The sequence below is a fragment of the Lissotriton vulgaris genome, chromosome 7 (genome assembly GCF_964263255.1).
Source record: "Lissotriton vulgaris chromosome 7, aLisVul1.2, whole genome shotgun sequence".
NCBI classification, from domain to species: domain Eukaryota; kingdom Metazoa; phylum Chordata; class Amphibia; order Caudata; family Salamandridae; genus Lissotriton; species Lissotriton vulgaris.
The window spans coordinates 1,108,922,790-1,109,066,968 of record NC_141695.1 but is presented as its reverse complement, the minus strand read 5'-3'; the positions used below and the strand labels follow the sequence as shown (position 1 = coordinate 1,109,066,968).

The window sequence follows — 144,179 nt, the reverse complement described above, 5'->3', positions numbered from 1 at the left end:
TTGGTTTTAGTTAGTTAGTCAGACGTCGATGCTGAAGAGCGCAGAATTCACGATGGTGTTGCTGCGAGAGATGCTATGAGATGCTGATGAAGAATCAAATGCAGAGCCTAATATCCTAAATTATTGGGATTAGAAAGAAGATCGCGGAAGAATCTCCGGGAGGAAGAGATTGTCAGAGACGGGTGTGACACAGTCGTCGGTATTCTAGAGAGGTCATCCATCCTGTTCCGATACCTCTCCTGAAGCCTTTTGTCGCCTGATCTTGCCCGGCAAGACCCTTACCTGCCCTTTGCCAAGGGGGTTGGTCTTCACACCATTCTGAGTAATTATAATTTTGTGCTGCTTGCAGATGTCCTTTTCTCTGCGTGAAACCAAAGTATGTGTTTTATTACATTTTCTTTCCTATGAATGATGGGGATGGAATGTGTATTTGAGATGGTTCACATGCATTTGAAATTTAGATAAAGATTTAAACCTTTCCTGAGTCTGTGGTTATTTACCTTAAGTAAAGAATAGGTAAACCTATGTCATTTCACCATCAACTAGTTCAACTAATGGTCCATCGACCAGAGGAAAGAACTTTCTGATCAGTGAAAGATTAATCAGGAATAGTGAAGAACTAATCTTGAAAACTGTGAAGAAATTTATATAAACTTTGACTCCAGCGGTTTACTCAACTAAGTGTGTGTGTGTTTATGGGCCCAGGTGAGTATATGGTATTGGATTATCTGTTGTTGGTGTGCCTCTGGATCACTCTAACTCAGTGACTGTTAACCTGTTGTCCGAGGACCCCCTGGGTGTCTGCGTCTGCGAGACCTACTTAGGTGATTCACAACGGTTTTACAAAATTAAATAATATTAAAACCAATAAATTAAATGTAATAATGTGTATATACATATAGAAGGAACATTGAAAATGTGAAAAGGTTTTCTATATGTAGTTGTGAACTAAACAAATATTTTAATATTTGAGAATTTGCATTGTGTATGCTTATTTTTGTATTTTTGAGTATCGCTGTGATGTTCAAAACATAAAATTTGTTTAGGCCAGCATCCCGACTTCCAATATTGACTTAGTGAGGTCCCGAGATTCCAGGAAAGATTCAGTGGGGGTCCACAGAAAGCAGAAGGTTAAGAACTTCTGTTTTCCCTTCTTTTTATCTTGGGTGCTGTATCTGGCAGGAGGCTTTGTTACAACTCAAGTGTAATAACTTATTAGCGGTGCACAGCTACCTTACACTCGACTCTTAGAGAAGGGCTTTTATATAGGGATTGCAGGCTGTAATGTATTATAAGCTTCTAATATTCACTTACAGGATTTTTAGGTAGGGAAATTGTATACATCTGATACAAAGTTGCATAATAGGAAATATGTTCTACTTATGGAGCATAAGGGAGTGTAACATATCAGGATTATGTTGTGTTGAAACATTCGTGAGTGGGTAGTAGTTATAGAATAACAAAGGTTGCAGGTTGTTAGGATAGAGGAGCATATAGTCACCATACGATTCCAAGTCACAAGGACACAATGTTTCCAGTTCTGGAGTTGCGTTTTAAGAATCGATTAGTCTGGTATACACAATTTGTTGATTTAAGCACATTTATGAATACACGTTCCCCAGTGCACTGTTATAGTTCCTCATAACCTAGGAGTCAAAGAGGAAGTCCTGGCGATTTGGAGTAATTTCATAATCTGGGAGGTGCATCTTTAGAGCTGTGCTCCCAGTGCCTAAAAGCAGGAGAATTGTAAGTGGCGAATGATGCAGGCTAGAAGCACTGCAGTAGTAGGGCTGTGCATATGTCTATGGATCCCAGTAGTCTGATATCAGGTGTGCAGTAACAAGGATGAGGTTTGCTAAATCATGTTTATTCTGTATACAAGGGATGAGCAAGTAGCATTTCACCACTACATGGAGTATATTCCAATTGTCATCCCCTGGTTCAATAGAGGAACCAACCTATTTCATAGTGCATGACACGGTTGCTAACGCAATTGCTAAGTAATCGAGCACAACGCATACCTTCCCCCTTTATAATATTAACACAAACAAAATAAAGCAATAAAAAATTATACAAGAATTTCTTTGCACAATAACTATGTGGTTAAAACATTACTGTGTTGTAAATCAGACACAACACTTGAAGATATCCTTAATTATGTTTATTGGCAGAACATAATATCTGTGTCTGTTGTTGTGTCTGTGTCTCGAGCCCTGTTCATCATACGTCTAGGCTCGAGCACAGCTGTTCATTATACTTCTGGGCTCAAGCTCTGCTGGGTTCTTGTGCTCGTGCGTACTGTCATTATGTTATGTTTTGAACTTGGGTGGCGTTGGAATTGGTGCGGGCGATCAGTGCTGGTTGGCGGCTGTGTCCGCATCACGTCCATGAATTGGGGTTATGCTGACAATAAAAGCGGTTCTACAAGATTACTGCCTACGTGTATTCAACATAACAATGGCGACGATGGCGCATAATCCCAAAGAGAACCCACAAATTTGTAAAAGAATTTGGATGTCGAGTGGACAATTTGATGAAGAATCACAACAGGAACAATAAGACCGGCTACCACCTGAATGCATCCGATGTAAGTTTCATTTTACGTTTGAAAGGTAAATCAACGTAAAGACTTTGAGTGAGTAAATTACATTAAGGATCGGATGCCGCAGTGTAAATGAAAGAAGTGAAGTGACATAAGGTGATTGCAACCTGGCAAACTTACGTTAAAGGATTGAAAACTAGAAGTAAACAGAGTGATTACTAAAGAACTGATACCTTAAACTGGAAAAGGATTTAAACAAAGGAAAAGTTATTGCTGACTGCGTATTGAATTGAATTTAAACTGATGCCATGATTCGGATTGTATGTCACAAGGAAGTGTGATTGAAAAAAAACTTTAAGTATATTGAAAGAAAAGCTATCCGTCGTGCGAGGATTTAATTGAAAACACCATTACATTAAACAAGATAACAGTACCTGTTGTTGGAACGTGCATTTAATAAAAGCAGGAACGTTCTGCGGAGGAGTGCTTGGTGGACGCTGTTCACGGCATCACACAGAACGTTCTACAGAGGAGTGTTCGGCATCGCGCAAAACGGTGTCAGGGTCACGCATAGGGGCAAGATACGTAACTCCATTTTGTCTGATTGTTAGCGCGTTACTAAGAAACTGTTGCAGCACAAGGTCACGCATCGCGTAGTGAATAAACAACAACCAAGGGTCACGTCTGGGGCTCAAATAAGCAAGTAAAAGACACGTCGGAGCTCAAAGCAGACCTACCTGAGTGTGAGATATTCTAGGAGGTTATTCAACGGTATTACTTCATCAGTGATACACACACTGTGTATCATTTTAGAAATTCATCTGTGACACGCACATTATTAGTCACGCTGTGCGTCATAATTTTGCTGACTTATTCATTGTGCTAATTGAATTTCGATTTATTGTTCTATCTGAATTTTCGTTTTTCCCTGTATTTATATTAAGTGTGAACTCTTTCTAGATACAAGTATAGCAACTACTACGATGAATTTGCCAGCCCCACAGGCATTTCTAATTAGAGATGGGGAAGTATCAAGTCAGAGATGGGAGGAATGGAGGGATTATCTGGTAAATTATTTAGAAACGTTTGAGAGCAAGGAGTTGACCCCTGAAAGGAAGAAGAAGATACTTTTACATTGTCTTGGACCAGGGGGGTTTAGAGTTTATAATAGAATAGAGAAAAAAATGCTAGTGGGGGCGATCTAAATGCTTATTTTGCCCCCACGGTATGTAAGGCTGTACATAGGTTCACATTTTTTCATCTGAAAAAAGAGGCAAATGAAAAGATAGAAGATTATATTGCTTCTTTGAAAAGGCTAGCGTTATCTTGCAATTTTGACACTAATGAGGAGGATTTGATTCGCGATCAAATTGTGATGCACTGTAATAACAGTGGATTGCAAGATAAGTTGTGGGTGAATGGGGATGCTAGTCTAAGGGAAATATCAGCGATTGTTAGCAAAGCCGAGTTGACTACTAGGTGTGCTAAAACCGTGGTTAATAAGGTGAAGGGAGAGAACAGTGATGAGATAATTAAGATAATTAGGGCTCCTGCTCAAAACAAGAGAGAGCAAAATTTAAGTAAGAAGGACCTTAAGGGCAATGCCACAGCTTTTGAGTATAAGGGTGAATGTTTTCACTGCAGTAGCTCCTCGCATTTTGCTAACGACAAAAGATGCCCTCCTGCATTGGGTCAAACATGTGCCTATTGCAAGATGACCTGTCATTTTGCAAGAGCGTGTAAGAATAAAGAAGTAGGGTGCATTGTGGAGCAGTGTGATGAAGAAGATGACTGCGGGGAGCAAGAGTTTAGTAATGAGGTAGTTTCTTATGTGTGTGAAGATATTGACAACAACTGTGACATTAACATTGTGTAGGTTTAGGGTTTAATTTTGTTGTTTTGTTTAGATTAACTGGGAAAGGTATTAAGTAAGTATAGTACAGAGAGTTTTAGTGAGTATTTTAATGCGTTTAATTTTGTTCTAAGAAGGGGGGAGAAGTGTATGGTTTGTGTTTTTGTGTGTGTTTTTGTGTGTGTGTGTCGTGTTTGTTTTTGTGTTGTTGTTGTGAAGAGGGGAGAAGTGTTGTGTCTGTGTCTCGAGCCCTGTTCATCATACGTCTAGGCTCGAGCACAGCTGTTCATTATACTTCTGGGCTCGAGCTCTGCTGGGTTCTTGTGCTCGTGTGTACTGTCATTATGTTATGTTTTGAACTGGGGTGGCGTTGGAGTTGGTGCGGGCGGTCAGTGTTGGTTGGGGCTGTGTCCGCATCACGTCCATGAATTGGGGTTATGCTGACAATAAAAGCGGTTCTACAAGATTACTGCCTACGTGTATTCAACATAACATCTGTCATGCTAGGCAACTGTCAGCTCTCTTTCGTTCTAACTCCCCACACCAGATGATCTAATTTATAGAACCTTCATCCAATCGATGACATGCACAGCGTTCTTTACAAAGTGTGAACTAAAATGCCCAAGCCCACCATATGGCACAAGTACATATTACAACACAGCCCCTCCCTTTCACTTAACAACAATAACAGACAAATAAGGAATGTAATGCAAACATAATATCATCAATATTCACATCATATTAGATATGTCAACATGTTAAAGGTTCATATACACCCTCTCCCTTTCACTTACCAAAGTAATAAAGAGAAAAACGAATGTAATGCAATCATAATATTATATGCAATTACAACATATAGCAATTTTAATATATTAAAAATTAATATTCATAACATAAACATTAGCAAAGACTGAACTACATACATTGCATGTAACTGCTAACACATATGTTGAAGTTGATTAACAAACATTGTACAGTACATTCTCATGGAAAGTGACACAGCAATAAGCAATAAAACCTATTCCCATACATAATCTCCCCACCATGCTGTCGGTCTGCTCACATGAGCAGGACAGGAACCAGTGCTCTGACCTGCACCAGCTGCATCATCACAAGTCTCATCACCATGATTATACTCTTGAGATTCGTTGACATCGCTGTCTTTAATCAACAAGCACCCTGTTCATCCTACTTATTTCAGGTGGTTTAACCACACCATCTCCTTTCTTTTGAAATAATACCACTCATCTAAGATTCCATGTCTGAACATTCCCTAACTTAACTCAACTCCCTCCAACTTTTATGGTTTCATAAGGTCAACAAAATTTGGTAAGACAACTACTCACAACACCTCACTTTCACTCAATCACCTACTTCAATTAATTGTTTAGTTCTTGAAGTGTCAGTTACATCCTCCAACAATTTCATCTCACTTTCACGCAACCAAGAAAGAACTAACTTAGGTGCTCATTAGGAAGGCGTAGGGCCCGCCACCGCCAGCCGTGCGGTGGTGGGCCCTCCGCCATCTGGCTGGCAATTTCGCCCCTCTCATTACGATGGCAAGGGAATCGTTCTGCAAGCGTGGCAAGCGCTAAGATCGCCCACCATGCTTCTGCCACAGGCAATCGTTAAGATTGTCTGGTGGAGCAGAAAGGACATTGTATATGCTGGCGGTGCCTAGCAGGCACAGTCCGTCAGATTACAATGCTGGCTTCAGCCAGCCTTTCCATGGTGGTGCAACCGCCAAGGAAAGGATGGCCATGTTTGGATTCCAGGGTCCGTTGCGGGCCTTCTCTGTGTTTGGGGCGGGGGGTGGTGCACTGGGTCATTTCCCAGCACTAAGTAGCAGGCACTGCATTGTGCCTGCCACATAGTGCAGGGAAATGCAGTGCATGCCATATTAACATTGTGTATGGTGCCGCAGCCAGCAGCACCGTCCGCAAAGTTAAAGGCCCAAGATGCGGCCGCCACCCTGGCTGCATGACTGGCGGCTGATCCCAAACACCGCAACGATGGCGGGTGGACTCAGGTCTGCCCGCCATCGTAATGAGCTCCATAGTTCCTGGCTATCTACCAAAGCTCAATTCAAAAGGTGTTTTCCCAGTACTTGAATTCAAAGTAATTTGATGTGCCCATAACATATCCTTGATTGCTTTTAGGCACAGCTAAGCCTGCTTTGTGCCCTTCACAAAACGATTAAATCGTGCAACCTGGCAATTACGCTGAGGGCTCTAAAGAGAAGTACAAATATGATTCACAAAAATGTCTTCATTTCAAAAGAAGTAAGTTGGAATCAGTTATACATAATTAACTTGGAAGGTATACCTTCCCTTCTAAATATCTCCCCCATTACAGCTATAGTAGCTTTGGACAGGACTTAACATCAACACACTGCTGCATATTTCTCTTGTTCAGGACAACAAAGAAATGGACCTATGAAATCTAAACATAGCTTCTACAATACCATTTCCGCATCAGTGATTATTGATTATGTTCTGTTACCCTTAGACTGACTCACAGTCTTTTCTCTGAGTTCTTGCATACCACACACTTTTCAATCCATTCCTTGATTTGTGCATCCAAATCTTTTGACAGTGAGGGTTACCCCTAAATGACCCTCATGGGTTAATTGTATGAGTTTTTCTCTGACAATTGCAGAAGGTACAACCTTCTCTCCTCTTATGACCAGGCCATTTCTAACTAACAAGTACATAAATTGTTGGAACATGCACTAATGTGAGGAACTAGAATTGTAAGGTTGTAGCGTGCCTCAGGAGTATCAGGGTGTGATCAGGGTGTGAGTTAAAGACACATAGGTAACGTCTCTTAAGTAAGAGACGTTCCCCTGGGCACAGCGTGAAGCCTGCCAAAAGCAGGATTTATAAATCTCAATGAAAGTTGTGAAGAAAAGATGATGATGAATTAATCATTTGTCTTTATTCATACAATATTGTAGCTCCATAACAAGAATAGTTCATCTAAAGATGCATTAAGCCATCTGGTCGTTCAAACAAATCTCCAGTGCAGTAACAGCCGTTCGTCAGGGGAAAATATCTACAAAGTGAAATGAGCAAAGATGTAAAAAAGGACGCCAAGCAAACAAGGTATTTACCCTAGAAAAAAGTAAGTATGAACTGTGTTAAGTAAATAAAACAGTGCATATTGTGTTAGGCAAGTGCATGTGATGTTACCCTTACAGAGCTAGGAATGATGGATAATCATGGTGAAATCTAGCCACGGAAAAGTACCAAATGGTATGGGGACGACATTCTTTTTTACAAGAGACCCACTTACTGGGTATCAAGGCCCTCTGTCTTGCCAGTTTTGGGTACCACACCATATACCACACTGGGTTTACCAGGGGTTCTCGGGGACGGCCATTATCATTCATCACCGCGTCCCCTTTGTTCACACAATAACCTGGCTAGATCCCGGCGGCCGTTATGTCCTACTATCGAGTACACTCTATGGGGAACATCCTAACCTTGTAGTATCCAGGCCCCCCCCCCAACATTAAGCTTCACCTTTGTTCAAAAATTAACTCAATTGTGGGGAGAATTATCCGACGACTTGACACTCCTGGGCGGGGACTGGAAGGACACCAAGACAGAGATGGACAGAGGCGCACGCCAGGGTGGGAAACACCAACAGACAGATCCAAGCTTCACCTCTTAGCTACTACACTGGGTTGGTCAGATATTTGGCGTGATTTCCACCCTTCTGAGCCCAGCTGCTCATACATGTCCGCAGTCCATGGATCCCTGTCTTGCTTGGACTATATGTTTATTCCCCGTAGCTACATCCACTGTGTCTCTCAAGTGCTGTATCTTCCCTGGGGTCTTTCAGAAGATCACTCTCCAGTCCAATGCTTGCTCCGTGTGCACTCTTACAAACCTCCATTTAGGTGGAGGATGTCCCGTTGGTATTTAGAGACTCCGTCCCTGGCGGACTCGGAGTATCTTAAATTTAATGAGGCCTCGACTCCTTCAAAATGCATGTTATAGGAAGCCTTGAAGCCTGCTGTTCGTGGGGCTGATATTAGTTTCTGTGCCATGGTTAAACGTAAATGATTGGCACAGCTGCTGGATTTGGAGGACCACCAGAGGACCCTGGAGGCACAGTGCCTCACAGACCCAAACCCAGCTCTTAAAAGTGCCCTACTGCAGGCACAACAGTCTGTACAGCGCTACCTCATGGGGGAGGCCAAAGTAATTTGGCTAGCATCGCAGCACCAAATTTATCAATGGGGAGATAAATCAAGCAAAATGCTCCATAAGCTTTGCCAAGTGGCAAAGTCACTGGCCAGTGTTCCGGTGCTTCGAGACCATAGTGGCGACTTGTGTTCATCTCCTGAGGTGGTAGCTATAGAGTTTGCACAAGATATTCCCCCTCGTAGGCTCACAGATATCACATACGACAAGCTTGACGCCCCCATAACCATAGACAAACTCAGTGAAGCACTGACGGCCATACACCTGGGCTGTGCCCTCGGACTCAAACGTTTTTCTATGGGATTCCTTAGACTGCACATGAACACATTGGGTCCCCACCTGCTTGATGCCTTACATAACGCTATCAACCACTCCCTCTAGATTGGCGACAATCTGTGATTATCCTCTTAATTGAAGCCAGGCTGCTCGCCGGAAGATACCACGTCATGCAGACCTATTTCTCTCATCAATTCGAGCCTAAACTTCTAGGCAAATTTCTAGCTGACCGCCTCAGATCCTATATACAAGACCTGATCACACAGGGCTTATGACCCCATTGCTCTATGCACCATAACATCGGAATGGTGCACACTGCCATGACAAGAGCCCCGGAACTTGGGCACCCTGCAGCTATATTGCTCGCAAACATCGAGAAGCTGGTTGTACTTCTGGATGCCATTAACTTTGGTCCACGCTTCATAGCATATGTACGCCTACTATATACCGGGCTAACAGCCTCGGTTAGAGTTGCAGGTAATTACTTGTTCCCCATTTCACATAAGCCGTGGTACAGAACAGGGCTGCCCCCTGTCGCCATTATTGTTCGCCCTTGCCATAGAACCTCTGGCGGTGTGGGTGCGAAGCGACCCGGTGCTCAGAGGCTTTGAATGGGCCCCGTCTATATCTGATCGAATAGCGATGTATGCGGATGACGTCCTCTTTTTTATGACCGACCCATTGCTCTCGGGGCTCTGCATCCTCCAGATCCTTCGTGTATTTGGCCAGATCACCGAGCTTCACGCTAACCCCTCCAAGTCCGTACTGTTCCCGGTGTGTCGGCATCAGGGCTGTGGGATGTGGGCTGAGCGATTGTCTCGTGCTACCACTGCATTTAAGTATATAAGGTATTTTTATGTCACCCTGTCTAAAAACCTTGTGGGCTCACAATATTAATCCACTCCTCAAAAGCCTCAAAGATGAGACTGCAGTTTGGTCTCTTCTTCTGCTTTCATTATATGGGCGCTCAGAGATTTTTAAAATGGTCTCACTGCCCAGAATACTCTATAGGCTGCAGAATTTCTTATATGCCATACCACTGGCTTGGTTCGCACAGGTAAATGCCATACATAATACATTTCTCTGGCAGGATGGGGCAATATGGTTGGCATTGAGGACATCTACGCAGTCAATGTACTGCGGCAGCACAGCAGCAGCAGACGTATATGCTTATTATGCGGCTTCCCATCTACTAATTGTCAATGAGTGGTGCTATAACTCACCCTCGGACCCGGCTTGCGTGCTGGACCATATGGCAATGGGGAGTGTTCCCCTCCTTCACCTCCTATATAGTTCACAGAATCTAAATTTCCTACCACCTGCCAGTAGCACAGTGATTCCACTCTGGCGGGTTACGGTTAGGATGATGGGATGGCACGGCCACCTGACTCCGGCGCCCCGCCGTGGCATTGAACCCCCTGCGCCCGGTGGCGGCACTTGTGGGTTTTCGCGAGTGGGACCTTGTGGGCATAACCACCCTGGGGGATGTGGTACGGGGCACCATATTAACATTGTTTCAACAGCTCCAGGCAGAGTTTCAACTCCATAAGACTCAATTCTATAAATATCTCCAACTCAGGCATGCACTCACTCCCCTACTGCGGCCGGTTGATACTCTGCCAGAATTTCACCCTCTGGAAGGACGTTTATTAATGGGTGACTTGGGTGCTCACAAGACCCGCCAGATCTACCAAGCTCTGATGACGCACAACCACACAACACTACATAAGACCAAACAGGCATGGCTAGAAGACATACCAGACTTAACGGATTATGATTGGACGGAAGTCTTGGCTAGCCCCTGCGGTGCAGTGGTTTCAACACTCTACCGGCTTATATAGTATACATATATACACCGTATATACTACACTCGATTTAGACTCTGGAAGATGGGCGCCATTCAGTCCCCTATATGTTTGAGATGTGGGGTGGAAGATGAGACCTTCATACATAATGTCTGGGGATGTACAGTGCTGCCACCATTTTGGCGGAGGGTTGTGGCATGCCTGAGCGAGGTGTTGTCATGGGATCCCCCATTTGAACCGTAATGACTGTTACAGCATAGTACTGATGGTATAGGTGGGAACCGATATAAGCAGCACCTATCATTTTTAGCCATCACCATTGCAAAATTAGACATTGCGCAGCAGTGGAAAAGTGCGGGTTCCACGGCGATCGGCAGCTGGAAAATGCCATTGATGACTGTATGAATGCAGAGATTGCTGTTTTTCAAGCTCGTGGCTGCCCCCAAAAGCATAGGAAATTATGGCTGAGTTGGGGGGATTGCCGGGGCATAGAACTACCCCCTTGTTACTCCAGCCCCTAATGGGCTGTGTACCCCTGATGTGTGTGGTCAGTGTACAACCAGAAACACCATTCTAAACCTCCAGACCGTATATTCAATTGTTGAAGTATAACTTGGTGCGATCTGAGATGAACTGCACAATGTTGTTTTTGTTGAATTTGCAGATTTTTCTGAAATTGCGTTTAGAAGTATGCATTGTCACATTTATCCATCAAAATGTATCCTCATGGGCCAATGCCCAGTATAGATTGTGTAAACTCAATAAAATATATTATTAAAAAAAACAAAAACATAGCATCATATGATGCTTTGTCAGGTAGTCTCGATAAACAATCTGCTATTTCGTTTTTATAGTTGGTTAGGTACTGTATCTCAAAATCATAATCCTGAATTTTTACAGCCAACCTAGCTAATCAACCTGAACATTTGGTTGTCTCATTTGGGTCCAAAGCTTGCAATAGTGACTTATGATCGGTTCTCAAACTAAACCTTCCACCCCAAATGAAGACACAAAAATAGTTAGTAGCCCAAGCAGCTGCCAATGCCTCACTTTCAATGACCGTATAGTTCTTTTCTGCATCAGACAATGAGTGACAAACAAAGGGTACTATTTTTACCGCTCTTCCAAGCATTTGTGGTAAAACAGCTCCTATTCCAATAGCAAGCCAAATTGGAAAGTAACCAAAATTTCTGTCTGCATGTGCAAAATCTGTTTTTAATTTCTCAATGGCTTCTTTCTGTGACTCTCCCCATTCAAATGTTCTTCCTTTCTTTAGTAGATCTCTGAGTGAAGCTGATTTGCTTGCAAAGTCTCTAACGAATTTAGCATAGTATTCCAAAAGCCCCATGAATAATCAGAAAATTCCCCCTGAGCACTCCACAATAGTCAGTATTAAGAGTACACAATATCGTTAGAACAAAAAAAAAACTCCAAGTACAATAAATGTGGAAATCCCAATAGTTCTTATTGTCCTGTTCTAGTTGATATCCACTCGATCAAATTCTTGAAGGAAAAAACACCGGGGCTCAAATGTTCAGTTCTGATAATCAGTCCAAACGGTATTTATTAGTAAGTTTCCAATTGCAATTTTCTTCGCTGCCAACACGTGTTTCGTCAAGCATTATTTGCATGCATCACTGACTTCATCAGGGCTGCAACCCAAGAAAATGTAATTTAAAAGGATTCTGTAATTTAACATAAATCAGAATCTACCACAATAATCACCATCGACCTTAAAGTCCGAAAAAGAGAAGGAGTAAAAAAATGTGTTTGTAAGAATTATGTACACCGAAAAGTAATGTAGTGTAGTTCCTATATTCCCAATAGGCTCTGCACATTGGAATAACATAAACGATAGTGTAGACGTAGGACTTAGGTCGACTATGTCTCTATTGAATATGTTAGACTTAATTGTGTGTGCCAGCTAGCTCAGAGGTCACTAAAAACTTTCTCGAATACACAAGAAGTGATTAGTTTCTGACAACCATATAACATGACAACTTTGTTCCCCCTGAAATAAGGAATATCTCAAGAGTTGCGCTAACAATAGATGGCTATTTCACTCAGTCAATCGTGCATGCTTCTTTTCACCAGGGTTTTTGCAGAAAAATAGAGAGACAGGCGTTTTCAATAAAAAGGTTATTTATTGAGCAGTCTTCTTTCTCATGCAAGAGAATTGAATTGCTACAATCGTAATACTTGCTATGAAGTAAAGTGCGCACAGTAAAAAGAGTATTATGAAATAATACTGTAAAAGCATATGGTTTCTAAGCCATAAGATACATAAAATAGATAAAATACATACAATGATAAATAATGACTAAAAGTACTCAACTGGTGCATCTAAAATACGCCTACCCCGGTGTACCTAACCTAAGTCTAGCACAAGGGAAGAAGTAAGTGAGGTGTAGCTTGAGTTAAATAGTTTCTGCCAAGAATCTATCCAAGAATTCTCTAAGGGTCTAATCAGCTCCGTACCTTGGTTATAGAATGAAGGAGGTCTTGTATCTCTCTCTCAGGACTCGATCTCCCAGTAACACGCAAGGGTAGCAGGTAAACACTGGAGCTGGATTTCTCGGCAGGAGAAAAAACAGCGTCTCTGTCAGTGCGTCAGAGGGAGGGTCGGCTTTCTCAGGCGCTTGCAACAGCAGGGCGTCGGGCAAGTAGTTAGTCGATCTGCTCCAAAACCACTGTGTGTTTGCTAGGGCAGATGTGGGCATATTTAAACCTGGAAGGTGCCGAGTTTGACGTAAGGGTGGACATAATAACGTCACTAAGAACTCGAAGTTCTTTACACGATCCAGGAGTTCTGAGACAAATCAATACTGAAGCAGGGGGAAGTCCCGTACTGCTGAAGGCTGGCTGGCTTCATGAACTTGTTGTACTCTAGGAGCCATGCTGTATTTGGACTGTACTGGCCGTGTCTAAATATGGTTATGATTCTTATGCCTATATAAGGATATGATAAGTTATACCTATATAAGGGCATGAATTGGGAAATTTACACTAAAGCCCTAGATACGTTACAACAGTAAAGTTGGTCAAAATAGGCCCAGAACGTGCTGAAAAGTTTAATAAATCACCATAAAAGTGATACAGCCCACAGTGCATAAGAAAGCCCGAAAGCCAGACAGTAAATTAAGGTAAACGTTACCTCTAGAATAAGTCCATGTGCCATACTAACATGTATGGCCACTAATAAAGTAAAGAAAACCTGGGTATAAAATAAAAGAATGCCGTTTTAAATATTGCATCTCGTCAAAAATCGTCTTAGATATTTTGCAACTAAGTCATCCAGTAATCATTTACTGGAATGAATACTCACTCATTGTACTGTGATCCAAGTCAAATATTCTTACTATTCTATTATTGTAAGTCCTCACAAGATCCAATACCAAAAGTGACACTCTTTTCTTTTATAAGGAGTCCTCACAAGATCCAATATCAAAGGTCACACTTCAGTGGGTATCGTTATCTGTGAGTATATAAACAATAACCATATTTCAGACTACCCGTACCCTAAATGAATCCTCTAATATATATACATCCAAAGCACAAACGTATCTCACCTCCAGTATCCTTGATTTACGGCATGAAATAGTAGTTATCCACAGTAATCCCACTCATGAAAATATCGAAGTGACAAAGGCAGGTCAAACTCAGAAACACGAGTACTTGTTTCTCTATAAAGAAAAAGAATAGGAGAAAAACAGCTTTAAGTATCCCTGATCTAGTAACGGCTATCGTAATAGGAATAATATCAGGGTGCTCAGAAATAGAATCCTCACCGGCTCAAAATACATCGTGACCCTTCAATAATTCTCCCGCACTGACGTTCTACGTGGGCGCCATCTTGTTTAAATATCTTCATGCGTTCGGCGGATTAACCATGTCCGCCATCTTGTAGTAGGCAAGTATCCTAATTAACAAATGTACGCGCATTTTGGGTTTCGATTAAACTCAAAATATTAACATAACAACCAATATAAGCAGAATGGATGCTCTTACATTATAGGACACCCAAAATATAATCAAAACTGAATTTTATCGATTGGGTATTAACTCGATAAGGACAATAAGAAGTACTGGGATTACCACAGAGTTTTTTTTTTGTTCTAACGATATTGTGTACTCTTAATACTGTCTATTGTGGAGTGCTCAGGGGGAATTTTCTGATTTCTTTGTACCCAGAGTTTCTTTGGGTCCTGTGGGATAGATTGGTAACCTATCCCTCTTCCTTCGAAGCACCTATATGTAATTGTACTATTTATGGGATTACTCTGCCTGTACTAGTGTTGTGCGCTTGAATTCATACCTGGTTACCTTTTCTTTACATTGCCCCATGAATTAACTCAGTTTCTCCTTGTCATACTGAAATTGTGCATTCACTATGGCACTGACCAAGTTCATTTTAGGCTTTATTCTTTCTCCTATGATAAGATGCCCTATATAATCCACTTCCGTGGCAGAAACGGTGCACTTGTCTTTCCATATAGCCATACCAGCCTCAGCCATGTGATTCAAAACATTCCGCAATATCTCATTGGGATCCTCTTCATTTTCTCCATAAACTAAAATGTCATCTTTGAAGAACACCATATTATTTAAACATGCCAATATGTTAGTCATTAGTCTTTGAAAAACACTGGGCGCAAAGGAGTGACCAAATAGTAGTCTATTGAACTGATAAACACCCTTGGTGGTAATAAATGCAACTTAAGTGTCTAGAATCTGGATGCATTTTTATTTGATGGTATGTACTCCTGAGACCTAATTTAGAAAAAAAAGCTTCGCATCCACTGGTTCAATGATCTGTTTCTTAATCATTTGATCCAGAATAGGTCTTACTTCCTTACGAGCAGCCAAAGGTACTTTTCCTGCGGTGCGTTTCACTGGCATAGCATTTTATTTTAAGATTATTTTATGTTGAAAGTTTTTTGCTTCTCCTACTCTATCTTCAAATACTTAACACATTTGTTTGAGCAATCCATCTAATTCTCCATCATCAATTACAGAGACTGGATCTGTACCACACAGGTTTACAATTATGTGTAGGTCATACTGGTGGGACCAACCTAATATTGGAGGACCATCAGCTGCCACATTGACTTTTCCTTTTGTAATGCATTGTTTAAATCTGATATCTGCAATGAAATACCATAGTACACTAATATCAGCTCCCTGATATCCCTTTAAATTTACATCAGACACCTTCAATGTTTCCTTAGGCCAAACTGCATCAAACATTTGTTTGGGAATTGCAGTGTACAAGGACCCCGAGTCTACCATCAATATAACTTCTCTATTATTAATTTTGAACTCAGCCTTAGGACGTACCTTTCTCTATCCCTGTTTATGTTTTTGTCAATTAATTACCAATACTCTATGATCCACACAATCCTAAGCCTCTTCCAGATCTGCCATTTTTTGTTAGGTGCCCTGCAGACACTTGCAAAATGAATTACCCTTTCTTCTGCAAAGGTGACACTCTTGTCAGTAGCAAAACAAAACTTTGAATTACCCATGTGCGAATAACTACCACATCTGTAGCACAAACGAGTTACCAGGACTTTCTTCACATTGGGTAATGAGTTAGGCTTCTCGTTGGCACCTTTCTCAATGCATTTATTTTGATTGGTGTTTGAGTCAAAGTTTTTTTTACTGCATTGACCTACAGTCTGAGAAGTTTAAACCCATGACTCTGCATCACTTCCATACATTTCTTCAACTCTTCCACAATTTTGGCAATTTTAATAGTGAAGGGTCACTTGCAGCCAACAGTCTAGTCTCTCTTGTATCTTCTTACTATTGCATTGAACAATCAATTGATCTTTGATCATTTCCTCTGTCATCAAGCCAACATTTGCCTTTTGCAGCAAGTTCCCTCAATCTAGCCACAAAATCATTAATCGCCTCACTTGGTTTTTGGGGTTGGGTGTAAAACTTGTGACATCTTGTTACAACATGGTTTAGGCAAAACAATTTTGCAGTCATAGTTTAGCTTCTTTGTAAACTTCTACTAATGGATCACCATTCTCTTCACTCCCCCCTGGCAACGATTTGAGTACCTACTGGCAGGTGTAGCGCCGCAGCCAGGGCGACTGACTTCGAAATCTGGTGATTACCGATCGATCCCGGTGCCTGGGGCAGGTGGGTGCAGATCTTCCGGACTGCTCCCACCGCCTAGAGACGGGTAATTTTTTGCGCATAACAAATGTGGATTATTATTATTCAGTGCCGAAAAACCCCACTAAAATTGCTTTCTTGTGAATTAGTGGAGTGGAACATTTGTGTCTCCCAGTGCAAAAATATAATTTTCAAATATTCCAGTCCAATCCTCTCCTTCAAAGGGCAGATCACCTTGCTGCTTAAGAAAAGGAGGAAGCGCAGTAAAGGAGTGGCTTACATTCTTGTTGCAGAAAAATTACTGAAGAAAAATTACTGAAGATCTGCACAAACAAATAAAATAATAACCACTAGATGGCACTGTTACTTCATAAAACAGCCGTAAAGCTCGGGAGCCCGAATCACTCTTGAAACAGCTCCCTCTTTGCACTAGTCAATTGAACCCTGGGAGTAGGAAATACACAGCTCGATGTTTGTAAGAATTATAAGTGGAAACGTGCATCAGATTAAAGTGGTAAGAATATCTTTTGACAACTTCTAACCTTGGGCACAGTGCCAATAATAAATGAGTATTTTTTTCCTTTATTTAACTTGAAGATATCCCCTCCGAACTTGGTTTAGAGCAGAGCCCAGGCTTCACACTATAAACTTTCAGAGACAGAGTTCCTCCTTACACAGTTCTGCGCACGAAAACAATAACAGCACTTCCACGAATGAGTGAACTCTCTCCCACCAACATTTGAACATAGGACAGTATATGAAGGCCAGGGATGCTTCACTTACTAGCATAAATTCGTGGTGTGAAGAAATGACTTTGCTGTTCCAATAGTCGACACAGCAGGGTGACACAGGTCATTCTGCCAATTTCACCATGCATATACCAGGGGCCAGGTACTCATCACCCCATCCTCATCATCAAAGAAAGCGATACAACACTTGTAGATCTCCTTAATTATGTTTATTGGCAGAAAATAATAACTATATCCATCACACCAGGCAACTGTCAACTCTCTCCTGTTCTAACTCCCCACATCTGATGACCTAATCTATAGAACCTACATCCAATCGATCACATGCACAGCGTTCCTTACAAAGTTAGAACAACTGAAATGCCCAACCCCAATATCTGGCACAAGTCAATATTACAAGAAACTTGAAAATACATTGCACAACCCTACACTGTGTTGTAGCTCTATGGGTGTCCCAGTACTGGCTGTGCAGAGGTTAATGTAGATCGAATTTGAGGTGGATTGATAGAGAGTGGAAAAGAGAAAAGGTGCAGGTGACAACTGAGATAGGGTGATCAGATGTATGTGGATCGAGGGACTCAATACGCAACGAGTGCTGTGAGGGATGGTTGAGGTGCATTGATAAAGCTGCTGTCAGTCCCCTTGCAGAATGAAATGTGGCAAATATGAAGATTAATATGCTGGCCACTATATACGAAATGGGAGGGGATGTGGGGTAACAGCCAGAGCTTCTGACTTTGGAACTGAGGAACCAGGTTTGAATCTCGGCATCAAATCAACATTCGGGGCAAATCTCTTAGGGCCTGTTTCACAAGGGCCTCCGCACTCGTGGCGGAGACCATGCAGTTGTGGGGGAGTCTCCGCATTCTGACGTAATCTCTGCAATGAGAATTCTCATTCCTGAGATTCCTCATTGCGGAAATTCTACCCCAAGTGCAAGACTTCCCCACGACTGGAAGGCATCCGCCACGAGTGCAGAGGCCCTTTGTGAATCCGACCTGTATCTCCCCGTGCCTACCAAAAATGAATGTATTCTTGTGTAATGTAACTGGTGCTCATATAAAGTGGTCCAATACAAAAATATTGACTATAAAGTATCAATGTAAAAAATATTGATGTATACAATATCTACTTTTATATAAATATGAAACATAACAATATATATTACATATATGAAATACTAAATATCACTTTAACAAAATTAAATACATTTAATATGTTTTAATAAAATATAACAAATAAACTTAATTAAAAACGCACACACATGATAATGTATATATACATGTTTACTCACACAATTAATAAGCTATTATTTTTAATTTATATTAATAGTTTAAAATAATATACAAAATTAAAATATATATTAAAGATTTAAAATATAAAAAACAAAAAACTATAATAAATTAAAACATTAACCTATTAAAATTATTTAAACTTTAATTTCAAGATACAATCAATGCAACAGTAGAGAAAATGTTGGATAGCAAAGCAGTAAAACTAACAATTCCCACTCCAAAGAGTGCAACAGTAGAGAAAGTGTTGGATAGTGAAGGGGTAAAAATTACTATTCCCACTCCCCTGAATGCAACAGTAGGAAAACTGCTGGATAGCGGAGGGGTAAAAACCTTTTATTGTGAGTCCAGTGAGTACAACACTAGGGAAAGTGTTAGACAGCGGAGGGGTAAATATTACTATTCCCACTCCAAAGAGTGCAACAGTAGAGAAAGTGTTGTATAGCGGAGGGTTAAACTTTTATATTTCCACTCCGCTGAATGCAACACTAAGTGCTGGGTCACAGAGGGGGAAAAAATGTGTTCCCACTCCAGGGTGTGCAACAATAGGGGAAGTGTTGAATAGCGGATGGGAAAACATTACTATTCCCACTCCAGTGAGTGCTATAGCAGGGAAAGTGCTTGATAGCAGAGGGCTAAAAAATACTATTCCCACTCCGGTGAGTGCAACAGTAGGGAAAGTGTTGCATAGTGGAGGGGTAAAAATTACTATTCCAACTCCAGTGAGTGCAACAGTAGGGAAAGTGTTGGATAGAGGAGGGGTAAACATTATTATTCCCACTCCAGTGAGTGCAACAGTAAGTAAAGTGCTGGATAACGGAGAGACATAAATAACTATTCGCATTCAAACAGTTTAAAAAAAATCATAAAAATATTAAGAAAATTAAAAAAAAATACAAATAAATAAACAATATTTAAAAAAACGAAAAATTAAATATACTATATATAAAGAGAAAACATAATATTAACTACATACAGCGAAAAGCTACAAATATTATATAAAAATAAAATAATGAATAAAATTAAAAATATATAATTGTTCTAAACTAGGAAATATTTACAACTACAAATATTAATCAATACATAAATGTATTTCTTTTATTTCCTACCCTATAACGCCACACCAATTGACTACACACACTTTAACACTATAATATCCACAAACACACTTAAATTAAACTATAAATTAATAGGACACAATTAAACATAGATTTAAATGAAAAACTATTACTGTTAATAACTAATAATAAAGTAATTAAATGTATTTCATACCCACCCGTTACCCCTTTAAAAGTAAAACCAACACACACAAAAATTTAAAATTCTCCAAAATAAATATCAAATAATTAACATTAATTAACAACTATATATTAATTAATTAAACACAAATTGCTTCCTACATTTTACGCCTATAAACAGCAGAACAAACACCTAAAATTAATGACACAATTTCCATAATGAATTACCAATTAATTAATTAAGATTATTCACAACCAATTATTAAGTCATAACTTAAAAATAAATTACTTCCTTCCTTTTACACATATGAACACCCCAACATACACGTAAAATTAATTACAGAGTTACCATAATTATTAACCACTTAATTAATAAAATTAAATAACAACTAATTATTATTCATAAATTACAAATCAATTACTTCCCATCCTTTGCACCTATAAACACCAGAACACACACATAAAATTAATTACACATTTGCCACAATTAAGTACCAAATAATTAATTAAAATTATTTAAGTACCAATTATCCATTAATTATTAATAAATTACTTTACACATTTAAAAATATAAATCTCAATTAAACAAATATTAATAAATAAAAAAACGAATGAATTAATTTATATAACTAAATTACTTCCCACCCTATTCCCCTATAAACCCACAACACGCTACGGAGTTAAAAACGCAAAATTCAATTGTTTTTTTAAATAAATATTAAAAGTTTAACACATATATTAAAAATACAAAAAATTCTTATACAAAAAAACATACATCACAGACATATAAAATGTATATGAAAATACATCACATTCATTTTTAAAAAACGATATTTTTACCAACTATATTTTTTGCAAACGATATTAAACACTTCAATATTTTTAAAAATGATATTACTTACCTTAAGTCGATATTTTTGAAGACGATATTCTTGCTGTCTATGTTTCTGAACCACAATCTTTTTTATTCGATATTTGTGCAACTCAATATATTTTATTTGATAGTCTGTCCCAGCACTGAACAGCAAGGGGTGCTGCTTAGTCGAGAGCGTGTAGATGTGTGGATCTGTCCCTTTAGTAGGGTAAAAACGAGTGCTGCAGGACTGAGCTGTCCTGGAAAGAATAGAAGTGGGGCCAGCTACTGAAATTTCAGGGTGAGTTGCAGGGCAGAGCTGTTGCATTTGCGTATTTTCTCCGAAAATGAATGGTATGCTCTTGGCTAAGACATAAGTTTGTTGGTTGAGCTTGGCAAGGTGTCTCTCCTTGTATGGCCAGGGTGTATGCTGCTCAGGATAGATGTGTACTGGGAGAGCTCTACATGGAGCCAGTAAAAGAATATCGGGAAATGCTACAAATTAGATTTTAGGTTTGTTGCTAAAACTACAATAGTACTGTCAGAGCAGTGTGTGATTCTCACTACTGGGATTTTGAGCTGACATAACGCAGGTACACTGTATAGCAGTGTACGGATCTCTATACTGCAGTAATTGAGGATGCGACATGGACAGTTTTAGGAGCATTTCCAGAAGGATGTATGAGTTTCAGCACTGGAGAAGCTGGTGCTATTACAGGTAAGAAACTAGCTTTAGGACCTCGTTGCTCGGTTTACAGGATGTGTGATGCATCATAAAGCAGGAATAGGGAGTAGCAAATGGTGCTGCAGTTTGGATATGAACTGAAGTACAACAGCAAGAGATGTGTGTAGAACAAAGGTTCTGACATAGCTAGTACACTAGCTGCAGACTAGAGTTAAGAGGCATTGAAAGAGCTTTATAAATATCTAGTTTTGAAGTAGCTGAAGGTTGAGCAGGACATCATTGATATCAATTTGTGGAGATGTGTGTAGAAGAGAAGCCCTGGGAAATGTATGCAGGTTACAAAACAACACTCGCATCTAAAAAAGATTATAGAATTGGTTTCAGAATCCTGGACACATTTATGGTAAATGCAATAAACAATGATAAAAAGGCAGGAAGCTAGTGATAAAGAGCTAAACCAATTTTGTAGTGAACCATAAGTTGAACTGAGATTAGATGTGATTAAGAGTAGATTTCATCTAGACTGCCAACTAATTCCTCCCCAAGGGGAGAACATCTTCAGTAAGTTTCTGTAATCAGCAATAAACGCCGTGTTTTGGCTTGTTCTAAAGTACTGTTGGCTAGAAAGTTACATAAGATTGAACATGGCCACAATGACATAGGACTAGTCTGCATCTATGGTCACCAGGGTAGAGAAAGCTCACATCTTCATTAACTAGACCTACTGCTATGTTCCAGTCTGGAAAAGGGAGTTGTATCAGCGATGCATTGCAGGATAAATCTATGAGAGAAAGCCAAGTAAAAGGAGAGGTGAAATAGGGGAGAGGTCCTGTGGAATACATGAGAGGGAGGTCATAAATCAGAGAACCACAACTAACAAGTTCATCCTGACATCAAGACATTTCCAGCTATTCCTCGCTATGGATCCAAAACCGATCTGCTGTGGTTTATAAGCTCAGGTGTGAAAGCAAAACTACAAGTACCAGAATACAAAGAATGTTGGCTAAAAAGCAAGGACTATCTGATAGTCACCCTTGACACTTGGACATTTGCAGCTATGAAGAGCGATTTGTATGAGAAATTTGCAAGTTAAAGATAAAAGGAGATCAATAAAAGAGAGGGTGAGTAGAGGAAAGGGGTGAAGAGCAAGGAAGATGGATAATGTGCAGAGGAGTATTGGGGGAGCTAAAAGATGATGGAGGAAATAATACTGTGAAACATGAGCCCTTGTTTGGTAAACTGTTCTGAATGTCTTAGGACGCTACAGCCAAATGTCATACAACAGCCTTGATGTGATATACTATGAAGAGGACCATACACTATAGAGGATAGTGATAGTTCTCTTATATGCCAGTATAGAATATATTCATTTTGTATGTCTGGTCTAGGGATAGGTTTAGCGATCTCTCAATTCTCATGTAATAGAAAATAAATACAGAATATATACATAACTATATAGAAGGGCTTTGGGTCAACCCTGTTCCCCCATGGCTTGCTCATCTCTAATGCATATTTTACATTCGTCCAACACAATATACAGCATGGGGCAGAATGACAGGCCATTTCATCTATTGGCTACATTACAATGTGAGTGATGCATTTTCCTAATCCTGTCGGCAGATCTGCCTAAAATGAGGTGCACTTCAGTGCCTGGGCTGGTGGGCCAATACTTTAATTGCCTGTGTTTTTTTTCCTTTCCATTCTTTACCTTTTTTTTATTTGTATAGTCATACTTTCATGTTTAAAATATATGTTCAGGTTACAGTCATTTAAGCCGATAGTAACTTTTCATTGTACCTCAGAGACTCAAATTTCCGTGTGATCTGCACTGAAACTAAAAGTGGGTTTTACCTGATCTAAATATACATTTATGCTAGGAAACACCCATACCCTTCTATTAGAATTATATGCCACGATTAATTTATTTAAAATAAAAATGTTTTATTGCAATCAGATAGTCACCAGATTTAAGCTGTGCGTGGTTTCTTTTTATTTCTTCTTTTTAATTTTGTAACATATGCTTGCAATAAGAAAAGAAAAGAAAATAACCATGGTTGTAGCTTCCCACAGCAGACATTTTGGCTTTGCCAATGCATGCTGTATTTTGTGCTGATATCTCCATCATTATACCATAAGAAAGACATAACCAGCATCTTTGCTTGACCACCTCGCCTCCCAAATAGAATCATACTCTTAGAGCAATGTAGACTGGCAGAGAAGAACTATAATATAAAACTAGTAAGGACCAACACAGAAGATGGAAAATCAAGACAGAGAATGACTGATGAAAGCAAAGCTTTTCAACACTTAACAAAAGTTGCTAGATCAAATATAAAAGAGGAAAGCGAAGATCAAGTGAAATCAGGGAAAAATGAAAGATAGACAAAGGAGTGAGAAGAAAATCTTAGCTAGATAAGCAATGAATAAATGGGAACTACACCAAACTTTAAGCGGCATGTGCTAATGGATATTGCGTTTGCAAACTCTGTGATACGCAAACTCACTTGCCTTGTGACCGAAAAATTATTTTTACCCATTCCACGAGTCATACATGTTTTTACTACTCATGAAATGGGTTTTGTGACCCACACAACGAATCAAAATTTTGAAGTATCCTTTCTTCCAAATTGTAATTTGGTATGCTATGTGTTAATGGTTTGCAACTGCAATTCCTGTGGCACACCATAGTATAGTTATTTTCACCCCATAGGAGGTGATAATGGACTCCTGTGAATGATGATTTTGCAAATCAAATTAACATTAAATAGCCCAGTTTGAAAAATCAGATATCAGTCACTAAAAGGTGGGTGCACAAATTGGGACCTCTTTTTGTGGCTGCCATTTTCGTACATCTGGTTCATGGTATGTTTTTTTTCTAAGGCTACATCAAAGACATAAAGAAAGGCTGGCAGGGAGACTTTACACTATGTTACATATAGATAGAAAATGCCTCTGTAACATGCAGGCTTTGGAGAGGGACCGTCAGGTAGAGAGCATTTCTGGGTTATAATTTGACAGCTTCATCTGAGCCCCAGCATTTGCCAAATATCTGATGTGTTCCAGGCTCATGACAGGTCTACAGGCAGCTTAAAAGACACACACAATTTAAGGCTTGAAGGCAAAGTTTCAGGGCAAGGACAATGTCCTCAGGGACGTGGATAGACCCAGGATTGCCCACAAAGTCCTCGTCAAAATTGATCAGCTCGATGTCCTCTTCATAATACGATTTCCTTAGTTTCCGCAGGCAGCGTACAAAGGCGTATTTGGAAGCCGTCGTACAGGCTTCCCATTCGTAGACATTTTTAAAATGCATGTCAAGTCTGCGGTCATCCTAAAAATGAAACAGAGGTGTTACAGACAAGAGATCCTAACAAGTGAAAAACACTAATACTTTATATGTAATTGTTTAGGTCCTTTGATTTTCTGTGGCATTAAAGATTGCATTTTTTAAACGATGATGATTTTCATTATTATTATTGTACTTTTTCATTTTATGTCCATTAATATGTCGCATTTTTCGTCGCAAAAGCTCCTGATTATCCATCTGCACCAAACTTTAAGTGAGGAAACAAATAAATATGCTCGTGCTAAATTCATTGATTTTGTGATAGGGTAGTGATGGGGTAAAAATGGGGTAAAGTTACAACAGATGTCCAAAACATGTGCGTATCAGTTCTTCATGCCCCTATAGTAATTTGCGGCAAAGTGCATTAAATACTGGTTGTAAAAACTGGTCAACCTTTTCGACCAGTATTTTGCAAACACTATTGAATTTTACGTTCCGACCTTGATATATTGGTTGACAGAACACAGCACAACAAAATTACACAACTGACTCTAACAAGTCTGAATTTAGTTTAGCAACAATAGCACAACTTCAATAGTATGAATAACAAGAAGTTTATTCTGATCGCATAGATTCTGGACTGCCAGGCTAGACTCAGCAGACCACTGTGTCCGTGCCTGCCTTTCAATAAAGGAAAAGGGGGTTGCATTTAAAAAAGACCTCTTACTACTCTCATTCAAACTTTTTTTACATTCATGATGGGGAGACGGGGCTTGCGAATGGCTTTCTACTCCAGCACAGGAGTTAGTAATGTTTTGAGGTTTGACGAGGACTCATCACATACAAAATAGGTATTTGATAGAAGCACCTATAAAACGACCTTTCAAAAAACAAATTGGTTTCAATGCATAATTACTTTTTAGGAATCGGTAAAACTTTACTGATTCCTAAAAATGCATTTGTGCATTTGAAAATCTACGTTTGCAGTTCCAAACTCCAAATTGGAGTGTTTGATGAAAATAAAATAAGAGCTGAGCACAAATTCACCAAAGTGAGCATACTTCTCCAGCCAACTTGGAGAAATAAATGAAAACATCTTTGCAGTGAGCTTGCGCTGCGCTGGATAATGCAACACAATTGACGAGAAAAAGAGCAAAACAAAATATGAACTATGCCAACTATCCCTTTAACAATTGCTGCCAAAATTACCTAGTAAAATCATGATACTTATTTTGTTCTTCTCTCAAGAACAGCAGGTACCGTCTGACTTAGTGCAATTCATATTTGTGACTTGCATGTTACACACACACATGCCTGCTGCAGGCACTTAACCCACTGAGCTATGCGACTGGCTGGAAGTATCACTGGCAACAATCATCAAAATGCAGATATCATTGCAGGCAGTAGCGGTCGGCAGTAGGTGTTTCTGTAGGGCGGTGACGTGGGCAGGAGGAGGGGCAGGGTGGGGGGAAATAATGTATGGATTACGGAGTTTTACAGGTAAGTAAACATTTAAATACATAAAACGAATTTCGTTGCGCGCACTGCATCACATTTGGTGATGCAGTGTGCGCAACGAAATTCGTTTTATGTATTTAAATGTTTACTTACCTGTAAAACTCCGTAATCCATACATTATTTCCCCCCACCCTGCCCCTCCTCCTGCCCACGTCACCGCCCTACAGAAACACCTACTGCCGACCGCTACTGATTGCAGGCATAAATAACAATTCAGAAATCCTTTATTAAATGTATTCCCTCTACCTACTGCATGGTGTTTTGTGGGTCACTGTTATGTGTATCTGGTTTGACATAAACATGGTATAGTCTGACCATACCTCCATTCCAGTCAGTGAATTGGATTTACAATGACCACCTAGATGTCGAGACCATTGCAAGAAAGTGTTAAGCCAGCTCATTAGGCCACTGTATTGTTATCACTGGGTTACATGACCAAATCCTGGCAGGGTTAATTGGGCCATTGGACGTTCTGAGGTTGATAAAAGTAATGCTTTTAATTTGTGTAACAGTAATGAATTCTTGTAGTATTAGATATGTCAGCCTTAAAGTGTTATGTAATGGTATTGTATTTTCTTTTTTGCCCCTGTTGGTATTATGGTTCACAGAGGGCTTAGAGACTGTGCATGTGCCTCTTTGGTGCCCCTAGGTAGGTTGCATTTTTTTAAAATCTGAATAATGTGAATTTACTTGGGTGCAGGCATCAACATTTACCAACAATACATATCAAATGTGGGATGGCATCTGTTGAAAATACCTTTGTTTATTGTATCTTGCAATAAGCCTTTCACTGCTCATTTTTTTAACCTGTAATTCTACAATATAATAAACCATCTGCTTGCTTATGTTCTGTGCACTGTATTCTAAACCACAAAACTCTTACTATAAAAATGCACTCCAACGCCTAGGAATGAAGTTGGTGGCATGTGGTGGTTTACAACGACGATCCAGTGAATTGAAACAAGTCCTTCCGCAGCCTCTTTTATAAGTAACAAGTGAGCCCGTTATGACCTGTTCCTGTTTTTTTGTAACGTCGGGGGTGGGGAGAGGGCTGAGAATGAGTGAGTGAAGGGCAGCTCCAATGAAGCGGTCACGTGACCTTGCAAGGCATGGAGACAATGGAAGGGATTGCTGACGTGCTGTGATTTGTACCCTAAAATACAAAAAGCTTACTATACAGATGCACTCCAGCATCTAGGAGTGCAGTTGGTGGCATGTGGCTCTTTACACTGACCATCCAATGAATGGAAAGCCTGTTTTATTAAGTAACCTGTTTTATTAGAGCCCATTATGACGGGTTCCTGTTCTTTGCAGCTATCTCATGGGTGGGGAGGGGGTGAGAATGAGTGAGTGAAGGGCAGCTAAGTAGTCATGTAACCTTGCAATGCAATGGAGACTGTGGAAAGTTTTTCTGATGTACTGATGTACTGTGTGCCTTCTATACAGATACACTCCAGTGACTTGGAGGGCAGTTGGTGGCATGTGTCGCTTTACAATGACCATCCAGTGAATTGAAACAATCCCTTCCTGCAGCCTATTTTATTAGTAACAGTAAGCGTGTTATGACGTGTTCCTGTTTTTTGTAACTATCTTAGTGGTGGGAGGAGGGTGAGAATGAGTGAGTGAGTGACTGCTGAAACAAGGAGGTAACACGACCTTGCAAGGCAATGGAGACAATGGAGGGGATTGCTGATGTAGTGGGCGCTGTAATCTAAACTACAAAAGGCTTACTATACAGATGCACTCAGGCGTCTGGGAGTGCAGTTGGTGGCATGTGGCGTTTTACAGTGATCATCCAGTGAACAGAAACAAGCACTTACCACAGTCTGTTTCAGTGGTAACCAGCGAGCCTGTTATGACTTGATCCTGTTTTTTGTAACAACATCAGAGGTGCGGAGGGGGTGAGAATGAGTGAGTGAAGGGCAGCTAAAAGGAAGCAGTCCCTTGACCTTGCAAGGCAATGGTAACTGTGGAGGGGATTGCTGACTTTCTCCCCACGAATGCTCTCATAGTAATTGAAAAACATACTGTGGCTTGAAAAACAAGATAAGAACATGATTTACCGGGCTATTCCATTATGGTTGGAGAAGCGCCAGGAAAGCAGTCACTGGGGCACGGAAGTGAGCAAGCGACAGCAGGAGGAGGGTGATTGGGGGATGGGATAAGAAAAAATGCAGAGTGGAGGGAGAGAAATATCACGACTGTCATAGAAGCACATGGTAAGCAGACATGGGGGCGCGGGATGGAGAACGCAACAGTGGGAGGAGGGTGATTGGGGGACAAGATATGATTGACAGGCCTGTTTACAGAAATGGTGCAGTGCTCAGAGTGAGTCAAAACATGACCGATCCTAAGGTGGGCTCTTAAAGAGAAAGGAAGTTCCTAAAATGGTCATTAAATGGAAGGAGTGGATAGATAGTAGTAATTGGTCCCTGCTCTTGGGTAGGGCTAAACACAGGAAGAGGCATAATTCATGCATCCCATGGACAAATGGAGAGGGAAATTAGGAAAGCAATGATGGAGCCAGCACATGGGAAGCCTATGGGCGGGCTGAAGCCCACTAATTATATACATACAACATGTCTCTTTTGAGACAGTGTGTGTGCTATCTAGAGCCGAGACTTAAAATGGAAAAGAAAGCCTTTTGATTGACTGACTTTTCCGTTTGCTTAAAAAAGTGTCTCTTAACAAACCTAGCATTTACTTTCCTTTACATTCATTGTTTATTAATTTCAGAGCGAAAGGGAAATGGGCATTGTTTAAAAGCAGGTTCAACGTTGGAGGATATTAATCAAAAAGATCTATGATGTGGGAAAGACAACATTTGTTTAAATAAAAGACTCCGATATGTTGCAAATATTGCGAGAGAGACAAATGTTAGCTTCTACAAGATCTGCAAGTGGCCTTTAATTGAGTGATAGAAATGTGGGAAGAGCAAGGGCTGTACAGCTTTGCGTGTAAACCCTCCAGCTTGTCATGACCATTCAGAGACCACACGAAAAAGTAATCTGTGTGACCCCAACCCCCTTGTTTGACTTCGATCTGTTCCAACACACAAAAGATGCTGTAGAAAATCTTCAAGTGGCCACCAGACAACTCCAGGTAAATTACCCAAGCCCTCCTCACTGGCAGACTAGACTATGGAAACCAGTGGCGTCACTAGGGTTGGTGTCACCCGGTGCGGGTAACTCATGGTGTCACCCCTTCATGACTTACCGCATGGACCTCCGCAATATATGGTAGACACTCAAGCACAAGAACAAACGTTACGTTTGTAGGCAATGGTGGCACTTGTGCAAGTATCAAAGCAAACAAAATGGCATTACCGCGCAGTCCCCGGCAACACTCACTAGAAAGATCTGCCAAGGTGCCCTTTTTGTTAACTGGAGAGCATCGTTATATTCCCACCCAGCCAGGTAGATTTGTCCACACACACCCACTGTGTTAATCTGAAGAGGTTCAAGTGCACAAAATCGGATAGTCTTTCTGTAGAGCATCACCCCCATTGGGCACACCATGAGATGTGCCTGCATTCCTATTGTGCTAGGAGCATGGGTTACACCTTTTGTGAAACAAAACGCCCACGGTACACATCCAGACAGAACACGGTCTGTCTAAATAACCACCCCCGCTCCTGGTGTTTGGTATTAACAGGCTCTGACCGGCTGGCAGGGTACAGCAGGGGCCACATCACATGAGGTGTGGTTGGGGGGCCCGGGCCCAGGCCTATCGTGACTGTCACTGCCCAACTGGAAGGAAGAAAGGCAAGCTTTAAGGCCCAGCTATGTTACCATGTATTTGTTCTACAGCAATATCCTCTGTGCATGTGCACAAGCTCTTTCCAGGGCTAAAGGGCAAGGGCATCTTATTGGTCTGAGCCTCAAAACACTAGGTTAGCATCAGAGAAGAGGGCAGTGTTTTCGCTTGTGCCAGTAAAAAAAACTGAAAGCATGTACTGAATCAGTTCATTTGTGTGCCGCTGCACTGCCACATTTTTAACTTAGTTCATGCAGTATTCATATATAAATAAATAAATTATATTCTCTCTCTCACCGTTCCAAATTTGAAGGGGGGACTGATGAGAGACCAAGACGGCGCTCACGAATCGCGATATCATCAAAAGATAGTGCCGGTGGTCTCTGTCGTCATTGGTATTAATTCTTTATTCTCACGACATCGGACGCACCGCGCACGCACTCTCCCTGGCGGGCGCGTGACCGCCGTGACGCGTCAGTGCAGCAGGTGCGCACTGCGCACAGCACGCGGGGGCTGTCCCAGAGCCGTCATTGGTAGCGCTAAGATTGACGGCCCTGGGGCCCAAACTGCTGGGTAGTACTAGTAGAAAGGATTCGAGTAGCTGGCGTGCTGCATCGCAAATTCGTGAAGGTAACGAACGGGTGGAACTTACAGCCTGATTCATCAAGGTGAGTATTTGCTATTCCTTAATAGCGATTATTAAGGAATCGCTATTAAGGAATAGCAAAATGCTATTCACCAAGAAATCGTTAAATAAATTGCGATTTCTGATCATTCCTTAATTGCGATTAGCAAATTGCTAATTGCAATTAAGGAATATCTCCCCATTCATTCCTATGGGCCCAAAGGCCCATAGGAATGAATGGGAAGACATTTCAATGTGCGAATCGCAATTAGCGATTCGCATATTGAAATTGCGATTTCAAGGGTGCAGGGGTGTCCAAAGGACAGCCTGTAGCACCCCTGAAATGTATGCTACATTGGTGTTGCGCACACACATGTCCCAAGGACATGTGTGTGTGTAACATGAAACTTAGAAAAATTCATTTAAATGCATTTTTCGAAGTTTCCGCTATTTACCACGAGGTTTGACCTCGCGGTAAATAGCGTGAAATTTTTGCGAATTCGCAATTTAAAAATGTTTCAAGAATAGCATTTAAGGAATCTCTAATAGAGATTCCTTAAATCCTATTCCTCGCAAATATGCGAATTCTTAAATAGCGATTTTTGCATTTGGGATGATGAATCCCAAATGCAAAAATACCGCTCGCAAAGGGCCAGATTCTCAGAATCTGGCCCTTTGCGACCGGATTTAACAATGATGAATCAGGCTGAAAGATTTTTAGAGGCTACTCATGCTTGCTAGATAATCAAACCGCAAACTTCAACTACCTAGGGCTTCAAATGTCATTCAGAGACACGTCATAAAGCTTTTTTCAAAGCCATCGATTTGTGACCTATTTAAATTCATAGTTTACAATAAATGTTTTTCACAACAATCACACAGATCAGCTTGCTCCTTAGCTGATGTGCTGTGCATTTGCAATGTAATTGTTTCTGTTTCTCTGGTTTCTTCACGCGGCTTCCTCATCTAAATGACTATTATACAAATATGACCTCAGCTAGCCTAGGCGCACAAAAATGAACCTGCCTGCCTGGTATCGGAAATAAATGCGCCACGAGCAGTGTTTGGTAACTCCAAGGTAAAGTACTGCATCGTTCTTCATTAAAATGTCAACTTTGACGATGTGCAGCAGTCTAGCTCCACTCAATTCAGTTCTGCCAGCCAGCTTGTCCAGTGGGTCCGCCGGGCGCATCCGCATCGCACACCAGTGACGATCGTCATCACAACATGATCTGGTCTGGTGAGGTGCGGTGCGTGCGTGACCTGGCTAGGCTAACTAAATACTAGATTGGTGTCACCCCCAGATGGGGTGTCACCTGGTGCGGTCCGCACCCTCCGCACCCCCCTAGTGACGCCGCTGATGGAAACTACTAATTATAACAAAATGAAGGAGAAAGAAGTAATCAGGGATGTGTCCACTCAACTTCCAATGAAAATTCACTAATCACAAGAGAGTGGAACACAGCCTAGCTAATATGAACCTGAAGTCTCAGAAAGATGTTTTTGAGACCCATACCCGCTAGAATTACCTAGTGGCATACTTCATCATCGGGTCGACATTCCCTAGAACTAATGTGTCGGAGTGGGTGCTACCTCCAAAGAGGGAGTACTTCTAACTGTGAGGTTTTACTTTTAAGAGGATCTGTTCATAGTGTTGCGGGGAAACTAAACTAAAGAAAGACAAGACTTCTCTTGGCAAGGCAAAAGAAGATTTACTGTTCGGCAGGGATAGCAGCTATCCCAACAAAGCCGGTTCACATGGCTTTCATCAGGACCTAAATAAGCTGATCCTAGTATAAGTATAAGGACAGTATCCTATTACTCTTGTTACAATGATGTACTTTTTTGTGGAAGTACAGTAACTTACAGTTCCTCTAGGGTATGAAAGCCCATAACCTGAAAATATGAGAAAGCATGAAAAGAGCATCCAAAATACCTTATCCTGGGTAATATGTGCCTAGGCAAAGTATCCATGTCAAACTGATGCAACTCCTGCATAGGAGTTGTCCCCCTGTGCACAGCATAAAAGACCAAAGGTTTGGTTTAATCTTGGCTGGAAACAATGAGAAAGATACGATGATTTGTTGATTAATTTAATGACCAACAGTCTTTTGTCAAAATTCACTCCATTCAATGGATCATCATTAAATCATCATGATGTTCACATGTAAGCGTTCAAAATATTTAAATCCATATTCTTCCCCGTGTTTCAATTAATCCCAATGCATTTCGGGCATAAGTTCTGCCCTTCGTCAGGGGAGCATTCTGCAAGTAAAGGTGACATATATATTTGGTCTCAGATAGAAGTAAATATAATAAAGTAAATTAGGATCGATGGTGAGCATGCAGGGATCCTTAAGTGCATGATTGTGTACTAGTGTTGAACCAAGGGACAGTTGAAGGTAATGCTCATACCTATGTGGATAAGGTGCCAGGACAATACACAACAGTGGCCGTGAGTGTGGCAGAGATCGATGTCTCATAATGTAAGCCATGTGGTATCCGTAAACATCGGGCGTATGGCACAATGCGAAGCAGAAAAGGGCAAGTTACAGCGACAATAAGTTAAGATGCTGGTCAAAGTGCTGAGAAACCGATGTGAGGTTCATGCGAGCACTAGTGACAAACCCCTAGAAAGGTGCCGTGAGAATGACAACATGCGAGGCTAAGCGCAAAGGAACAAGAAAAAAGATATCTCACGTATTAACAATGGGTGAAAAAACTATCAGCGCTGGGGGAAACAATAAACAAAACGTTACGCTTGAAAAAGGTGATACGCTTGAAAAAATAAAAAGGGGGTCTCATTAAGAGGTACTTACTGTATGAGGTGGTTACGGGAGCATATAAAAACTCGAGGTTGTAGGGCAGCACGTCCAGTGGCCGAACGAGTGTTAGCGACGTGAAAAACGCTGAACTAATAAAGTTGAAAGGCATAGACAGGCATAGACAGGCGGACGCGCCACAGCCAGGTGAAACATAAAAAGAGGACTGGTGAAGAAAAGTGACCGCCATCTTGGAGCGGAGTGTGCAATAGAAACACGAATCAGTGTGAATTAAAGCATGTGGTGAGTGATGGGTCGCGTGCACTAGGGAGACCCCTGTAAAGTAAAAGAAGACAACGAACAATAACTGTACATGACCATAAATGAAACAATGGAAAATTGTCAGATGATAACTTATTGATAAACAATGTGCTGGAATGCCTGGAAAGAAAAAGTTATACATCACTAGATGAAAGGGTAGAAGATACGTCAAAGATAACACAAAAACTCCATTCTGTCATTCAGCCTGTTAGGCTGCATCGTGCACAAATAACGTATCCAAAAGTTCTCTCTCTGAAGGAGTCTATTCTTGTTGTGGCTGCCTTCAACCTGTTTTATGACCTCAATAATGAGAAAGCGAAGTTGTGAAACATTATGTCTTTTCTCCATAAAGTATGAAGCCACGGTAGATTTCAGATTATTTGTTCTGATGTTGCTTTTATGTATCAAGATGCGGATGCATATTTTCCTCTCTATATGGCCAACATAACATAGGCCAGGGGGATTTGAGTGAATAAATGACATTAGACGTGTTCCATGTCACATTGACTCTCAGTTTAATGGTGGTGCCCTTCATGGGGTGATGAATATAATTTCCTGGTATGGAATTGTTACAGTTGCTACAATTGTGACATGGTACCCAGCCTTTGTAACTGGTTGTCAGCTGGTCTCCTGAGGTGCGTGTGAGAACATTTTTCAAGTTTGGTCCTCTGGTATACGAGAAAATGGATTTGTGTTCAAAGAGGCCTATGAAGTCTGGTTCTCTACTTAGCAATGGCCAATGTTTGAGAATGATGTTGCGGTACTTGTTACTAGTAGTTGAGTATTTGGAAACCACTACCATGCGGTTCATATCTTTTTTGGTTGAGCCGACAGTAAGTCCCGTCTGTTGAGGGCTTCACATCTGTTTTTGGAGGTTTCCAAAATATCTTCAGGGTATCCACGGTTTTAGAACCTGATAGACATCTCATTAATTTGTTTGTTGCATTTCACAGGATCGGATACAATGCGTTTGACCCTCAAAAATTGAGAGAAAGGTAAGTTAATCTTTAAACCTGATCTGTGAAAACTGGTATAGTATTGGATGCTGTTCCGGTCTGTCTCTTTGCAAAATAGATTTGTAGAAAATTTGCCATGTTCCAATTCTAGTCGAATGTCCAGAAAGTTGATCTGGTGTTGGTTGACAATCTGGTACAAGACTACCATAACTCTTCCCAGAACATACTCTGATCACTCCCCAGTGATTGTTAAAGTCTGAATTACCAGGCCGGAAGGGCATGAGCGCCAATGGAGATTCCCTGGCAGAGCCTTGAACGATGACTTATTCCACTCAGAGATCAGGATAGAGGATTACTTTGAATTGAACACGGGGTCAGTTGACACATGGGCGGTACTTTGGGAAGCCTTTAAGGCCTACATGAGGGTAGTCATCATAGCAAAACATGCTGGGGTGTTAAAATACCTCAGAAAAACCTTAGCCAACATTGAACAGCAATTAACAGCACTAGATAACGCATTGTTGCTCCCACCGTACCCTGGGGAGGAGAAAATGCACCGATTAGCACTTCTTGCAGAATTCAGAGATGCAGCAGACCGGGAAACTCAATTCCTGAGTAAATATGCCACACGTAGATACAACGAGGGCAAGAGACAGGGACGTGTTCTTTCACAACTACTGAGACCCCCATATGCTAAATCATACATCACAGAACTCAACACTGAATCAGGTCACCTTTTAACAGATACATTTGAGAGCAGCGCAGAATCCCTAGCCTATTACAAGACCCCATGTGCGTCCAGAATTGTGCACAACTCATTAGACCAAGATGATTGTTTTTCTGAGATTACTTTGGTTTATATGGACAAATATATGCAAGACTTCCTTGCTGAACCATTCTCCTCAGACAAATCGATGCGTTGAATGGCTCCACTGCTCCTAGCCTCAATGGCTTTACAGGTGATTTTTATAAGACCTACAAAGATATCTTGGCCCCTCGGCTACTCGAGGTGTATAATGAATCACTAGAATGGAAACAGCTACCGCCTACTCTCAGAGAAGCAATGATAGTTTTACTACCAAAGCCTGGCAAAGACCCCTTGTTATACGGGTCCTATAGACCTCTTCGTTGTTAAATTTAGACTACAAAATGTTGGCAAAAATGATCGCACTGCGACTCTCCCTACTATTGGACAGAATTATATCCCCAGTCCAATCTGGATTTGTGCCCCATAAATCTACTTCCTTGAATATGTGCACGCTGTTAGCGGTAATACACAGATTTGGCCCAGCAATTCCAGCTGCAGCAGTCCTGTTGGACACGGAGAAAGCATTTGACTCCTTGGAGTTGCCCTTTTTAATATCAGTAATGCGAAGGCTGGGCATGCCCAGGGGTTTCATTGATCTTACTGCACTTCAATACTCCACTCCCACTGACAGGATACGCATGAACGGCACACTATCTCGCTCCTTCAATCTATCCTGTGGTACCAGACAGGGTTGCCCCCTATCACCACTCCTTTTCATAATGGCGATGGATCCACTAGTCAGACAGTTTCAGGATTACCATCTGCAGAGGAGACTCCAGTTCAATACAAGGCCCCTTCTGGTTTCTCTGTACGCAGATGACATTATTCTCTATGTGCGAGATCAGCAGATGAACCTAGATCCAGTAGTCAGAGAGATTATTAGATTTGGCAGATGCTCTGGCCTTGGAAGAAACTGGCACAAGTCAGTGATATTTCCCCTTAGTACAAGCACCACAAGATGGGATTGTGAGTTTCCACTTGCCTTGGGTATGGATTCAGTTAAATACTTGGGGATCAATGTTCATTTGGACACCTCCAAAATTATTCAACTAAATTATGGTAAGGTTTTACACTGACTTGAAATGCAGGTAGACAGTGGCTGTGACTCCCACTCTCATTAGCAGGACATGTAGCATTGATTAAAATGATTGTCCTGCCCAAATTCCTACATCTTTTTAACAATATACCCATACCGCTAACAAATCGGTTCGTCACAACACTGCGTACCCACCTCATTAGACTGACTTGGGGAGGCAGTAGGCCTAGGGTCCGCTGGGAGGTAATGACACTGCCTTACCATAGAGGGGATTTAGTGTTCCTAATTTTCAGCTATACTACTTAGTTGCACAGTGCACCTATGCACACTCCTGGTTTCATCCAGATGCCAGGATTCCATACCTATGGCAGAAGGTCCTACCCGACACACTTGCTGCTGTTCTACCTCAGGGCTTCCCACGAGACCCGAAAGACATCCAAACGGTCTCTACTACCAGTTGGGCCTGGCAGAAGCTGATTAGCGTCAAGGATTCCCCAGTGCTATATTCTCCTGGTCTACTGATTCCCAACAATTGCTGGATACCCATCACAGGGAAAAGATAGTGCAATGTACACTTTCCAAATATGATCTGCACACGGTTGGGGATTTGTACATTGGAGGGCAAGTATTTTCTGTCTCGGAAGGGGATAGGTTTAACGACGCCTACTTCATGGACACGTTTGTACCTAACCGTGCAAGGTCAGCATTGAGGGCTATTGTTCCTGGATTCCCTTTAGAACTTGAACCATTAATTCCCCTCTCCGCACTTTTAGATAGCACCGGGGGAGCACATTTGTTCTCCAAGATGTACAGGGCATGTGCAGACATAATTCCTGTAAATGACGATAAAATAAGGTCTTCCTTGGAGGCAGATCTAGGCCATTATGGATGATCAATGAGCAGTATGCTGGAGTCAGACTAGGGAGGTATCCCTGAACAGTCGTCACAAACTGATTTATTTTAAATTCCTACGAAGAATATACATTACCCCTGAGATGACACAGACTTGACCCAGACAGATCCCACTGCTGCTTAAAGTACAAATATCCACATGCAGATTTTGTACATCTCTCCTGGTACTGTGGGGAAATCAAAATTTTCTTGGCTGCAATTTTCCAAACACTTGGGGAAATGATAGACTTAGACATTGAGCCCACCTCTGAGGTGGCATTGCTGGGATATGTGACAAACATTCCAAAGGCGGTCCGGAACTTTACCGCCATATGGTTACTTCTGGCCAAGAGAGAAATTGCAATTAAATGGGGGCGAAAAGCGGCTCTGACACAAAAAGATTGGCTATATAGTCTGGTGTATTGCAACACCCACTATGATCTATACTCCACCACTCTTCCTAGAACGTCCCACCCTAGGGATATTTGGGGCCCGTTCAAATACTACACGGCAGCAGCTCAGTCACAACCTGCCACACAACTTGAACGCAGACTCGTACCAACTGGGGTTAGGGTTGGGTTGGCTAAGCAGCTGGCGCATTGTACATAGGTTGTACGAAAACTTGACAGGAGGGAGTGTTGTGCACAGAATTGCTGATTTGAAAAGTCATTTTGAGTTGACCATTGTGATAACCAGAATTTTTGTGGATCTGGCAAGTCACTTTTTTTTTGCTATATACAGCATTGTCATTGCATAATGTACTAGATATTGAAGATGCGTTGTTATATTTTTGAAACTGGTAAATACACTTAAAAAACAACAACTATATAAGTGTAGCTAGGAGTAATTAAAAGTATGAATAAGAGCAGGCATGAGTAGATTAAAGTACTACAAAAAAAGAATCGGAGCAGGTAGGGAAAAGGAGGATTAAGTAGAAGACTCAGGACCTAATTATGAGGTAGGCAGTCCAATGGACCGCAAAACCCATGGTGGGGGTGGGGGCACTGCCACACCCAACCGCCCTATTACAAGTTTGGTGGTCGGACCGCTAAAGGACGTAGCAACAGCCAGGGATCCGTGATCCGTCGGCGGTGTTGCAGCGGTATGAGGGCACAATATGCTCTGGTGGTGCCTCTGAGGCACAGCCAAGCATATTACAAATTTTCTTCACATTCACCCTTTTCTAGGGGGGGCCTACAGGGCAACCTGTTGCCTCAGGGCCAGGGGATGCATACAGGGGGCACATGTTGTGCCTCCCATCTGCCTGCTCCCCCAGTTCCTGCATGGCGGAATGTGCTTTGGCGCTCCCACTGCGGTGCCTTTCTAAGGCTCAGATCTGAGCCGCTGAAAGGCACCGCAGTGAGAAAAATCCTAATCTGGTGGGCGGTCGGCAGTCGACTTTGACGGTGTGGGAGCTGGGCACTGGCGTGGCAGTCTGCTCCCACGCTGTCAGACTAGTCAGACTAGTAATCAAGCCCTATGTAGGAAGAGTCTGAGTGAGTAGAAGCAAGAGCAAGAAGAGTACAGCAAGAGTAAGAAGGAGTATAAAAAGGAGTAAAAATAGGTTGAACTAGGAGAAAGAGTAGTTCTTAGTAGAATTAAGTTTAATAGTGACTATAAAACAACATTTTTCCTGCTCTTATCTCCTGGACTTGCTTGCCGAAATGTATTTACCTGAGAGTAGTTTGAACTTTTTCTTCTTCGATAAATTTATTTCAACCACAACGGGCCATAAAAGTGCATATTTAAAACATACAATAGTACAATAAAATTCATTGTTGAATAGTACATAAATTAGGATTAAAAAACTCATTCATATTTATACACCTATTTACAAAAGTATTCAGGCGAAGATAAAACACTCATAGCTAAAAATAGAATTAAATCATCCAAGTAGTTATCAAAAGGAATTCATTTAGGTATGTGGTATCCTTTAGTCACAGTTTAGTTCATTATAAAGGTTCTACGTTTTATCCACATACCATTTAAAAAACGAGAAACAGAGAATACAAAGGGGGGTTGGTGTCGTATTTTATTACTCTAAGGGCATTTTCACAGTTACGGTATCGTAAATTCCTACAGATGGATTTCACCCAACGTTTACGTGACAACTCATATTCAGGACAAAAGAAGAAAACATGAATTTCGTTTTCCAACGGGTGTCTGCATGCAGGACACTCAGTATTTTTGTTCACATCCCATTTGCTAGTAAATGACCTGTGTGGCAGACTACCCATTCTTGATTGCATATACAGCTTTCTTGCTTGAGCAGGGTAGATCAAATCAAGAAATTCCTCCTTCTTATACTCTACTTTTATGTGGAGGAACTGCGATGTCAGTCTCCCAACTGATGAGCTAGAATGGAGAATCATCAGATTATGATATCTGTACTGATTTACCAGGTCGACCCTGGCAAGGGCCAGACAAGATACCTCCGGTGATTCCCATAGCTCGGGGGCGCCAATCCTGTCACAGAGGTCCTTGATGTGGGTTAGCCATGGAATTTTCTTAGATTTGGTCGTAACACACACCTCCTTAAACTCAGTACGATATGAGACCAACTCCGGAACAGACCAGAGTTTTCTCCAATAGGTAAGTGGCCATAAGCCACCTCCTCCTCAACAGGGAGTAACCTTAGGTTGAACCTTAGTGGCACCAGCGGAGTACTGGCTGGTAGGCCAAACAAATTTCTCATGAATAGATGTTCGACCCTGGCCAGACTCTTAGGCCTGTAGTGACCCCATAATTCTGCCCCGTATATGGAGGCTGCTCCTGCTTGTACCTTGTATATTTCTACAACAGGGGCAGCGGGCTTGAAGTCTGATATTCTGTACATTTTAGATAGACTACCCACAGTCTGCGTCAATTTTAAAGCAGACTTGGCTAGCTGAGCAACCCACCCCAAGTGCTCCTCGAGAGTAATACCTAGATATTCAAAGGTCTTTACTCTCTCAAGGGGTATGCCGTTCAGAACTGGGTTTGGTCGCGTCTGCCTTGGAGGATTAAAAATCATAAATTTTGTTTTAGCTAGCTTGATCTCCAGGCCACTTTCCACACAAAAGTCTGCAAAACCATCCAGAATATGTTGGATACCCGTAGATGTTTGGGACAACAATAAACATTAATGCGGGCACCCTACCTGTAGCTAATCTCGGGGCATTGGTGTCCTTTATGTCTATCAAATACTTTATGAGCCCATTGATGTAGAGACAGAAGAGAGTGGGGGCCAGCACACATCCCTGGCGCACCCCCCTTTGTACTGGAAATCGTGCTGACAGTTCTCCTGATGTCCCACATCTCACCTGAGCAAAGTTTCCTCGATGAAGCTTACTCAACACTCCCAGGAGATAGGATGGAATACCAAGATCATGGAGAACTCTCCATAGTTTGTCCCTGGGGACCAGATCAAACGCGGCCCGCAGGTCCACAAAAATGAGGTAGAGGCGGCCACCCTCCACACTCACTGATTTCCAATAAAGGACCTGGAGTCGGAAAATCTGGTCTATGGTTGACGTACCTGTTCTAAAGCCAGCCTGTAAGGTACTCAAGATCTCGTTTTCCACTTCCCAGGTCTGGATTCCTTCCAGGATTATTCGTCCCAATACCTTCTGTGCTATATCTATCAGGCTGATGGGCCTATAATTCGAGGGTTGCAGAGGGCAACCTTATTTGGAAATAGGAACTATCTCTGCCCCACGCCAAGTCTCTGGCGGGTCCGTCCCCATTAAGATTGAATTAAACAGGACACAGAGATAGGGGGCCCAAATTTTTGGTTCTGACCGATATAAATCCCCAGGGATTTTGCCAAGCCCAGGCGCTTTATTAGGGAGTAACTTGGCAATAGCAGATTCCACTTCTAATATCGATATCTCCTGTGCCCCCCCCAGTCGGCACGCGCGAAGGAGGCACGGGGACATCGATGCAGAATCGCCATTGCTCAGCCGAGCATACAGACTACCAAAATGTTCTTCCCATACCACTGGAACTATATTGGGGCTTATTGCGTTCCTCTCTTCTCTCCCATCATTACTGACAATTGCCCAGAAGGATTTCAGGTCTCTTTGCTGTAGGGCTGACCTCAGTTCTTCCCATTTGTCCTCCTCCCAAGAATTTCATTCCTTCGCAATCACTTGCTTATACTGGACCCAAAGTACCTTAATCCTGAATTTGTCCTTGACCTTAATTGCTTTAATCAGGTCCCTTTTCTTTTTACGACAATTCACATTGTACCTTAAAAATCTTTTTGGGGAAAATACCTCTAACGTTTTGGAGGCCAGTTGGTTATGGATTTCGATAGGTCTGTTGTGCCTCCCAGCTTTAGGGCCCAGAGACCCTACCTCAGCCATTTCGTTATGGTAGGGTAAGACCTGTAGATATATTTTGGATTTCCTGTTAGGGGAGCCCATTATATGGGGCCATTTTACTCTCTGTCTATTGTTGTGGAGGAGGTGAGGCTGTTGGACATGATTCGGCTCAATCTGATTATTGGACATACCCCAACTCCCTGGCTTTAAAGTCATAACCAGGGCATTGTGGTCACTGTCCATCCACTGGTGAATCTGAAAATCCAGGACCTTATCCCACGATCTAGATTCGATCATGATATCAACTATAATCAATGTGTGCCCTTCTCTGTTAAAGGTCGCAGCACCAGGTCTATCTGATTTTAATACACCGTTACAAGACCTCACGGAAATGTACAAGGTAAGGGAAGTGATTTGTAAGACTAACGGGGTCCATGCTTTGAGCGGTGGAATCGAGGGTTCGGGGATTGTCCAGTACTGATTCTCCTTGTCAGGGTCATCTGGGCCCATATTACTAAGGGGTTCATACTGACAATTGAAGTCGCCCCAAATTATTATACCATACTCTAAATCAAGTGTTAGTATAAATTCACTCAATTGTTCGATGACCTTCGACTCTTGCCCACTCTGGGTTGGCCTAGAATATATATTTATTAGAGCAATGTGTTTATTCCCTGGCAGGGTTAACAAAGCACATTGAATATCGGGTGTATTTGCTGACAACAGTTTTGCTTTTGCTCCCAGGTGGGTAGGTTCCCAGATGCTTAGCCCACCTGACGGTCTTCCCCTGCCTCCTTTTGTTGCAAGAGTATTAAATGTTACCAAATCAACACCACTGGGTCTGGGCTCCCAATAGCACAGCTTAGCCACAAGCTACTAATAAACAACAGGAGACGCTAGTGCTAGTCAATTAAACACAAAAAACTTTTTTATCCAAAAACATTGGAATCAAACCAAATGTTTTTTTGTTTTTATTTTCTTTTAGTTCATTTATTTTGCTCAGTGTTTCTTTTTCCACATATTATTACTTTTCATTTCTCAAACTTTACAATTTTTCGGACCTTATGTACAAAACCTAAACATTAATATTTACAAAACAATTTACCAACAAGATCATTCAAGCTTTCAAACATACTCCACTCATACCATTACAGATAAAAAACAGCTGGAATGATAATGTTCACAGCAAAGCCATATGACAGTTGTTGTCTCAAAAGAGAAAATTAAATCTATCGTCTAATCCTTTGATTTGTTCAGTCTTTTTTCAATGGCTATTCACAGTCTACGCGTTTCGAAGTCGCGTTTATTTATAGACTATTGGTCAGCAGGACCATAGTCTGTAAAAGAGGAAAAACCTTGCTTTAGAAAGATGCTCTTTCTTAGTGTCTACATGCTGAGCACTTCACTCCTATCAACCTCCTTATCTAACCTCTTTTAAATCAGAGCATAGAGAAATGGCAGTGTCCCCGACGTGTGATCAATTCTAAGGCAGAAAAACGCCAAAAGGAAAGAAAAAGAAATGCACAACGTCACAATCAACTTTTACGCCACTGGCAGCTCAATCCATTCAAGCCATCATGGTATTGTCTAACTTACTTTTATACGATGGGCGGGGGTCTAGGGCTTGTTAATTTGTACAGCCTGGCTTCCTACCAAAGAAAATGGAGCTTAATGAGTATTAGTTTCTCATGTCCCTATTACTCCACATTAGAAAACAACATTAGTTGTATGTACCTGGTTTTTTGGCTGCCAGCTTTTGATGTCCGGGGTCCAGTGCTCCCGCCTGCAAGGAATAGCCAGACGAGGCCTAATTAATACACGGGGTAAAAAGCGTTTTTCGGGAAAATCAATCTTAATGCGCAAAGACGGTTGCCTTAACAGGTCGGGCGCCAAGCATAGAATGCATTCTTGCCTCGGATCACCGCGTTCAGAGTAGCGTTGACTTCCGGTTTTGCCACGGGTCACGGGAGATGTAGTCTCAAGCGTGTGCTGTCCCTTAAATCGACCGAGTCCAATAGTGTTTCTACTTTTATTCTTATGTGGCGGCATATTTTTTCTATTTTGCATTCCAATGTACTTGCTATTCCGAAGTGTTAAAATGTCACTCAATCCAATGAGTATGTATTTACCGTTTAATTTAATCAATACAAGATTTTTTGCGCTGAACTTCACAGAGTGAGGAGTTTGAACTTCGATTGTATCAGGCCTTGGTCATGAATCAAAATCGGTCAAGGGTGTTACGTTGGGCATGAGGTGCATCATGGGTTTTGAAGTTCAAAAACCCCATTCGTTGTAATTGCCCTAGATGCTGCCACCATCTATAAAATTTCTGTTTGTCAGTTGTGTGGTCATGTGGTGGCATGGGTGTCAATCAATCTCAAAAGGCCAGTTTCAGCAGCCTCCTATTCCAAGGATGCGACCTGGCTCAAATTGCAGTCACAAAATTAAAGGTAGGGCCATGTATTTGTCCTAGTTTGAACAGTTCAGTTAGTTCATTCAGTCCCTCTTTTGCAGAATTACATTTCACTATCAGCATTGCTTCCCTTCTCGAGAGCTTGGCTTCTAGGTCGCCACCTCTTGCGTCGTTATCCACTTTTGAAATCACTGTCCAGATTAAATCTGTTTCCTTATGATTATTTTCAAGCCAGTGATTGACAAGGGGTGCTGATACCACATTATTTTTAATTCTCGATTTGTGCTGTTGAATCCTGGTTTGCACCTCTTGACTGGTTTTCCCGATATACAGTTGGTTGCAGGGACAAATTATTCCATATATGACGAACCGGGGTTTACAATTCGTGAATGTGTCATGTTTCCACTTTATGTTTTTGTGTTCAAACAGACTTCCTTCCTTTGTTGTATCACAACATGAACACACCCCACATTTGTGGTGTCCTTGAATAGGCGGTAAACCCAACATTGTTCTTATATCTGGATTTTTTTCTTTTTGCGGCAGTGCCCCTCTTACTAATTAGTTGGCGATGCTAGAGTTCTTTTTAAATGCAAATAAAGGTTCTTTGTTAAATGCTTCATCTAAGTTTCTCAGTAGATGCCAGTTTTTTTTACTACCTTTTTTAATGCATTCGAAATAGGGCAAAACCTGGACACAAAAACCATTCTCTCAGTTTCTTTTTTTGTTTTTCTTTCCAATAGGCTTTCCCGTGGTGTCCACCATGCTCTTTTGAGGGACCTTTTCAATAGTTTTTTCGGGTAACCTCGCTGTAACAGATTGTTTGTAAGGTTCTCCGCATGTCTCAAATACTCATCCTTATATTGGCAATTCCTTCGAATTCTTAAAAATTGCCCTTAAGGGAGGTTATCTTTGAGGCTCCGAGGGTGGTTGCTTTTAAAATGAAGGGCTTTATTGCGGACCGTTGTTTTTTTGTATAGTGTTGTCACTAATCCACCTTCAGAAGGGTATACCTCGACATCTAGAAATGGCATCTTATTCTGAGAATGTTCCATGCTGAATTTGATCGTTGGCACTTTATTATTTATCCAATCATGGAATTTCTTCAAATCATCCTCTGTCCCTGTCCAGATGAAAAAAATATTGTCTATGTAACAATACCAATTGTTAATCCATTGGGAGAATGGATTGTCCCGATAGATGAAGGTATCCTCGTATTTCGACATGAATAGGATTGCTAGTTCTGGGGGGAAGGGGCAGCCCATCGCCACGCCACTTGTTTGGAAGAAAAAAATCTCCATTGAAATTAAAATAATTCTTTTTAAGTGCAAATTCCGCTAACCTTAGAATAAAAGAAGTCGGTATTTGATGGGGTCTTTCTCTCTCTTCTAGAAATGCTTCTAATACATAGATCCCCTCTTCTTGCGGGATCTGTGTATATCAGGACGTAATGTCCATTGTCAGCATCCAGTGGGTACCAACATTGAATTCAATTGTCGTCAGTTTATTTATAAAATCTGTAGTGTCCTGTACGAATGACTTAACTTGTGATAGGAAGGGGTTCAGGAAGAAGTCCACAAACTTGGAAATAGGTTTTCTATTAATGATTGGCACCCTGAAAGAATTGTCGTCCCGGGGGTGTTTTTTCATCTTTATGTATCTTTGGTAAGACATAAAATATTGGAGTTCTTGGATGTTTAATTTTTAGATACTCCATCTCTTTTTTGCCCAGGAAACCCAATGCGAAGCCCTCATAAATGATTTTGTGTAATTCCTGTTTTAATTCTGATGTAGAGTTCTTGTTAATTTTCCGGTAACATGTCCTATCATTAAGCTGCCTTTCTACCTCATGGATATACAAGGCCTTGTCCCAGATCACAAGGGCGCCCCCTTTATCAGCCTGTTTTATTATGACTGAGGTATCTTTTTTCAAATTCACTAGTGCCTCTGATTCCACTTTGGATAGATTGTGTTTGATCTATTTTCTTTTTGTTTCCAATTCAGTCACTGCAGATAAAATCGTTCTTTCAAAAGTGATTACTTCTTTGGGCACCTTGCTACTGGGAGGACAGAAGACAGATTTGTTTCTCAATCCAGTAGTTTCTGATGGTGATTGATATATCTTTTCTGCAAAAAAGGATTTTAATCGTACTTTTCGGCAGAACTCGATCACTTCTGTTTTTAACTTGACAAAATCTATCTGTCTGGTTGAAACAAATGTCAGTCCTTTTTTCAATACCTTCCCTTCGTCATTTGTAAGGATTCTATTAGATAAATTGAATATCGGTGATAGAGCTAGTTCTTGTAGTTCTGTCTTCTTGTGGACATTTCCCATGGTTGCTGATTGAATCTGTTTTTTCCACAAGATTTTGTTTGGCCTCTGGCTAAAAAATAAGATGCTCCTTAATGTTGCTGTTGGAATCCTCCACGTCTATTGTTGTTTCTCAGCGGGGTTAAGTTCTCAGCATCACTGCTGCTGCCAGAAGAGAATGTGTCCAAGAATGTAATAAAATTGTTCTGTGATCTTCCCTGATATTCCTGAAGATGCTTCCTTGCTTCTGGTCTTGTACAAAAATCCGGCTGTAGGAAGGGGTATACTTTCTCTAAATTAAAGTTCTTTTTGTCCTTTTCAAATTGTGCTGTTTTTTGATTTACTGCATAATCCCAGCGGGAAAGCCTATTGGAAAGAAAAACAAAAAAAGAAACTGAGAGAATGGTTTTTGTGTCCACGTTTGTCCCCATTTCGAATGCATAGAAAAAGCTATTCAATTTATCTAATAGAATCCTTACAAATGACAAAGAGAAGGTATTGAAAAAAGGACTGACCTCAGTCATAATAAAACAGGCTGATAAAGGGGGCGCCCTTGTGATCTGGAAAAAGGACTTGTATATCCATGAGGTAGAAAGGCAACTTAATGATAGGACATGTTACCGGAAAATTAACAAGGACCCTACATCAGAATTAAAACAGGAATTACACAAAATCATTGATGAGGGCTTCGCATTGCGTTTCCTGGGCAAAAAAGAGATGGAGTATCTAAAAATTAAACATCCGAGAACTCCAATATTTTATGTCTTACCAAAGCTACATAAAGATGAAAAAACACCCTGGGGCCGACCAATTGTTTCAGGGTGTCAATCATTACTAGAACCTATTTCCAAGTTTGTGAACTTCTTCCCGAAACCCTTCCTATCAAAAGTTAAGTCATTCGTACAGGAAACTACAGATTTTATAAATAAACTGATGACAATAGAATTCAATGTTGATACCCACTGGATGGTGACAATGGACATTACGTCCTTATACACACAGATCCCGCAAGAAGAGGGGATCTGTGTATTAGAAGCATTTCGAGAAGAGAGAGAAAGACCCCATCAAATACTGACTTCTTTTATTCAAAGGTTAGCAGAATTTTCACTTAAAAAGAATTATTTTAATTTCAATGGAGATTTTTTCTTCCAAACAGGTGGTGTGGCGATGGGCTGCCCCTTCGCCCCAGAACTAGCAATCCTATTCATGTCGAAATACGAGGATACCTTTATCTATCTGGACAATACATTCTCCCAATGGATTACCAATTGGTATCGTTACATATACTATATTTTTTTCATCTGGACAGGGACAGAGGATGATTTGAAGAAATTCCATGATTGGATAAATAATAAAGTGCCAACAATCAAATTCAGCATGAAACATTCTCAGAATAAGATGCAATTTCTAGATGTCAAGGTATACCCTTCTGAAGGTGGATTAGTGACAACACTATACAAAAAAACAACGGACCGCAATAAAGCCCTTGATTTTAAAAGCAAAAACAACAAGTGATGGACCGAATGTGGATCAATGTCACACAATCCCCCAGTCAAAAGATCTGGGCCCAAATCCATCGTTTTTTGCACTCCACACCACCCTGGGTTAGACAATGGCAATATGCAAATCAGCTCTGACCCTGTTGCCCCATGGGAACAGTCCAGTCCGAACTACAAAAGCCATGTCCTTCCCAGAACGGAATCAAGCATCCGAGGACCGGACCGGTTTCGAGGTAACACCTCTCATCAGCCCGGCTAGCTTGACTCCAAGTGGTGTGGAGTGCCTGGGACCCACGTCTGGGCATCCCCAGCGCACTTAGGGCGTCAATTGCAAAAACAACAAGTGATGGACCGAATGTGGATCAATGTCACACAATCCCCCAGTCAAAAGATCTGGGCCCAAATCCATCGTTTTTTGCACTCCACACCACCCTGGGTTAGACAATGGCAATATGCAAATCAGCTCTGACCCTGTTGCCCCATGGGAACAGTCCAGTCCGAACTACAAAAGCCATGTCCTTCCCAGAACGGAATCAAGCATCCGAGGACCGGACCGGTTTCGAGGTAACACCTCTCATCAGCCCGGCTAGCTTGACTCCAAGTGGTGTGGAGTGCCTGGGACCCACGTCTGGGCATCCCCAGCGCACTTAGGGCGTCAATTGCAAAAACAACAAGTGATGGACCGAATGTGGATCAATGTCACACAATCCCCCAGTCAAAAGATCTGGGCCCAAATCCATCGTTTTTTGCACTCCACACCACCCTGGGTTAGACAATGGCAATATGCAAATCAGCTCTGACCCTGTTGCCCCATGGGAACAGTCCAGTCCGAACTACAAAAGCCATGTCCTTCCCAGAACGGAATCAAGCATCCGAGGACCGGACCGGTTTCGAGGTAACACCTCTCATCAGCCCGGCTAGCTTGACTCCAAGTGGTGTGGAGTGCCTGGGACCCACGTCTGGGCATCCCCAGCGCACTTAGGGCGTCAATTGCAAAAACAACAAGTGATGGACCGAATGTGGATCAATGTCACACAATCCCCCAGTCAAAAGATCTGGGCCCAAATCCATCGTTTTTTGCACTCCACACCACCCTGGGTTAGACAATGGCAATATGCAAATCAGCTCTGACCCTGTTGCCCCATGGGAACAGTCCAGTCCGAACTACAAAAGCCATGTCCTTCCCAGAACGGAATCAAGCATCCGAGGACCGGACCGGTTTCGAGGTAACACCTCTCATCAGCCCGGCTAGCTTGACTCCAAGTGGTGTGGAGTGCCTGGGACCCACGTCTGGGCATCCCCAGCGCACTTAGGGCGTCAATTGCAAAAACAACAAGTGATGGACCGAATGTGGATCAATGTCACACAATCCCCCAGTCAAAAGATCTGGGCCCAAATCCATCGTTTTTTGCACTCCACACCACCCTGGGTTAGACAATGGCAATATGCAAATCAGCTCTGACCCTGTTGCCCCATGGGAACAGTCCAGTCCGAACTACAAAAGCCATGTCCTTCCCAGAACGGAATCAAGCATCCGAGGACCGGACCGGTTTCGAGGTAACACCTCTCATCAGCCCGGCTAGCTTGACTCCAAGTGGTGTGGAGTGCCTGGGACCCACGTCTGGGCATCCCCAGCGCACTTAGGGCGTCAATTGCAAAAACAACAAGTGATGGACCGAATGTGGATCAATGTCACACAATCCCCCAGTCAAAAGATCTGGGCCCAAATCCATCGTTTTTTGCACTCCACACCACCCTGGGTTAGACAATGGCAATATGCAAATCAGCTCTGACCCTGTTGCCCCATGGGAACAGTCCAGTCCGAACTACAAAAGCCATGTCCTTCCCAGAACGGAATCAAGCATCCGAGGACCGGACCGGTTTCGAGGTAACACCTCTCATCAGCCCGGCTAGCTTGACTCCAAGTGGTGTGGAGTGCCTGGGACCCACGTCTGGGCATCCCCAGCGCACTTAGGGCGTCAATTGCAAAAACAACAAGTGATGGACCGAATGTGGATCAATGTCACACAATCCCCCAGTCAAAAGATCTGGGCCCAAATCCATCGTTTTTTGCACTCCACACCACCCTGGGTTAGACAATGGCAATATGCAAATCAGCTCTGACCCTGTTGCCCCATGGGAACAGTCCAGTCCGAACTACAAAAGCCATGTCCTTCCCAGAACGGTCCCAGGCACTCCACACCACTGGAGTCAAGCTAGCCGGGCTGATGAGAGGTGTTACCTCGAAACCGGTCCGGTCCTCGGATGCTTGATTCCGTTCTGGGAAGGACATGGCTTTTGTAGTTCGGACTGGACTGTTCCCATGGGGCACAGGGTCAGAGCTGATTTGCATATCGCCATTGTCTAACCCAGGGTGGTGTGGAGTGCAAAAAAACGATGGATTTGGGCCCAGATCTTTGGACTGGGTTGAGTGTGTGACATTGATCCACATTCGGTCCATCACCTGTTGTTTTTGCATATTCCGCCCTAAGTGCGCTGGGGATGCCCAGACGTGGGTCCCAGGCACTCCACACCACTGGAGTCAAGCTAGCCGGGCTGATGAGAGGTGTTACCTCGAAACCGGTCCGGTCCTCGGATGCTTGATTCCGTTCTGGGAAGGACATGGCTTTTGTAGTTCGGACTGGACTGTTCCCATGGGGCACAGGGTCAGAGCTGATTTGCATATCGCCATTGTCTAACCCAGGGTGGTGTGGAGTGCAAAAAAACGATGGATTTGGGCCCAGATCTTTGGACTGGGTTGAGTGTGTGACATTGATCCACATTCGGTCCATCACCTGTTGTTTTTGCATATTCCGCCCTAAGTGCGCTGGGGATGCCCAGACGTGGGTCCCAGGCACTCCACACCACTGGAGTCAAGCTAGCCGGGCTGATGAGAGGTGTTACCTCGAAACCGGTCCGGTCCTCGGATGCTTGATTCCGTTCTGGGAAGGACATGGCTTTTGTAGTTCGGACTGGACTGTTCCCATGGGGCACAGGGTCAGAGCTGATTTGCATATCGCCATTGTCTAACCCAGGGTGGTGTGGAGTGCAAAAAAACGATGGATTTGGGCCCAGATCTTTGGACTGGGTTGAGTGTGTGACATTGATCCACATTCGGTCCATCACCTGTTGTTTTTGCATATTCCGCCCTAAGTGCGCTGGGGATGCCCAGACGTGGGTCCCAGGCACTCCACACCACTGGAGTCAAGCTAGCCGGGCTGATGAGAGGTGTTACCTCGAAACCGGTCCGGTCCTCGGATGCTTGATTCCGTTCTGGGAAGGACATGGCTTTTGTAGTTCGGACTGGACTGTTCCCATGGGGCACAGGGTCAGAGCTGATTTGCATATCGCCATTGTCTAACCCAGGGTGGTGTGGAGTGCAAAAAAACGATGGATTTGGGCCCAGATCTTTGGACTGGGTTGAGTGTGTGACATTGATCCACATTCGGTCCATCACCTGTTGTTTTTGCATATTCCGCCCTAAGTGCGCTGGGGATGCCCAGACGTGGGTCCCAGGCACTCCACACCACTGGAGTCAAGCTAGCCGGGCTGATGAGAGGTGTTACCTCGAAACCGGTCCGGTCCTCGGATGCTTGATTCCGTTCTGGGAAGGACATGGCTTTTGTAGTTCGGACTGGACTGTTCCCATGGGGCACAGGGTCAGAGCTGATTTGCATATCGCCATTGTCTAACCCAGGGTGGTGTGGAGTGCAAAAAAACGATGGATTTGGGCCCAGATCTTTGGACTGGGTTGAGTGTGTGACATTGATCCACATTCGGTCCATCACCTGTTGTTTTTGCATATTCCGCCCTAAGTGCGCTGGGGATGCCCAGACGTGGGTCCCAGGCACTCCACACCACTGGAGTCAAGCTAGCCGGGCTGATGAGAGGTGTTACCTCGAAACCGGTCCGGTCCTCGGATGCTTGATTCCGTTCTGGGAAGGACATGGCTTTTGTAGTTCGGACTGGACTGTTCCCATGGGGCACAGGGTCAGAGCTGATTTGCATATCGCCATTGTCTAACCCAGGGTGGTGTGGAGTGCAAAAAAACGATGGATTTGGGCCCAGATCTTTGGACTGGGTTGAGTGTGTGACATTGATCCACATTCGGTCCATCACCTGTTGTTTTTGCATATTCCGCCCTAAGTGCGCTGGGGATGCCCAGACGTGGGTCCCAGGCACTCCACACCACTGGAGTCAAGCTAGCCGGGCTGATGAGAGGTGTTACCTCGAAACCGGTCCGGTCCTCGGATGCTTGATTCCGTTCTGGGAAGGACATGGCTTTTGTAGTTCGGACTGGACTGTTCCCATGGGGCACAGGGTCAGAGCTGATTTGCATATCGCCATTGTCTAACCCAGGGTGGTGTGGAGTGCAAAAAAACGATGGATTTGGGCCCAGATCTTTGGACTGGGTTGAGTGTGTGACATTGATCCACATTCGGTCCATCACCTGTTGTTTTTGCATATTCCGCCCTAAGTGCGCTGGGGATGCCCAGACGTGGGTCCCAGGCACTCCACACCACTGGAGTCAAGCTAGCCGGGCTGATGAGAGGTGTTACCTCGAAACCGGTCCGGTCCTCGGATGCTTGATTCCGTTCTGGGAAGGACATGGCTTTTGTAGTTCGGACTGGACTGTTCCCATGGGGCACAGGGTCAGAGCTGATTTGCATATCGCCATTGTCTAACCCAGGGTGGTGTGGAGTGCAAAAAAACGATGGATTTGGGCCCAGATCTTTGGACTGGGTTGAGTGTGTGACATTGATCCACATTCGGTCCATCACCTGTTGTTTTTGCATATTCCGCCCTAAGTGCGCTGGGGATGCCCAGACGTGGGTCCCAGGCACTCCACACCACTGGAGTCAAGCTAGCCGGGCTGATGAGAGGTGTTACCTCGAAACCGGTCCGGTCCTCGGATGCTTGATTCCGTTCTGGGAAGGACATGGCTTTTGTAGTTCGGACTGGACTGTTCCCATGGGGCACAGGGTCAGAGCTGATTTGCATATCGCCATTGTCTAACCCAGGGTGGTGTGGAGTGCAAAAAAACGATGGATTTGGGCCCAGATCTTTGGACTGGGTTGAGTGTGTGACATTGATCCACATTCGGTCCATCACCTGTTGTTTTTGCATATTCCGCCCTAAGTGCGCTGGGGATGCCCAGACGTGGGTCCCAGGCACTCCACACCACTGGAGTCAAGCTAGCCGGGCTGATGAGAGGTGTTACCTCGAAACCGGTCCGGTCCTCGGATGCTTGATTCCGTTCTGGGAAGGACATGGCTTTTGTAGTTCGGACTGGACTGTTCCCATGGGGCACAGGGTCAGAGCTGATTTGCATATCGCCATTGTCTAACCCAGGGTGGTGTGGAGTGCAAAAAAACGATGGATTTGGGCCCAGATCTTTGGACTGGGTTGAGTGTGTGACATTGATCCACATTCGGTCCATCACCTGTTGTTTTTGCATATTCCGCCCTAAGTGCGCTGGGGATGCCCAGACGTGGGTCCCAGGCACTCCACACCACTGGAGTCAAGCTAGCCGGGCTGATGAGAGGTGTTACCTCGAAACCGGTCCGGTCCTCGGATGCTTGATTCCGTTCTGGGAAGGACATGGCTTTTGTAGTTCGGACTGGACTGTTCCCATGGGGCACAGGGTCAGAGCTGATTTGCATATCGCCATTGTCTAACCCAGGGTGGTGTGGAGTGCAAAAAAACGATGGATTTGGGCCCAGATCTTTGGACTGGGTTGAGTGTGTGACATTGATCCACATTCGGTCCATCACCTGTTGTTTTTGCATATTCCGCCCTAAGTGCGCTGGGGATGCCCAGACGTGGGTCCCAGGCACTCCACACCACTGGAGTCAAGCTAGCCGGGCTGATGAGAGGTGTTACCTCGAAACCGGTCCGGTCCTCGGATGCTTGATTCCGTTCTGGGAAGGACATGGCTTTTGTAGTTCGGACTGGACTGTTCCCATGGGGCACAGGGTCAGAGCTGATTTGCATATCGCCATTGTCTAACCCAGGGTGGTGTGGAGTGCAAAAAAACGATGGATTTGGGCCCAGATCTTTGGACTGGGTTGAGTGTGTGACATTGATCCACATTCGGTCCATCACCTGTTGTTTTTGCATATTCCGCCCTAAGTGCGCTGGGGATGCCCAGACGTGGGTCCCAGGCACTCCACACCACTGGAGTCAAGCTAGCCGGGCTGATGAGAGGTGTTACCTCGAAACCGGTCCGGTCCTCGGATGCTTGATTCCGTTCTGGGAAGGACATGGCTTTTGTAGTTCGGACTGGACTGTTCCCATGGGGCACAGGGTCAGAGCTGATTTGCATATCGCCATTGTCTAACCCAGGGTGGTGTGGAGTGCAAAAAAACGATGGATTTGGGCCCAGATCTTTGGACTGGGTTGAGTGTGTGACATTGATCCACATTCGGTCCATCACCTGTTGTTTTTGCTTGATTTTAAAAGCAACCACCCTCGGAGCCTCAAAGATAACCTCCCTTATGGGCAATATTTAAGAATTCGAAGGAATTGCCAATATAAGGATGAGTATTTGAGACATGCGGAGAACCTTACAAACAATCTGTTACAGAGAAGTTACCCGAAACAATTATTGAAAAAGTCCCTCAAAAGAGCGTGGTGGACACCGCGGGAAAGCCTATTGGAAAGAAAAACAAAAAAAGAAACTGAGAGAATGGTTTTTGTGTCCACGTTTTGCCCCAATTCGAATGCATTGAAAAAGCTAGTAAAAAAAAACTGGCATCTACTGAGAAACTTAGATGAAGCATTTAACAAAGAACCATTATTTGCATTTAAAAAGAACTCTAGCATCGCCAACCAATTAGTAAGAGCGGCACTGCCAAAAAAAGAAAAAAATCCAGATCTAAGAACAATGTTGGGTTTACCGCCTATCCAAGGACACCACAAATGTGGGGTGTGTTCATGTTGTGATACAACAAAGGAAGGAAGTCTGTTTGAACACAAAAACATAAAGTGGAAACATGACACTTTCACGAATTGTAAATCCCGGTTCGTCATACATGGAATAATATGTCCCTGCAACCAACTGTATATCGGGAAAACCAGTCAAGAGGTGAAAACCAAGATTCAACAGCACAAATCGAGAATTAAAAATAATGTGGTATCAGCACCCCTTGGCAATCACTGGCTTGAAAATTATCATAAGGAAACAGACTTAATCTGGACAGTGATTTCAAAAGTGGATAACGACACAAGAGGTGGCGACCTAGAAGCCAAGATCTCAAGAAGGGAAGCAATGCTGATAGTGAAATTTAATTCTGCAATAGAGGGACTGAATGAACTATTTGAACTGTTCAAACTAGGATAAATACATGGCCCAACCTTTAATTTCGTGACTGCAATATGAGCCAGGTGGCATCCTTGGAATAGGAGGCTGCTGAAACTGGCCTTTTGAGATTTATTGACACCCATGCCACCACATGACCACACAACTGACAAACAGAAATTTTATAGATGGTGGCAGCATCTAGGGCAATTACAACGAATGGGGTTTTTGAACTTCAAAACCCATGATGCACCTCATGCTCAACGTAACACCCTTGACCGATTTTGATTCATGACCAAGGCCTGATACAATCGAAGTTCAAACTCCTTATTTGGTGAAGTTCAGCGTGAAAAATCATGTATTGATTAAATTAAATGGTAAACACATACTCATTGGATTGAGTGACATTTTAACACTTCGGAATAGCAAGTACATTGGAATGCAAAATAGGAAAAATATGCCACCACATAAGAATAAAAGTAGAAACACCATTGGACTCGGTCGATTTAAGGGACAGCACACGCTTGAGACTACATCTCCTGTGACCCTTGGCAAAACCGGAAGTCAACGCTACTCTGAACGCGGAGTGTGAACCGAGGCAAGAATGCATTCTATGCTTGGCGCCCCGACCTGTTAAGGTAACCGTCTTTGCGCATTAAGTTTGATTTTCCCGTAAAACACTTTTTACCCCGCGCATTAATTACGCCTCGTCTGGCTATTCCTTGCAGGCGGGAGCACTGGACCCCGGACATCAAAAGCTGGCAGACAAAAAACCAGGTACATACAACTAATGTTGTTTTCAAATTTGAAGTAATAGGGATATGAGAAACTAATACTCATTAAGCTCCATTTTCTTTGCTAGAGAGCCAGGCTGTACAAATTAACAAGCCCTAGACCCCCGCCCATCGTGTAAAAGTAAGTTAGACAATACCATGATGGCTTGAATGGATTGAGCTGCCAGTGGCGTAAAAGTTGATTGTGACGTTGTGCATTTCTTTTTCTTTCCTTTTGGCGTTTTTCTGCCTTAGAATTGATCACACGTCGGGGACACTGCCATTTCTCTATGCTCTGATTTAAAAGAGGTAAGATATGGAGGTTGATAGGAGTGAAGTGCTCAGCATGTAGACACTAAGAAAGAGCATCTTTCTAAAGCAAGGTTTTTCCTCTTTTACAGACTATGGTCCTGATGAGAACTCTGTAAATAAACGCGAGTTCGAAATGCGTAGACTGTGAATAGCCATTGAAAAAAGACTGAATATATCAAAGGATTAGACAATAGATTAAATTTTCTCTTTTGAGACAACAGATGTCATATGGCTTTGCTGTTAACATTATAATTCCAGCTGTTTTTTTTTATCTCTAATGGTATAAGTGGAGTATGTTTGAAAGCTTGAATGATCTTGTTGGTAAATTGTTTTGTAAATATTAATGTTTAGGTTTTGTACATAAGGTCCGAAAAATTTTAAAGTTTGAGAGATGAAAAGTAATAATATGTGGGAAAAAAACACTGAGCAAAATAAATGAACTAAAAAAAATAAAAACAAAAAAAAACATTTGGTTTGCTTCCAATGTTTTTGGATAAAAAAGGTTTTTGTGTTTAATTGACTAGCACTAGCATCTTCTGTTGTTTATCAGTAGCTTGTGGCTAAGCTGTGCTATTGGGAGCCCAGACCCAGTGGTGTTGATTTGGTAGTATTTGCAGGCAACAGCCTGTGTGGTTCTTGTCTCAGTTGAAGGAAGCTGAGTTAGAATTGTAATTAGTTTGTGAACTGTAGCAGGAATTAGGGTTCTGCGTCCGTGTGATAAGGCTTTTTGAGTGGACCTTTTGGTAAGAGTGAGCTGTGAATTTGTGATAGTATGTCTGAAAATGAAACATTTGCTTATAGCGAGGAACATATAAAGAAATTACTTGCTGCACCTCCACTATTTGCCTCTGCATCATTAAGCACCTCTGCTCAAAACGAAATCGATACGTTAACAAGATTAAAGAAAAAACAAATCCGAACTGACCTGCATGGTCACTTCTTACTTCAACACCTAAGAAGTGGAACAATCCCAGGCGGTTTACAGATTAAAAACGTCCCTGTAATTTTTACAGAAGACCCCCTATATAAAAAAGGTTACAGCTACATAGACACAAAATGTAGCCACGACCTAATGGTGCTCACCATTGAAACAGCTCAAAGACTGTCTAAAGATCAGCTGGAGGAAATTGAAGCATTAGAATCTGCAATTTCAACAAACCAACTAATTTCGGATTCAAAAATTCTACTTGAAAAAGACAAAAAAGATATCGGAGAGTTTAGGGATTATACAAATAAATCAAAAAACAGCACAATTTGAAAAGGACAAAAAGAACTTTAATTTAGAGAAAGTATACCCCTTCCTACAGCCGGATTTTTGTACAAGACCAGAAGCAAGGAAGCATCTTCAGGAATATCAGGGAAGATCACAGAACAATTTTATCACATTCTCGGACACATCCTCTTTTGGCAGCAGCAGTGAGGGTGAGAACTCAACCCCGCAGAGAAACAACAATAGACGTGGAGGAGTCCAACAGCAACATCAAGGAGCATCTTCTTTTTTAGCCAGAGGCCAAACAAAATCTCGTGGAAAAACAAGATTCAATCAGCAACCATGGGAAATGTCCACAAAAAGACAGAACTACAAGAACTAGCTCTATCACCAATATTCAATTTATCTAATAGAATCCTTACAAATGACGAAGAGAAGGTATTGAAAAAAGGACTGACATTTGTTCCAACCAGACAGACAGATTTTGTCAAGTTAAAAACAGAAGTGATCGAGTTCTGCCGAAAAGTACGATTAAAATCCTTTTTTTGCCAAAAAGATATGTCAATCACCATCAGGAACTACTGGATTGAGAAAAAAATCTGTCTTCTGTCCTCCCAGTAGCAAGGTGCCCAAAGAAGTAATCACTTTCGAAAGAACGATTTTATCTGCAGTGACTGAAGTGGAAACAAAAAGAAAATGGATCAAACACAATCTATCCAAAGTGGAATCAGAGGCACTAGTGAATTTGAAAAAAGATACCTCAGTCATAATGAAACAGGCTGATAAAGGGGGCGCCCTTGTGATCTGGGACAAGGCTGTCAGGTGCCCCACAAGACTTACCCTTGCTTGAGAAGCAAATCCGTAGAGAAGACAAGAGCACCTGTCCCTGAATCCACCTGACCCTCGTGGAAGGTTAAGACCTAGCAGGGATGAGATGGACGCAGGGAAGGGAGCCAGGGTGTAGAGGTTGAACGAGGCTGTGGAGCTTGCGGTTATCCGGTGCCAGCTGGAAACCAGAAAAGAACCGAATCAGAAACAGATCTAGATCAGAAAGGAACCACCCCACATAACACACACAGAACCAATGCCCTTTACGGGGACTCACCAGTGCTTCTGGAGGTCGCGGAACCCAAACAGCAGGTCAGCTCCTGATAAGGATAGTGCAGGTGAGGAGCTCCTGCACGGTGCACCCAAGATTGAACCAAAGGAAAGCGCTCCTGCGCATTAAGTACTTCAAACCAAAAGGACATGATATAACATGCCGTGAGAGTCTCTTCCATTTGTATAACCATCCTCAAATGGTTGAGGAAAATCACCTGGATGCTTTCTTTGGACACCCAGAAAACCGTAGTCCAGGCGTTAATAACATCTCGCCTGGACTATGGTAATGTTCTCTTTCTGGGAGCGGGCAAAGAGGTAATCCGTAAATTACAAACGGTCCAGAACATGGCAGTCCGTCTATTGTGTAAATTACCTTACAAATCCTCCATATCCCTGCACCGTCGTAGCCTCCATTGGCTATGCATTGATAGTCGCTGTAAATTCAAGGCTCTCTGTCTTATACATAAAATTAACACTGGCAAGGCCCATCAGTATTTGAGATCTCTAATTCATCCGTACCTTCCCTCCCGCACTCTTCGTTCATCCAGTCAACATAAACTTCAGATCCCTAGGACGAAGAGAGCCAGAATGGGTGGTCGATCTTTTGCTTTTCTGGCACCATCCCTGTGGAACTCTCTCCCTTTGTCTATTCAGATTGAACCCAACTATCTAAAGTTCCGAAGAGATGTGAAAACTTGGCTTTTCGATCAATAATCTATGCGACTGTACACCTCCTTGCTGGTTTAGCGCCGGGAAACCTCCGGGTAGCTGTGCGCTCTATAAAAATTAAATATAAATAAACAATAAAATATAAATAAATAAGGAAAGCGCTCCTGCGCGTGTAGCGTGTCTTTAGAATGTAGTAACAAATGTTATGGCATCCCTGGTAACAAAAACAAGCTATATACAATGCTCCTGCTTAGCGAGCATCTCCTCATAACAGCGCTCCTGCGCGATGGGGAAACCAACAGTAAACAAAAAACTCAAAGCAAAGCACTCCTGTGCAATGGACCCTTGACCCACGTGCAGAGCTCCAGCATGGCAAGGGTTAAGGGAGGCAAAACAGATACCGCCCTGAATAGTATTGCAATAAGCGCTCCTGCGCGAGTTCAAGAAATACAAAGATAAGCGCTCCGGCGCAGCGTACACTTGCCAACAAACAGCGAACAGCGCGGCTTGAAATAAACACCAGATAGCGCTCCTGCGCGGCGTAGTCCAGCAGGTAACTGACGCGTCTCAGCTCCGGCAATGGCTTCCGCGTCTAAGGAGCATCCAGTCAGGAATTCGAAGCACTGAGCTGGCGGGAAACGGAATGTTTAAGCGTTTCCCCCGGAAGTGCTACAGTGCTCCCAGGTCAACTGCCCAGGACTAGACCTGGACACAACTTCCGCCCGGAAGTGAGTCTCCCGGTACTTCCGTGTGTGCTATGGCGAGTGGCCGGGAGCGGCAAACCCAGCGAACCGTGACAAAGGCTTTGTATATCCATGAGGTAGAAAGGCAACTTAATGATAGGACATGTTACCGGAAAATTAACAAGGACCCTACATCACAATTAAAACAGGAATTACACAAAATCATTGATGAGGGCTTCACATTGGGTTTCCTGGGCAAAAAAGAGATGGAGTATCTAAAAATTAAACATCCGAGAACTCCAATATTTTATGTCTTACCAAAGATACATAAAGAGGAAAAAACACCCCCGGGACGACCGATTGTTTCAGGGTGCCAATCATTACTAGAACCTATTTTCAAGTTTGTGGACTTCTTCCTGAAACCCTTCCCATCACAAGTTAAGTAATTTGTACAGGACACTACAGATTTTATAAATAAACTGATGACAATTGAATTTAATGTTGATACCCACTGGATGGTGACAATGGTCATTACGTCCTTATACACACAGATCCCGCAAGAAGAGGGGATCTATGTATTAGAAGCATTTCTAGAAGAGAGAAGAAGACCCCATCAAATACCGACTTCTTTTATTCTAAGGTTAGCGGAATTTGCACTTAAAAAGAATTATTTTAATTTTAATGGAGAATTTTTCTTCCAAACAGGTGGTGTGGCGATGGGCCCCCCAGAACTAGCAATCCTATTCATGTCGAAATACGAGGATACTGTTATCAATCGGGACAATCCATTCTCCCAATGGATTAACAATTGGTATTGTTTCATAGACGATATTTTTTTCGTCTGGACAGGGACAGAGGATGATTTGAAGAAATTCCATGATTGGATAAATAATAAAGTGCCAACGATCAAATTCAGAATGGAACATTCTCAGAATAAGATGCCATTTCGAGATGTCGAGGTATACCCTTCTGAAGGTGGATTAGTGACAACACTATACAAAAAAACAACGGACCGCAATAAAGCCCTTCATTTTAAAAGCATCCACCCTCGGAGCCTCAAAGATAACCTCCTTTATGGGCAATATTTAAGAATTCGAAGGAATTGCCAATATAAGGATGAGCATTTGAGACATGAGGAGTACCTTACAAACAATCTGTTACAGCGAGGTTACCCGAAAAAATTATTGAAAAAGTCCCTCAAAAGAGCATGGTGGACACCGCGGGAAAGCCTATTGGAAAGAAAAACAAAAAAAGAAACTGAGAGAATGTTTTTTGTGTCCACGTTTTGCCCCAATTCGAATGCATTGAAAAAGCTAGTAAAAAAACTGGCATCTACTGAGAAACTTAGATGAAGCATTTAACAAAGAACCTTTATTTGCATTTAAAAAGAACTCTAGCATTGCCAACCAATTAGTAAGAGCGGCACTGCCACAAAAAGAAAAAAATACAGATATAAGAACAATGTTGGGTTTACCGTCTATTCAAGGACACCACAAATGTGGGGTGTGTTCATGTTGTGATTCAACAAAGGAAGGAAGTCTGTTAAAGCACAAAAACATAAAGTGGAAACATGACACATTCACGAATTGTAAATCCCGGTTTGTCATATATGGAATATTATGTCCCTGCAACCAACTGTATATCGGGAAAACCAGTCAAGAGGTGCGAACCAGGATTCAACAGCACAAATCGAGAATTAAAAGTAATGTGGTATCAGCACCCCTTGTTAATCACTGGCTTGAAAATAATCATAAGGAAACAGACTTAATCTGGACAGTGATTTCAAAAGTGGATAACGATGCAAGAGGTGGAGACCTAGAAGCCAAGATCTTGAGAAGGGAAGCAATGCTGAAAGTGAAATTTATTTCTGTAATAGAGGGACTGAATGAACTAACTGAACTGTTCAAACTAGGATAAATAAATGGCCCAACCTTTAATTTCGTGACTGCAATATGAGCCAGGTGGCATCCTTGGAATAGGAGGCTGCTGAAACTGGCCTTTTGAGATTGATTGACACCCATGCCACCACATGACCACACAACTGACAAACTGAAATTTTATAGATGGTGGCAGCATCTAGGGCAATTACAACGAATTAGGTTTTTGAACTTCAAAACCCATGATGCACCTCATGCTCAACGTAACACCCTTGACCGATTTTGATTCATGACCAAGGCCTGATACAATCGAAGTTCAAACACCTCACTCGGTGAAGTTCAGTGCGAAAAATCTTGTATTGATTAAATTAAATGGTAAACACATACTCATTGGATTGAGTGACATTTTAACACTTCGGAATAGAAAGTAAATTGGAATGGAAAATAGAAAAAATATGCCGCCCCATAAGAATAAAAGTAGAAACACCATTGGACTCGGTCGATTTAAGGGACAGCACACGCTTGAGACTACATCTCAAGAACACGGCGTGTGAACCGAGGCAAGAATGCATTCTATGCTTGGCGCCCCGACCTGTTAGGGTAACCGTCTTTGTGCATTAAGATTGATTTTCCCGAAAAACGCTTTTTACCCCGCGCATTAATTACGCCTCGTCTGGCTATTCCTTGCAGGCGGGAGCACTGGACCCCGGACATCAAAAGCTGGCAGCCAAAAAAACAGGTACATACAACTAATGTTGTTTTCAAATGTGGAGTAATAGGGACATGAGAAACTAATACTCATTAAGCTCCATTTTCTTTGGTAGAGAGCCAGGCTGTACAAATTAACAAGCTCTAGACCCTCGCCCATTGTGTAAAAGTAAGTGGGACAATAACATGATGGCTTGAATGGATTGAGCTGCCAGTGGCGTAAAAGTTGATTGTGACGTTGTGCATTTCTTTTTCATTCCTTTTGCCGTTTTTCTGCCTTAGAATTGATCACACGTCGGGGACACTGCCATTTCTCTATGCTCTGATTTAAAAGAGGTAAGATATGGAGGTTGATAGGATTGAAGTGCTCAGCATGTAGACACTAGGAAAGAGCATCTTTCTAAAGCAAGGTTTTTCCTCTTTTACAGACTATGGTGCTGATGAGATCTCTGTAAATAAACGCGAGTTCGAAACGCGTAGACTGTGAATAGCCATTGAAAAAAGACAGAACAAATCAAAAGATTAGACAATAGATTTAATTTTCTCTTTTGAGACAACAGATGTCATATGGCTTTGCTGTGAACATTATAATTTCAGCTGTTTTTTTATCTGTAATGGTATGAGTGGAGTATGTTTGAAAGCTCAAATGATCTTGTTGGTAAATTGTTTTGTAAATATTAATGTTTAGGTTTTGTACATAAGGTCCGAAAAATTATAACGTTTGAGAAATGAAAAGTAATAATATGTGGAAAAAGAAACACTGAGAAAAATAAATGAACTAAATGAAAATAAAAACAAAAAAAACATTTGGTTTGATTCCAAAGTTTTTGGATAAAAAAGGTTTTTGTGTTTAATTGACTAGCACTAGCGTCTTCTGTTGTTTATCAGAGTATTAAATGTGGCAAATCCACACTGCTGATTGTTATTCAGGGCCCACATCTCCTGCATAAGGCAAATGTCATGTTTGTCCATGAACATGACCCAGTCGTCGGATATCAATTTGTTTTTTAACCCAGCGACATTCCAGGATAGGATGTTGATGCTCCCATTTGCCTCCTCATATGGGGCTTACATTTAAACCACAGTTAGTTGGTCTTAGAAATAACTCACCAGTAAGTACAGTCCCCCCCCCAATTGCACTACTGTCACCACTAGTCCCAAGTAGTCTTGCCCCAGCACCTCCATTTTCGGTAAGTACTGTGTAACGGGGTGAGGCTGCGGACTGATGAGGAGTGGTGTAACGGGGTGAGGCTGCGGACTGATGAGGAGTGGTGGACACCCGGAATTGACCCAGTACAACCTCCTTCCTTGCAGACAGAGTCATGGGGAACAGATCACGACGAAAACGATGAAGAGGAAAGCGGCTCCTTTAAGTGGGCATACACGGAGGAGGAGGATCCGCCTCCTGCACACGTCAGCGAGTCCAGATTGGCTAAAACGGAGGAAGTGTTGTTCATGGCGTGTGACATCACCCCAGAAGAGACGGCGAGGAGCGGAGACGGAGACGAAGAACCAGAGACCGGAGATACCGAAGAAAGAAGTAGAGAACCGGAAGAACAACTGGAAGTCGGCGGAGGAGAGTCCGTGGGAAAGCCAGGAGGCCAACGACCCTGCAAGTCGCCGTGCCACTCTCCCGGGGGAGGAGCGTGGCTTTCCCAGGTACGGCAGCGTATGGCGGCCTGGGTGGGAAGCAAGCGTGTTAAATAGTGTACAGAACCCCTGTTTGTGTCCTGCGTCCCCCACCCTCTAGTGTCCATTTACCCCGCGTTTTCCCTCACCGTCTGTGTACAATCCACCCACTTCACTGGCATAGGTTAGAGCTGCACGTTCACCGGTGACTCTTCTCCCAACACACTACTCCCCGTCCCTCGGTGCCTAAACCCCAGCGGACAGCTGAACTAACGGCTCCCTTTCTGTTGGTCTTCTCTTTCCATGGGACACCGGAGTCAAGGGAGCAGCATACAACCCAGACCCTGACCAGACCTTGAGAGGCAGCGCTGTGCCCAGTATAGGAGAAGGAAGAACCCCAGAACGCCAAAACGGATCCCAGCCAGTTTGCAAAAGAGAGACTCACGTTTAGAACAAGGAGAACGTTAATGTTAAGAACAAACCGAGGAATACCAATAAAGCCCTCTTTAACCCCACGAACCGGTGTCCAACTCGTACCTGAATCACAACCTGATACCTCTATTGCCCCTGGTCCACAAGCCCAGTCCACAGTGGTGTCAGAAGTGGGATCTACTCCCTCAGAGCAAGACCCGATCATGGAACAGGTTATCCAAACCTTAATAGATGGGCAACAGAAACTGGAGTGGGCTATTGGCCAACAAATCAGTACCGCTGATGCAGACCGAGCCCTATTCCGCAGCACCATGACTCAACAAATGGACAACTTACAAAAAGTGGTGCAGACCCCAGGAACCGCAGTGTCGGTAGAACGAAGACCTTTCGGACCTCACCCATCGGGGGTCTCCCTACAGAAGTACGTCATAGGTGAAGACCCGGACGCCTTCCTGGTCAATTTCGAGAGAGCTGCTCGGGCATGTGGGTGGCCAGAGGACAAATGGCCTTTCTTTCTCGCTCCCTTGCTGGCGGGAGAAGCACAGACAGCATACCAGGTCGCTAACCATTCAGGAACATCCACCTATACCGAGATCAAGGGGGTGATACTGGATCACCTTGGTATGGATGCAGAGGCATACAGACTCAGGTTTCGGAAGGAAAAAGGAGTCACAGGAGAAAACCCAAAAACATTGTACCTACGTCTGAAAATGGCGGCGGAAAAATGGCTAAGACCCGACACTCGGAGCAAAGAAGAGGTCATGACAAGCATCATTTTGGAACAGTTCATGGAAGCACTACCATATGGTACCCAAAGATGCTTGAGGCAACATCCAGGCCTGACCGCAGCTCAGGCGATTGAAATGGCGGCAAACTATACAAGGGCCGCTCCTCGAACCTTTCCTTGGGAGACGGAGAAATCCTCTAAGACATCGGTCCCTCCACCCAAGATGGAGAAAAAGAAGGCCGTCTTCGAACCTGTGAAAACACGGCCCTTCCGCCCGGACATACCTCCTCTAAGAGGACCCCAGTGCTTTGAGTGCGGGGAGTGGGGCCACATAGCACGGTTGTGTCCCAGAAAAAAACCAGCGGAGGAACCCATGGAAGTTGGGTACATTCCTAAGGCAGTGATGTACAGCGCAGAAATGGGGCCTTCCTATTACGTAAGGGTACGGGTGAACCACACTCCTGTAAAAGCACTCCTAGACTCGCGTTGTAGACAGTCAGTAATAAGGGAGAAACTCGTGTATCCCTCTCAGATAGGGCAGGAGGGCGAAGTACACATTCGGTGTGTTCACGGGGACGTCAAGACCTATCCCATAGCACGTATTACCATCCACCCGACAGGGAGGGAACCCTGTACAGTAAGAGTTGGAGTGGTGGGGTCCTTACCTGAAGAACTGATATTAGGGGTGGACAATCCACAATTCCTAGCCCTGTTTAAAAGGGAGTTAGACAGACGTCCTGCAGAGGCTTACCTCTCCACTGAACCATGGGTCATTGACAGGGGGTTTAGGTTTGCACAGTCTAACGACCCAACACTCTTGAATGCATGGGAAGCCGCACACATTGCACAGACCATCAACTCGTCTCAGAGATACCCCCGCTTTAGTATTGAAAATGACCTGTTATATCGGGAAGGGAAGGAGGGAGAGCCTAGGCAACTGGTGGTGCCCCGTGCATTCCGAGAACAGATATTGTTCTACGCCCACACTCATTTGACAGCCGGACACAGTGGGGCAGAGAAGACTACCCAAAACATATTGCGCTTGTTTTATTGGCCGGGTATCTATAAAGAGACAGAGGCCTATTGTCAACATTGTGAGGTGTGTCAGAGGAAAAATATGACCAGACCCCCAGCGGTACCGTTACAACCCCTGCCCATTATCGGCAATCCATGGGAACGTGTGGGCATGGATCTCATAGGGCCCCTGCCCCGTTCCTCTGGGGGACATACCTATGCACTAGCGGTAGTGGATTACTCCACCCGTTTCCCGGAGGCGTTTCCATTAAGCAGCCCACCACAAAGAATGTGGCAGAAAAACTTGTTGAACTGTTTTCGAGGGTTGGGTTTCCCCGCGAGATCCTGACGGATCAGGGGACGCCCTTTGTGTCACGTATGATGAGAGAGGTATGCAAAACACTGGACCTACAAGACATCCGCACGTCTGCTTACCACCCACAAACAGATGGTTTAGTGGAAAGATACAACCGGACTCTAAAAACCACCCTCAAGAAACTGTTGACTTCAGAAAATAAGGACTGGGATAGAATGCTCCCGTTGGCTCTCTATGTGGTAAGAGCACAGGTCCAGAGTAGCCTTGGATACTCTCCCTTTGAACTACTGTATGGCCGGCAACCAAGGTCCCTGCTCGAAATAACCAGGGAAGCATGGGAAAAAGAAGAGGCTAACCAACAGCGGTCCCTTCTAGAATACACCCAGCAGTTGAGGTCACGTTTGGGGAAACTGAGGGGTTTGGCCTATTCAAACCTGAAGTCGGCCCAAAGTCACCAAAAACGGTATTATGATAAAGGTAAACGATGGAGAACCCTGGACCAAGGGGGCTGGGCACTAGTATTACTCCCTTCCTCCACTCAGAAATTCAGGAGCAAATGGAAAGGGCCGTATCAAGTACTAGAGAAGTTCGGCAGTACCACATACAGGTTACAAATGTCGCCCACCCGTAAGCAGTCCTTTCACATGAATCTCCTAAAAAAATGGTTGGGACCAGTACCTCGTTCCTCCAATCTGACCCTTCCTGAAGGCAGTGAGAAATCGACCCTAGCCTTCCTACCCATCAACCTGGAGTTATCCGACACGGAGAAACAAGAACTGCTGAACGAACTCCGCCCTTTCTCCCCCTTGTTTTCCGACACCCCTGGCTGCACCCACCTGGCAGAACATGAGATACATACAACCCAGGGCAGTATAGTAAAACAAAGAGCATATCGCATACCAGCAGCGAAAAGGGCGGACGTGAGAAAGGAAGTCGCTAGTATGCTAGAGCTTGGTGTCATCAGACCCTCGAAAAGTAACTGGTCATCCCCGATAGTCATGGTGCCCAAGCCTGATGGGTCCACCCGTTTTTGCATGGACTTCAGGGCATTGAACGCCATTTCCTCCTTCGATGCGTTCCCCATACCCAGGGTGGACGAATTGATTGAACGTATTGGGGAAGCCAAATACATAACGACCCTGGACTTGACAAAGCGTTATTGGCAGGTACCCTTAAGGGAGGAGGACCGCCACAAAACTGCATTTGCCACAGAGGAGGGATTATACGAGTTCAATGTCCTTCCCTTCGGCCTCCACGGTGCGCCTGCCACGTTCCAGAGACTTATGAATACTGTATTAACCCCACATAACAGCTACAGTTCTGTGTATTTGGATGACATCGTCATCTTCAGTCATACATGGACAGAGCACCTGGAGCATGTAACCCGGGTTATGGCCTCTTTGAGAGATGCCCGATTGCATGTCAACGCCAGGAAATCCAGGGCGGCTTTCTCAAAAGTGAAGTATCTTGGGTTTATGCTAGGGGACAGAGTGATAGCCCCCCAAGAGGAGAAAATCAAAGCTATTACAGAAATTCCGTTTCCATCAACCAAAAAGGAACTCAGGGCCTTTTTGGGCCTCATGGGCTACTATCGGCGCTTCGTAAAGAACTTTGCCGATATCGCCACTCCTCTGATCAATTTACTCCAAAAAAACGTCAAAAACACCCTACCTCACCCACCTTCACAGGAAGCCCGGGATGCCTTCATTCTATTGAAGAATGCCATCCCCACTAGTCCTGTGTTGCTACCCCCAGACTTTGAAAAACCATTTACACTAGCCACAGATGCTTCGGACACAGGTATAGGAGCAGTCCTGTCACAAATAGGGGAAGACAAAGTAGAACACCCTATACTGTACATAAGCAGAAAACTCCACCCACGAGAACAAAGGTACCCAACAGTTGAAAAAGAGTGTCTGGCCATACGATGGGCAGTGGAGAAGTTACGGTATTATCTGGAGAGGAAGGCCTTTACCCTCTACTCAGATCATGCCCCTTTGCAGTGGATGCAAAAGAACCGGACACAGAACGCTAGGATACTGCGGTGGTTTCTCTTCCTCCAGCCCTTTTCTTTTACAGTTGTACATAGGAAGGGGAGGGACAATGGGAACGCTGATTTCCTCTCTCGCATGCCCATGACCATTCTCCCCGATCGGGAGAATCCAGGGGGGGAGGAGTGTAACGGGGTGAGGCTGCGGACTGATGAGGAGTGGTGTAACGGGGTGAGGCTGCGGACTGATGAGGAGTGGTGGACACCCGGAATTGACCCAGTACAACCTCCTTCCTTGCAGATAGAGTCATGGGGGACAGATCACGACGAAAACGATGAAGAGGAAAGCGGCTCCTTTAAGTGGGCATACACGGAGGAGGAAGATCCGCCTCCTGCACACGTCAGCGAGTCCAGATTGGCTAAAACGGAGGAAGTGTTGTTCATGGCGTGTGACATCACCCCAGAAGAGACGGCGAGGAGCGGAGACGGAGACGAAGAACCAGAGACCGGAGATACCGAAGAAAGAAGTAGAGAACCCGAAGAACAACTGGAAGTCGGCGGAGGAGAGTCCGTGGGAAAGCCAGGAGGCCAACGACCCTGCGAGCCGCCGTGCCACTCTCCCGGGGGAGGAGCGTGGCTTTCCCAGGTACGGCAGCGTATGGCGGCTTGGGTGGGAAGCAAGCGTGTTAAATAGTGTACAGAACCCCTGTTTGTGTCCTGCGTCCCCCACCCTCTTGTGTCCATTTACCCAGCGTTTTCCCTCACCGTCTGTGTACAATCCACCCACTTCACTGGCATGGGTTAGAGCTGCACGTTCTCCGGTGACTCCTCTCCCAACACACTACACCCGGTCCCTCGGTGCCTAAACCCCAGCGGACAGCTGAACTAACGGCTCCCTTTCTGTTGGTCTTCTCTTTCCATGGGACACCGGAGTCAAGGGAGCAGCATACAACCCGGACCCTGACCAGACCTTGAGAGGCAGCGCTGTGCCCAGTATAGGAGAAGGAAGAACCCCAGAACGCCAAAACGGATCCCAGCCAGTTTGCAAAAGAGAGACTCACGTTTAGAACAAGGAGAATGTTAATGTAAAGAACAAACCGAGGAATACCAATAAAGCCCTCTTTAACCCCACGAACCGGTGTCCAACTCGTACCTGAATCACAACCTGATACCTCTATTGCCCCTGGTCCACAAGCCCAGTCCACATACTCCTACCGCCTTTATTTGTGTTTGGGGGGCCCACCACTACTACTAATAGGATCACCACATTGTTGGCCTCTTTTTTCCCCTAATTTGCCTTCATCCCCCAAAAGGACGTCTTTGATAATATAACACTTCATCTCAGAAAAACTAGCCTTTACTCGTTAGTAGGTTCATGCTATCCACTACAAAAAGTGGGGATTTCTTAATCTTCTTAATCTTCCGTAGTCAGTTAACAGATTTTGGGGAACTATATCTGTTGTTGTGATGGAACATGTCACGTGACAAAGGGCGATTTTGGGGCCCATTCCAGTTCACATTACCCATAAAGTGATTGCCGCTCTGGATTTCCCTACCCGCCCAGGTCCTCCCTCCCCTGATGGGTGCTAAATATGCATTGCCCGGATAGAAATAAGTTAGTGGAAGGGATTTTATTGATGTTTCTGGGCTGCCTGTTTCCAGATTGCAAATGTGCTTGACTGTCCAATTATTCCTGAAATTGATCACAACACAGTCAAGTTCTATGTTTTTCCCCCGAGACCCCACCCAGTCTACTTGTCTGACAAATTGGATTTAACTTGATCCCCGATTTGGGAGAGGTTTATTGTAGTTCAACCAGTGGATACATTTGTTCTTGAGGTCACTGTAGTCCTCCATTTTTCCCTGGCTCAAGGAGGGGACCTCAGCGAGGACCACCACATATGGTATAGATTCTGGGGGCAGGTCTAGGCGAGGTAGCGAGGGCCTATTTCTGTCCGGGGTTCTCAACCCATTTCCCGTATTAGTTGTTTGGTTAGAACTTTGATCCCCCGTGTCCCTCCTTCCTCCCACAATCTTTGTAGTTACTGGGGCATCAAGTACAACTGGGTCAGGCTGCAAGGTTGGGTTATTACCAGCTGTGCCTAGTTGAACTGGTATGACTCTTTCTGTATTTGTACCCAACAACACTGTACCCTGGAGGCCTACTTGGCTAAGACCAAGGGAACCCCGACCTTTGCTCACAGACTCCACAACCGGCATAGCCTCCCCACCCTGTTTTGGCAAGCACATTGATTCCAAACAAGATAGTCTTAGCTCAATAGAGTTCAGCCTTTCATGGATGGGGAGGCAGGACTCTGTAAATATCTGCTCCATTTTGGCCCAAAAGTCACCCCCACTCTTAGGAGGGGTCGTGTCTTCGTTAGCTTCAATGATCATAGACTCATTTACTACAGGCAGCGGTCCATCAAGGGCAACTACAGTTGGGTCACTTTCCATAATAGCACGTTTCTGCAATTTCGTTTTCCTATTCGTAAGTGTAGTTCCTCCGCTCTTTCTTCTGACTACTTGATCAGGCACTTTACTAATATCCCCTGAGTTAGTGTCCAGGGCCGACCGGATCGACAGTCTCGATCTAGTAGTTCCCAAACTTTGGGGAAGTATACTTAGATTAATTGCTACTTGTGACATATTTACTGGGGAACTGTGCAGGCTACCAACTACTTCAGCCAGTTGATTACCCTCACCAGTAGGTCCAACAGGCGCAGTCTCAGCTACTTTTTCCATTACGGGCGATTGCGTCTGGGGCAAAGTTACGAGCACCGGGGATTGGACATTAGCCAGTAGACCCAATGAGGACGGCTTATCAAAGATTGGATCCATAGATGGCCTTTTCTCAGTTAGTTCTATTTCCAGCTGTAACATGGACTTTGCCCTAGTTAAAAATTGATCTAGTATCCCAACAACACTTCCAGTAGCTGACTTTCTCCCCTTCCCCGTACTACTTGAAGCCATGTCCTCGTTTAGTTAAGACACAATATCTGCAGGGCTCTATAACCAGAACAGTTTTTGCCAGCTACAATGCGTAATGTAATGCAATAAACCAACCTTGCAGTTCGAATCTGCAGAGAAAATCAAAGAGGGTGGTCCCGTCCCATACTCGTTCGTGCTCGGACGGGCTCAGACGGGCCCGCCCTTGGCCCGGGCTTTGCCCGGGCACGCCTGCGTGCGTCCTGCGCCAAGGGTGATCACCGGTGCTCTTATGCCATGGCAGAGGTCTTCTCGCAGCAAATCTCCCGCGGCCGCACTGCCTTCTGGGGGTTGTAGTTCCCCGGCAGTCCGCGGTCCGCCAGAGTGAGGCAGGAAGCGAATGGGCCCAAGAAAGAAGGCAGCCCGTGTACCCTCGGCAGCACAGCAGCAAGGAAACAGTCCCAGGGCCAAGAAAACGGGCACTCAGCAGGTCAGTAGGCGAGTCCCGCTCCGCGTGTGCTCACCGGTGCTCTTATGCGGTGGCAGAGGTCTTCTCGTGGCAAATCTCCCACTGCAGCACTGCCTTCTGGGGGTTGTAGTTCCCCGGCAGTCCGCAGTCCGCGGTCCGCGAGAGTGAGGCAGGAAGCGAATGGGCCCAAGAAAGAAGGTAGCCCGTGTACCCTCGGAAGCACAGCAGTAAGGAAACAGTTCCTGGGCCAAGTAAACGGGCACTCAGCAGGTCAGTTGGCGCGTCCCGCGCGGCGGGTGCTCACTGGTGCTCTTATGCCGTGGCAGAGGTCTTCTCGCAGCAAATCTCCCGCGGCCGCACTGCCTTCTGGGGGTTGTAGTTCCCCGGCAGTCCGCGGTCCGCCAGAGTGAGGCAGGAAGCGAATGGGCCCAAGAAAGAAGGCAGCCCGTGTACCCTCGGCAGCACAGCAGCAAGGAAACAGTCCCAGGGCCAAGAAAACGGGCACTCAGCAGGTCAGTAGGCGAGTCCCGGGCCGCGTGTGCTCACCGGTGCTCTTATGCGGTGGCAGAGGTCTTCTTGTGGCAAATCTCCCGCTGCAGCACTGCCTTCTGGGGGTTGGAGTTCCCCGGCAGTCCGCAGTCCGCGGTCTGCGAGAGTGAGGCAGGAAGCGAATGGGCCCAAGAAAGAAGGTAGCCCGTGTACCCTCGGAAGCACAGCAGTAAGGAAACAGTCCCTGGGCCAAGAAAACGGGCACTCAGCAGGTCAGTTGGCGCGTCCCGCGCGGTGGGTGCTCACTGGTGCTCTTATGCCGTGGCAGAGGTCTTCGCGCAGCAAATCTCTCGCGGCCGCACTGCCTTCTGGGTAAGCATGGGCGGAAAATCCGTTACGCTCGCAGATTTTGCGGATTTTCGGTAAATTCGCAATCCGCGAGATTTGCGAATTTCCCGCAAAATCCGCAAATCCGCGAGCAGCGGATTTTATGGCTTGCTCGCAATGTTCGCGTGAGTTTGCGGCTTCCCAGTTCAACTTCGCGCCCCGCGAATAAGCGCTAAATTGCAGAAATACGATCTTAGCAAAACTGAAACTACTTACCAGGTTCAAAAGTTCAAGCTCATCATTAGTAGCCATTTCCTGTAGTGCTTCCTGAGGGGCCCCTCCAGAGTTCAGTTGCCTACTTGCAACTATTATGTGACCCTGCTCTGACCCTCAGAATAGTTACACAAAGGTCCTGAATTACAGCTAAGGCAGACAAGCAGGAGCCAGGCTGGAAGTTCAAATCCAGTGACACATTAATCAGCCCCTAATTCATTATTGTCAGTTGGGGCAGGGCAGGTGTTGTAACTAATTTTGCAACAATGAAAGCACTTAGCAAGTGCAAAAGATCACTAATCAGGAAGCACTAAGGAAGCAGGTGCCAGCTAAAAAAATATTCTGTGACACATTAATCAGCCCCAAATTAATTCAGGTCACTTGAGGCAGGGAAGGTGTGCTTTGCTTTGCCACAATAATGTACACTGGACAACCAGAGGGTGCTGTGATGAAACAGAGGGTGGCATGGGTGGGCCAGAGGGTGGCATGAGTAGTCAGAGAGTGGCAGTGGTGACAGAGAGTGGCAGTGATGAAGAAGAGTGTCCCAAACAGGCTGGACACGTAGAAACAACAAGTTCGCAAAACTTGCGACCCGACAGGTAAGTTCGCGTTTGCGAAATTGTACAAAACCCTCGCGAACTGGCAGAAACCTACGCGAACACAAAAAAAATCCGCAAATTCGCGAGAATTCGCGGATTTTGCGGATTGCGAGTTCGCAAATCCGCAAAATTCGCGAACGCGCGATTCGCAAAATTCGCCCATGCTTACTTCTGGGGTTGTAGTTCCCCGGCAGTCCGCGGTCCGCCAGAGTGAGGCAGGAAGCGAATGGGCCCAAGAAAGAAGGCAGCCCGTGTACCCTCGGCAGCACAGCAGCAAGGAAACCGTCCCAGGGCCAAGAAAATGGGCGGGCACTCAGCAGGTCAGTAGGCGAGTCCCGCGCCGCGTGTGCTCACCGGTGCTCTTATGCGGTGGCAGAGGTCTTCTCGTGGCAAATCTCCCGCTGCAGCACTGCCTTCTGGGGGTTGTAGTTCCCCGGCAGTCCGCAGTCCGCGGTCCGCGAGAGTGAGGCAGGAAGCGAATGGGCCCAAGAAAGAAGGTAGCCCGTGTACCCTCGGAAGCACAGCAGTAAGGAAACAGTCCCTGGGCCAAGAAAACGGGCACTCAGCAGGTCAGTTGGCGCGTCCCGCGCGGTGGGTGCTCACTGGTGCTCTTATGCGGTGGCAGAGGTCTTCTCGCGGCAAATCTCCTGCGGCTGCACTGCCTTCTGGGGGTTGTAGTTCCCCGGCAGTCCGTGGTCCGCGAGAATGAGGCAGGAAGCGAATGGGCCCAAGAAAGAAGGCAGCCCGTGTACCCTCGGCAGCACAGCAGCAGGGAAACAGTCCCTGGGCTAAGAAAACGGGCACTCAGCAGGTCAGTACACTTCACTGGAGGGCTCAGGTTTTCTCGTGGCCTGACGCTGCCTCTAATTTTTCGCCCCTGTCCTCGGACGCACAAAGGGCAGCTTTAACAACATCCAGGTCCCAGGAATCTGTGAACTATTTGTTTTGCATTAATATTGTCTGTGAAACATTATTTGGGATATTTTGATTTCAGTGAATGGCACTCTGATTGCACCACGAGCTAGACTCATGCTCAATAATGGGTTTAGATGGCCGATATACAATTTCTGCAGAAAATAATGCCAGACCATGCCGAAAATGTTTTTTCTGTGTTTTTTAAAAGATGGCCTAAGTAAATGCACATGTAAAATTGGAAAAAATACTAAACACTGATTGATACCATTGTGAGGTTCTCCATCTATTTCATTTAATTTGAGCTTTATACCTCTGCCTTATATTTCATTAGTTCATGAGCTGCTGTTTCTATTATCTACACAACCTGAACCTAACCCCAAAGATGTACAAGGCAACAATAGCATGTTAATGGCCGGATCTAAAAAATCTTACGTACTCCTTTAGAATCCAGCGACACTGTAAAATGAAGTATTCTGGTTTTAGCAAAGTATTACCGTCAAAGTTAGCGCATTGTAGCTTTATCAGTGAATTTAGTTCCTCCCTCACTAAAAATTACAGTAATAACAGGAATGAAGAAACGTGATAAAAAGAAGAAAAACAAAGGCAAAATCAGAATATACTTACTTTGGTGGCATCTTTTCCATCAATGAGGATCAAATCTTTTAACAGCCGTTTTTGATCTATCTTGTACAGGTTGACTGTTTGCTCTTGTACGACAGTAAGAGAGCGGAGCCTAACAACCTTTTCTCTGGTGACTGGAAATGAAGGACAAAAGCAGGTTTATTTACAAATGACGGCACATCTTCAGTTATAGTGCTCCATTATGTGATGTCACATTTACATGGCGTTTCTACAGAAGGAAATGTAAATGGAAAGCACCAACATTTGTTTAAAGTTGATGTGTAACCTTTTTTTGGGTGACATGGTCAACAGAAATGTAAGGAACCTTTATTATGTCTGGCTACAGACAGCTTCTGCTGATCAATATTTCAACAAAGTACAAAACAAATTACATAGAGGGGTTGTACTTTGAGGGAACCCCTTTAGTGTTTTATTTCCATGATTTTGCATTAGCCATTGCTTGGATGGGCTGTCAGACAGACCCACAGCATATCACTGATGTACACATTGTGCCATTTACTTACATTACATCTTATAAATTGGGAATAAAGTAGCTTCTACTACAACTCCAACTGTTATAGCGTGTTGCGGCTTTACATAGGTCATGTCATCTGTTTTGCTACCAAGACCGGAGCCCTTCCTCTCTATTCAGGTGTTTTTTTTACCATCAGTGCCCAGTAGATTACTTCATGATGTCCTTTCCCCTTCTACTATTTATCATCTCTGAGTTCCTGGTGAGCACTGTCATGCTTTCCTATCTGCCTCTCCCTCATCCCACTAGGCGGCTCTTTGCCAACTGAACACCTGACTTTACCTCTGATGCCCTTTGGCCTCTTCTCCCAACCGGGAGTCCCCACAAGCGTTCATTACTCCTCCTGCCAGACTGTCTTTCCCTATCACTGAGCACTCAGAATGTCCAAACCTGCTGACCATGTGCCTTCCTTCACTTCCGCCCCAAGCTCTATAGTGCCTAGGCAGTGCTTTACCATCTGTGTCGCCCCTCATACAACCCCTGCTGCTTCTCCCATCGGCAGCTCTTGACCATGTCTGTTTGTTGGTTTACCTCACTATTTATCTGCGTGTATTTATATTGTGTGTGTGAATGTCATGGTCCATTTGTTGAAGTTTGCGCATTTATATGTTTATATAGTTGCTTACATTTGTATCTGTCTGATTGGGAAAATGTATTGAAGAGTGAGGTGAGGTGAAACATTACAAACACTTTAAGAACCATCATTGGTACAGTAAATGGATCTGGCTTGTATTTCCAGTTATAAGTCTGGCTTATTGAATTTGCACTGCTTATTTTAAATGGCATGGAAACACAGATAAGTGATGGGAGGGAGGGGAAGTAATATGGGAATAAGTCCAAACCATTAACATAAATGCAAAACAAATGACTGGATCACAGTAGTGGAATATCAGAAGAAATTCAGGATGTGGCCGAATACCCATTAATGAGAAATAGCGGGAGGTAAAAACATGGAGTGTTGAATCCCGAAATCATTCTTAACCAAAGATATGTGCAAATATCTGGAACAGACTGAGAAATGGGAAGGCATGGTAAAATGAAATTAGTGAATACAGTGTGCAGAATTTTCTTAATTCTGAAGAGTGAGAACAGAGGAGGGTATGAAACTAAGTTGAAGAGATTTGCGGTAACAATCAGTAATAATGAGCAATGATTAGAGTGCCATCTATTTTCTCTCATGCACACTTTACTCATTTGTGTGCGGAATCGAGGGCAGCAATTAACCATAATTGGAACACTGAACGGCGAGAAATGTATCTCATCTGACCTGTCCTGGTGGCAAAAGAGAGTAGGTGGCTGTTAGAAAGTGGGTTACTAGTTGACTGTGTGTGAGCCCTGGTCAAGCAGCAATCACAATCCTAGTCAAGGTAAGGCATAAGCAAACACCCAATTAACCTGTGCTAACCCCATGGTAGCGTGGCACAGAGCAGTCAAGCTTAACTTAGAGCCAATGTGTAAAGTATTTGTGCAACATTCCAATCAGTAAAACTTTAGAAACATCACACAAAAAGATCCCACACCAAGTTAGAAAAATAGAGCAACATTTAATAAATAAAACAAGACCAAAATGTGAAAATCCAATCAATAAACTGGAGTTATAAATTTTTTAAGAATAAACTGTAAAATAGCGCCGTTAAGCATAAAAGGGCAAGCGAGCGATATCTGCTCACGCTGGACCGGGTCATAGCCAAAAGTTCAGGTTGACAGTGATACAGCGCATGTTGGATACAGTCTCAGATTGGTCATGCTGAAGTTTACCTTTTCAAATTGTGTGCCAAGAGTACTGTTCGTATTAGAGATGGTCACAAGGAGCAAGGAGAGCGTCGTTGTCGGTGGACTGTGTGGTGCTCAGAGCTGGCCAGGCGTTGCAGATGAGTGGGCTTGAACTTCGCGTTGGTGGCCCTCCGCAACAATCTCCCCTTTCCAATGGTACCGCTGCCCAGTAGATCCCTGCATGGGGTTCGCCACAGAAGAATGAGTCCCAAGCAGTGATCCACCAACTAGCCTTCATGGTTAGGGGGAGCGCCCCCTTAGGTAAGGGTGTGTGCTCTGCAAAACCTCCCTCTTAAAAATAACAGTCTTTCTGCCCATTGAGGGGCAAATGGGGACAGAAAGGGCAGTAGACACCAGGATTTTTTGTTATGGGTTGGGGCTGCCCACCAGGGCATGGCCATTCCCCCACACCATATGTATATGGCAACAGCCTTATGCCCCCCAGGGGAGCAGATGGTAATGATTACCTCCACTCTGAGCCAGTGGGGGTGCATAAAGCACACTAGGCACTAGGTTATTTTTTTAAACAAAAATATAGTGGTGGGGCTGACCTCAATGGGCATGGCTCGCCCCCTGTAAAAAAAAGGCAGACAACTTTCTGACTTCCATGGGGGCGCATGGGGATGATTACCCCCCCATTCTTCCACTGGGGGAGCAGAAAGTCCTTTACACAACAGAGACTTTTTAAAATAAAAATATAGGGGTGAGGGCTGGGCATGGCTATGCTTCCACCCCCAATTGACATGGCAACAGTTTCCCTACCCAAGGGCAGATGGGAGAGGGCCTGCCACCATATCATGTCCATGCCCATAACCCAACGAAAAGCCAGCCAGTCTTTGTTCCCCTCTTTACGTTGTGGTTGGGGGAAATTACCCCTAACTTTCCCACTCTTGCGGACTGAAAGCCCACTAGGCACAAGGATCTGCTATAAACATAATGGTGGGGGTTGCCCACTATGGGCATAGACATGACCCCACCCCAAACAAATTCTAGTGACAGTCTTCCCTCCCCCGAGGGCAGATGGGGTGATAACCCCCTTATTCCCCCCAACCCGGGGTTCAGAAAGCCCACAAGACACCAGGGAGGGTGTTTTTTTTATAAATATAGAGGTGAGGGCTGTCCACCATGGGCATTGCCATGCCCTCACCCCAACAAGTAGTAAGACTGTCTTTCTGCTCCCCTCCGAAATGTGGATGGGGTGATTACACCCAATCTGCTCCCCGAGGGGGCAGAAAGCCCACTAGACAACAGGGCATATTATAAAAATAAACATAGGGGTAGGGGCTGCCCACCATGGGCATGGCCATGCCCCCAGCCCAAAAGGGCACAGACAGTATTTGTGCCCCCCCCGGGGGGACTGGGGCAAGTACCCCAATTTACCCTAAGGGGGCAGAAAGCCCAAAAACACCAGGGACCCCATTTATGCAGTATCTTATTGGACAGGGTGCACCCCACACCATGGGCCTATGCATCCCCCCACCCCAAGACCCCCCCCCCCTCCTTGAGGTGGATAGGGATATTCACACCAATCTTTCTCCCAGGGGTGCAGAAAGCCCACTAAACACGAGGCATTTCAAAATGGTTCCTAAACAAACAAAAGGAGTGTGCGGTCTACACTGGCATTGAGCCATACCCCCTCCCTAGAAGGGGCAATAGTGTATTTCCCCAAAAATGTTCCTGGGGAGGGGTTAGAAAGTCCACCAACACTAGGGATTTTGCCTTTGGGGGCTAGAGAAACTCTGGTTTGTCCCATTTGGGTTGGTGGAGTGGCCAATGCCAGAGTACAACACACTCACCACTTTCTTTTGCCCCAAAGGCAGAATCCTTGGGGCAATTTTGGGGCAACATCCCCAACTGGGACAAACCTCCTATCTGCCCCCAGTGGGGAAGAAATACACGATTGCCCCTTCTGGGGCAGAGCTATGCTGTGCAGTGGGCTTTCTGCCATCTTCAGGGGCAAACTGGAAGTCCACCTGACACCAGGGATTTTGCCTGTGGGGCAAAAGAAAGTGGTGTGGGTGTTGCACTCTGGCATTGGCCCCACCCGACCCCAAAACAAGGAACAAACCAGTATTTTGCCAACCCCCCCAGAGGCAGACTGGAGGTTTCCTCCAATTTGCCCGGGGGACCAGAAAGCCCACTGAATAGCAAGCATATATATTTTGTAATAAAATAATTGCATTGATCTGGTCCATCCTATCAATTGCCCCACCCTCACCCCTAAAGGGTCAACAGTCTTTCTGCCCCCCTTAAGAGAAACAAATCTTGCCCAAATAGCAAACTAGAGGATATTTGATTCCTTTGGGTTTTGTTTTTACATATGGTCAGGATAGTGTGGTTGACTCCCAATATCACCCCACTTGCAAGAGTAAATGGCACCACTTTTTGGGCTTGGGTAGGCTGCTACCTGGGCAACCTACTAAACCTGGACAGTTCTGAAAACTACACACCCTGCAGAGTCCAGGACGGTATGCTTCTTGTGGTTCTCACAACATTTTCTTACCCACAATGCCCTGCAAACTGAAAGCTTTAGCTAAAATCACACTTTCCACACATGTCTGTGAAGAAAATGTTTGAAATGTATGGGGATCAAAAGATTTCCTACCAGCCAGCTTTCCGCCAAGTCTCCCAAAAGCAATGGTCCCTCCCTTTTGTGGTTAGGTCAAGAGACCTTGACACACTAGGTTGTAAAGCACTACGTGGATAGTTCAGTAATAAGGGTAGCTACAGGATTTGGAGCAGTGCTTAGCTGCCACCTATGCAAACCTATAAACTACAGATATTTTTGAAAACTATATAATCAGGGGATTTCATGGTGGTTTGCATTGTGTGGATTCCATGAGGTCTTCTTGCCCACAATGCCCGCAACCCTCAAACTATGCCTGAAATCTAACATTTTCCTTACATTTCTTTGATGAAAACTGTCAGAATCTGCAGGAATCCACAACAATAATATCACCCATCATTATCCCACTTGTGTGGCTGGAACTAGAGCATGTGACAGGTACATCGCAAACCAAGGTCAATAGGAGTTCCCTCACAAGGGCTGCCATTGACCTTGGTTTGATCTGTTCCTGTCATTTGAGGTTTGTTACTGTGGGTAAGAAACCTTATAGGATCAACACAAGGCACACCACCCTGGAATCCCCTGGCTGTGTAGTTTAAAAAAACCATCTGTGGTTTATACGTTGGCACCACAGCATGGCCCCAAATACTGCAGCTGCCTCTGTTGCTTATCTCCGAATGTAGCCTTTTAGGGCCATTTGTGTCATTGCAGAGTTTTTATATAGCACGAACTTGACCAGAATCGGGTATCAGAGCGCTTTACATAGCACCAGTTATGTTACATGAGAACACACATTTATTTTTGTTAGGCACAAAGAGATTAAGGACCAGATGTAGGTAAATTCCATTTACCGATTCTAAAATACCGAATTTTACCAATTCGGTATTTCAGAATCGGTAAATGGTATGTAGGTAAGTATTCGGTAAAGTTTACCGAATCAGTAATATTCGGTAATTACCAATTCGGCAAATACGGAATCGTAATTCCCATTCATTCCTATGGGCCTGGAGGCCCATAGGAATGAATTGGAATTACCTAATTGGTAAATACCGATTCGGTAATGGGGGAACACATTCAAGGGTGGCAGGGTGTCACATTGACACCCTGTTGCACCCCTGAATAGTGCATGGGTGCACATGTGGTACACAAACATGCCCTAAGGGCATGTATGTCTGCCACATGGCACTTTTGAAAAAGCACAAATTTGCTTTTTCAAAGGTTTTCGATATTTACCACAAACTTTTATTTGGTGGTAAATACGAATCCTTCATGATGCAATGCACTCATTTGAGTGCTCCCTACATTTCAGATTCGATCATTTACAGATTCGGTATTTTAAGGAATCGGTAATTTACCGATTCCTTAAATTACCGATTCGGTAAATTAACGAATCTGAAATGTAGCCCCCTACATCTCAATAGCCTAATACCGGTCAGTAACGGCCAAAATTCAGTAATTTCGGCCATTACCGACAGGTATTGGGGTACCTACATCTGGCCCTTAGTGATTTTCCCAGAGTCACAGGAGGTTTAGCGTCATTACCGAGACTCAAACCCAGTCCAAGGTCGAGCGCCCTAGCCATTAGGCTATTTTTCAGTCCCCTCCTGGGGAATCCACAAACCATGGCCCACCCATACAAGCGGGGTACAGTTCTTATCTTTGCAAAAAAGGGGTCTGTTTTGAGTGGGAAAATGCGATGTACCCAAGTTGCTTTTTGATATGTTTCCTGTTGCTAGGCATACCCACTAAAGTGAGGTACCATTTTCATCAGGAGACTTAGGAGAATGCTGGGTGGAAGGAAGTTGGTGGCTCCTCATGGATTACAGACCTTTCCATTACAGAAATGCAGGCAAATTTGAGGCCTGCAAGGGATTCTGGGGTACAACCTGGTGAGAGTCAAGCAAGTCACCCCACCCTGTATTCCTGCTGGTTTGCTAGGTTACCCTAGGTGTTGTCTGAGCGAGGGCTCAAAATCCACAGCTAGACACTTAGCAAATAAAAAGGGTCAGTTTTGAGTGGAAAAAGGTTATGTATCCATGTTGCTTTGAGCCATTTATTGTCTTGCACACTAGGTCTACCCACAGAAGTAAGGTACCATTTTTATCAGGAGTCTTAGGGGAATGCTGGGTGGTAGAAAGGTTGTGGCTCCCTACAGATTCCAGATCTTTCCATCACAGAAATGTGTGGAAAATATGTGTTTTAAGTCAAAGTTTGAAGTTTGCAAGGTATTCTGGTCAACAAACAATACGATGAGAGCCATGCAAGTCACCTCACCATGGATTCCCCTAGGTGTCTGTTTTTCACAAATGTGGAAGTTTGCTCGGTTTCCCTAGGTGCCAGCTGAGCTAGGGCCCAAAGTCCACAGCTACTCACTTTGCAAACAAAAGAGGGTCAGGTTCGAGTGGAAAAATGTGATGTGTCCCTATTGTATTATGGGCTGTTTCGTGTCAAGGGCAGTAGGCCTACCCAAATAAGTGAGGTTCAATTTTTATCGTTAGACAAGTGGTTGGGAACATGGAATTGTATAAGATTTGCTGTTACTAATTGAATTTCACTGCATTTGTGCCTTTCAAATGAAAGTCACTGTGTAAGAAAGAAGACATTTTGAAAAATATCCTCTAAATCAAATGCAATTACAGGTACCCACAAATTCAGAGATGTAACCTCCATATATTTTGCCCATTTCAGAAATTTGTAGGTTTCAGTGATACCCATATTTCACTCTACATATTTCACCATATGAATTGGTCGATACTCTGTATACAATACTGAACCATTGTATAGTTCAGTCCAGTTGTTGGCTCTGGATACATTGGGTTCTTCGAGAACCTGCAGACCCTACATTTCACCCGCATTCAGAAGGGTCTAGCGGATGTAATGGTATAGGCCTTTTGAAATCAGCCATCATGACAAAAAGTTCCAAGTGAAAATGGTGGTTGATTTCCAACTCATTTTCAATATTTCTTGATTTCAACAGCTAGTTTCTTTGGGAAAACCTTGAGGGATTGACACATATGACTTATTGCTTAATTCGGAATTTTGTTTACTTTTCAGAAATCTATAGCTTTCCTGGATAACCGATGGGTTTCACACTCGTTTCCAGCATAAACTGAAAGTAGGCTGAGAGCAAGAAAAGTAGGAAAAATGGGCTACCTATTTGAAAAATGCCAAAACTGCGCTAAATAATGTGGTTTTTTTTGTTCTGCTTTGCACTCTAAAAGCTGGGAAGATGGTGATGTTAGCACAGCAAGCTATTCATTATGCCATTTGTAGGAGAAAAAACTGACACTTTTTTCCTATGTTTCCCTAAAAACTCTAAATGTAGAAATATTTTGGCTATTTTCTGAATCCCCTCCTGGGGAATCCACAAACCATGAGCACCTTTAGAACCCCTACAATGTTGGAAAAAAGGGCACACATTTGGCATGGATAGCTTATGTGAAAAAAAAATGTATAGAGCCCTAAGCGCACACTACCCGGAATAACCCAAAAATGGCTCAGCACTGAACAGTGGGGTGGGGAGAATAGGTGGGGATGGGAGGCCCAGTGGTTAAGGGGTTACATTTGGTGAGGGTGGATGATGCCAGATTAGGAAAAAGCACAAGCTTCACACTTCACTGGATGGTCCTTTTAAGAATATATGGTTTTTAATATAAGTACATATCTGATGTTCATGTACTCCTTACCGAGTCCTAACAGTATATACATTTAATCTCATGTGACAAGTAGCATAGCCAAGACAATCTGCACAAAAACATACTGTGTGTTACAATGGCCGATTACTATAAAGGGGCTATCTTGTGAATAATGTCACAATAGATCTCAAAACCCCAGCTGACATCATCAAACAAACAAATATTCTAGAATGAGTGACAGAGATGCAGGACTGAGCAAAGAAAACGGTTTTCTCTTGTCTGTTGATAGCCCCTTTAGCGAAAAGGGGAGATGAGGTTTCCACTGGGGCAAATGAGCAATGTGAGCAGAGTGTCACCGTTTCTGGTCTGACTGGCAGATGCAAAAAATATTATTTTTTTTGCAAAAATAAATAAATAGATATATCACTGTCCTTGGAAGGCAAGATGGCTGCTGCACGCCGGCCCACTGGCTAGTGCTCCCAGGATCTCTCTCCCCCATTGTAGCAATCTGAGTATGCAGTAAACCCCATCCCCATAGCCCATGTACACCATAGAACTTACCGGAGGCACCCGAACGGCATGCTGTTACTGAAAGCGGCTATTTGGGCCACAGCCCCTAGATTTCTTGGCTCAAAAAAATAAATAAATAAATAGGGATACTGAATCCAAATACTTTCCTACAGCCCTTTTTTTATTTAAATTGATACACATTCAGGGAAAATGTAATGATACTCAATTGGCTTCATGCTTCCTTCATAATCACTGTTTCAGAAGCTGGCATCGACGCACTGGCGTAACGAAACTTGAGGGGGCCTCCCTGCACGGTACGTCGAGGGGCCCCCTCCTGGCTCTTTCAGGACCTCTCCAGCCAGAGTGCAGTGCCGAGGGGGCCCCCTGGAGCTGGGGCTCCCCCGCACTGCAGGGGCTGCAGGGGCCTGAGTTAGGCCCCGGCATTGATGTATTTTATAGGTTGCCGAAGGATGCATCTGCGACCACTGACTTTCCCTTTTCTACCCCTGGCACTACTCTTGTGTCCCCTACATTAGAGATCGCAAAGGGAAGATCAAAAGCAGAATATAAGCAGAACTCTCTAATGCCATTTTCCAGATAGCTAGAGAAAAAGGCACTAAAGACAGGGGTGGTGAATTTGAATCGCCCGACGCCCGGAACATATGGATTTTTGTCAGAGACAAGTAGTTTTAAACTCTATTTTATCTGATGGACAAGCAGAGATTCTTTCTACTCCCCTACACCTACTATGATGTGACTGTCAATTATTTTTAGCGAGATGCCTACAAATCCTTGTCTGTTTCCACCCGTATATACGGTAAACAGAACCTGCACTGTGCCGACTCTGATCACAATCAAATGAGAAACGTGGAGGCAAATCTCGCCAGTGTCAAGAAATGTTTTACAGGCTCTGATTGGCTGGAAGCCCGAGTCTGTTCTCTAGGCTGAGATTGGCTGTTGAGTGTCATAAGCTTTTGGACCTTTAGCCCTTCTTTTCGATGGTGAACTCGTTAGGAAATTATGTTTTTTCTTTAGAGTGCAGTTGTTCTATTTTGTGTAAAAATATTGCTTCATGTGAACGGAAAGTGTCTGCGAGCTCAGGGCGCCACCGGCACACAAGATCAATGGAGAAACGCAAGGATGTTACACAGGAAACAGTCGACTATTCTCAGATTCAAAGAACCAAATACATCTGATAATTTTGTATTCCCGCTGAGCCAGCGTAAAGATGTTCTTTACTGCACACCTTCACCTCTGGTGGGTGGGCTGCGCTGGTGGAATTCTATTTCAGGACAGGAGGCTCCGATTATGCTATCTCATTTCTTTAATGAAAAGCCCAGCAGCCATAGAAACAAATAAAACTACAATACTCATAAACACATGGGCAACAACCATAGAGTCTGGGGTATATAAACGAATATAGAGAGTCACACTTCCTCTTTCTTTGCTGCTCCGCAGCCAGTTAAGTGCTTTCATTATATTCTACTTACAATTTGATGTGTTTTCATTGTTATTCTGTTTAGCGCTGTGCTCGCGCTTTGTGCCGCGTTGTGTTTCACGCTTTGTCGCGCCTGTGCCGCGTTGGGCTTTGCGCTTCCTTGTCGGTGCACTTTGTTCAATTCCCGTTTCACATTTGCTGTACCATGGCAGACTTTTATTATGAAGATGACAATGACTATGATGAAGAGGCCTCTGACTCTCTTGAACAGGACTTGGTGGAAGCCCTTGATAGGGGTGTTCAACATTCCATGAATAAGGCACTGGTTCGGGCCATTACTCCTCTCAAGAGGCATTTAACCAAATATGCTCAACAACAAGGTTGGGTCCCTGCATCACGGAAGTATACCAGTTCCCCAGGGAATCCACACGCTTCGGACTTTCAGCGTTTGGCGAAGTCTCTGTCCACTTCCAAGCCACAGACTGCGGCTCTCTTCTTCCTCCTCAGAGCATCTTTCCCCACCTCCTAAAAAGAGAAAGTGCAAGGAGCACTTTGTGGATGCCCCCACTCATCCCCAGGTCCTCACGTTTGATCCCCACCCAAATTCCACAGCTTGGCTCCCATCCCCGGCGGTGGCGGAGTATGTGCAGCAACACATCAGGCAACCCTTTGACAAGGAGGTCCGTGTCCGACTCCGTTCGGAGTGTCCTAGGCCGGATCTGGCGGACAATTTGGTAGACACACCCGAGGTGGACCCCACCCTGGTGACCTATCTGCGTAAGTTCGCAAAGGATCCTAAAAAAGGCCTGGATTGTTCCTGACGATCCTGTCAGGACAAGGTCTTAGATATGCTGGGCCCTCTTACAAAGATTTTAGATCTTGGGTTTATGGCCAAGGAGTCATCGGCAATGGTAGACCCGGACGAGCTCATCGAGTGGGCTCAGAGGGCAATTTGCCAACCTGGCAATGCTAACTGCGCACTCTCGAGCGAGAGGCGTCCTTCCATCCTGTTGAAACTCGACCCAAAATTGGCTCCGCCTCAGCGTCAGGTCCCGCTGCACAGGGTTTACTTTTTGGTCAGCCGTTTCTGAAGGAACTGATCCAATTTGTCAATACCTTCAGTGGTTTGGACAAGGCCCAGGCAACACTCCGGCAAGCGTTTCGTCCGGTTTTTGCCAAGGCCGGATGTGGTAGGGGACGCTCGTTCGGCCGTGGTCAGCAACCACAGCCCTCTCAGAGAGGGTACCAGTCCCATAGAGGAGGTCATCAGGATTCCAACTTCTCCCAGAGATCGAATTTCTACCCCTCCAGAAAGGGACGTGGACAGTACAAGAAGGGACGTTCCGGTGGTCGGTTGGAGGATATCAAGATTCCGGAACTTCAGGTGAGCCTGATTCCTGCATGCAGTGTTGTTCTGGGGGGCAGGATACGTTTTTTCCTAGACAATTGGCGCTTGATCTCCAGCGATGTTTGGGTGCTGGAGACGGTCCAAGGATACAAAATAAAGCTTTATCAGCCCCAGTTTCAAACCCATCCTCCTTCTCCACTTTCTTTTTCCCAAAGAGATCAAGAGTTCATCACAGAGGAAATCAGGTCGCTTCTCTTGAAGGGGGCGATTGTCCCAACCGTGCGTCATCCACGGGGGTACGTCAGCACAGTCTTCCTTGTGGAGAAGAAGGGAGGGGGATCGAGGTTAGTTCTCAATCTAAAGGATTTCAACGGGGGAGTGGTCTACCGCCACTTCAAGATGGAGGGGATCCATCTGTTGCGGGATCTTCTGCGGGAAAGGGATTGGATGGTTCATCTGGACCTCAAAGACGCTTACTTGTCTGTTCCAATCTTCTGCCCGCATCGTCGCTTTCTCCAGTTTCACTGGCTGGGGACTTGGTACCAGTATCAAGTTCTACCCTTCGGCCTCTCGTCAGCACCTTGGTGCTTCACGAAGCTGTTGAAGCCGGTCGTGGAGTCTCTCCGCTGTCGGGGTGTTCGGTTGATCATTTATTTGGATGACATCCTCCTTCTGGCGGATTGTCCAGTCAAACTGATGTCTCATCTGGAGTGGACCATCGAGCTTTTGCAATCCCTCGGCTTTCTGGTGAATGCTCCAAAGTCTGTGTTGCATCCGACTCAGGAGATCGACTTCTTGGGTTTCAAAGTCAATTCTCTCACCTGTCAGCTTCTTTTGCCCACTCAGAAGATTCGATATATCAAAAGGGAATTGATTTCCATTACCACGAAACCAACTGTGTCATTGAGATCGTTAGCTCGAGTTGTCGGTCTCTTAGCTTCTTCCCTGCAGGCAATCTTCCCGGCCCCGCTGCATTACAGGGCGTTGCAGCACCTGAAGATTCGTCATCTTCAGAATGGCCTCCGGTATTCCGATCAAATTCCCCTCTCGGAGGAAGCAAAATCGGAGATGCAATGGTGGCTGGATCATATGGAGGCATGGAATGGTCGGGCCCTGTTCGGGTCCACGCCGGAAGTGGTGATCGAATCAGATGCCAGTCGTTGGGGCTGGGGAGCCCGGTGTGGTCCAGTCTCGACGGGGGGTCGGTGGTCTACCCAAGAGCTCTCTCTTCACATCAATTGTTTGGACCCGCTGGCGGGATCTTTCGCGGTTTGTTGCCTCCCACCCCTTCAGTCCAACTGCTGCACACTTCTCTGCATGGACAACGTATCAGCAGTCCGTTACATCAGCAAACTGGGGGGAACTCGGTCTCGGTTGTTGGCGGAAATTGCCAAGGAATTTTGGCATTATTGTCTGCAACACAGCATCACGGTTATTGCAGAATACCTTCCGGAGTGCAACAATCTAGTTGCGGATTAGAACTCGAGGTACCTGAGGGATTTCAGCGATTGGAGGCTTCATCCTCGTGTGTTCCGCCACCTCCTTCGGTCTTGGGGCCCATGTCAGATCGATCTCTTTGCGTCCCGCCTCCACACCCAACTCCTGCGTTCTTCAGTTGGAGGCCGGATCCGGCTGCCCTAGCCACGGATGCTTTTCTCCAGCCTTGGCCGACTGCTCTGTGTTATGCCTTTCCCCCATTCATGATGATTCCCAGGGTTCTGGCTTACAAGAAACGTTACCAGTCGGAGTTGATTTTGATCGCTCCTCTATGGAGAGCTCAGGCGTGGTTCCCGGTTCTCCTGGAAATGGCTTGTGCAGTGCCGTTCCTTCTTCCCCAGAAGTGGAATCTCCTGCTAGATCCGCTTCAGAATCCGCATCCCCTGATTCAATCAGGCTCTCTCCTTCTTCTGGCGTGGCGAATTTCGGGGAACGCTGGTCGGTCCCAGGCCTTTCTGCGGACGCTTCCAGATGAATCAGTGACGCCTGGTCTCCTGGTAACCACAAACGCTACAGAGGCTCCTGGAAGCGTTGGAGTGACTGGTGTGTTCAACGGCAGGTTGATCAAACATCGGCTGATGTTTCTGTGATGGTCAATTTTTTGGCCTCGGTGGCTTCCTCTGGTTTGGCATATCGCACAGTGAACAGCTTCCGCTCGGCTATTTCTGCGGGTCACCTCCATTTGGACGGTAAGCCGGCAAGGGAACATCCTTTGGTTGTCAAATCATTCAAGGGTATCCACCTTGCGAATCCCCCACGTCCAAAATATGTTTCTTTATGGGACGCTAAACTCACTATGTTGCTGTGTCTAGTCTCCTGCAAGCGGGTATCGGATGTCCGGGCTTTGGATCTAGCCGGGAGCAGTTTTACTCCTGAGGGCGTCTCGTTTCGTCTCTCTAGGCGTACCAAGACCAAAACTGTGGTTATTTCCTATCCCTATTTCCCTGCACGTCCTAAGCTGTATGTTGTTCAATGTCTCAAAGATTATGAAGTAAGTACTTCTTCTTTTCGTTCTGATATGCAAGGTCAATTATTAATTGCGTTGCAGAAGCCCTTTCGCCCCGTTACCCCGGCTACGTTGGCTAGGTGGGTACGATGGCTCATGGCGGAGGCTGGCATTGATGTATCTGTGTTCGGGGCTCATTCTACACGGGGAGCTATGGCTTCTAAGGCCTTCTCCTTGGGAGTAACTTTGTTTGATATTATGAAGGCCGCTGACTGGTCCTCTGATTCTGTTTTTAAAACCTTTTACTTTAAGCCTATTGATCATATTGCTTCTGTTGTGGTGGATCAGCTTTAAACAAGCATAATCGGAGCCTCCTGTCCTGAAATAGAATTCAAAATTTGCAAACATTTGTGACAAGAATTTTCAATTCTATTAAGGACAAGGAGGCGAGGATTATCCCACCCATTGTTGTCTGCATTTTGTTAATATTCATATATTGCATTTATGCTTATGATGGTTTATTTACATGCATCTTGTTTATTCTTCCCCCCCTTGCTTTATACTCACTTTTGCATAGCTTGTATATTACGGCTTTGTGTTCCTTTTCAGGATCTGATCCCAAATGAAGACTTTTCAAGCCTGCCTGGTTTCTGCCTTCCTGCTTCTTCGGAGGTTTCTGGCTTCAGTCATCGTCAATCTGTTGCGTTTTGGATGTTTCTTGGACTTCCCAGTTTGATTATGCTACTTTCCTTATTTGACTTTCCGGATTGGATATGTTCTGCTGTATTGGATATGTTTTCACAGAAGAAAGAGGAAGTGTGACTCTCTATATACCTTTATATACCCCAGACTCTATGGTTGTTGCCCATGTGTTTATGGGTATTGTGGTTTTATTTGTTTCTATGGCTGCTAGGCATTTCATTAAAGAAATGAGATAGCATAATCCTCGCCTCCTTGTCCTTAATAGAACTGAAAATTCTTGTGACGAATGTTTGCAAATTTTGAAGTCTGCAAGGCTTCTGAAGGTTGTGAAGCACTTTGGCGCACAAAATCACTAAATAACTAAATTAAAAAAATGCATTGGTGCAGAAAAAAATGAAATTAGTTGAGACAGTATAAAAGATTTGTTTATATAATGCAGAATAAATCGAGATTGTTCTAGAGCTGAAAGGAACGGACTGTGTCAGTCTTCAAGTGCCACCGTCACTGCTCAATCAATAGCTAACCATGGGAAACCACATGTCTATTTTGCGATTGTTTGCAGCATTGCCGAGTGAGTTTCCATATGGACTAAAGCCTCCCGACCCCTATATTGCCTTACACCGTAAACACTGAGGATGCAAGAAGTAATGACTCGCAAAAGTATATGTGACACATTTTCACATGCAGGGTGAATTTCAGGTCGAGCTGTGGAATCGCATCTAAAAAGGAAGTCCGTATTTTACATGCCCATTTAAAAGAGTATTATAATTCGTTTTACATTTAAATGAGCACAAAACAAAACTTATAATCTGGCACAGAGTGGAGTGTTCTGGTTTGGTTAATCTGCATTAATGTGTCATGACTGATGGCGGGGGTTGTGACTATCAGAAAATGTTATAGCAGCAACACCTGCATGCACTTTCCATTTCAAACTGCAGTCAGGATAACATGACCTTTATTTCGTTAGGAAAAGAAAATCCTGCCCCTACAGCTTCATCCAACTTTTCGTTGAACTGCATCAGCAACTACCATGGACCACTTTTCCCAACCCCATGTTGTCGGAAAAAATGAAGTACATTCTGGTATATGTTTATTAAGTCCCAGACACCAAAGCACAGTCCCCTCAGTTTCCACTTATTCCAGTGACAAAAAACAGAGCAACTTATATATTTTTTTGCATTATCATGGAGGCTCGCCACTTCAAATGATTATTAAAATGTAACTTTTTGTCTGACTTTATAGTGCAATAATGGGTAGTTGGGTGCAAGTGTTTTCCCTGCTGACTGCATTTCCACTTTGTGAAGTCTCACCACTGGCAAGCACAGCTCACTTTACATGTTGAAAAAGGAGTTGTAAGCAGCCCAAGGTCTGTGAGCAGGTGGCAATGGAGTAGGAGCGGTTGTCCTGTAACAAAAGGGGATTTCGAGCCAGTGTGCTGGAGAATGAATGGGAATGAGCCTCTGGTGTGATGTGGAAATGAAATGGAGTCTGCAGTGACAGGGAGGAGGTGAAGTAGAATGGAGCCTTTTCTTAGGAGTAGAGGAAAGTGGTACATGTAGAGTATGGTAGGAGAGTAGCTGTGCAGACAGAACAGCCTACTGATGTTTAGAAATGTGAGGCAAAATAGGTATGTAGCTAAAGGTGGGTGACTAATATAGCAATAGTTCTGGAGCCAGCTTGTGGTGAAAGATTGGAAGCAGAAGGGAATGGTATTGCTGGTGATGAGAAAATGGCAATGAAAGAAATTGGGGAAAGAGTGAAACAAAATGGAAGACTGCATTGTGAGAGAATATATGAAAGGGAACATGTAGGCTGTGAGCAGGGGGAAATCATGGATAGATGAAGAACTAGAGTATAAAGGGAATGTATGCTATACTGTAAGAGTTGAGGGAAGGAACTCATAACTGTGTAATGTGTATGGGGATATGAAAGCCTATGGTATGTGATAATAAAGGAACCAATAGGTTTAGCACCCATCGGCTGGCACCTTCATTTAGGCAACAGCTGGGACAAGATTTTAAAAATTCCACACCCCTGTTAATGATTTCGTCCGGCGTACTAAAGAACACCAGGGAAACGGACTGACATTCTTCCCGGACTTCACAGTCACGGTGCAGGCAGCAAGAAGGGAGTTTGGCACCTAGAAGAACCTGCTACAGGCGGAGGGCATACTGTATGCTATGTTGTATACCGCACGCCTGAGAATTGGCACGGAGGGGGACTTTAAAATGTTCACCAACCCTAAGGCGGTGCTGGACCATGTACAGAGAGTAAAATGAAGACAGTGGGAGGACCAGACCATCCTGGATGAAGAGGAGCAGTAGCATCTGAGTGCGAGGCTAAACTTGTAAACACCAGATATTTGCCGACTGTTAGCTACTGTGTAATGATCTGTTCACTTTGATTTCGCCCTGAGGGTTTCTGTCTTGCTTTGCATAGGAAACCACATTGTTACGCAATGTCTTAAAGAATGGTTATACAACATTTGGCAATTTTTAATAGACCTGATCACCCACCTCGTACCCTTGTAGGAGGCTAGTAGCACTCTGTCGCTCCCCACTTGGGAGTACCACACATGTTGTGATTGGATTGTGGTATTTGGGGGGTTCCGTTTTCTCAGGGTTGGGATGGCTTAAGCAAAGTTGGGTGTGCTGAAGAGGGTGGGGGGGTTGGTTAAGCGGAAAGGGTCATTGGGCATTCACCAAAGGCATTGCAACTGAATCATAGCAGTACAACAATACTGTTTGGCACCACCATGTCTTCCATCCTTTGATATATGGTAAGAATGGAAGGTAGTGTAAAACTCCTCACCTGGAATGTGCGTGGTTTAAATAGCCCTAAAAAAATCCGATTGGTTATTGCATATCTGGACAGGCTTAACATCTAGATAGCATTTTTGCAGGAGACTAATCTCATAAATCTCTCAGAGAAAAATGTGGGCACACGTTGGGCTGGGGTGCGGGTTGCCTCCTCATACTCCTCCTACTCCAGGGGCGTCATGATCCTCGTCAAGAAGGGGGTTCCGTTCACTAGACTTAGATCAGAGATGGACGAGCAGGGCAGGGTGGAGCTAGTCTAGGGCCAGCTGTGTGCCGTAAGGGCTCTCCTGGTCAATGTTTATGGTCCGAATGCGGATGACCTGTCCTTTTTTGTTGATGTCTGGTGCCGAATCTCCAAATTCCCCCCTGCGATAATACTCTGGGGAGGGGACTTCAACATTTGCCTTGATGTGAATATTGATAGATCGGGGAGTGGGGTGCCACAAGCAGGCAACGGACACACTAACTGGGTTGTTAGACACAGGAGACACACACAACATTTGGCGACTGCGGCACCCTGGGTTGTGGGATAGTACCTTCATATCCTCAGTACATGGCACGTGGTCCCGCTTAGACTACTGGCTCACGTCTGAGGCTGCCTGCACTTGGGTGGTTCATGTTAGCCATCTGGCCAGTACGCTATCTGACCACTCCTCAGTACTCCTTGAATTACGCGTACCTGAGTGCGAGAGACCCTCATTCACATGGCGGCTACAGCCGGCTTCTCTGACTGACTGAGTTTTTAAGAGCAGTATCAGGGAGGCGATAAATAATTACTTTCAGGAAAATTAGGGTACTGTGGACAGCACAGGGGTTCTGTGGGAAGCATTTAAAGTTACGATCTGGGGTGCATGCATAGGTGCGCAGGCTGGGGTCCTGAAGGACTTGAGGCACAGACTCAATCAGCTGGCAGCAGAAATATCCACTCAAGAACAGGAGTATGAGCGCAACCAGGCCCCAGAAACGCTTGCTGAGATGAGAGACCTGGCGACCGAGCATAATGAAACAGCTGACCAAGAGATGGCATACAGATTGAGACGGAGCAAGGCACGCTACTATGGGGAGTGGGGGAGGCCCAGCAGATCTATGGCCCAGAAGTTGGTGGCACCAAGGTGCCAGGATTACATCACAGAACTGCTGGATAGGGAAGGCGTTGCTCATCACTCTTCTGCAGAGATCAGTAGGGTAGTGTTGGACGTTTACTCTGACCTCTATGGTGACAGGCCACACCCGCTGGCGGCTGATATATGTTCCTACCTAGATGATATTACACTTGGGTGGCTGTCAGCGAGTCAGAGGGAGTATCTCACGCAGCCCTTTGATGTGTAAGATGGTAAACTAGCCATAATGTCTCTTTCCACATGTAAGGCAGCAGGCCTCAATGGACTCCCAAGTGAGTTCTATAATGCTTATATTGAGGAGCTGGCACCCAGGCTTTTAGACGTTTTTGCGGAGGCATATGACACGGGGAAGCTTCCACCTACACTCAAGGAGGCTCTCATTGTTACAATACTAAAGCCTGACAAGGTGGCCAACAGGTGCGACTCCTATAGGCCTCTTTCGATCATCAACATTGACGCTAAAATCTTAGCAAAAATGATAGCCAAAAGACTGCAGCTGCTAGTTCCCATGCTGGTACTTCCGGACCAGTCAGGATTTGTGCAGGCTAGATCAACAAAGCACAATCTGCGTACGGTATTTACAACTTTGCACTACTTTCAGTCCGACTTGATGCAGTGAAAGCGTTCGACTCCTTGCAGTGGGAGTATTTGTTTACTGTTCTACTGTGAATGGGTCTGCCACCGTTTTTCCCTAAATTGATCCAACTATTGTACACCGAGCCAGAAGCTCAGATGCAGGTGAACGGTTGGGTTTCTATGGCAATCCCAATACAACGAGGCACGAGGCAGGGGTGGCCCCTGTCACCAATGCTCTTCGCTCTTGCGCTTGAGCCATTGCCCTGTAAACTTCCTCAAAAGCATGTGCAGGCGGAACTGTGGTTTCGGCAACAGCCCCTTGTGGTCTCACTACATGCCGATGACATGCTGCTTTCTGTCCGTGAGCCTGTCATGCATCTCCCGGAGCTCCTTCACGAATAGTAAGATTTGAGGGATAATCAAGGTTAGGTATAAACTGGGCAAGGTCAACAGTTTTTCCATTGATGGCCGGCACCCAAGAGGTGGAGCTGGAGTTTCCGCTGTCATGGTAAAAAGACCCTGTGAGGTACCTGGGGATATGGCTGCATAGGGAGCCTGACATGGTACTCTCCATGAATTATGGCCACGATCTCACAGATCATGGACCAGGCAGCAAGATGGGCTAAGCTACCTCTCTCGCTGGCCGATAGAATAGCTGTGATAAAAATTGTGATTTTGCCCAACCTCCTCTATTTGTTTGAAAATATCCCTATAAGGTTGAATATCGCATTATTCAATACACTACAGTCATCCCTGCTAACCTTCATCTGGAGAGGCAAGAAGCCAAGATACAGTTGGAACATGCTTACACAACTATTCGAACGGGGTGGTTTTGAGGCATCTGATATGAGGCTCTACTATCTATGCAGGCAGGCGCAGTTTGCGCACTATTGGTACTTCCTGCAGCAGTTCTTGCCACATACTGCAATTGAAGCAGACGAAGTAACCCGAGTGCCTCTAGTGGCAGCGATGTTGTTGGGGGGTGGCTCGAGAACTAAAAGTAACTTGGTACACTGCACTGCGTGGGCATGGGAGACTAAAAAGGCACAGCTGGACTATCTGTATGCCCCAGCGCTGCCACTCGCTTCTCACACAGAAATTTACGCAACTCAGGAGCCGGGGGCCTTGAGGGCACCGGGGGCAGTAGGAGTAAAAATGCTGGGAGATCTGTATGGGAATCCACAGTTGCGTTCCCTTCAGGATTTATAGGAAGTCCGGGATCATGGTTTGATGCTGAGTTTCACGTATGTAAGGGTACCGCTGGTGGTCAGAACAGTTTACCCTGATTATCCCGCGGAGCCACGAACATTGCTGGCACTGCAGGCGGTGCTAGCCCCAGAGGAACATTGGGGTCTGATAACTAAATTGTGCAATGCATCACTGAAAGAAAGGGAATTCATTGACAGCCCTTCGTACAATAAATGGAATGTGGTGCTTAGGTACTCACTGTCGTTGGAACAATGGAAATTTTGCTGGGAGCTGGCTAGCCATTTGACGGCAAACTGTAACCTCAGCATCATTCATTTCAAATATTTGCATCAGTTATATTATACACCAATTCAACTGAGGAGGTTTGGTCTGTGGGAGACTACAGGCTGTGTGAGGTGCGGGCAGGATGAAGCAGACTTTATGCATTTGGCATGGAGCTGTGATAAAATATTCACATTCTTGACGCAAGTAACTAGAGTGCTCACTGAGATTGTGCTAGAAGCTGTGCGGTGCACGCCTGACGTTTGCCTGCTGGGTTGGATGAAGAAGCTTAAGCCATGCAATAAGCGACTTGTTGCTGCATCTACCCTGTTTGCCAAGAGGGCGGTGGCGCAATTTCGGGGTGCCAAAACTACCCCAACAGTGAAAAAGTGGGACCAGGACTTGATATATTGCAGAGAACAGCTAGAGGCCTATGCAGAGGAGGAACTCCCCGAGGCCTCCCGGCCAAGGACTTTTGGGCTCCGCTAACTGTGTACTTACTTGGGAATCCTGACTTGCAGTAGATATGATGCATAAATGTGTGCACTGTAACGGTTAACAAGGGATGGGTCTATTATTGTGGGATACCATAATCATGATGTATAAGTTGCTATGGTATAGGAATAACAGCTGACAATGCAGGGTGCGGATGGGATTGAATTGAGGGTTGTTCGTTAAGCAATGTTTAGATAAAAAGTGCTTGTACCTATCTTTGATTACAATAGTTTTGGTTGGTTACAGTTTTGGGACTATGTATATTTGTGTTACAAGCCACTCAATTAAAACATTTTTTTTTTTAAAGTAAGATCAAGAACATTGCCACACAACTGCAGGTGCCGCTGCATGCAACAATGGTGCGCAGGGGTTTAAAATGTGGTGCAAGATTATGTATAACTGGTACTTAACACCAAGAAAACTCAAATGTGTGCTCCCACACTAAGATGATAAATGCTGGAGGTTTTGGGTAATGCGGGGTTCGGAACAGATAGTGGTATAGCCCCAGAATGGGAACGTACTGGAAGGAGGTGAGAAGTCATTTTATAAAGGTGCTGGTGAGACTGCTGACACCTCAGGAATGCTCAATAACAATTTGGGGCTTTAGACTGTCAAACTGGGGAAATCTACCTCTGAAGAACTAGACAGTGATAGCGCAGATGATGATGGGAAGTCGCTGTGCACTCAAAACAGACACAATCACCGGATATCTCGAAAATGGTCTATGAGGTTCTGGTATGTGATGGCAATGGAAAAGCTTTCATATCTTCTATGAGAGGACAAGGAGCATTTTAAGGCAGTCTGGAAACCTTTGATGGACTGATTTCAAAGTGGCCTGCCTGGTCTGCCTTGTTCTAGAACACTTACAGCTCTCTTTTTTTCATGTTTTTTTAAATTATTTTAAAATACACTTACAGCTCTGAGTGAACTGGAATCCTTAAAGCTTGCCATGGGATGCAGAATGAGGCCAGAAAACTGCTGATAAAACGGCGATAATTGGCTTGCTAATATGCGTTATAGAATTCCAATAGAAGCCCAGGTTAGATGTCCTGCACATCTAACCTGGGCTTCTATTGGAATTCTATAACGTATATTAGCAAGCCCATTATCGCCTTTTCAGCAGCAGTTTCCTGCCGCTAAAACGGCCATAATTTTAACGAGGTATTTGCTAATATGCCCCCATGGCTTCTGAAAGGCCTGTACAGCTAATAAGGGGCATATCAGCAAGGGCCTTATCTCCGCTTTTTTGGCTTTAAAAGCCAGAAAAGTGGAGATAATGTTTTTGCCCTATCACCAAGAGGGTGCTAACATGCATAATCGCATGTTAGCACCCTTTTTCCCTACGCCACCCTTTGCATCTCTAATGAGAGGCAAAGTGGGCTTTTCTTCCTAAAATAACTGGAGAAATGTCGCTAACCGACAATTCTCCAATTATCAATGGGCACGCTAACAAGCATAGCGATAAGAAAAGTTGCGCTAACCGCGGTTATCGCTACTTTCCTTACGCCTGCCTTAATTTGACTTAGCCATGATATCCAATGGAAGGTGGATATCATGGTTAGGTATGGCCTTCCCTATCAGCAATGAAGCGCCAACCGTTGTGCGATAATTGCACATTTGGTAGCTAACTCTGTTGTTTTTATCGCTCTGGAGATAAGTGTCGCTGATAGCGCCCCTTATCTCCAAAATTTGGAGATATGCACATTTTGAACCTTCTCCACGCCTATGTGATCCTCCTTAGCCATAAAAAAATCGGTTTACACCATCTCATTTACAAATTATCCCACTACCAGTGTCATGGAAGTGAACTGCAGGATTCATAAAAGACACAAATGGTCTTTGCAATGGTCAACAACTGGAGCTGGTAAAAACGTATGGGTATCCAGGAGTTCTGTTTAACAACAACAGCTCCTTTCCATCAGCACAGGATGGATCTGCTTGGGAAAAGCAACGCCCTGCTCCTTGCCTTCCGCACATTCCAATGATCATTGGATGGTCCAAGCTACCTGCCACAGCTGAAGATAATAGTAACAAAACATATACTAAGTATCTCCTATGGAAAAAATCCCTCCGAGGTAGAGACGCGTCAATTCTAAACTTGAACTCCTCAAAAATATTCAGATCCCTATTTTGTCTCCCTCCAAATGCTTCACCGGTCCAGACAAGGCTGGAGTTTGGCCTACCAAACCAATTAATAGCAAGAAAAGGGACTTACATAAAAATATAAAGCAGAATAAAGTCTCTGGCAGGTAGTACAAACAAATGAAGATGCCCGCTCTCGCAGGTAACTAGACCTACCATTGATGATCTGGGTGTTTGGTCAATATGGGGAAATTCTCCATCTCCAGCTTTTAAAAAACAGATTAATGGCGTGATGAAAAAAATCTCAAAGCTCAAAGACAAAGAGACCTTATTCACCAGATCTCATGAAAGGATGATCTAACATGAGTAAGCCCCAGTCCTACTAGAGGCTGGGTCCAGGCACCTAAAAGTTCACTTTATGAGATATTGCTTAGGCCTTCTTCTAGGCGAGGCCTACAGGGTGCCATGGAACCGGGTCATTGAAAAGACTTGCTGCAGATAATGTAAATCTGGGGAAGAAAATATCATTCACATAACATTCGTGTACCCTGCTCTACTGAGAGAAAGGAGGGTACTACAAGAACTCATTTTAAACCACGAGGCATCTGGTCCTGCAGGCAGGCTGTGATTGCATGTCTTAAAGCAATGGACCCCATTCTGAATTGTCGCTTCATAAAATTCTTAAAGCTCGTCTCAAAAATGCTGGGATCTTGTGATGTTTTGCAGCCTTAAAACTTACTTTTTTTTCTATCCTGTTTAAATAAACCCACTTTTAAAGTAAAGGCAGGTCCATCGGAACTCGAAGGAGGCTGGTTTTAAATCTTATAAAGCAAGTGATGGTCCCTCTACAATGTGGCATAGCACAGCCAAATGCCATACTTGAAAAGGTCAGTCAAGACCAAGCAGATGACCTGGCCCGTACGTTAATGCTCTACAAGGATCTTCCTCTTGGATGGTACCTCCTATGACAGTCCTTAAAACTGGTATTTTAACGTGCACCTTATGACTAGATGCACCTCTTTTAAACACTCACTCTGTTTTAAAAATTAAAGTTGGCAACCCTTTATTAGACTCATGGTTCTTTTTTCCTTGACTGTATCCCCTACAATTCACTTGTTAAATTTTAGGCTGTAAATGGGTTGCGCAATGGGATCACGTCCAATATGCAATATGTATTTAGGAGAGGGCGGGTTACAACTGAACAATGTCTTAATTTATCTCTAATTATGACAAGCATGTTAGGTTAATGAAGAGCCCTATCCATCTGGCCTTCATGGACCTATCTAGAGCTTTTGATACTATCAACTAAGATAAATTATGGGCTTTGTTGGAAGGTATGGGTGTGGAAAAAGCACTAGTAACCCTACTCCACAGGCTTCCCTCCAGTACCACGGTCACAATAAGATATGACAGTAATTGGGAAAAAAGTCTTCCAATTATTTCTACGGAGAGAGTCAGGCAAGGATGTATCATAGCCCCCTTCCTGTTTTTAATTTATACAAATGGGCTGGAGGCTTTCTTATTGAGTAGGAACTTGGCTTTCCCAAAATCGCAATAAACCTGCCCCACTTTTATCTTATGCAGATGACACGGTTTTATTAGCTATGACAGCTATGAGTTTGCAGAAATCTCTTCATGCTTATACTGATTTTTTTTGGGGGGGGTTTGTTAGAGTTTTATATAGCACGAACTAGACCCGAAGATATCAGGTATCAGAGCCCTTTACATGAGCACCAGTTTTGTTACAGATGAACATGTTCATTTTTTGTTAGGCACAGGGAGATTAAGTGATTTGCCCAGAATCACAGGATGTTGAGTGTTGTTGCCGAGACTCGAACATGGTTTATTGGTTGCTGTAACACATTTCGCCCTAAGTGGGATGAGTATGCCCAGAGGTGGGTCCCTTGCTCAATGAGCCACTGGATTCAAGCTAGCCTGGCTAAAGAAGGGTGACATACCCTGAAACCGGTCCCAGGATGCTTGTTTGATGTCCAGGGAGGAAATGGCCTGGACAGTCTGGACTGTTCCCATCGGGCCAAGGGTCAAGACTGAATTTGCATATGACTGGGTCCAAACTGGGCTGGTGTAATGGGCAAAAGAACGATAGATTTAACCCAGATCTTTTGACTGGGGGAGAATGTCTGCATTCCGTCCATCATTTGTTTGCCTTAACGCCGTTATGTTAAATACCGTAATCTGACTCCACTGCCTGAAAGTACGGCAGAGGACACATTTAAAATTGTCTGCAATTGCTTTCCAATCGTCTCTCAACCTAATTAGGATGACGATGACAGGGCATTCATAAAATCAAAGTCAAGAATGCCAGGCAAATAAAAGGTGTTTTCCGTTTTTAGTTACAGGAATTTGTGTTTTTTCTGAACATGCGCTTGCTATGAAGTAGACAGTTTGTAAATAAGGAAGAGCCCACCCATGTTATTCAACTCCGAAAGCGCACTGGTTTCGCTTAAATGAGGTAAGTGAGGCCCACATTTTAGATTAATAAGGAGGCTGGTTAAAGTGTCTGCCTCATTTTAAAAACATAATTATATATTGTTGTACATGCGCCTGACCATTTAGAGTCTTGCTAAAATAGGAATTCAGTTAATTAAAATTCAGCTTCGCAGCCGCCTGCACTAATTTCTTCACCTCTCACTGAGTTTAATGTTATCCTTAAAATTGTGTTTATCGAGGACAGAATCTACTTTCAATGCAGCAATCATGTCATTAGCATTTCTCCACCAAACTTAACTCCCGGTTAAATTGAATACGTATTTTACTAAACGCAGTACTTTTTCTATATGGGTAACTGCTTAAAAAAGCTAAGATTCAAGGGCTATTGACCTCCAAGCTGTTGTGTTGTTCTGCTATTTGCCACTGTGTCCCTGTAAGAAAACAAAAACCCTGCCTTTTGAAAACATTTTACAATTAGCCAATGTTCGGTAAAATAATCGAAAGGGAAATTTAAGCCTGTTTTGCTAGGCATGAAGTAAGAATCAATGACATATTCTGAGTGCTATTGATGTCTGTTTCAGTTGATTATTTTGTTTTTCTTGAGTTCATTGCATTATTTTCACATGGGGTTCCTTGTGTATTTCTGGCAGTGCAGCTGAAGTGTGGAACCATTACAACTTTCTGAGATTATAGTAAATAACATAATTTGTTTAGTTTTCGATCTGCTTTCAAAAGAAAGTACCACTTGTAAAAGGGCTGCTAATTCGGGATTTCACATCTAGCCTAATTGAGGAACGGCTAGAACGGTCGACCTCGACCCTGGGGAACAAGGTCCGAGTCTCAGCTGGAACACTCAACATCCTGTGATGCTGGGCAAATCGCTTAATCTACCCGGTGCCTAACAAAAATGAATGTGTCCCTCTGTAACACAACTAGTGCTAATGTAAAGCGCTCTGATAACTTCTGGTCCAGTCCACGTTGTATAAAACTCTGGAAAAAAATGCCAAATGCAGAGCTTTAGGTGGGTTGGGTCCTGCCGGTGCTCACTGGCAGTTCTGATAAGCAGGTACCGAGACGAGACAGGTCTCTTTCAGGCTCTCAATGTTTGCAGCAGTACCACCCTTCACTGACATTGATGTAATTTCAAAAATACTTATTATGTTTTTTTGACAGTCTCATCATGTCAGAACTGAAGCATTTTCAATATTATTAACAACAAAGCCATAGTTGTTGCTTATTTATCTTATGCAACTAACAAGCATTGACAAAGCAAATAGTCCTGGCTTGTTGTAGGTGGGATGTTACGTGTTGTACTATATATCAGGATGTAATGACAAAAGAAGCAAACTACCATTTGGGCGGCACACTAAGCTAAGCACAGAATTTTAGCTTGTGTGTTTTTAAGCCACACCCTTAATTACATCGACCATGTCCCTTTGAGAGAGTACCCAGTTTTTTCATCCCACTTAAACCCCTGGCCAAATGTGCTGCTAGTTGCCAGCATGATGTTTTAGCTCCATCAGCCTGGAAATTATGTTCACTTTTGCCGCAAACTTACAGCCTTGGGCATATGGGTTTGTTCTCCCATCCAACCCAATAGCTAGTTTGATATTGGGTCAATAATGCTCACAAATTGGCCTGTATGAGGCTTATAGTGCTTTCTGCATTACATACCTTGTTAAAGCATTTAAAATAAACAACACTTCCAACCTTTCACTTTCATTTTTGGAGGTGCCCTGCTCATAGACCCAGAAGCAGATTTATTATGAAATCTGTTGAAAGCCTGACTTTAAGTGCCCCCTAGAACTATTGGTACTTTGTAAGACTGGCTTGTTCTCTACATCTGAAGCTGCCACCAAATTAATAAAAGTGAAAGGGTCAAGATTATATTTTTCAGATTTAGCACTGGTAGAAGATGAGACGGAGAATGGTTGTTTCAAGTAAGTAAATGCAAGTAAATTAGATTGATAGGAACTCCTTTCAACACAGTACTTTAACCAGACTTTTTTTTTTTTTAAAAACAGGCCATAACAGGAAAAAAAACAGGCAGTTCACAACCATACTTGAACATTGAGGACTTTAACAGTGGTATGAAATGTTATAAAGATAGGGAGGATAAAAAAGAACAGACAGCTAAGTGTGTTAAAAAATATTATTCTTTACACTATTAACATCACCTTGTCCTACAATTACAGCACTAAATCATGGAATAACAAGTTACAAATTTAAAGAGTTGCACATGCACACTAATACTTTTAGGAAAGAAGGAACTTTGCAAAACATGACAACCATAAGAAATAATTTGTTACAGTAACCTTTCATTTATAAGCTTTAATTTCATTAACAATTGTACAGTTCCATTAAATGTGATGTTACAGTGTGAGAAAACATCAGAAATATTTTTTTTCATACTTTGACCTGCTCTGCTCCCTGGTATCTTCAAAGAAGAATTGTCTTCTATTTTTACACAAGTTTCTGGCCCATTTATGTAATTGTTAGGTATATATTTTTTGCCATTGTCACCTGTATTTGCTAGTACGGGGGACCATATATTTCGATCTTCAGATGAAGATTTCCAGTATCTCTGTACACTGGTTTCACTTTTGTGGCCAGTGACTGCCATAATATGTCGAGCTTCAAGACCATTATCTGCAAGCAATTGCACAGCTGTAGTGCGCAGACAATGGTTTGTGTAAATGCGACTTAATCCTGCATTTCTGCTGATTTCTTTCATTCAATTGTGTTTTTCCTAGAGGCTTTTTGAAATACCAAACAAAGGCACTTACAGCATACGCCACAGTAAGATTCATTGGTTGAACATAGAAGCACGTGCAATCTCTGGGCAATTTGGAAATATAACATTTCAAAGATTTCACAGGACACATATCATTGCCTGGCTGGGCATAGAGGTGACCTCTGTTTCGGTGTCTTAATTTCTCATTTACTTCTTTGTGGTTTTTTGTTTGTTCATTAAAAGTTAAGGTTGCATTCTCTTGGTTGTTTTCATCACTTGGAAGGTGAAAGCATTTTTAGGCAACTCCCATAATCCTTCCTGCTACGTCTCGCAAGGTGTAGTTGGGTATCAAAAAGAAACATTTTGTATTGCAGTGAAGTAGGGTTATCACAGTTCAAGATACCACAGTGTTTTATTAATGACAAGTCCTGTGCTGAAATAAACTATTTTCTTATACTGATATCATTGCCTTCTCTACGTTGTTTTTTTTTAAATTACTACTAAAACATTGTTAGCGGGTGCAAATACAGCATCATGCATGATATTAACAGCTCTGCTAAAAGGAGGATTATTAATTTGTCTATTTAATTCAGCCCTTGCTGATATAAGGCTTTGATTACTGTAACATTCCCCCTTAGCATTTCTTACCTCTGCATAAAAATGTCTCAGAAGGCTTCAGAGTTCAGGCAGTGGTTTCATCTCAAAATCTGGCACATACCCATGTTCTACCAACCAGTCTCTGAATATTTGAGTCACCCATTTTGTTACTGTTCTTGTGTTGGTTTCAGCCCTCTGCTCTTCAAGTATATCCAGTTCATGTGCAGCAAAGTTTTGGTGACGTTTTCCAGGCATCTCCATTTGGCCTCCAGCAGATTTGTTTACCCATTAACCATTGTCCAAATAAATTGAAAGATATTTGTTGAGGGTTTTCACAAAACTGTACATATCTTGGAGAATTTGCCATTGCTACTGCTCAGCTCTGCACCTTGGCTTGACTAGTGAGCTAACTGTGATTTCATGGCAAGGCCCGGAGAACAATATTATGCAGGATACCTTTATTGCTCCTCAAACAGAGCAGCAACAAAACACTAGAATCAGAACATTAATAAACTCTAGAACGTAGAACATGCATATATTCATAGAACAGGCAGCAATCTTCCTCTTTTGTTGCTGCTCAAGCACAGATAGGTCCATCCATATCTTATTTCTTATATGAATGTGGTATGTTTGGAATAGAGTAGTTTGATTAACAGTTGATGTAAAAATATCATTAGGATTATTTTTAAAGTACTTAAGAACAGATTTTGAAAGTAGTTATTTAAGGGATTTATGGCAGCGTGTGGAAATGAGGAGTGTAATTAAGCAATTTTGAAAGAATTCAATTGTGGGCGTTTTGAAGGAGTATTTAAGTATCATAATTATGTTACAGTTGGGGTTGTGACGTTTAAATACAGCGTTTTCAGATCACGTGCGGACAAACTGAGCGCAAGGCTGGTTGCCATTAGCGCTTGAGTGGGATTGTTTGAAGGCTGGTCTCGAGCGCATGTGAAGCGAGAGGCAGGATCTTTCCTTCAAAGCGCTCGAGCAGGATTGTTGGAAGGCTGCGCTCGAGCGCGTATGATTTTCCTTGCGTCTCCTGTTTCGAGGAGCGCGAGGGAGATTAAATAAAAAGGAATTATTGAGGCCGCCATACTTACTCATCGTACGGCCATCTTAGGTGATTGGGAATAGAGGAATCTATTTACAATACGGATAAGGAAATTGACACCGAATCTGTCAGAACACGAGTCAATTTCTGACAGACTTCGGTCAGGAGTTCAGATAGAGGTTGCTTTTTTGTATTGCGCTGTGAGCTTTCTGGTAGTAACAATTTTGGAAATTATTGTGAGGAAAAGAAAATAACAGGTGTGTTAATAGGTAATAGCAGAAGATGGAGCTAAAAAAGAATATATTTTGTGAAGTGTTTTGTGTTAAAGGTTTTACTTTGTGAGGAAGATCTTAAGTAAATCTGACAAGATGGAAAATACAGAAACAGGTTTTGAGGAGAGGATGAAAATATATATGGAGAAGATGTTTGGAGAAATGTCAGCATCTCTAGATAAGAAAATTGAGAGTAGTGTGGAGAAAAGTATGTTCAAAAGAGACTCAAGAAAGAGGTCTGGAGAGGAGGATAATTTCTGGACAACAGAGGAGGTTGGAGTTGTTAAAGGAATATCTGGTCAAAGCGCTAAAAAGACGCAAAAAAGAAAGCATGGGGAAAGAAAAAGATAGGGAAATGAGAATATAGTAATAGTAATAGGGGCATTTATATAGCGCTGGGTTTTTACGCGCACCGGCGTGTCCCCGCGCTTCGACCGCTGCGAAACCCTTCCTGGATTCCCTGAGAGATGGTCCCTTAATGGGTATCTCCAGGGTGAGACCAGGCATCCCCGGCGGTCTGATGGGGCCGTTAGTGAAGATGAGGCAAGCTAGTGCCCAGAGTTGCCGAGTGTGATCGCTGATCAGAGTGGGCACCGAGGCGAGAGAATTATCGAGTCCGCTGACCCTGGTCCAGAAACCTGCCGCGTCGGGAATCGAACCCTGGTCCCGGGCCGTCCTCTGCTCTCGGGTCTGCCGCCTCTAACCAGTGAGCCACACTACTTCACATGAACGTAAGGTTCTAAAAGAAAGTGCTATGAAGGCAAAAGGAAGCACTAGAAAGGCGCAGAAAAGGAAACAGTGTTGTGGCTTGTGATCCGTCATCTACAAGTGGTGATGTAGAGTTGACGTGCACTACAACAATTTTTGAGGATTCAGATGTGGAGGAAGTTCCACACAAAAAGAGAAAGGTGGCTGAGAAGGAAATGAAAATTGAAATAGGTGATTTTGTGGACCCCCAGGGAGAGGAGTTGTTTGATCCTCTAGTGATTCAGCACCCTCTGTCTCCTCACTGGACTCCTGTTGAGCACTTGGCTAAATATGTCAGATATTGGATAAGAGAGATCCCGAAAAAGATTAGAACTAGGTTGAGATCAGAATGCCCAAGGCCTTGTTTAGGCAGTACAGTGGCATACATGCCAAAATTGGATCAGAAAAGTATGGCTTTGCTGAATATATCAGGCAAAGATCCAAGAGGGGGTTTGGATAAAGGACTAAAGGCTGTTGGATGTGCTGGGTCCTCTTACTACGATTTTTGATTTATGTGAAATGGAGCACTCTAATAATACAGGAGTGGAGATAGTTGAGTTATGTCAGTGGGCACAGAGGGCGATTTGCCTTCTGTGGTAAACAACCTTTACAACGCGGTCAAAACACCGCAGTGCCATCACAACGCAGATTTTAAAACGCAAGTCGTTACCACGACTTGCACTGGAGGGCACTCTAGACTATGGAATAGTAGATTTACTATTCCAACACCTTCCCTACTGTTCGTAGGCTGGAGTTGGAATAGTAAATCATACTATTCCTAAGTCCAGCACCCTACAGCACAAGTCGTGGTAACGAGTACGACTTGCGTACTAAAAGCTGCGTTGTGAAGTACCGCGATCATTTTGATCGCGTGGTAACATCATACATCCCCTTCTGTAGAACTCTAATGCAGCACTATGTGTGGAAAGAAGGAAAATCATCCTTTTTAAAATTGATCCTAAGCTAGCAGATTTGGCTAGCAAGGAACTGGCGGAGCAAAGTGAAAGTTTGCTCTTCGGTGATGAATTTGTAAAGGACATGGCAAGGTATGTGGGTACCTTTAACTCACTACAGAAGGCTATTCATAGGGCTTTTGGAATGGCCGGGAGAATGTGGGGTTGACACCCCGGCTGTGGACAGGGCATTACCAGAAGTTCCTTTGATAGCGGATTTAGACCCTATGGAGCGAACTATGGAGTAAACTATGGCTATGCACAGAGGGAGCAGGATCGTTTTCACCTACAGAGGTAGAGGGCAAGGTCGAGAGGCATGCCGAGAGAGAGAAGATCAAGGGGTGCCTCAGGTAAGTTGTATACCAGACCCTATTTCTATCCAAATAAAATTGGGCAGCAGACTAGCCCAGTTTGTTTTAAGATGGAGAGAAATAACTCAGGATCCTTGGGTTTCGGAAATAGTGGCAGGTTAACGTATAGATTTTATACAGATTCCAATACAAGAGAGGACTCCCGCTATTTTAAGGTTATCAAAGGAGATGGAAGATCTGGTAACGAAAGAAGTAGAAATTTTGGAAGCAAAAGCGGCGATAGAGCCTGCTAGGAGGGTTCTAGGTCGTTTCGTAAGCAATTTGTTTCTAGTAGAGAAGAAGGAAAAAGGTATGAGGCCGGTAATAAACCTAAGGGAATTGAATGAGTGGGTATGTTACAACCATTTCAAGATGGAAGGAATTCATATGTTGCAGGATTTGCTGAGAAAGGGGGATTGGTCGACCCGGTTAGATTTGAAGGATGCTTATCTGACCATTCCGATGTGCGAGGAACAAAGGGACTACTTCAGCTCAGGTGGAAGGGACTGCGTTGGAGGTTCAAAAGTCTCCCATTCGGATTGACATCAGCTCTGTGGTGTTTTACAAAGGTGATGAGGCCAGTAGTGGCATGGCTGAGGTCCAGGGGGATTTGTTTAATTGTTTATCTGGATGATATTTTGATTATAGCAGAAGAGAGGAGTTTGGCAAGGGAGTAAACAGAATTTGCAATAAAAGTTCTGGTGGAGCTGGGTTTTGTGGTGAACAGGGAGAAGTCGTGTGTGGAGTCCGAGCAAGTGATGCAGTTTTTAGGTTTTCAGAAACAGGCATTGGATTGTGTGTTGAAGTTACCTATGGAGAAAGTGAAGAAAACTCGGAAAGAGGTGAAGAGAGTTAATAATGCAAAGTGGATTACTTTGAGGCAGTTGACTCGTCTGTTGGGTCTGTTATCAGCATTGATTGAAGCAATCTTTCCAGCTCCCCTTCATTACAGTGAGTGTTTGATTGGTTCAGATGCTCCATCCATCACCATCCCCTTTTGTACCCCCTTCACTACAGGGCATTGCAGAGGTTGAAAGCTTTTCATTTGAGGCAGAGGCAAAATATTCACAGAAAGTGAGAATGAATCAGGAAACTCAGGAACAGTTGGACTGGTGGTTTATGAGTCTGGAAGAATGGAATGGAAGGGCTATATTTGGAGGTTCCAGAGATAGAGATGGAGTCGCATGCAAGTTTGCATGGTTGGGGAGCAATGTGTGGCACAGTGTCGACAGGGGGACAGTGGCCCAAGGAAGAAAGAGAACTGCACATAAATTGTTTGAAGCTACTGGCGGGGTCGTTTGCATTAAAAAGTTTCTAGAAGGATCAGGTAAAATGCTGTGTTCTGTTGAAAATGGACAATTTGTCGGCAGTGCGTTATGTGAACAAGCTGGGGGTCCTCGGTCGAGCGAACTAGCAGAGTTAGCAAAGGAATTTGGGAGGTTTTGTTTGGAGAAGGAGATTATGATTCAGGCTCATTATATTCCAGGATTGAGCAACATAGAAGTGGATTGGTATTCAAGATACCTCAGGGATGTGAGCACTTGTAAGTTGAACAAGGAAGTTTTCTAGAGGTTGCAACAGAGGTGGGGTCCTCTGCAGGTGGATCTGTCTGCGGACAGACTGAATACTCAGTTGATGGAATTTTGCAAGTAGAGGCTGGATCTGGAATCAAAGGGGATAGATGCTTTTCTTCAGGAGTGGAAGATGGGGAGGAATTATTAATTTCCTCCGTTCTCTATGATTCATGGAGTATTAACAAAAGTCAGGAAGGAAGAGGCGGAGTTAGTCCTGGTATCGCCATTTTGGAAAGCACAAGTGTGGCTCCCAGATGTGATGAGTTTGTTGATGGAGGATCCAGTCTTGTTGCCGAACTTCAGAGATGTAAATTTAGATGTGCATGGGAATGTACGCAAATTGATAGTGTCAGGTCAGCTGAGGCTAAGGGCTTGGTTGATTTCAGGAGAGTTTGGCAGATGCATGGCCTATCAAAGGAGGCTGAGGATCTCATTGAGGGATCAGGGTCTCCAGGGACAACTAGGATCTACAAAACTGCTTCGGGAAAATGGAGTGGTTGGTGTGTTGAAAGGGGTTTCGATCCCATATCAGCACCACTTGTGGAGGTGGTGAATGTTTTATTGGTTCAGTATAATAGTGGTTTGGCATATAATACTGTGAATTTAAGCAGGTCTGCAATTTCAGGAGGGCATGTTCTGGTAGATGGAATGCCTGCTGGACAGCATGCTTTGGTTAAAATGTTGGTTAAGAGTGTTAGGGTAGGTTTGCCTCCAAAAGTGAAGTATGGTGTTCTGTAGGATGTTTCAGTAGTTCTGAAAGAGCTGGACAGTTGGGGTGCAAATTCATGTTTGGATCTGAAGAGTTTATCTTAGAAGTTGGCTATGCTTCTGTGTTTGGTCTCCTTTAGAAGGGTTTCTGATAGTAGGGCCCAAGAGGTGAATTCTAGATACTATCAACCGGAAGGTGTGTGTTTTGAGTTGAGGAAGACGACAAAGACTATGTCAAGGACTATTTTTTACCCTCTTTTGGAGGGGCATAGTAATTTGTGTGTGATTAGTTGTTTTAGACAATATGAGATGAGGACATTGGGATTAAGGCAGAGTGGTTCTTTGCAGTTGTTAATTTCTTATAAGAAGCTATTTAAGGCTGTTTCAGCACCTACCTTGGCGAGGTGGGTAAAGAAGGTTATGTGTAAGGCTGGTGTGGATGTGAGTTTTTTGGGACACACTTGGTTAGGAGTGCTACGGCTAATAAGGCGTTTAAGAGAGATTTTAATTTGAGTGGCATCTTGAGAGCGGCTGATTGGTCAAATGATTCAACTTTAAAAAAAAATCTATGATAAACCTTTGGAAAATGTATTGAAAAGAGTTTTAGATGAACTTTGAACCTGCATAATATTGGCCTCTGGGCCTTGCCATAAAATGCAGATTTTCCACAGTTTTAATGGGTAGAAAATCATGATGTTATTAAAGGCATGGAGGCTAATATTATCCCTCCACTGACCCGCCCCATTTTAATGTTTGTTTATATCTTTTTGAAATAGGTTAAAGAAGATTTGGACAATGGAGATAAGTGCCGGCAGAGCGCCAAAGGTTTGGACATTTTCGCACAGCAGATGGACATATGTATTTGGACTCTGTTTATTTCGCAGCAGTTAAAAGAGGAAGATGACTGCCTGTTCTATGAATATATGGATGTTCTACGTTCTAGAGTTTATTAATGTTCTAATTCTAGTGTTTTGTTGCAGCTGTGTTTGAGGAGCAAATAAGGTATACTGAATAATGTTAGCCACTGTGCCTTTAATAAAAATCATGATTTTCTACCCATTAAAACTGTGGATAATCTGCATTTTAAACAATAGAATGGATTGCTCGTGGCAGCTTGTGGAGTTTAGAACATTTACTTGAGAGGGTCTTTACCTGTGAATACAGATCTCTGGAGCTGCATTGTCTTCAATGGAGCTCTCAACATTCCAATGCTCTAATATGCTGTATAAAGGTTTAGTGCTGAAAAGGATTAACTAATCGAGTAACTAACAAAATAACTAACTTCTTAGTGCACTATAAATGAATGTCATCACACTATTGGCATACTAGTTATGTTTTGCTTGCACTAGGTCTTTGCTTGCAGGCTCTAATAGCATACTCTTGTGTAGTGCTCAGTAACAGCTGTTGTAGCAACTCAAAGCTATTTCCTTTGTTGTCACAGTATAAATGGAAGTCAGTTGACGGTACTTGAAGTGACCTTGGAATATTCTGTTATTGCCTTTTTGCACCTTGCACTTTTCTCTGGTGCCATAACCAGCCACGGCCCGTGGAGGGAGTTGCGGTGGGGCAGGGAGGCGGGGCGGGGGAGGGGCAGGGTGGGGGGTGATAAAAACCGGCATATGGAATTTTGGAGGTAAGTAAACAATTTAATTAACAAAACGAATTTCGTAGCGTGTACTGCATCGCATTTTGCGATGCAGTGCACGCTGCGAAATTCGTATTGTTAATTAAATTGTTTACTTACCTCCAAAAGTCCATATGCGGTTTTTATCAACCCCACCCTGCCCCTCCCCCGCCCGCCTCCCTGCCCCACCCCAACTCCCTCCACGGGCCGTGGCTGGCCATAACGACTTTGATATATTTTGTAATTTACCAAAAATGCTGCTTTGCAATTGACACTTTATCTTGTAGTAACTACTTTTAAAACGTTTCCGATTTTAACCTTTGTTTTTATTAAGTACTATTGAGATGAGATGTTCATTTGTGATGGTTTTAATTAACTGTACAATAAAAATGTACCTTTACCTTGACCAGTGACTGGTGCATGTTCATTTGAACTTTTTCCAAGAGGCTTGCACTTGTTTGCCTGTTTAGAGCATAGTTAGTTACGCTGTAGTGAAGCTGTTCCAAATAGCAATGACCTGTTAGGTGATGTCTACTTCTTAGTTCACGAAACATAACTGAATCAACGCATACAGAAGGTCCCCAACTGACAGCAGCAGGGCTTTCAATATGCTGACTTTGAATAACACCTATGCGAGAATGTTGTAAAAACTTGCATATTAACTCATTCACCTACCTATACATTTCACCTATACAACCAGTTGCCAGTACTATTCTTGAATGCTTCCGAATGCAAGATATGGAATACACTGATAAAGCATAACACACTAGGTAGGTGAGCATTCATCATCCTATACTAGTAAATAAATGTATATTAATTCTAAAGGTTTGGCTGTTTCTTCTAGGAGTTTTGTACTTTTAAAAAACTTATGGAAATCACACAATAGTCATTTACCACCTCCCACTCACTCTTTAGTGTGTTAGCTACCTGTGTTGTACCTATCCTGTATGTGTGAGAGATTTGTTTTATGTTCCTTCCGCTATTGGCAACTGTCCTTAACTAATGTGTGCCAGAGAAGGATGCGTTGCTGTTAATCATGTTGTTCCTGTGTTGTGTTATGAAGTTTGGTATAAAGCATTTTTCTACACATAAGAAAAAATTATTTACATTGCCAATGCTTGTTTTAATGCATGATATAACCAAAGTTTACTTTTGTATTTACGTGTAGGTTTCTACACTGGGAGGTGGTCCTTTAGTGTTTTTTGATGGTCAAAAAAATCAGAAACTCACTAGCATTTTGTGCCCTTTGTCATTTATTGATTAGGTATGCAGGAATGTGATAGGATAGTGTTGTTCCATAGTTAAAGCAAGAGTTAACTAGTGTGCTACCCACTGTTGGGTGATTTTCTGCTGTGATGAATGGTAGGATCTTTTTGATAACTTTACTTGACGGAATGTGGATTTAACTACTTATCCTATTAGTAATGTGGGTGCGGGCAGAACAAACATGCTTTCTTTGACAGGTGATGAAGACCATGGCAAAGACTTCTGTTGTGGAGCTGCTTAGTTTAGATCTGTTTAGAACTATGCAGGACTCAATTGACTCAAGGGCTTTTGTTGCTGTTGTGACTTGTATTTCCTTTTCTGGATGTGTGAACGAGGAATTGTCAGGTTCTTCGCAGGCCCTTCTGTAGTTCTAAATTAATGTTGATCAGAAGTAAGATAGGATAGCCCCTTGGGGGACTCAGGAGGTAATTCCCAATCTGACTCTAAGCACCTAACAGTTAGGATGGATGTGAAAGATTTTAGAGACGTATCTCTAATTGTGCCACTGACTTCAAATTTTATGGCAAGACCGGAGGCTCCTACTATGCTTTCTAATCTTGCATTTAATTGCACAGCAGCCAAGATAAGCAAAAAACTACAGTTCCCAGAGGGCCAGAGAACAAACTGGGCCATGGGAATGAGAAAAAACGAGAGTGAAGTAACCAATCACGGAGGACCTAACAGATAAAGACCCTAACTGACTGCGCAGCTTCCTCTTTTCTTGCTGCTCGCAGTCAGATAAGTGTCTTTATCTTTGCTCACAGTACTATTTTGGTTGAATTTGTATGAATTATGCCCGTTTTCATGGTGTTTATTATCTATTTGTAAAGCGCGACCTCGCGCTGCTGCTTTAACGCTCTACGTGTGTCTTACTTAGGCTTCGGTGCATTTTTTCCTCGCTCCCCCCCCTCCCCTTTCGGGCTCGCTTGGTAGCTCCCTGGCTCGCGCTGCTTCGCGCGTCTTCCCTGACATCCTCTCAACTCCCTGAGGCTTCTCCGTTCTCCGGCTCCTCAGCGTGTCGACGCTTCCAGTTCTCTCTGTTTCCTTGTGAAGCCGGCTGACGCTCCCTGCTCGGCCCACCTCCCAAACACGCCCCTGCTCGAATTTTTAACCCTCGCCTGCCTCTCCTGCCTTTCTGTTGTGATTGCTGTTATTGCCTGGATATGGAGCTCGATCGTTCCTCAGAAGAAGTCCCTGCTCAGGACTCCCAAACCTTTAAAAAGGACTTGAGTAAATGTATTAATAATTCTGTTGAAACAGCTGTGGAAGTCTCCATGAAAAGAATGTCCAAAAATATGGAGAATTCCATGTTAAGCATCATGTCCAAAGTATTGGCCCAATCTGCGGGGGAAAGCAGAAAAAGAAAGGTGGACCACTCTGCTCAGGATCGTGTCTCTAAAAAAGCGTCATTGATTGGCGAGTCTTCCTCGCTCTTGACTGAGGACTTAGTACCTCCCAGGCCTCCTACTAAGGAGGGGTTTGTTGGTTCCGAGGGCAAGCGCAAACAAAAAGACAAACATGCAGAGTCTCCTAGGAGAAAATTGGTAATTTCCACCATAATGGACACAGATGATGATGATGATGATAATTTGGATGACGCTGATCAGTTATTTGACATGTTTGACACTGCTGACCCTTCCCCCCCTTCCAAATCTGCTAAAATAGATTCCTTTTCTTTTGAGCCAGTCTTTGACTCCGAGGGTTTTCCCATGTTTGATCCCTCTACTATTCGACACCCAAATTCTACCGAATGGCTTCCTTCCCATCATGTCGGAGAATATATTTCAGCCAGATTGCGTCTCCCTCTGGAGTCCGCAGTGAGATCCAGGCTCAAATCTGAGTGCCCTAAACCAGCTCTTCCCGACAAAATCACTTTAGTTCCTTCCATCGAGCAACCTCTCCTCACCTTCTTTTCCAAGTTTGACAAGGACCCCCGCAGAGGGGTGGACAAGGCTTGGTCCACTTGTCAGGACAAGTTGTTAGACATTGTGGGTCCTCTAGCCCGTATTTTTGACTTGGCGGAATCCGCCCGCTTAGAGGGTACGGAACTCTCTGCAGAAGAAGTCTCAATGTGGGCTCAACGCGCCTTTTGTCTCCTAGGGAATGCGAATTCCGCAATTACTAATGAGCGTCGTAAAGGTCTCCTGATTAAATTGAATCCTAAACTCTCAAATCTCGCTCCCATGGATCCTGGCCCCAAGGCAAATGGTCTCCTGTTCGGAGAAAATTTGGTTCGCGACCTCAGCAGATTCGTTTCTACTTTTGCTTCATTGGATAAAGCCCAGCAAACCGTAAAAAAGGTTTTCGCCCCTCGGGTTTTTGGACGGGCCGGCAGGGGCCGCTCTTCCAGCCGTCCTTACAATCAAGGCTCCAGAGGGTCGTCCAGTAACAACCGGGACTACAAGCCCCAATTTTACCCCCAACGTGGCCGTGGCTTCAGAGGCAAAGGTCAAAGAAACTATTGTCACAACAACTCCAACCAGCAAGGTAAGCCTTTCTTTTTCCCCTCCTGTGGGGGGTCGTTTAAAGCTGTTCCTTCAAAAATGGTGCGCTCTCAGTTCAGACCCTTGGGTCTTAAACACCGTGCAAGGCTACCTAATCGAATTTCTTTCTCCTCCCGTTCAAACTTCCTTTCCTCCTCCCCTTGTCTTCTCAACTCTCATGGCCTCTCAGATTTCAAACGAAATCGAAGCTCTTCTCCTAAAACGAGCAATACAAATTTTTCCCTTTGACTCCTCAGGCTTTCTAAGCTCTATTTTTCTAGTTCAAAAGAAAAACAACCTGAAGTGGTTCAACCAGTTTGTGGTTTACCGCCATTTCAAAATGGAAACTATTTTACATCTAAGAGACACCTTTCGCCCCAACGACTGGATGGTCCGTTTGGACCTTCAGGATGCTTACCTCACAGTACCCATTCATCACTCCCAATGGAAGTTTCTTCAATTCCAATGGGCAGGTGTCAACTATTGTTTCACCTCTTTTCCCTTTGGCTTATCTTCCGCGCCCTGGTGCTTCACAAAACTCTTAAAACCAGTGGTCGCTTATCTTCGATCCCTTGGCATAAGACTAATAATTTACTTGGACGACATCCTCCTCATGAATTCCGACAAGCAGAATCTTCTCTCCGACCTGCTCTTGACACAATCTCTTCTTTCGGACCTGGGTTTCCTCATCAATACAGATAAGTCATCTCTAGTCCCGTCTCAGAACATGGAATTCTTGGGTTTCCTGGTGGACTCTGCAGCAGCGTCCCTTCGCCTCCCTCTCTCCAAAGTTTCCAAGATCAAAGCGGAGATTGTTTCCGTTCTTCAGTCCTCTTTTTTGTCACTCCGGTCCCTGGCGAGGATCGTCGGTCTCCTCTCCTCCTCCATTCAAGCCATCTTCCCTGACCCTCTCCATTATCGCGCTCTTCAGCGCCTAAAAATAAGACACCTAAGACAAGGTCTCGCTTATTCGGATCTCGTTGCCCTAGACCCCGAGTCCCGCACCGAGCTTCAATGGTGAATAGACCATTTAGATGCGTGGAACGGCCGCACTATCTTCGCCACTGCCCCAGATCTTGTCTTAAAATCCGATGCAAGCCTGTCGGGTTGGGGCGCCCGATGTTGACCAATCTCGACTGGAGGTTCATGGTCCGCCGAGGAGTCCAAGTTGCACATCAACTGTTTAGAGATGCTTGCAGGTTCCTTTGCGATCAAAAGCCTTTCAAAGAACAGAATTCACTGTTCAATCCTCCTCCGTATGGACAATGTTTCTGCGGTCCGCTATATCAACCATCTTGGCGGAACCAGGTCCAAGCCTCTGGCAGACTTAGCGAAAAGTCTGTGGGAATACTGCCTCGCCCATCACTTTCCTTGTCAGCGGAGTATCTCCCAGGAGATCTCAACAGTGTGGCGGATTGGCACTCGAGGTTTCTTCGAGATTCCAGCGATTGGAAGCTCTGTCCATCCGTCTTCCTTTCTCTCTCCCAACTTTGGGGCCCTTTCTCTATCGATCTTTTTGCATCCCGGCTCAATTCCCAATTGCCCCGGTTCTACAGTTGGCGACCGGACCCAATGGCTTTGGCATCAGACGCTTTCCTGCAGGATTGGTCTAGTCATCTGCATTATGCCTTCCCCCCCTTTCTGATGATCAACAGGGTTCTCTCTCAAATTCGCCGCCAGTCTTCGTCTCTGGTTTTTGTAGCCCCTTTCTGGCAGGTGTGGTTTCTGTCTCTTCTCGAAATGGCAGTGGACTTCCCAGTCCTTCGTCCCTCCTTCGGGGATCTTCTACTCAATCCTCTGGGCGAACAACACAGTCTCATTCTCGACAACTCCCTGACGCTATGGGCCTGGAAAGTTTCCGGCCTTCCACTTCTGACGTCCTCATTTCACAAGAGGCTTCGATCTTTATCAGCCAGGCCTGGGCCCCTGGAACCTCCAAGGCATACAAATCCGCCTGGTCTCTTTGGACAAGCTGGTGTTTGGAAAGGGACCTCAATCCCATTTCAGCCTCTCTGAATTTTATCATTAATTTCCTTGGTTCACAGGCCAGCGCAGGTAAGGCCTATTGCACTGTCAATCTCTATCGTTCAGCCATTTCTCTCTACCATTCCCAGATTGATGGTAAGCCGGTTGGTGCTCACCCTCTCATTTGTCGTCTATTGAAAGGAGTTCGATGTGCGAAACCGCCGTTGGCTAAGTATACTTCTTTATGGGATGTTACAGTAGTTTTTAAATTGTTTACAAATTGGCCAGACAATTCTGTTCTTTCACTCAAGATGCTATCTGCCAAACTTACCATGTTACTGTGTCTAGTTTCCATTAAGAGAGTTTCTGATGTTAAGGTTCTAGATGTTTCTGCTCGCCAATTCTCTCCTAAAGGTGTCCTATTTCAGATATGCAGACGAACTAAGACTAACTTGGATTCAGTGTTTTATCCTTAATTTCCAGCTCATCCCAAATTGTGTGTTGGACAGTGTTTAAAAGTGTACGAACAACGGACCACTGATCTCAGAACGCCCTCTCATTCTCAACTCCTTATTTCCTTTCGTAAACCCCATCTTCCTGTCTCCTCTCCTACCCTTGCCCGTTGGGTCCGTTGGGTCATGTCTCTTGCCGGAATTGATGTCTCCGTTTTCGCGGCTCATTCGGCCAGGGGAGCCATGGCTTCTACAGCCTTTTGGTCTGGCTCTCGTTTGGAAGACATTCTGAGATCAGCAGATTGGTCCAATGACAGTATTTTTCGCATGTTCTATTGTAAACCTGTTCATACTGTGGCTTCTGATGTTGTTAATATGCTTTAAACAAGCATAATAGGAGCCTCCGGTCTTGCCATAAAATGTAGATTTTTCTAGTATTCATGACGGAAAATCTTAATTTTATTAAAGACACGGAGGCGAGTATTATCTTCTGATCCAGTGTGTTTAAGGCAGCTAAAAGGCCTAGGAGTATTAGTATATCTGGATAATATTGACACTCAGGTTCATCCTATACCTTCACCATGGCCTATTTGTAATTTAGTTGGACCAGCTGTCAAATTGGTTTTCATCCAGGATGTTGTTAGTTTCCAGATGGTTTTGATGTTAGGCACTTATTGTTTTTCTCTGATTTTGAAAATCCCAGTATGGCCAGTAGTAGTTGGGTTATGTTGCATCAAGCATTACTTTTTGGTAAGGAGTGTTTAGGGAGTGTGTGTAGACTCAATAATGAAAACTGTCTAAGTGAGGCTAAAGAGTCTGGGATTTTTAGGCAGTGTCCCAGGTAGTGGTCATTTGACTCCCTACTTGGTCTAGGAACCTAAAGATGAAAGAGAAACTTAAGTTCTATGTGTACTCAAGAAAGAATGACATGGTAGGGCAGGTGAAGTAATTATCAATAATCTTCATTTCTGGACTTTTTCAATGAATGTTAATCAATGTGAGTTCTACATTTATTGGGAGTGTGGGGTTGTTTCTTTGGTGCATTTTGAATTAATCAGCCTTAGCACTGGTTGAAAATGACCTCTTGGCAGTTCATGGCTTAAATTACTCTAGTGGTGTAGGGTTATTTTATTTGTCTGACAAGATGCCTTTTTGGTAGGTGTTTCTTGTATACTTGAGGACTTAGGAAGTGCCATAAATTGGTGATTTGCATTAGTCTGTCTCTGATGTGCTGCACTGAAGTTTAAAGGGCTAAGGGTGTTAGACAACCAGTGATTCTGTTTTTCTTTGGCTCTATCTTTCTCATGGGGGTGCAGGTGTCAAGTAAATACCTTAAGGGTAGAAACTCCAGAAGAGGTTTGTGAGTCTTGTGTTGTGAGCTGAAGCCATGGATTTAGCCAATCTGGTTTGAAAGGTACTGGAGAATAGTTGCATGTTGGCTGGGGTGTTTTTATTGGTGTGCAAGAGTAACAGAATAGAGGATAGCATTGTGGTCAGACCATGTGACTGGAGCACAATAGGCTACTGACAATCGTGCTGTATTCGATTATTAAGTCAAGGCAGTGGTCTTTAGCATATGATGATCTTATGGTTAGAAACTCTTCATGCAGACGGCCACCCAGATCTATGAGCCTGTCCTCCAGACAGAAGGTGAAACCCCATGCGTTCAACTTGCGGTTGGAGGTGAGGAAGAGGTCATACAAGAATGCAGAGAAGTCTTCAGCATTGAGTGTGCTGAGCCTGGAGGGGGTGGCAGCATGTTGTAGATGTGAATGTAGGTGCGGATACAAAGTGTTTATAGGTGTGAGCAGAAGCGTCTATGAAACATGTTTTAGTAATAAGGAGGATATTAGGGTCATCGTTTTTGATACAGTGGTCGATTTCAGGTGCTATTGATAGTGGATCTTGCTTTGATTACACAGCACTGCAGAGTACGTGTATTTATGATGCAGTTATGGAGGTTTGACATGCATTGTCCTTTGATGTGTTTCAAAATGGAATTGTATTGTATAGTAGTCTCTTGTTTAGAGAATTTTCTATGGTCGTTTTTGTAGTGCAATGTTGGGGCAGACGTACTGGTGGTGGTGCGGTGCTCACTAAGAGCACTGACTTCTGAGGTAGGCGCCCTGTTAGAGGACCGCCTAAGGAGGTTGGTGCTTGAACTTATAATGTCTGCACTAGCACTTCTGCATAACTGGTGACTGGAACTGCTCCCCCACACTCCTCAAATGTTGCCTGCGTGGCTGTTGTGTGTTTTGAATTACATTTGTGTTAAGATTTTACTGAAACTGGGAGTGTAATGGAGCAATAAGGAATGAATGGTACAAAACTTAAAAGATAGAATTATTTGCCAATGCAAATGTTGCCTAGGATGGAAGTTGCCTGTTGTGTGTAATGGGCAGAAAAGCTGCTCTTATAGTGGTGCTGTCTTTGAGTCAGTGTGATGCATGATCATCCATTGGGGAAGGGCCAAGTCATTACTGTGCTACTGAATTCCAGGTGATCTTGGATGTTTTTAGTCTTACCAGGGAGAGAAATTCATAATTGTGATATCTGTACAGAAAAGGAGGTTCCACTGATGCATTTTTTCTTACACAGAGGGATGTCATCTGTGGGGATCTTTATTCTTTGATGAAAGTTGGGCACTGGGAATAAATCACTCTGTAAGTGTTGGACTTTGCCCTTTTTGCAGGGTCATCCCTGAACTTGTTGCCTTCCTCCTAGCCTCTTCTCTGACATGGTGTTGGTGGTTTTAGAACTTTGGGCACTTTAGCACTGCTGTCCAGTGTAAAGTGCGTGTGCTCTTTGTGGTAAACATGGTAAGGTTGGTGTACACCTGTTTGCCGTATTTCATTTACCTATCATTCCCCAGTAATGTGGTATCTAATATATCCGGGGCCAGTAAATTAAATGCTACTGGTGGACTTGCAGCCACCCACCAATGTAGCTTTTCAAACCTGTCTCAAGCCTCTGCCATTGCAGGGCCTGTGCGATCAGTTTACTGCCGCTGTGACGTGGCATGTAAAAATGGTTGCCACGTCTGTGACCCCCTTTTACTTCATGTCAGTCACCCCTCAGGTTGGCCCTAGCTACACTCTGGGCAGGGTGCATTGTAGGTAAAAGGTGGGACATGTACCTTAAGTGGGTGACATGTCCTGGTATTGACAAACAGCCATTTTGGTTTCTCACTGCTGTGAAGCTGCCCTCTCATATGACTGCATTGGGGGGTTCCCTGATAAGTGTTTCAGTGGTAATTCCTGATATGAGAGGGGCAGCGTGGTCAAGTTAGGTATGTTTGGAATAGTGATAATAAATGCTGTGTAATGGTGTGTTCAGATTTATGATCACTATTTTAGAAATGCCACTTTTAGACGTTGGCATTTCTGTGTGCTATGTGTCTCTGCCTGCATGATGTGTATTGCATGTCTGGATCTGGAGTGACAGGGGTTGGAGAGGTTTGTGGCTCCAGGGAGGGCGGGGTGAGTCAGCGCTAGGCTGAATGGGAAGATCTGCATTTGGAGAAGTGGGAGGAGTAGCCTCCGACCCTGAATAGGTCTGTTCCTGCCTTGTTCAATGCTGGCTCCGCCCCCTATGGTGTGTCTGAGGACCAAGCCCCCACCTGACAAAGAAGGGTGTGAGCACTGAACACAAAGTGCTCCAGTACCGCCCAGAACAAGTTGAGACTGGTTCCCCAAGCCCTGCGCCAGGGCAGAACAAAGAGCAGCCTTGTATAAGTATTGGGGCTGTGACCCCATGTAAGGTGTGCTGTGTGTGTGCTTACTTGTACCTGCTGGGCCCCAGGATGAACCACCACGAAGGAATGCCCCTCTGCTGGAGGGTCCTGTGAGTTGGCCTGCCTGGGCCCAGCTTTGCCTTTTTGGGACTCTCATTCTAGCACCTCGTGAGCACTGAAACCTTTTCCTGCCTCTCCACGACAAGAGAAGCGTGTGAGCCCAGCTGTGCTGAGCTGCACATCGTCCTGAGGGAAATCTGATGTGGGGATTCCCCCACACTGCATCGGAACGGAGAGCCTACCCTGCATTTTGGTGAAGCAGGAGCCTACCCCGCATTTTGGTGTTGCCAAGAAGTGCAGCCGGAACCTACCCTGCATTTCCGTGCTTCAAGTAAGCAGAGGCTTTCCGCGACCCAAGCTGGAAGTCAGGCAGACGCTGATGCTTGGTTGGGGGCGTGGCGCCAGAGGAAGTGCCACAAGAGGAAGTCAGGTCCGAGGAACGCCGGGCCCCCGTGTGCCAGTGGGAGCCCCGCGTGTTATCTTAGGAGCTGGGGCTTTGCAGGCTCCATTCATGCCTCCCCCGTCTCGTGGAGAGAGAGGCGGGTCCGCAGAGATCGCCGGTGACCGAAGGAATACCGGGACAGATCAGGCGAGGCCCTATGAGTGGGGCCTGCAGGGTACATTGTGGTGCATGGAGCAGGAGCGCAGGCAGCTGCAACGTGGGGGCATTTTGTTGCTAGAGTCCCGGAGGGGGGGCTCGAGAGGCACTTACGGGCCAAAGTCTTCAACAGCTGCATCTCAGGAGCGCGGGCAGCTCCAACATGGGGGATATTTCTTTTCATGAAGAGGAAGGGGTGATATGCCCACTCGCCCCCATTGCATTGCGCACATTTGTTGTGGTTGCATTAGCAGCCAGAATGCCAGTGAAAGGCCCTATAATTGAGAGCCCTGACTATTAGGACAGAAGGCATTTGGGACAGCCCAGACGGGCCCCAAGGAAGGCCAGTTGGCCTGGGGTCATTTTGTGTCCTGGTGTGGTGTAAGGCCCCCAGATGATGTGTGCACCTGCCTAATGCTTGGGGTGCACTGCTAGTTATTAGGATATGTGCCTAATGCTAATCCATAATGTTTTTATGCCTAATGTGATAATGCTGTGTTCATTAATTTACCAGTAGTTACTGGTTGTGTTTTACTACCTGTTCCTGTGGTTCCAATTGGCCCTGTCATGTATATAATCTCCTGTAAATTTCTGCCTAATGCCAGTTAGTACAGTGTATATGTGTGATTATGATCTAATGTGTTTATGATAATTCAAAGGCTATTTCTTATCTAACCTTGTTCGGAGTCTCTTTTGTAGTGTGCCTAGTGTGGTGCTGCTGTGTGTGTGTATTGCGCAAATGCTTTACACAGTGCCTCTGGAATAAGCCTGATTGATAGTGCCAAGCTACCAAGAGCGGGAGCAGGGGTTATCTTCAGGATCTAACTCCCTTGCCCTGACTAGAGTGGTGGTTTCTGCCTGGCTTTGGCGCATGCCCTAGCCAACCAGAAATCCCATTTAAAACAGTAAGCAATCATAAATGCCTGAAGATGAAGCATCAGATCATGGATAACTAGTGAAGCACTTGTAAAGACTATGTGAGGTGGTCACATAGGAGACAATGAGTAAAAATGCACTAAACTTGCAATCCAAGGGGGGTGATGCAAGCTTCCACAAGTCTCCACACCCACAGCCAATCATACACGAACAATATGTAGGTTAGGAGTAGATTCAGGGAAAGGGGAATTGGGGAAGATAAAGATGCAGATACATTAGACATCACACTGCCTGGCACATCTGAGATTGCTCTGTATTGTAGGAGCATTCATATCTCAAGGCAAGAGAAGAATGTTACTATGGATATAGTATTAACATGTGCAACAAAAAACAACACTAGATATAGATCAGTGACAACAATATTTATAATGAAAACATAAAAATGGTCTAATTTCTTCAGATAGCAATGCAAGATCAGCCAATAGATTCATAGACCATGACACAGAAATGCGACAAACAATTGCGCTAGGATGTCTACGGCGTTTCAACCTGAAAACAATGTTATAATTGTTCTCTTGCGCTGTTTTTTCGCTGGTTTCACTTGTCACTTTGCGCCATTCACTTTCTTCACAAGCACAACTGTGCACAAGTTGTACAGGCTACATGATCACTTAATGTATTACAGTGCTCTTGTTCTATATCTAGTGTGCAATATAAACTGCTCTGAGCAATCATTGCATGAATCATCATTGCCTCCCTGCTTCCACTCCTTTCTTGAAAATGATATGCATGCTCTTAAATAATTGCCTTTAAATATTACCTGTTGAGACATTGTTTTTGTTTTGCACATTTGTTACCCAGGTCTCAACTGGGTTTATGGGTTACCTCCTGTAGTTTGTTCCTATAGTAATGATATTGGCAGCTAACATCTGCTATTATACCTGCTATAACTCAATACTCAATATTGCTCCGGAGTTCCAATATAATTAACATTGTTATGATCTCTGCAAACAAAACTCTGAAATGGTATGTATTGCTTGCTTATTAAGCTGCTTTTAATGTTTGCAATAGCCTTGCGTAGTTCTGATTGTACTCAACTTAACGGTTGATAACTGTACTATAAAAAAGCAATTGCTCACATCACGTGTTTCACTTACACACTTCAATAATCAAATGTTTTTTTCTAATCAAGTCCATAGCTCTGATGGTAGGCTTCATGTCAAAGCTAGCAAATTGCACAATATAAGTTCATTATCATAATGTAGATTCCTAGAAGGATAAACAAGTCCATTTCTATAAGTTATACAAATGTGTTATGATAATACTTCTTTGGTTGCACAGTGTCTTTCGTCAAGGATAACTTCTAAAAAGCAGTTTCCACAGCAACCATGCATTACAATGGCCTAACAAGGACGTGTTGTTCCTTGAGGGACTTATAATCAAAGCATTCAGGATGGCCCCTACAGTCTGCTAGTCTTATAGAATTCCAATGGCTCCTTGGGACAGTCAGTCCTTCTGAAAATGGATGGATGAAGGGGCACTTCACAACTAAGCTGGTTCCAGAGAACAAACAGTGCTGCAAAATAAAAATAAATCACAATGTGCAATTTTACCTGTGGCATTCAAAGTAAATGTGTCTCTGTTTAGGTTAAGGCACTTTATCAAAAATTAGTTTAGTAATAGTAAAAGCGTTTCATATAGCGCATCATCCCTCACTTCTGCCATTACTAATTGCAAATTATTAGTAATAAACGTATTGATTTCGGAAGGGTAAACGGTTGACGAAGCTGTGCCATGATTTTAACTCGTGAATTTGAAATCACTTCTCAGAGGCGAGCTTCAAACTCGCTGAACTATTATGCCAGGTATGAATGTGTATGAATTTATGAAGCTCAAATGTTATGTACTTAATACACCGTATCAAAAACATGATGTCCTTGAACATAATCCAAGCATGTTTCCAGTGGCCTAAAACAAAATCACGGTCACCTAATGGGAGTATTTTTCTATTCAATTCTGTGTGCCTTTTTTAAGCCATTTTACTATAAATATCTAAATTTGCTGAAACTGAAGTCAGTATATTATAGGTTTTTACATTAAGATTTACATATCGAAGCAAAGGTGAGATAAGAAAAAAACCTCTGAAAAGTAGCAGCCAGTTATTTCTGGCTGCTAATGACATATTAGCAATCATTGTATGCACTCATTGTTCGGCTTTTTTTGTTACTCCAGAAGGAGCAAGCACCTGAGAGTAGCACATTACATGAACATTAAATAAAAGCCAGAGGCAGGAATAGAGTAAAGGGTAATACAGTGTTTGCAGAAAGTAACGATAATAGAGGCGATGGTATTAATACAACACAATAACAAATTGACAGAGCAAGTGCAGCAGGAAATGTGATGAGTAAATACGGCAAGGCAATTGCACAAAAGGCATAAGGCTTCATGACCAATTTAATACAACACTCTGAAGCACACGATGGAAAAACACACGGTTGTATTGTATAAAGAACTGTGGAAATAAATAAGCAATACGAAATATACCATATTCTAGTTCAAGCCTATGAACAGTCTTTTGCTCGATCCCGCATTGTAAGTTGAACTGTTAAAAGCATTGGCATAGACAATAGGTGTTTCGTTTTGTTGCTCTAAGTGTACGGAAACTGACAGGTATCTTTGTGTGCATTGTCCCTAACTATCATTGAAAAGAATTCCCATAATGTACAAAACAACTTTGACTACAACAATATAGAAGCTGGAGATAGGGTCCCTTGGCTGAACATACGTCATAAGCAGAATTGAGCTATGACCACAAAGAAGTGTGCTATGAAAATCAGTCAGAAGATGAAGTCTACACTGTAATTGGTGAATTAAAAGGCATGCACAATAGAATATTGAATAATGTACTTTTGAGAAAGGGCCACCACTATTGTTGCTTCTTTAAGAAAGTGTATATATGTGTGCACGACTTTGAGAACAACCCAAGGAGGAAATCTAACAAATGTCATCATGACAACAGAGTAAAGGGCAATTAATAAATATCACTATACCTATATGACAGGGTAATGCATCCGAAAAGATGGTACTTAGTAAAAAACAAAATAAATCAGCAATTTAAGTGGTATTTTGTCAGCAAAGTGAATACATAAAAGGAAGCACACAACGTGTTAATTACATAAAGCAAACTATGCATCATGGAAAGATGTGAACATCCTCAAAACTCCAGGGCATAGACTGGCAGCCCACTCAGGGATTAGCAACCCGCGACAAGCACATGCAAGTCAATGGCTGAAAGGGCTGACCCAAAGCCAACTTTCTCTCTATATGAAGTCTTCATTGTACTTTTTAAACAAATTGATTGCAAGATGTCCTACTACTTAAAAATGCTTGATCAATCCAAACCTTACCGTCCATACGAACATGTAAACTCCCCCTCACTTGGTCATTAGGTACAGCTGAATTTTCATGGTGGGATTTTATCACTCCAGTGACTTTGATTAAAATGTAATTTTACATTTTTCTTATATGAAGCTTAGTTTGTTGAATTATTCTTGAATTCCTAAACTATTTTGTTTTTAATTCTTGTGCCATTTGCGCTCTCTTTATTGCTACAGCAGTCCGTGCAGGTAACAGCTGTGGAGCGGTGGGGCCGTGTTGGGGAGGATTTCGAAGGACGATGCTGAAGGAAAATTAATTCTTTATTTAATTTTTCCTCTGCATCTTCCCTCAAAATCCCCCCAAAGCACCCCCAGCGACACACCGCTGTTACCTGCACTGACTGCACCTGCTTTATTGTCCTTGATGGTGGAGGCCAATTAGTTATTTATTTCCTTAGTTGTACTATTGGTTGTTTGCTTTGCTACACTACAGCCCTTGCACACATTTCTTTGGATGTCTGGCCTGCAGCTGCGGCAAAGACATCAAAGGTAAGCTAACAACACCTGTAGGGAACCCTGGTTTAACTTTGTGAGTAACGTTTTTGCTGCATGGGATCTAGTCACAGTTAACATCAAGACTTTGGCCCTTTTATCCCAAAGCTTACCAGCTTCACTCCTTGCAATATACACTAATATATTTCCAAAAATTAGGAAAACAGTATGTACGAGCTGTCAATATTTTCCTTCTCCGTTACAAAACCTAAAGACAATCATTTGTAGAAGTTTGTTGGAAATTGCTTGAGGATCTCAGAAAACACATAAGCCGGCAGGAATCTCCAAAAAAGCAGGGAGATAGAAAGTAGGGGTAGGTGTAACTTGTGTAACTTGCTGTAGCTTACTTACGTATAGTTACGGCAAAATTACTCCAGACTATTTGACTGGAAACAGATATGATTGGATGGAATACCTTGGCCAAAATGGCGATGATAAGATTCTGGAAACGCCAATTACAGGGGGTAGGGGAAAAGGTCTCACATTGGTGTAGTGAGGAAATCCGCCACAGTAACCTAAGATGGGCATTAGATGCTAAAAGAAAAATAAAGGAAATAATTGGGAAACTAAAAGTGGGAGTAAACCAAAATTCCCTAGATGTGGAGTTCACGAAGAGTGCACTTAGAGCACAAGGAAGGGAGTTCTCCAGAAGCCAGGATATAGGATACCTAAGAAACAAAAAATCTGTGGTAAATATGATAGAAGCATGGGAATACGAGACGGGGTACCCATACCTAGAAACCTTGCCAAATTATGCTTTTAGGTGGGAGATACTAAAAATTCGAATTGGCATCATCCCTTGGCAAATGGAGGGGATAGTTACGGCAGAAATGTTATACCCAGATGGTATATGAAAATGTGGCTTGGGAGCCAAGTGTGAAATGTTACATATACTTCTTGATTGCTTGACATGTCTAAAAGTGAGACAACGGTTCCTACGTCCTTTATTTATAAAACATGGCATAAGACAACGTGTACAAGCAACAAACTTGTTGATAGGAATGGAAAATCTGGAAATAGCAATTGCTCTTGGTAACTACCTGAAAGAGATAAATCGCTTAGCGCAGGAAGCTAATAATTAAAGTACGAGGGATTGCAAGCCCATAAGTCATCAGATAGTACTGTAATGAGCAACATATCAAAATCGTCTATTTTAAATGTAGTAATCTCCAATTTTATTATGTATAGCATGTGTTTTAAATTCTTTTTTAACGATTTTATAATTTTTAAAATTGTGTACAGTTTTGTTTGTTTATTGATGTGACGCAGCTCTACTTTCGATCTCATTGTTTAAAGACTACGGTCTAAATAAACAGAGTTTCTCTCTCTACTCCAGATTAGGCAGAATTAAGTTAGAAAAGTAACCCAGCATTTAAAGCTATTTTCTTAGCCCAAAACGCTTGCATACAAAATTGACCCAGCAGGCGCTCATGCTCCCCGTTTTTTGTTCCTGTGCTTCTGTTTTTTTTAAAACGGGCATAATAGCCTAATTTTCAGCAATTTTGCATAAAAAAAGTAAAGCAAAATTCCGAAAACTAATCTGATTACTCCATCGTAATTAAAATGGAGCCAGAGTCTAATAGAAAGTTTGGTGAACTTGGGGGCATATTATCAACGACGAGCGATAAATATCGCTAAACGCGTCTAGCGTGTTTCTCATTATCGCGGTATATCGCTGGATCACATCGCCATATTAGCCGAGTATTTTCAAAGATTTGCCCACAGGCGATGTGAAATCCGGAGATATACGGCCATTTCCATCAATAACGCATGAAAACCAGAGATGTGAGGACTGCGCTCAAGAAAATGTTGTAAATAGGGAGAAGTGGATGTAATCTTATAATCCACCTCCCATTATGCACATATCTAAGTCGAGAAATTTCAGACGTAAATTATAGGCGATAGCAGTGGTTAGCAGGAGTTTTTATATCGCTCAAGTCCAGGGCAGCCTTGTAAATACAGCGCTGTTGTGGTGGCGCCCTCTTCCAAGTTGTATATTCATGGGAACGCCTATTTTGCCTCTGAGTACGCCCACTTTGCATCGCATTGTAGATGCGATTCAAGGCGTTAGGAATCCGGCTGCTAACATGCGCTAATGCATGTTAGCGCCGCCTAATAAATAGGGGGATTTAATTTTCGCCGCTTTTCTGGCTTTTAAAGCCAAAAAAGCGGCAAAATGGCCCTTGATAATATGCCCCTTGGTTTGCCCAGACTCCTACAAGAGAACTGAAATATTTGAATCCTTCCCCACCCCTTCCTATAGAAGCCACTCAAAATCAGATGACTTGTAGAAGAGCTCAACATGAGTTGGGCAGGAGAAAGCTAACACCTCTTAACATAAAGCCTGTAGTGAGACTGAAGCAGATTGTATGGCACCGATGGCACATAGATCCCTTGAGCACATGTTGGGGCAATACACCAATTAGCTTCCATTCATACATTTTTATAGATTTGATTAATCGCATTCAATTGCACTAAACAAACACCCAATGACAGCCATACGAACACCTTTTCTAGTTAATGGAATGGTATTAGGCAAGCAAGTACCGAAGTTTACGCACGTATTTGCCACATTTCATGTAATTATCATCCGAAAACAACATACAACTGATATAATGTCCTTGATGTGTCAGATTACCTGACATACAAATACGTCACAGGCCTCTGAAAGGGCGCTCTAATAAGAGCATTTCTTAAATTACTGAAGCCTTTTATAGCCAGGATCATCTGTGTATTTTGATGGTCTATCAGTGAACACCCACAACGGTATTTTCAACTTGAAAAACAAGCTCCTCAGTTTTACTTCCTGTAACGTAAAATGCCGTTATTTCGTTTCCATGGCGCGAGCCCCTGGCGTCAGAGCGTCAGAGCGCGTAATGACACGCGCGCATGACGAATTAGAACACTGTCCGCCTTTGTCGGATATTACAGTGTGAATCATCCTGTCGTTTTGATTTGTGTGAATAATTTTTAAAAAAAAAACTGCCCCACAAAACAGACTCTGCATGAACATGAAGAGGTTTTACAAACCACATATTAGCCTCGAGTCGATGAAATACGCGTCCGGAAAGTCGATAACTTCTGCTATCTGATTGCGCTATCGATTTCAGAGACCTATGTGCGCCTAACACACACATCAACTTGTGAAAACAATTAGTCCCCCCAACCCCCTCCCCGGTAAGGGGACAGACTGCCACTCCATTGCAGTTTTAATCAATTTTTTAGCAGCACAGGTTCCAAGAGACATTTTACAAGCCATGTGTTACCAGTGAGTACATTAGACTCCTAGTTCAGTGATTTTAATAGGATAATTTTGCCTTCACACTAGGAAATCTGTCATAGAAGAGTAATTAATTCATAAGTGCACAAGCCACAACACTCCGTTTCTCTCACTTTAACGGGTATTTTTGTATAATATAGACTGTCACAATAATAGCGCACAGCCTCTCTCCGAAGGCACAGCAAAAGTGAAAGCTCAATCAAATTTAAATCTCATGTTCTAAAATGCAGTTTGGATTTAATATTCTAAAACGCCAACATTTAAATGCACAGTTTATTTTGTCGCTAGTGGTTATCTAAATTAATAAAGCTGTTATATAATATGAGGCTGTCATTGTTTCTTTTTATTTTACATGTTCTACATTCTAACATAAATGCTGGCACAAAACGCATAAAAATCCCCACATTGCTCTGAACTTTGACATCAGCCACCTAATAATGTCAGTCATTTAGTCTCTCATAACAAGGCGTCAGGAAAGATGGACAAAAACAGAGTGCACGAAATATTTTCCTTTTTTGTAAATTTTCAGTTAAGCAAGGCAGCTCACTCACCTGACACACAGACGCAGAAGTCTTCGTTTTCTTTGCAAGGTATTAATTGCAGGACGTGCAGCAGCTTCTCCTGTTTAGGTCTGAACACATCGCACTCCAGGGCAGATTTCAGACAGGCGGCCATAGCTACACTGAACACTTTGGAGAAGTGAACAACGCGAGCTGCTTTGCAGCCCAGTCCTGCTTTCACCAGTTTCCATCAGCTCGTGGTCTCTGCTGCCTTCGCCGCCAGGTGATATGTGACTTCATTGAGATTGCTTTTCCTCTAGACCTGGAAAATCAATCCTTCCGATAGCCTGAGACATCACTCAGACTTGTATTGAATCACTCTATAAACGTTTGGTGGAGGGTTCTAGATTGCAGATGGCTCTCATGATGTCCTGTCGCTCAATAAGGACCTTCCTTTCCCGATAAGTTTCGGACTTGAAGAAGGACTCAAAGGACTACCGTCCGTTCCAGTAGCCACGAGGCGCAATGAGTCTTTTATAGGTGGTCTTGACCTAGTAAACATTAGCAAAATCTCCATCTAGATTGAACTAATTAGTAGATGTATGGTGTAAGCAGAGAGGCTAATGAGGGTGCAATATCCGGGAGCTACATTTCATATATGTTGACAAGGATGGATTAAGGAGGAAGGAGAGGATGCAGGTACAGATTATGAGGGAGCAAGATGGGCACAGGAGGCCCTCACGCCTTAATAGCATCTGTTACCATGCATGCCAAAACTACACATGGCTTAACAACGCAGTCAATTCCACAACAGGGCTGTTTCCATTACAGCGCAAGTCATTACAACGACTTGCTTTAGGGAAGCGCTGGAGTTTGAAATAGTTTAAATTACTATTCCAACTCCAGTCAGTGTATCAGTAGGGAAGGTGTTGGGCTTAAAATCGAACACTAGTCCAACAGTGCATTCCCTTAAGCAAGTCGATGTTATGACTTGATTGGTAATGGAACTTTTGGTAATGTTGCAGTCCCAGTACTGACTACGTTGTGAAGGCACTACAATGTAATGTAGTAGATGTTTCCCCTCAAGCCCTAGTGAGGGTGGTGCAATTCCCCACTGCCAGCTAAATGCATGAACAGTTTCTGGTCGGTTACATTGTGGGCAGTTAAATTGGTGTGGCTAATGGGGTGTCTTTATCTGAGGCTACCAGGGTATCTGCAGAGAGTGCAAGACATTTATGAAGATGAAAAAAGTGAAATAGGAGGTGATTACAGATGAGGAATGGTTGCTGTACTGAACGGTATCAACTAGTTCCTCCCCAACTCGATGCAGGTGTGATAGCACCTTTGAGTCACCAAAGTGTGGCTCAGAGAGGGCCCTGTGCACAGTATGGTTCACACACATATGTACAGCCCGATCCCATGCAAGAGTAAGGAGGTGCGGGACTACTGTACAACCTTATCAGAGCAGTGGTCTGTGGAACATGTTGGGGCCAGCGGGAAGGATGGGGCCTGCCAGTGCAGTGATCGCCAACTGGGGAGAGAATATGGAGGACAAAGGAGTTGCAAACATGTATTGTCAGCCACCAACTCCAGGAAACTAACAGGCTTTCTTTATTTGTAGTTTTTGAATTGTAGGAAATTGGGTTATTGGTTGTGGAAAGTCGAAGCTCCACTCAGGCAACCAACACAATCCTTGTTGGGGTGAATCACAAAAGTAACTAAATTAACCTGAGCTCCACCCTCTGGTAGCATGACACAAAAGCAGTCAGGCGTAACCTAGAGGCACTGTCTAAAGTATACATGGAGTCAACAAACAGTAATAAAGTGCAAACATAACACAATAAAAATCCCAAACCTATTTTTGGCAAGGTAGAGTACATTTTATTACACTAAATGATACCAGAATGACAAAAATCCAATCAGTTGAGACAGAATTATCCAATTTTATTTGTGAAAATGACACTTAGAAAAGTGCAAAGTACCACTCGCGGTCATCTGGTCGCGCTACACTGGAGAACCCTGATGAAGCGCTGGTCAGATACAAGGACCAGGTTAGTCACACTGAAAAGTTACTTTCTGAGTCTGCCACAAAGAGTTCTGGTGGCTTTGGAGGAGGCCTCAAGGAGGAGGTTGAGCATCATGCATGGTTGTCACTGGAGCACGAAGAGCAGGCCGGGTGTCATGGATAGTCGTGGTTATAGTGTGAAGAGTCCGTTAAGCATTGTGGGTGGTCTTTACTGTAGCTTCATATTGGCGGTTGTCATGGGCTGTTGTTGGTGTTGTCAGAAGTGTTGCTCTCTGGTTGCCGGTCAATGCTGGTGGCCGCTGTAAGCGTTAAGAGAAGGTCTCATCAGACTTTTGCATTGCTGGTTCTTCCTGGTTTCCGGCTCGTGGTACCAACGGGCCCATTCGCATTTGTGAGAGCCCAAAGTTCAGGATTTTCACCTTTTCTTTAGAAGGAGTACACCCTGATGCCAGTCAAGGCTCCAGGACCTGGAGGCACCTCTTGGGGAACAGGGGCTCACTGCAGCAGAGGCCATCAGGGCGCTGGCAGGTCCAGTTGCAGGTCCAGTTACAACAGGTCAGCTGGGCAGTTGCAGGGAGGTCTTTGAAGGTTGTTGTGTCCAGTGGTGTAACAAAGGTCCCCGCAGTGCGGGGGAGGTCTCTGAGCTCCAGGTTACCGCTCGGAACAGTACTTTGGCCTGAGAGCTCCTGAGTGAGTCCGGAGGGGGGCCCCTCTATGTACTTTGCAGGGGGGCCCCTCAAGTTTCATTAAGTCTCTGGTTGTGTCCCTGTAGCTCACAAAGGAAGTCAGCAAACTGACCCTTAGAGTCACTCTGGTTAGCATAGAATGAAGGTAAGATGGTCCAGTCTTCCTTCTCAGACAGCAAAGCAGTTCATCAAGCAGCAGACCAGCCTTTCATCTGTAACTTCCACAGGTCCAGGAGTGTTCTGATAAGCAGCTCTTAAGTTCTAATATTGATACCTGGTTCCAGCTTCTGTGTGGTATGGGGGGCCACAGGACACTGGCAGAAAGCACAAATGGTTGTGACAAGAAAAATGGAAACTTTCTAAAAGTGAGATTTTCAGAATTGTGACTCAAAATCCAACTTCACCAGTTAAGATGATTTTAAATTGCAATTCATAAGAGTGGAAACAGTACATTTCTATCTGCTCCCAATCCAAATATAGCACTTATTAAGTGCAATTAACGAACCCAATGTTAGTCAATACAACCGTGAAAAAAAACTTTAGGAGTTTTTCACTGCCAGAACATGTGAAACTTAAACACACATATCCTACGTTTTAAATGCAATGCACCCTGTTCAAAGTAACTTCAGGGCGGTCTTAGGGGTAACTTATAGGTACTAAGAAGGAAAGTTTAAGGCATGGCAAAAGGTTGCCATGCCGAAATAGCAGTTTAAAACTGCACTTTAAGCTGCAGCGGCAGGCCTGGGACATGCTTTAAAAGGCTACTTTAGTAGATAGGACAATGGGTGCTGCAGACCTACTAGTAGAATTTAATTTACATGCCCTAGGTACATGTAGTACCATTAACTAGAGACTTACAAGTACATTTAAGGAGACAATTAGGTGTAGACCACTTTTACCATGTTTGAGGAAGAGAGCACAAGCACTTTAACACTGGATTAGCAGTGATAAAGTGCACAGACTACTAATGCCAAAAAAACGATTTAAGCAAAATAGGAGGATAGAAGGCAAAACATTGCCAAGGATGTCACGCCTAAGGAGGCTGTAGAAAGCTTTGATTGAATTCTGTATAATTAACACACTAACACCAAAAACATGTTAAAACTTCAGAGAATATGGTAAGCTTTTATGGTTTTTACTTGATTGTGCAGTAAAGGAAACAAGATTCCTAAACAATTTGAGAGTGAGGGACACAATTGTGAGCTGATAAATTTATAGATGTGGCTATCCTCTGTGGGGAAACCTTGAAACATTATACATGTAGCTCACTTGTGTTGAGTGTGAAAATATTCATGTCCAAGAATTTCCCTTGTGGTAATGAAGTGGGGAACAGTTGCTCATGTAACAACTGTGAAGAATAAGCCTTGCTCTGTGAAGTCAAGTGCTACCATCATCTCGAAATTTGGGCATAGTTTTACACCATGGTTACTTGAAGGCATTCCTTTCTGCTTGGGAAAGTGTAACATGGGCCGCTAAGCCCATGTAGTCACCCTGGCAGGAAAGTACAGCTGGTACAATAAGGTACCCAAAGAATTAGTCATGGCACCCAGTGGGATTGCGCTTATGTGGGTCACTGGACTGTCAGTAGACTCATCAGTGTACCACATAGCTCAAAATGAGACCAGCGAAGGTCTGGAGTTGTTTTGGTTGATTGGTCCCTTACCTATTTTTTATATGGATGTGGATTCATCTGCAAGAGCAGGAATCTGAGACTATTTGTGTTCCACAGGGATATTCTAGTTAAAATTACTGGCACATCAAGACTTATTGCTAACCCTGAAACAGAGGAGGAGAGAATAATTGACCAAAACATGAATGTTCTTGCTGCTCCATAGCTTTTGCACATCAGTTTTGTTTTCTTATACTGAACCAACAACGCCACCAAATATCTCGCCAGAGTGTTCTTGCACAGTACAATTTTGTCTTCCTAGCTCCCCTCTTCACCTGCGAGTTCAAATGCTGCTATTTGGATCTTTAGTGAGGTGAACGAAAAATAGCAAGTAATGTGCAATGATTCCCTTGAAGCAAAGAGCCATACATTCACACAGACGTTGTTCTGATCCACCATGCTAATCAACAACACCAATCCTAGTTCTTGTGGCAATATTCACTTATTGAACTGTAAACATAAATGGTCGACATTCGTTACCCAAGGGATCTCTTTAATCTCAAGATAATCCAAATGTTTCAATCTACTGCCTCTTTAAAACAACAACCTCTCTGATCTATACATATAAGACAGCACAGACAAAAAATGTGTGAAAAGCGAGATGGCACCTCACGGGCGCACCACCAATGGGACCCCTGGTTGGTACTCACCAGGATGGCCCTGTTCTCATCATTGGTGCCATCAAGCTATAACGAAAAACGTGTCTCAAACCCCAAAAATAAAAAAGACAGTGGATGGTGCAGTGGACACAACTTATATGTGACACAACTAACAACATGTAACATTTAACATATAAGTCACTGTGCAACTAGGACAATCAACTTTACTTTAGTTCCTTTCTTTGTTGCAGACAGTAAACACATATATACTAAAAAGGAGAGAGTGAATACTACCTATCGATTCACACTCTACTTACAGCCGACATGTTTCATTGCCTTGGTTTCTATCAGGCAATTTCTTCAGGGCAACTCACTTTAAATGCCACTGCAAGAGACACTGATTCTCGAGTGCCTGCACGCAGTTTTGCCTCTAATACCACTCAGCACTCGAAGGTTCGAGTGCTTAGAGGACGCCGACCGCTACTCTTTCACCGTAAATTTCTCTAACGGGGAGAAAGGACCATGCTCACCTAAGGGAGCTGGATTCCGGATTTTAATGGCTTCTTGACTGGTATGAGAGGCAAAACTGCGTGCAGGCACTCGAGAATCAGTGTCTCTTGCAGTGGCATTTAAAGTGAGTTGCCCTGAAGAAATTGCCTGATGGCGCTGACGTCACTTAAATAGTATGACACATTACACAGCTGCGCGAGCCATGTGGCCAATATCTTCAGAGCAAACAGTAAAAGACTAGACCTACAACATCTCCCTTTCTGAAGGAAGTATTAACTCACATCATACTCTTTGAACATACTGGGTAACTTTGCAATTCTGCCAGACCTGGTACATGTTTCCTGCCAACCTCTGTGTATCCGGACTTCATCGGAAGATCCTGCTGCTACAGAGGAAGGGACATTATTGACTACATTGTCACTGACATCAACCTGCTCATTATCTTCTTTGTCACCTAGTGGTTCATTGTTAAGATCACACATATCATTGCAACTGTAACAAATTCTATTTTCCCTTTCACGCTGACAGTCACCAATAGCACTAGACCTGTCTGTCTGGGTGGTAGATATACATTCTTCATCACCATTGAACATATTTAACCAAGAGTACTCATCATTGGAGCCTCTTTCATTAACCTGACCCCTGTGCCACACTTCAGCTTGATGTTTGTTAATTCTGATCACATCACTTCTATTGCACCATCCAGAATACCTAAGGCAAACAGCACTTTCTGAGACTTCCACCACTTCTTCAGGGGCAAAGTATCTAGACTCGCCTTTGACCTGATGACCTGGCTTGGTGGCTAACGCCTAATCTCCTTTAATGAACTCTTTGTTGATAGCCCTATGCACCTTATCATGATAGTGTTTACTTTTCAATTGACAATCAGTTATTCTTTTCTTAACAAGTAATTGATCATCATCTATAATGATGGAGGGAGGCAACTTGTTCCCTGACAACAGAAACTTGGGAGTAATGTTGTGGTCGCATCTTCTTCCCCTTAACAAAAAGAACGGGGAGAACCCTGTGATGGTGTTGTGAGTTATATTATAAGTAAACACCCTTTCTTTTATAAAGCCTTTTACTGGTAGATTTGACACCAGGGCAAGTTGAATACACTCCTTGAGGAACCTGTTGACTCGTTCAATTTGTCCATTTGACTTAGGAGAATACAATGGAGTTTTCTCCTGGGTAATCCCATGCAACTTGAAAAATTCCATAATCTTGATTGACGTAAGTTGTTTTCCATTGTCTGAAACAATAATACGTGGACTACCTTCTATGTCAAAACACGTGCGTAGAAAATCAATGACCTAACCACGGAGTGCGGCTTCATCTCTGGGCAACCTTTGATATATATATATATATATATATATATATATATATATATATATATATATATATATATATATATATATATATATATATATATATATATATATATATATATATATATATATATATATATATATATATATATATATATACACATATACATATATATCCAACATACAGATTAACCCAAAATGAAGCGGCCGCAAGAAGTTATTCTTGCTCACGTAGTTTTAATCAGAGCATGCAAGAAGGTTACCAAACAGCAAACCACATCGGTAAAGTCTTAACGCCAGACGCGTTCCAGGAAGTTTGTGGAGAATAGAAGGCACAATTCTCAGCGCACGGTTCGATTATAAACGCCTGCCTCAGTGGACGTGATTATGTGCACAGCTTTCTGGATGTTGCAGAGCGCCGTATTCTTCCCAAGTGGGTGTGGTGTTCACATTCTCAGATTAAATCCCAATAATGCACCAAGTGGGTAGATAAGACTGCTGACAGTAGGCTGCCACACTTTCCTGCTGTCATTTCAAGCGATCGGGCACCACCCTGTAAAGGCGGCTTGTCCCGGTCGTGAAGATAGGCCCACCGCTGGTCTGCAGGTCCTGAGCTGGCACCACATGGTGCTGGAACTGAAGGAAGGAAGGGGGTCTGGCGCCTGTTCCCCACTGACCAGTGTAGTTCATTACTTGAATAAGTAGATGCAAGTCAAGCACAGGCGGTGATGAGGAGAAGAGGAGGCACAGTAGAGGGGAACAGTGAGCAACGCCATATTGGAAGCAAATTTTAAGAGGACAACCCTCAGTTTGCTGCGCTTTGTGAAAAGGAGAGAGAGAGGGTAAAGGCAGAAAATGTAAAAAGGAGGGTGGACGAGAGAAGTGAGCAATAAGGGAGAGCCTAGCAGTATGTGCACTATCAAGTGCAAGAATTTGAATACAAGCCCTTTGCCCCGCAGTCAGACTGGTAATCAGCTGATTTTCACTCAAAAGCACCGTAACTGATTTTCACTCAAAAGCACCATAACAAGTCAGGTGGGGAGAAAACAATGGGTAGTTCACTTGTGTTGCGGAACGCACAACGAAGAATGGACTTGAAAGTACAGCATTTGCTAGCTCCAGAAAGAGCGCAGACCTTAGAGGCACAGGTTGCTCTGCCCGAGAAAAGGCTTACTGGTAATCAACAGACGATGTCAGATCCAACCCAAACACAGGGGGAGATACCTCTGAGACAAGAACTGAAGATGGAAATCGTCAATGGTAGAATCCTTTTCTACCCCTACTTGCTGCAAGCAGTTCCCGCTGTTCTCCAAATCTCATTTTGTAACAACAGCCACAGCTACAGCTCCCTCTAGTCAGCCCTCAGTTCCATCTTTATTGAAGGCTACTCCACCTACTGCACCTCCTGCACCTGTATCTTTACTCCCCCTTACCCTGCAATTAGAAGAGATAGAAGAGCCAGTAGCTCACTCTTTTTCGTTTAGCGCAGCCTCAAACAGTAATGGTACAGCTCTTCAAGGTTCGGAGAATGGGAAAGAAGCCAACCCAACAGTCCAAAGTATGTTTGAAATAATTCTCTCATAAATTATAGAGCTTCGGGCATCACAAGCACAGGAAATTGCCTCATTGCACGCTAGGCTTTCCAAATTGGAGACTCTATGGGTAAAATTCCAGAACGGCTAATTGAAGTCGAGGAACACTTATCTAGTCTTGAAGACAAAGCTATTACTTTTGATCATGAAATTTCCCAAATGAAACAAAATATAGAGGCTCTTGAATCCAAACTGCAGGACATGGGAAATTATAACAGAATATCTAATCTACGGCTGGTAGGCGTTCCTTAGGCAATTGAAGGGCTCAGGTGCGAGAATGGGTTGGGTCATTATTGAAGAAAGCAATTCCCGAACTAAAAGGTGATCTAACCATAACTAGAGTCCATCGAGTTGCTTGTCAGCGCCCAACAAATGCAAAATTCCATCGCACCATCTTGTGAATCGGGGGGGGGCTGGGGGCCCGGAGGTATTTCAAACCTCCGGTAGTTGAAAAGCACTAGGGGGTGCACATACATTGCACCCAGAGTTCTGTATGGCGGTTGGGAGGAGATGTGGGCTATTCTTCCACACACACAGGGTGGGTGACTCTTCAAGGGGGGGGGGGGTCACGGGTTGAGCAGGGGAAGCATAGAGGGAAAATGGGGATAGTTCTTCTAAATTTCAAGGCATCCACATGACACTGGGGAAAAACATATTACAAACAGGCTAGGGCTTCAGGTATTACTGCAACTTTATCATGCACTTTATATGCTATTTGCACCGCATGGTCACTTTATTTGGTCTATATGCATAGACACCTTAATCTAGTTAGACTAGCTAAATCTTCTGGTACCGCAATGTATCTCAGTCATCTCTTAACTGACTCTAAAGGTAAAGACACTTTTTCTAAGGGCTCTTATGCTCCCGACAAAGTTTTTTAGGGCAAATGGACAGCATTTCTTCGGGAATTTATAATATTGTTCAACTTAGTTAAGCACTTTGCTCGCACTGTCACTTTATATATCTCTTTTTTACAGACTTTGTTTTTAGCCAAGCTTTACATTATTAGGCGAAAGTCGCCTAAAGAAAATAAGCAGCAAGATTATTTTACTTTTTTTAAGCATCCCTAGCAACTGTTACTATAGTTCTATACGTGATTCCTATTTATCTTTATTGGGTTAAAATATGCAGATACAAGCTAGGCTGAATATTTTTTGTTACCATTGATGACGTCTTACCAACAGGCAGCTAAATAATCTATTAGCATTCTCTCCTTTAATGCTAATGGTTTGAATAACAAAATTAAAGCTCGGGCTGTGGAAAAATGGTTGAAAGGCAACTCCCCAAATATTATATTGATAGAGGAAACCCATTATGTTGCTAATAGGAAACTCCCATACAATATGTTCCAGCATTGGGCAGGCAGTAGCCATCTTTCATCAGCAGGTGCGGCTCAAAGAAAGGTAGTAATCTTTTTAAACACAATTTTTCCCTTCCAGACTATATATTCCCAGATAGATAAAGAGGGCAGGTGGCGATTAGTGAATGGTTCAATTAATATTACCAGGCTGACTATAGCCACAATATATGCCGCAGTAGAGGATAACCCTGCACCCCTTCTGGATTTGTATTATGCATTGCTGCTACTTCCCAGAATGATCATTTTAAGTGGAGATTTTAATTATTTCCAGAATCCTGCTTTAGATTCATCTTCAAGGGTCTGAAAACAAAATAAACCACGGTTAGGTGCGGCACTGAATGAATGTATGGAAAATCTAATCCTAATAGACAGCTGGCGGACAAGATTTCTAAAAAAAAATGAGTTTTCGTGTTTTTCAGCGAAATACAACTCGGCCGCCAGATTTGACTATTTTTTAATCTCAGGTTAATTGGACCTATACACAAAATTGTTTTTCAGGCCATGCTTTAGTAAAACTCGAACTATCTGGAATCGAGGGGGACAAAAATGCCCCAAAATGGTAATTTAACAGAATTCTGCTAGAAGATGAAGATTGATGCAAGGAAATCCAAAGGGAGATTGAAAGTTTTTTTTCAGATAAATAGGGATACAGCCTGGGTATAGAATGTCTGGGAGGCCTTTAAAGCCACAATTTATGGTGTTATGGCATCTAAGCAGATCGCAATTAGATGTCCTCAAACCTTAGAGAGAAACCACCTTGAACTTAAAGTTAAGCATGCAAATGAACAATATCTAAGGGATAAAAACATTAGGAATAAATCTGCTTTAGAGTCAGCCCGCCAAGAGCTGCAAGATTACTATTATACTAAAGTATATACAGCTAACTCCGCCCACCTTCAGAGATTTTATGAAGAGAGTGAGTTTACTGGTACATTTTTAGCTTGGCCAATAAAAGACAAACAGGCCCAGAATAGAGTCCATGCGCTATCCAATAACTTTACTAAAATATGCATCACAAACGAAAAGACAATTCAAAGTGCGTTTTTCAAACACTAAGAATCTATCTATTCTGTCAGGCAGGAGGTGGACAGTCTCAAATTAGATTTCTTTTTTAATGCATTGCAAATTCCAAAATGACTCCCAAATCAATGTATAAAATTAACAGCTACTGTTTCAATAAAAGAAATCAAAGCTGTGTTACAATCTATGGCTAATGTTAAAGCATGCAGGGAAGATGGCATTCCGATAGAATTTTTAAAAGAAATTTGTGTGAACATAAAAAACAAACTCGTTTTGCTTGCTAATCATATTTTACAGGGCAGGGGAATACAACCCTTATTTTCAACAGCTTTGGTAGTCAATCAATCAATCAATCAATTAATACTTTATTTCGTATTTAGAAGCAAATGCATAAAAAGTTCAGATACAAATTTACAAAAGTGACAATAATTTATCATAAAAAGCTTGTCTAAAAGGTTTTCATAAAAACCCTTAAACAGCATATATATCACCTCACGATTTCAGCTGTATTTTGATGCCTTTGAATTTGTTCATAGTGTGCTTATTATGCCAGGTTTAACATTTGATCACATGTTTGCTAATTACGAGTTTTTAGTGCTGCACACATAAACGAGGCCACCGCCAGGCAAACATATGGAGTATCTAATTGTAACATGACATACAGTGCAGTAATGTAATTACACAAACAGAATTTCTTCAAGACTGTAATAATAAATCTTTTTCTCTCTGTTTCGTAAAAATTGCAAAAATACAGTATGTGTATAATTGATTGTTTTGATCCGGAGTCACACAGACTTCGTCCCAGTTAGTTCTCGGAAAACACATTCGATGATAACCCAACATTAAAGTTACAAAACCCAACCGAAACCTTATTAAAATGAAACGATGGCGATTATTGGTCACAACAGGCAAGGTACGAAGATGGGCCATGCACCAGAGGGGATCTCTTTCTTGTGTACATTTCTCTAAGAAACATTTTATTAATTTCGCCTTTGAAAAGGTTTCGCACTGCACGGGATCATCATAAAGTACCCCGAACCCTAAAGATTCCAGAGTGCACCTTATATAATTTAGCCACGTAATTTTAGACCCATAAGCCAACTTCATGACGTCTTTTATAATACATTGATTTATTTGTACTACCTCCCGTTCCAAATTGACAGCCAAAGTAACAGAGGGGCCAGTTTGATTATATTAGAAATGTAGGGTAAACCTAGTTCTTTGTGAGTAATTACACTGATACATCGTTAGGGGCGGACAGTAACCTCTTGGTAACCCATCCTGTATTTTTTGGAGGTTGCCCACATTGGTCATACCCCAAATTACTGCCCCATATGTAGCCACAGGTACAGTTTTTGCCAGGTAGAGTTTGACCATCTCTGGTATTGGAATGTTACCCAGATTCGATGCAAACCTGAAGATTGCTGCTATGCTTTTGTTCATCTCTGTAGCCCTCGAAAACACCATCATTTCCCAGTCTAAATTATTGTCAAAAATAATGCCTAAGTATGAGAAATTAGCTACAATGCCAACTTTTCTCTCTTCAATGGCATAATTTTCTTTCTTTTTACTTTTTCCAATGCACATTATAAAAGACTTTGCTTTGTTGACATGTAGATCCAGATTTTTCATAAAAGTTACGTAATTAGTGATGCAGTTTTGTAGAGCTAGAGGAGTTTGTGCCAGCAGGACCGCGTGATCTGCCTACAGCAGGATGGCGAATCGCGTTGTTCTTGCTATCGGAGTGTCTGTTACTTTTTCGACCAGGTACTCATTTAGTTTGTTGGTGTACAATGAAAACAGGAATGGCTCGAGTACGCAGCCCTGCCTTACACAATTTGTTATATTAAAAGGTCTGATGCATTCACCGAACCCTCGCTCTGGCACCTGCATACAATTGTCTTATGAAGCAGATTGTTGCCGCCTCCACCCCCAAAAGCTCCATGACTTGCCACAACTTGTTATGGTTAACACAGTCGAATGCGGCAGAGAGATTCATAAATGCCATATACAGATTCTCTTGCTTGGCCTGTATGTACTTTGCTGCTAAGAGTGCCAAGTTTAGACATTGGTCCACAGTCCCTCTGCCTTTCCTGAATCCATATCGCACATCCGCCAAGATTCCTTTCTCATGTGCCCAATCTTCCACTCTGTTTAATAATATTTGGCCCATTACCTTTGCCGTGCTATCAATTAACGGGA

The 144,179-nt window shown here is 43.6% G+C and overlaps 1 protein-coding gene across 2 annotated transcripts; it reads right to left on the bottom strand.

Annotated features, from left to right (window-relative positions):
- Positions 1 to 24,541: 24,541 nt before the first annotated feature.
- Positions 24,542 to 131,362, bottom strand: LOC147702989 (exocyst complex component 1-like). 2 transcript variants are annotated; one of them, XM_086928857.1, is made up of 3 exons: positions 131,239 to 131,362; positions 75,478 to 75,608; positions 24,542 to 24,960 (listed from the first exon to the last, which is right to left on the bottom strand). In XM_086928857.1, the coding sequence occupies exons 1-3, from the start codon at positions 131,360 to 131,362 to the stop codon at positions 24,706 to 24,708; spliced, it is 510 nt and encodes a 169-aa protein (XP_086784983.1). In that variant the 3' UTR covers positions 24,542 to 24,705. The 2 variants fall into 2 exon arrangements, 1 of the variants encoding a protein (XP_086784983.1); XR_015297268.1 differs by lacking the exons at positions 75,478 to 75,608; positions 131,239 to 131,362 and adding an exon at positions 71,920 to 72,049 and having other exon boundaries at positions 24,873 to 24,960.
- Positions 131,363 to 144,179: the final 12,817 nt, after the last annotated feature.

Bases quoted from the DNA above. Each gene is read 5' to 3' on its own strand.
- LOC147702989 (XM_086928857.1), bottom strand. From the start codon at position 131,362: ATGGCCGCCTGTCTGAAATCTGCCCTGGAGTGCGATGTGTTCAGACCT. The intron at 75,609-131,238 runs GTGAGTGAGCTG...CTTCATTTCCAG, and splicing joins CTTCTGCGTCTGTGTGTCAG to TCACCAGAGAAAAGGTTGTT. The intron at 24,961-75,477 runs GTAAGTATATTC...TTTCATTTTTAG, and splicing joins ATGGAAAAGATGCCACCAAA to GATGACCGCAGACTTGACAT.